Source organism: Chrysemys picta, chromosome 14, assembly GCF_011386835.1.
Source record: "Chrysemys picta bellii isolate R12L10 chromosome 14, ASM1138683v2, whole genome shotgun sequence".
NCBI classification, from domain to species: Eukaryota; Metazoa; Chordata; order Testudines; family Emydidae; genus Chrysemys; species Chrysemys picta.
The window spans coordinates 6,586,033-6,695,953 of record NC_088804.1 but is presented as its reverse complement, the minus strand read 5'-3'; the positions used below and the strand labels follow the sequence as shown (position 1 = coordinate 6,695,953).

The following is a 109,921-nucleotide window of genomic DNA, read 5'->3' as shown; positions in this document are numbered from 1 at the left end:
TCTTATCCATACAAATGGTTCCTCTTTTTTTAATCTTCTTAAACTCTTGATTTCTATGATGTCCTGTGGTGGTGAGTTCTGCTGGCTAAATAAGGATATGTCTATACTCCGGCGGGTAGTGTTCGATGTATCGCGGATTGATTTATTGCATCTCATCTGGACGCGATAATTCGATCCCCGAATCGACGCCCGTACTCCACCTCGGCAGGAGGAGTAAGCGGAGTCAACGGGGGAGCCACGGAAGTCAACTTGCCGCCGTCAGGATGTCCAGCTAAGTCAAACTAAGATACTTCGACTTCAGCTACGCTATAGCTGAAGTTGCGTATCTTAGTTTGAACCCCCCGGCTAGTGTAGCCCAGGCCTAAGGTGAAAAGTATTTCTTTGTCTAGACCCACCATTCATTGGTTTGTCTACTTTACCTTGTCCCCTTACCATTCTTCTTCTCTCTAAACTAAGACTGACTGTGGATGTTCCCCTTGATTTTTATTTCTTTGACAAATTTGGGTTGCCTTCTCCTCCTTTCCCATCCATAGCCATTTGCTCTCTAAGGGCTTCACTTCCATATCTGCTCCATCTGGTGTTTCTGGTTTCTCTGTTTCCCTTTGATCTCCATGTGCCCCCTCTGTTAGGGTGGGGGGAAGCTGGTGCAGAAGTGGCTTTATGCTGAGAGCTCCCCCACCCTAGAAGAGAATTCTCCATTGGTCAGTAAGATCTTTAGCGGGGCATAGGAGGTGGATAAGAAATAAAAATCTGGCCAGATCTTTGAACATTGCTTTGCAGATGACTAGCGCTAATCATAGTGTGACAAAGCCCTTGCCCTCACTTAGGCAATGCTCCCACCGAAGTCAGTGAGAGGGAAAAGTGCTAAGGGTCCCATCCCCCATCATCAGGAGTTTTGCCTGAGCCAAGCTGTCAGCACTTGGCTCTCTGACTTTCATGCGCCCGTTTGTTTCCCCCATTCTTGGTGACTCATGCCAGGGAGTTGTTAAATTCAGCCTTCCCCCTCCCCTCACTCTTTGGGGATGGGGGGACGAACATGCGAGCGATATCAAGAGCTTCTGAAAGGTTAAACTGTTGGTTATTTGGCAGCTTTTCCAGCCTCCAGCAGCTGGGTGCGGAGAGAGACTGACTGAGCTGAAGTTTTATCCATTGATGAGGCTAATTTGCAGACACTTAAAACCAGCCCTTCTAAATACAGCCACTGTTTGCCGGAAGCTTCCCCGCTAAGACATCATGATTCTCATCTCAGACCGCATGAGGAAGCCCTTTCCTAGAATTCTTCTGATGGAAGGAAGCGGTGTCAGGGCTGGGAGCTGGCTTTCAGTGACAGGCTCTGTCATCTGGATTTAGGCCCCGGAGCCCCTCTCAGCTGCTAGACACGGAGGAGGAGAGACAGTAAAAATCAAAGGAATGGGGCAGAAATGCCCCAGAAGCAGTGGATAGAAGGAGAGGAGAGTACGGGGGCAGCGCTGCTTGTTCCCTCCTCCCCAGGAAGGTCCCTTAGGGTGTGTCTACACTGCAGCTGGGAACCAGCCTCCCAGACCCAGGAGAGGGACTCCCGCTGGCAGAGGTTGAGCGAGTGTGCTAAAGATAGCCCTGTGGATGTGGCAGCCCTGGGGGTTGAGTGGAGCTGCAGCCTGACATGCAATGTCCACACGGCTATTTTGAGCACTCTACTCAAGCCTGGCTAGCGGGGGTCTGGCTCTCTGGGCTGGGACGCTGGCTCCCCCGTGCAGTGTAGACATACCTTACGCCAACAGGGCTCTGAGGAGGGGTATGTTGGAGGGTGAAGATGTGGAGCACTGCAGACAGTTTATGTGGCGGGCTCGCTTTCGATTAACCCAGGTGAGTGAAAGCAGGAGGGGTTATGGCCACTAGGAGCAGCATTAGCTCCGGCTCTGTGCTGTCCTTTCCCAGGGAAGGGCGAATACACTGCATGTGTGGCCAACAGCAGCACTGCTTCTCCGGGAGCTGTGAGGTTCCTGACTGGGTTCCTGACTGCAGAACAGAGGGGCAGGCAGCCCATCAGTGGGACTGGAGCAAATCCATCTTTCGTTCCCCTGGAAGGGGCATGTCCATCAGGAACTCCGTCTAGTAGGCTTGCTTGGATGTATTCCCAGAGGTTTCATCACATGACTTAATCTTTAAAGATTGATCTTTAGTTCCTGGAGATTCCAGGACAATCCTGGAGGATTAGTAACCCTACTAGGGAACTTCCTGCAGTGTCCTGGGATCTATGTCCAATCCTGCCTTTGAGCTTCATCACAAGAGGGGACAATATGGACCGGACAAAGGGAAATGGAAAGAAACAGAACAGAAAATAAAGGAGATATAGGGAGGAGGAGCTGGCAAATGGGGAAAGAAGACATATGGGGAGAGAGTCAGCATTTCTGTGCTTCCCTGGTGCATCTGTTTTTCAGTATTCGCAAATGCTAATTGGGACAAACTCCACCACGCTGATGCTTTCCGTGGGAACTTCTGTCCTCTTTGCCTTTGGCTGGGCCTGGAGATTACATTTAGGAGCTTTACAAGCACCAAAGGATGGCGCCCTTCGTTCTCTACTCAGAAACTGCGGCTCTATTTTCATCGGCTGAAGAAAACAGAACTCCCTCGTGCTTTGCTTTAACCAGCCCCCAAAGACCAACCAAACCAGTGAAACAATGGCAAAGCCAGTGCAGGTGCCATTTGGGACCCGTTACCTAATGGCTGGGAGAGAGAGTGAACCTCCGGCTGTGTGCTGTGGTGTGTAAGGCCGTGATCATGTAGAGGGTCAAACTCACTGCTGGCACACAACTCCATTGAGGCCAATGGAATTGAGCCTGCTTGTGCCAGGAACTGCCAATGGTGTGGGATCTGCTGAGAAAGGAGAGTCAGCCAGAGAACAGATGCAAGAGTAAGTGTCCATCTCTAGCTTCAGAGAGGAGCTGGGGAAAGGAATCAGTATCAGTCACAGCACAGTGATGGTCTTTTTTTAACCCATCAACCCCTGGTTCCCAACTAACACACTGTTCTTTTACTGGTGGGGATTTTGGAGCAATGTTACGGTATTGTTAGTTACCTAGTATTATGATGCTTTTGTTCCTGAATAGCCCTGATGCAAACTTAGACTCATCTGTTTATTACTGCTGCTCTGTCACTGAACACCTGGGACGCATTCAGCCCTGCATAAAGGGACACAACTCCATTGAGCTCGAAAGAGCTGTGCCCGCTTATACCAGCATTGCATTTGACCCATGCTGATGCAGAGGAATCAATTCTATTTCTCTTCAGTTTGGTGTTTTACACCATGCCCATCAATGGTGTCCCACTGGTCAGATTTAAAGCTTTGTGCACCTCAAGAAGGAAAGGTGCAATTGTGGCTTTAAATCAACTTTACTACCTGCCAATCCTGGGGCTGTCCAAGCACCAATTCAGACCCTGATGGAAATTAGAGCAGCCACGGGGCTGCTCTATTTAATGCTGGCTACCCATCGCACCCACAGGGCCTTTCCAGCAATCAGCTCATAGCGGCTCTCTGGCCCCACCCTCTTTCCCTGGAGACATCCCATATATTGGGAGTCACAAGGAGGGTGGTGTAGGAGCCTTTACAGTGGCTTTATGCTACCCAAGGATTTAGAGCTGCTTTGCACTGCTGGAGGGCCAAAAAGCAGCCATAGTGAAGCCGAGGCTCTGGCCCATACAGTACATCAAGTCCTGGAGTGCATTCCCTTACAGAGATAATAGCACGGAAAAGCACACAGTGGGCCTGATTCTCTTCTCACACGGGTGTAAGTCCGGCAGAACTCTAGTGCAGTCAGATGAGTTGGATAGTGTGAACCTGATGTGAGATCAGAATCAGGCCCATAGAGTCTTCTGGGATGAGAGCCGAGGCAGCGTCGGAAATATTTCAAAAAAATAAAAGAGACAGATGGAATCTACCATGCACCGGATGGCAAAATCCTGTAAAGCTTCCGTTTCATGAAATTGACTAGAGAACCAAATGAGACTTTATAATAACAGACGTCAGGGCCTACCTCGCCCTGATGTGGGACACAGCACTGAAGGGAAATGTCAGAGCTATCTACCACTTCAAGAGGCCTTTGCAAAGGACAAGAAAAGTTGTCCAAGCCCTTGGAAATTCAGGATGAGATGATCAGGTGCTGGGTATGGTGGACTAAGACCCTGAGGGATACAGAAATGCATTATCTTTGCTTTTGATTAGAGAAAGGGAATCAGTGATTCCTACCAGGGTCAATTATTTTTCATGATAGTGTATGAAAAGGGTTGATTCATACTACAATATGGTATAAAGTAGCTCTGTGATATTGGGATGTCTGAAGTTCTACTCTTAGTATAGTATAAATCACAGAATATCAGGGTTGGAAGGGACCTCAAAAGGTCATGTAGTCCAACCCCTTGCTCAAAGGGGGACCAATCCCTAGCTTTTTGCTCCATATCCCTAAACGGCCCCCCTCAAGGATTGAACTCATAACCTTTGGTTTAGTAAGCCAATGCTCAAACCACTGAGCTATCCCTACCCAAGGGGCTAAAGCAACAATACCATATAGTTGAACAGTGCATATGAAAACAGACAATTCTAGCTAGTGATGAACCCAAATCAAAATCCAGCTCCAAACACCCTCAGTCCTTGAGAAGGTTTGGATCCAGGTCTGGCCCCAACTTCCCCAAATTCAGTTACATTCCTGCTTCTGACCAACCCCAGAGCATGCCGATAATATTCCAAACAGTCATATTAGCAGACTGACACAGTTGTATGTTGCAGCACCATCAAGTTAACATTAGAGATAACTCACATCACCCCATGAATGTAAACAAATTATGCAGGTAAGTGTGTCTAGCTGCCATGACTGCACGTGCAGATCGGGCAAGTGTACATACAAATGACTAATTATGGTAACTTGCGTGCACAACCACCTGACCTGTATGTGCAAACTGAGTAACTAAGCAAACATGTTAGGCATGAAATTACAAACCTTATTTAAAAATGAGGCTAAAACTGTCCATCTTTTGGCTACGCTGCTATTTGGAAGTATGTACTTGTACCTATTAGTACAATCCCAAGGGATTTTGAGGGACTCACAGAAATATAGGGCCAGCTCCTCATCTGGTGTAAATCAGCTAGGGTGACCAGATGTCCCAATTTTATAGGGACAGTTCCCATTTTTGGGTCTTTTTCTTATATAGGCTCCTATGACCCCCCACCCCCGGTCCCGATTTTTCACATTTGCTGTCTGGTCACCCTACAATCAGCATAGCTCCGTTGAATACACTAACATAAATTCCTGGGGCTGGATAAGACTCCTTGCCAAATCTTCCTTCAGTACCAATCTGACTTTCTCCATGCTCTGTTACTTTTTTATTGAGAACCAAACTGGACCCTTTGCTTAGCTTGATGTTTGATCATCACCTCCCAACACCCCCAGTTTGTTCCCCCTGAAAGGTGGATACTTTAACCTCTAAGAATTGACTTACTGTCTATTCGAGTTCTTGATCATTTGGAGGCCCATATTGCACATGGTAACCTCAAGAAGGATCCAGAAGTAATTTTTAGTTAGCTAATGGTACAGGTCAATATATATATTAGTTATTAAGGTTGCCTGGCACTTCCCATTATAAGACCTTGTTTTGAGCTGCTTATAACTTTGCCAAACTTTAAGCTTTTGGGCTAAAATTTTACATACTGGGTTCCGTCTCAGACTGATTGTTTTTGATAAGTTCCAGCCAAAATGGTTCAGCCCCTTCTGAGAACAAGGCTAGGGAAAAAAATACATTTTTTGCCATTTAAAAAGTTTGGATGAACTTTTATTTTAAACATGCTAGCATCCCCTTCAGAACATTAAGGTTACAAAGCACCCAAAGGTTAGGAAATGCCAAAATTACCTAAAGGTTAGGAAATGCCAACCTTGTTTCAACTCCCTGGGCATATGCACTAGGAGACAATCTTTAATTACATGATCACATACTATTTTTCCACAGGACCCCTGCCTGATTCAATGCACAGGATGGGCTTGCCTTGGGGATGAATCAGGGTTGTGCTGTGAAGGAGGCTATTGTCTGTAGGACCCCTGCCTTATTTGGTACAGAAGTTGGAAGGTGTGTGGTAAATGAGGCAGGGGATTGCAGGAAGAGAAAGGATGGTATCAGGTTAAGGCAGTTGAACGCTGCCCTGGAGTCTATCCCTGCCTCTGCCACAGAGTTCCTGTGTGGTGCTGGGCAAGTCACTTAAACCAGACTTTTCACTAGTGGTCGCTAATTGGGTGTTCCACATTTTCTGGATACCCAGCTCGAGACTCTGAGGTCTGATTTGCCAAAGTGCTGAGCAGTCACAGTTGTGACTGAAAATCAATGGGAGCTGCACTTGGAACGTGTAAATGCTATATAATGCGAAGTAATCTGAAAAATCAAGTCCTAGGTGGCTCAAACTGGGCATCCAAAATCAATGGATACGTTTGACCTTAATCTCTGTGTGTGTCAGTTCATCATCTGTACAATGGGATAACACCACCCTCTCACCTCATAGGGGTTCTGTGACGATAAATTCATTAATATTCTGGAATACTCCGCTACGATAGCAATGCACACGATAGAAAAGATCATGAGGAAATGAATAATTCTGTCTGCATAGTTCGAATGGTGTGCAGTAAATAAGGCATAGGGCCACACATTGAACAACGAGGATAAAACAAAATACAGAATAGCTGCTCAATAATTGAGCACTGCCCATCCTGTGCACTGAATGAGGTAGGGTTCCTGTTGAAAAAATAATATCTGATCATTAATTAAAGACAAGAGGGACAAATGAAGGTTGCACAGGCAGCTTAATTGTGGCATTTCCTAATTTTTGAGTGTTTGATTTTTGCAACCTTAATGTACTTTTAAATGAATTGTTTTGTATGTCTATAGACACACACACACACACACACACTCCCGTAACCTTTTTATAAAAAGCATATCTTAGAAAGCTTTGTTACATTCATAGCCAGTCTCTATAAGTGATATAAGACCACAAGTAAGTGGCCATCTTGCTGGAATAGTAATGAGGCCACAGAGCTTGTTTCTTTGCTGAAGGATCCGATCTGATTATTCCTAAGATCTGTTTTGTACATGGGTTTTGACATATTCTGGCCATTCTGTGAATATGCAGTACCCTTGCTCGGTTCCTCTGCAAACATGATGTGATCATAATTGTGACACAATAAATCAAGTTTTAGCAACAGACCAGAAATAGGGAGACTGTTGCCACTGTCCTGATCCTACAGTAGTTATATAAATAGGTTAACATCACGTATCCCAACTCCAATAGGGTTGGATGAATTTGTCACTGTGCTACATGCGGAGGACAGAGATGTCTATTTACACTGACCTTGCAAACACATTGTTGGTGCTGCCACTGCCCTCCTACTCAACATAACGGCAGTGAAAGGCCTTGCACCTGCTTACCCCAAGTTTGAATCTGATTCAGTGACATCACAGTGGTGAGACACAGGCCCAGATCTTCAAAGGTAGTTAGGTGCCTAAATCATTGGGAGCTAGGCACCTAAATGTGTTTGAGGATCTGGGCCTTAGAGCCTATTCTGCACACAGTTATTCTTATGCATAAACCCATTGCTCCTGGCAGTAGACATACACACAAGAGGAACTGTTTGCAGAACTGGGCTTTGACATTTTACCTTCATTTTACTACTGGATGCAACGGTATCATAATAAACATCAGCTCCATAGTCTGAAACAAAGAGATCCAAGGTCCACACATATCCATACACCTGCAGTTGTGTGCGTACATACTGCAATTGCACTCACAAAGTGGAATTCAGGTATAAAGTGTGTCTTTGTCCCCTTCTAGTGGGTGGGCCACAGAAAGAGGTTTATGAGGTTGCTATTGCCTCCAAGTTAATGAACCTGACCCCTCAGCTCGGGCAGCTACATCAGATCTGCAGCTATCCCACTGGGGTGTTACAAAGGCACTGATCAGATCAGAGGTTTTGGACGATGCTGATAAGTTAAAGGAAAACATTTAATATGGGAGCTTCTGGAAGTATCAAAAGCATGAGCAAATGTGACCCTAAAGGAAATAGTACCCAGAGATCTCCATTAAACTCCACTTACAGGATTATTAAACACATGCCAGTGTTCATTCTGAGAAGCCACACCTGGGTATTTGCAAGTGAACTTGGAGTCTCTGCTCACTGAAAATCTGGCCTTCAAAGTTGCCTCTACCCCTGTTGTACACTGCGCTGTGAATCTGCCTGCTGCTTTCCACTGCAAGGGTGGGATCATCTCCCCAACCTATGTGCATTAGGGACCTTTCATATCCAAACCTCCCCATTCCAATGTGGGGGAGACATAAGGTGTGTTCCAGCACCATTCCCCCACAAAAAAAAAAAAAAAACCTTTACAGAAGATACTTTGTTGGAGAAGGGGCTGGAGATTAGTTGGGGCAGGGCTGAGGTATTGCCATCTTCCCAGCTCTAGCCACACACAGATTTCCCAAAAAATGGCCACACTATCTGGGACCTTATTGTCTCTTCCACAGAGCCTCCTTTAGTGGTGGGACCCCAGTTTTGAGGGAGGTCCTGGGGCAGCCACAGTCCAGGGAATCTCTGGTAGTGGGACTCCAATGGAACCATACTGCCAGGGGGCAGAGTGTGTTTGGGAGGGGAGGGGCAATGGAGGCTGGAACAGCAGGGGAGGCTCAGAGCCTCTGCATTGATGGATCTGCGAGGATTCGGGGAGGGTGACAGGTCCCACGTTTCAGCACTTGGGGTGGGATGAAAACAGAGAGCAATGGAAAGATCAGGGAGGGGCTCTGCAAGGGGGGTCCTTGTGGAGATTTCCTCCCTCAGAGACTTGGGGGGGGGTGGAGCCAGGTGGGACATGATGTGATGGTCCCAGTGGTACAGGATTCGTTTAGCACTTTGGGATCTTTCAGAAGGAAAGCCACAGGAAATGTAACACTGTCAATGTAAATTTGGCTCCACGTGCTGTAAAACCAAGCTCTTCTCAAATCTACGCCCAGCAAAGATGTTTCCACTTATTCATTTTTTAAAATGCCCATGAAAACGGTTGTTTTAAACACATCAACATTCCCTTGCTGTGTCTGAAACCCAAAGACTAAGAATCGGAGTGAAAGTGACTGCAATGAAAAGTGAAACTGACTTCACCGATTTTCCTTATTCAAGCATTTGCAAAAACGAACAAAGCATTAGCAGTGACAAATACACCGGACTTTTCAAATCTTTACTTTTTAACGATCTAAGGTTTTTATAAGATACACCTAGATATCCTGGCTCTCAGCCCAGTACCCTATCCCCTAGATGACCCTGCCTTTCAAATGGTCATTGGTGCCTGAGAAGATTTTGACGGCCTTGAGCAAATCCTATGGGACTGAGATTTCTCACTCCCCAAAACCTACTGTGATTTTATCTGTATTACAATATTTGGTGATGTTGTCACAGTTCCAGGCAACTACACCTGTCTTTCTCCTCAGTGGTTCAGCAAGGGCACCACTCTTGGCTTTCAGCTCCTCAGCTGTTGCCTCTCTTGAGTGGAGACCTCATCTCTCTCCCTTCTGACGGGGTATTCCCAGGCTGGACAGTTCCCCGCCTTCCCAGCATGGATAGACTGCCCTGGCACACCTTCATGCTTTCCCTTCAGAGAAGGATAAGACATAAGTTAATACAGATCCGTGTACGCAAGCCGGCTTTGTTTTTAAGGTACGAAGCATTACAAAGAACGCAGATTACAAACAACAAAGGAACCCACATGCATGCTTCTAAGCACCCCAGAGTTCATCCTCTCACATGGACTTTAGCAAATGCAGTCTGTTCACACCTCACCTGGTGGGTCAGCTCAAAACAAGCACTCTGGTAACATGCTCAGTTCCCTTTGGACACAGATCTGGGGTCTTTGAACTGGAGTTTCCAGAAGGGGGGTAGGTTAGCATACAAAGGGTCTCTCCTCAGGGCGTGTAAAGGTGGGTTTCGGAGGGAGAGATTTTGCATTCCCCTGCACACCTAGTGTTCCAAAAGACCTTTCAGCTTCCTCAGACCCTCCAGAGACAGCACTAATCAGCCTGCTGGGGAGGGCTGGGGGACGGGGTAGCAGGGCTCTGGGGGGCACAGGGAGAAGCAGGGCTCTGGGGTCAGCAGCCAGCTGTGGGGAGGGGAGGCAGCAGGACTCTGGGGGGCACCAGGGCAGCAGGGCTCAGGGGAGGGGGACAGCAAGGCTGGGGGCGGGGGGGGGGGGCAGCAGGTCTCGGGGGATATCAGGACTCTGGGGGGCAGCAGGGTTCGGGGGGCACAGGGAGAAGCAGGACTCTGGGGGGCACCAGGGCAGCAGGGCTCAAGGGAGGGGGACAGCAAGGCTGGGGGCGGGGGGGGGGGGCAGCAGGGCTCGGGGGATATCAGGACTCTGGGGGGCACCAGGGCAGTAGGACTCTGGGGGGGGGCACAGGAGGCAGTAGCTGGCCCCTGGGGGTAAAAGGGACGGCAGAGCTCGGGGGGGGCAGAAGAGTTGGGGGACATGGGAGCAGCAGGACTCGGGGGCACAGGGGCCAACAACCAGCCGCTGTGGGGCAAAGGGGGCAGCAGGGCTCGGGGGAGGGGGGCAGCAAGGGTGGGGCCGGGGGGCAGCATGTCCCGGGGGATATCAGGACTCAGGGGGCAGCAGGGCTCGGGGGAGGGGGGCAGCATGTCCCGGGGGATATCAGGACTCAGGGGGCAGCAGGGCTCGGGGGGGGGCACAGGAGGCAGCAGCTGGCCCCTGGGGTAAAAGGGACGGCAGGGCTCGGGGGGGGGGGCAGAAGAGTTGGGGGGCAAAGGGGGCAGCAAGGCTGGGGGTGGGGGGGAGAGCAGCGGGGCACCCAGAGCCCGGGCGGCCTAGGGGGCGAGTGTTCCGCGCGGGCCGGGAGCCCGGAGCCGCCGCCTCCCGCTGCCATGGTAACCCCGGGGAGCGATGGCGGACGAGGACTCGGAGAGCGTCCGCACCGCGGAGTCCCAGGAGCTCGCAGCCCTGCCCCTGCCCCAGCTCGAGGCCCTGGTGCAGGAGACCAGGTACGGGACGGGGCTGGGCACAGCGCCCCCCGGCTCTCATAGGGGGGTACAAAATGCCCCTGATCCCACATGGGGGGTGGGTGGGAACAGCGCCCCCCAGCTCTCATAGGGGGGTACAAAATGCCCCTGATCCCACATGGGGGGGGCTGGGCACAGCGCCCCCCGGCTCTCATAGGGGGGTACAAAATACTCCCTATCCCACATGGGGGGTGGGCACAGTGCCCCCCAGCTCTCATAGGGGGTACAAAATGACCCCGATCCCACATGGGGGGTGGGTGGGCACAGCGCCCCCCAGCTCTCATAGGGGGGTACAAAATACTCCCTGTCCCACATGGGGGGTGGGCACAGCGCCCCCCAGCTCTCATAGGGGGTCTATAATGCCCCCGATCCCGCTTGGGGGACTAGGCACAGGACCCCCCCCAGCTCTCATAGGGGGTACATTATGCTTCCAATCTCACATGGGGGGCGGGGGGCTGGGCACACCACACTCCCACTCCACAGAGCACGGTCCTATTCAGATATGATCTCCCCCAGACTTTATAATCAGGGCAGGCTGAGGCAATACCTTCCCTATGGCCCTTATGTGCAGGACTGTTTGACAACCCCATCCTCTATCCACAAGAAAGCTGGATTATAACATGCTCCTCTTCCCCCTCAGTCTGTTCATATTGGCACAGGCTTGGCTCAGGTTTAATGCCCTCTGTCCCTGATGAGAGAGGGGTTTTGGGGTTATGTTTTCTATGTAGATCAGTGCGAGGCTTGAAGCTGCTTCCACCCCTCTGCCTTTGGGTGCCTGTCCCCCTGATGAAGGGCGAAGCATCGTGACGCATTTGATAGTAAAGGAGGCATCTTGTGTGTATTTGTGAGCAAGGTCCATCATTCCAGACTGTTCAGGAACCATCTGCTAAACATTTTCTTCCCTTTATAATGAGTTCCCAGTAGATGATTCCATCTGTCACTCGCTGGAAATAAAATGATGGAGCAAATGTAATAGAGAGGAAATATACTGGGGATGTGGGTGGGTGGAGCTGTACAAAAGTCATGGATCACATGGGGATTGAGGGTTACTTCTGTGGTCTCAGCACAGCCTCCTCAGAAAGGTGTGAGCCTTGTATGCAATCAGAAAGCCTTTAAGTCTGGTGAGGTTTTTGATAATTGACAGGAGCCCAGTGGCAGTTCTTCTGTAAGGATGTTCTGGGTTCGGCCCCAATCAGAAACATGAGAAAATCAGATCAGTTACTTTATCTACATCCCGATTGTGTGTGTCACTAGGGTGACCAGATATAAAGTGTGAAAAATCGGGACGGGGGTGGGGGTAATAGGTGCCGATATACGAAAATTTCCCAAATATCGGGACTGTCCCTATCAAATCGGGACATCTGGTCACCCTATGTGTCACTCACAGCTGTTGATTTACCAGCTGGGGACAGCTCCACAGTGGGTGCTGCTTGTTCCAGCTGGGAACGCCTTACTGGGATCAGGACTACCAGCAGAGATCCTGTATATGAAAGATCAGCCCAGCTGCCCCAGCAGAAGATTTGAAGGGGTGCAGTCAAAGTCCCCTTCCCCTAAAGCCTGAGCTCCCATTGACGTCCATAGCAAATCTTCCATGGATTTCAGTTTGAACGGGATTGGGGCTTTCATGAGCATGGGCCTGATTCTTTCATGTACCCCACTGTTGCATCAAGAAGAGAGTCAAGTCATTTGTGTGCATCTCTGGATGTTTATGGTGCCCCACCTAAAATTTTCACCGCTATGAGCCTTATGTTTCCCCTCTGGTTTCATACACTGACCATATGCTCTATAGTCTCTTATACCTGAAAGTCAGAGCGTGCTCATGCCAACCTCCACCTCCTTGCAGCCATGCCCTCTCCATTTTCAAAGTCGAGACAGAAATGTTTGAAAAATACTACAACAAGATGGAGCCAAAGGATCTGGTCAGCCATTTGTTGCCAGATATACACGGATCCTCGCTGGACCTGGGGCAGGTACTGTACAGAGCTACAGCGATAGTTACTTCTTGTTTGCAATGCAGCATTTCGGGGTCTGCCTGTCAGCTTGACTCCGACTATCCAGCCGCCTCCCTCTCGCTGGGATTCTCATTTAATGCTTGCGTGAGAAGAGGTACAAGGGGAGCAGTCACCCAGAAACACATCCAGTGGGTTTCCCTTTGCATCTCACCCAGTTTGAAATGTACCCTGGAATATTTGAAAATAAGCGAGTGGAGTCGGAAAGTGATGTTTACCAGGCAACTTCTCAACCTTACAGCCACAGTGCTCGGATGTCTTAGAAGGAAATTAACCACGTACTCGAGGTGAGATGCCGCTGCTCTAGCAGGCATCAGGGTTTGCGCTGTCCCTTGCTGCAGCTGGATTCAGTCTGAAGACCAGTCCAGTTTTCAGTTTCCCATTCCCCTTTTCTCTTATACGATAACACTTTATCCTTCATGGCACCGGCCAGAGATCATTTATAAGCACTAATGAATTTCTGTAAGATGGGTTTATCCACATTTCACAAATCAGGAAACTGAGGCACGACAAGATCAAGAGACTTGTCCGAGGCCACACATCAAATCTGTGACAGGACCCACAGGACCTCTCCCAGACTCTCCCTCTTGTGCTCCAGCGAGCACTTTACTTGCCCCTGTGGCCTGTGATCCATGTGTTTGAGTTTCACCTTCTCAGCAATGACTCAAGGGGTGGGAGCTCTATGGGCACTCCTCACTCACCCTGGTCTCCTTCCTGGGGGGATATTGCACCGTCTCCAAGCCTCAAACTGAGACTGGGGTAGCCTCTTTGGCAGCTCTTTCCCAGGTGGGGTGGAGTTTAAAAAGCAATCAGAACAGCCCAAAAGGGGCTACAAATGGACACCACTACTAAACTGTCTACGAGCCTGATTCTCATTTACATTGCTAATTTACACCCTTTTTAAGGCCCCTTTATGCTGCTGCTCTGGGTCTGGCATCAATGCAGAGTTAACTCAGATGATGGGCACCTGGGTTAGGGTAGCCCAAGTGTGAGCAATCACACTGCAGAGCCCCGTCTGAGTTACTGGGTCCTCACTTGTTCTGCACCCACCTGTACGTCGCTGGGACTTCTGGGGGCACATCCCAGGTGTCTTTGTGCTGCAGTGCGCTGAGCTGCTCTGTGAATTTGGGGAGAACTTGTCTGTCCTTCTGGATACCCGGGGGGAATTGTGGGAAGACATTGAAGGAGTATCAGCACCCGAGGGATTTAGTTGGCCTCATCACTGCAAAGTGGGTGCACTACCTGCTCACGTGAAAGCCTCCCTCAAACTTTAGCCTACTAGCCCAGGTTGAAAGCACCACCGAACTTGGGTGAGAGAGTTTTGTGTGTGTAGCGGATGGGAGTTGGAGCAACACGCGGGTAAGTGCCTGCAGTGAAGACATACCCTAAGCGTAAATGAGAATCAGGCCCATCATGTGTCTACAGATCCCTCACAGTCACCGTGGTTATTTCCTATTCTAAGTACAGGGAAAATACGGTAACCGTTGGCAAATATTGACTTTTTAATGGCGACCACTTTGAATGGGTTCTGTCGCTATCTACTTGCTCCTTCAGTCCTTTGTTTCTCCGGATTGCAGACACGTGCCAGACGTAAATCTAAATCCCGCGCTGCAGCAGATCGTTTTATAGGCCTGACAGTGGAGCAGAAGAATGATCTAGCGCAGCGGGAGCTGGATGAGACAAAGGAAGAAATTCAGCGGACCAAGGGGGATTCTGAACGGATTATACAAAACTACCAGGTACAGCCTTCCATGAGCTGTAGAATCCCTGGTGTAGTTAGTAACCTCATTTGTCCTACCTCTTTTTAGCCTCACAGCCCTTATGCTATGAAGAAAGGGTAGTTCCTCTGAGGAAGATAATTTGCTAGAGAAATGTGTTAATTTCTCTTAGATGCCTATAAATTGCTAACCCAGCGAGGAAGGTTAGTATGATTTATTTAGCTTTAGGGTTTTTTCTTTGACTGCCTTGGAGGATGCAAGTTGGGGATTGGTCCTGCTTTGAGTAGGGGGTTGGACTAGATGACCTCCTGAGGTCCCTTCCAACCCTGATATTCTATGATGCAAGAGCTGGTAGATGAACTAAGACAGATTCTCTCAGCTGCAACAGCTGCTCAGGGTGTTTATGATCCTTGGTAAGGACAAAAACTACAGGGGCACCAAACACTTGCCTCATGCCCCCATTAGATCATTTGTCATGGTGGCATTCCATTGCGTTATTACCCTCCAGTTTGCGTATCGGCTTCTTTACGCTGCACAAAGAACGAAGGGGCTGGAATGTCATCATGCCAACACGTAGCATGTGTGCTGCTAAATGCTGTGACCGCTCCTCTGTGAGCTTAGAGTTACTGGGCAACAGCAACTTCTCAGGAGGCAACAGGAGGTGCAGGGCTGCTGCTATAAAGAGAGGCTGGTCCTGCTCTAAAAATGGCACGTTGGGCTTCCGTATTTTGTCTCAATGACTCTGTCAGTTTTACCCAGTTTACAAGTGTTACCCGGTGTTTTTTCCTAACTTCAGGGTCACAGACTTGCCCGAATCTGAGGGCCAGGCTCGGGGGCAGAAGGGCTGTTGTGCTTCACTAATGATAAAGGGCCAGAATTTTGATCTCACACTGATGTGATACCAGAGTAACACCATTTAAATCAATGGAAATACTCTGATTTTTACACTGAGATTCATCTCACAATCTATGCCAGGAGTTGCTTACTTGCCATACCTCGTAGTTCAGAAGAGGAAACGTTGGGATTTTAAAGAATCACCTTTGCTTAACTGAGTAGGCAGGTTTGCTTGATACAGCGCCGCGAGTGTCAGATCTGCCGATCCATGTGCCCCTTCACCCAATAAGGGTTTGTTTTTTGAGGTCCCTAAAAATTGCAAAGAGGTCTTTAAATGGCAATGCTGCCTGGATTCCTAATCCAGAACATCAACACAAATCAATTTGGAAGGGCTTCTTCTACACTGTAAAGGCATCTTTCTTTTCTTTCATCCCACCCACTTCTGTGTTGGGAGAGTGAAATAGAAGCCCTTTGATTAAGCTAAATGGTTAGAACCTAACTGTATCATCCTGACAGGTTTCAGAGTGGTGGTAGCCGTGTTAGTCTGTATCAGCAAAAGCAAAAAGGAGTCCTTGTGGCATCTTAGAGACTAACACATTTATTTGGGCATAAGCTTTCGTGGGCTAAAACCCACTTCATCGGATGCATGGAGTGGAACATAAAGTAGGGAGGTATAAATACACAGCATAGGACTTCTTGTTGTTTTTGTATCATACTGAACATTCATATGTTCTTATCAAAAGTGGCGTTTTGAACACAACCATTCCTTCAGACTTGGTAGATCTGGAGATATTTGCAAGTCAAGGCAGAACTGATTAACCCTGAAACTCAAGTACGGTAGATGTTTTGCTTTTCTTGTTCTTCAATGAATGAGAGATAGATATTATTACCAAAACATCATTGCCACAGGGCAAATAGGGCAAAATTCACTGACGTCAATGGATTTATGCCAACAGAGAACTTGTCCCACCATTCCTATGTGTTGTTCTCCACCCCAAGGCCCAAAAAACGAATGGGAGATGACATCTCTTTACTATAATGTGACTTCGATTCTACAGGCCGTCATGGAAGAAGCAGATATTCGGTGGGCTGATATTAAGAAAGCCATGTGCAACTTTAACAAAGACATTATCCAAACGATATCCAAGAAGAAAGGGAGTGTCATAGCTTCTGAGAAGGTGCTGAGATATCTTGAGGAGAAGAACCACTACAGGGTCAGTTCAGAGTTGTGTATTTATACATTCATTATATACCAGGCTAAATAGTTTAGGCAAAATCCTGATCCATGAATAATCTCTCCCACGTTTTGGGCCATACGTACACCTACCTTGGCAGGTCTGTTTGGATATCTCCCTTTACCTTGCAATTCACTGTTACAGTAGTGCATTAGAAGCCAGCTTGGGGGCTCACCAATGACATGTCCAGCTATGACACAGGAGACTTGTACGTGAATGACTGCATAGCTCACCTATGCACACCCTAGTGGAGGTTGGAGGAGTTACACGGCTGAGGTATGTGGGATTTGGGGCAGGGTGCTGTCCCGGTTGCTGTCGGAGCATTTCTTATTGATTGATTTATATAGAGGGGCGTGACCGACAGCCTCGTGTGGGGGCTGCCTCCCCTCCTTTTCTGGCTAGTGACAAAGTGTCATGAAAGTTACACCGTGGCTTGGAAGAACGGGAGCGTCACGACAAGAAGTGGAGCCCGGGGGCTCTCTCACGTTGGGCCCCACCGGAGAGAGAGCCATGACCATGACAGTATATCCCGGTGTCTTTTTTAGGATGCAACGAAAGAAAAATTGCGTTTGAAAAATGATTCTCTCAAAGTGCAGAAGAAAAAGTTGCAGCTGCAACTCAAGCAGGTGTGTAAAGACTGAAGAGAAACGGGGAAGCTGCAGCCCGTTGAAAATGAAAGGGGCCAATGGCAGCTCAGTGCAGGCAGGCAGGGAGATTTCAGGGGCTCACCCAGACAGGGGGGTCTAATGTTTCTGTGTAGTTTCTCTGCTTCTAATCTTAATTCCTGTGATTGGCAGAGACTGTAGTAATCTCTGAGTTTATTAAGAAAAGGCCCCAACCTAGAGCACCTCTTGTATGTTCGAGGCAGGCCCCAAAGCAGCTTAATACCTGTGAGAAGGTTGTGCAGGGTGACCGCAGCAGAGATCCTGCAGAGTGGGAATTTGCACCTTTTTGTGCTAGGGAGAAGATCTTGGGTGGATTTTTGCAGCTCCTCCTGGAAGGGGTCATGTGGGTGTCGCAGGAGAATAGCCAGTGGTGCTGGGGTCAGGCATTGCATGGATCCACTGAACGGAAACCCAGATTAAGAAGGGAGCAGCAGGTTATGTCCCCTACTCCTCCCCATTCCCTGAGTTAGCAGCCCAGCCAGGTTGGGTTGAGGATTCCATCCTTTAGGAGCCCCCCGCTTGCTGTCCCCACAGAGCAAAGCCCTATTTTGTGGCATTTAGCCTCAGCTCAGTGATCATCAGCCTCTGTGTCTTTGCTGGCTTACAGAAGGAAGAGATGGGCGAGGCACTCCATGAGGTTGATTTCCAGCAGCTGAAGATTGAGAACGCTCAGTTTCTGGAGAAGATTGATGAGAGGAACCGGGACCTGCTACAGCTAAAACTGACAGCGGGAAACACTCTTCAAATCCTCAATTCCTACAAAGTGAGTCAAGCCCATGGCACCTGCATTCTCTTTATCTCCTGCAGGGTAAGCGGGGGGGGGGGGGGGGGGTGCTTAACACTGTCCCTCTCTCTCACACGCACTCTATTTCCAGGCCATCTCTTTCAATCAGAGGCATTTTTATTCCTGCTTAACAGCTCCCTGGCTTGCCTGCGATATACATTCCAGCAGGTGGGGGCTGGGAGTTGGCACCTGCCCTGGAATTTTTGGAACTGTTCCCTTGTTGATGGATTTGCCTGCCTATAAAGATCCTTACATTCGCTGTGGCTGCTAGGGTGTGTTCGATACATCCTCCTGATGTGCGTTTTGTGGCATCCACACAGGGCCGTCCTTACCCATACGCAAACTACGCAGCTGTGTAGGTCACCAGGAAATTTGGGGCACCAAATTGTCCCAAAAAAAGAAGAACAGGAGTACTTGTGGCACCTTAGAGACTAACAAATTTATTAGAGCATAAGCTTTCGTGGACTACAGCCCACTTCTTCGGATGCTTATAGAATGGAACATATATTGATAGCCTCAATATATGTTCCATTCTATAAGCATCCGAAGAAGTGGGCTGTAGTCCACGAAAGCTTATGCTCTAATAAATTTGTTAGTCTCTAAGGTGCCACAAGTCCTCCTGTTCTTCTTTTTGCGGATACAGACTAACACGGCTGCTACTCTGAAACCAAATTGTCCCAGATTTCCTGGTGCCCTACACAGCTGCGTGCTGCTCCTGCGGCTGGCCTGATGCCCCGGCTGGCTGAGCCGGCCAGAAAAGCTGCCCCTGTTTCTGCCCCGCCCCCATAGCCCCGCCCCACCTCTTCCCCAAAGCCTCCGCCCCTGCTCTGCCCCCACTTCACCTCTTCCCCTGAGCTATATCCCGGGGGACTGCAGCAGGGGTCGGGCCTACACTCACTGCGTGGTGGGAAGTGGAGTGACCCGGCCCTAGCCAACTCCACTCCGCCCCGCCGGCTCCCAGCTGCCCCGCCAATGAGTGCTGGGGGGCAGTTCCGCCCTGTCCCCCAAGTCCCAAGGCTGGGAGCCAGGGGAGCAGAGCGGAGCGGGCTGGTTCTGGGGCTGGGGCTGGGGCCAGGTCACTCCACTTCCCGTCGCCTGGTGAGTGCAGGGTCGGGCCCGCCCTGCAATCACCAGGCGGCAGGAAGCGGAGCGACCCAGCCCCAACATGCTCTGCTGGCTTGTGCTGGGGTGGGGGCAGTTTCCCTGTCCCCCAAGGCTGCTCCTGCCCCCCCGCGGAGGCCTGGGGCCAGCCCTCTTCCCCCCCCCCCCCCCCCCCCCCCATGGGGGGCTGCGTAGGGCACCAAAATGTCTAGGGCCGGCCCTGTATCCACATGTGATGGTGCAAAGCTGCAAACATTGCAGTGTGGTTATTTTGTCTCACAGGGCTGTAAGCAGTAACCTTAGCATTGACCTACCTAGAGACCTTTGTGTATCCTTGCAGCTGTGATCTCGTCAGTTACGCAGGGTTAAGACTACCCAGTCCTTGGACGGGTGATCTTCAAGAAAAATCCAGGTGCTGCTGCAGGTGGTGGAAGTGACTCATTAGGCGGACTCCTCCTCTCTGAGTCAGTACTAAGGTTGGGGCACTGTGCTGCCACACATTCTGTCTCTCAGCTGTAATATAAAAAAGAGGGATGTGGCCATTAAAGGTTCATCCCATGGCAGTTTTTGCAAGAGTTGGCATATTGGGCATAGTATCCTGGGGAAAATAACACCTTAGGCATTTCCAGTGCACCTTTCTCTTCCCCTCCACTCCTGCCTCCAGCGGGGTTATTGCATCCCACCCCAGAGCTGGCTGCACCTCTGCGGGAGGAAAAATGAAGAGCTTGTGAGTCCATTGCATATTTTCGGATCCCTGGGTATGGCTACCTTATAAACCAAGGGGGAGATTTTCACAGGCATGTGCAACTCCCACCGACAGTCAATGGTTCTGGATGCTTTACTCCTTTGGAAATCTTCCCCCGAGTTATTGTTAAACTACACTGGGAAAGGGCAGGGGAAAGATTTTTCCTTTCCTTTTTTCCGGAGTAAGAAACGTTGGGCTGCAGCAGTAGCTCTGCCTCTCGCAATATTAGAACACAGGCCCCACTGCTACCAAGTAACATCATGCTAGAACGTGTTAAACAAAGGTTAGATCCTGAGGCTGCCATCTACAAGGGAAACTCAGAAATGAGATGGCACGTTGATCAATGCATTCTACGACGAAGTGGCAGTAGGGAGCGGAGTCCCAGAAGGCCAGCTCGAGATAAAGCTTGACGGTGTAGCGAGTAAAGGGACTCCAGCCTTCCATGGTCACTGATGAGCTGTTGCCCTCTTTTGGGCTCGCTGACTTTACCGCATTGTGCTGTTTCAGAGAAAGCTGCAGAACACCACCGCAACATCCGCCCGCCTGATGAAAGATATCTCCCAGAGGAAGGAGGCGCTGGAGAAGATGGAAAGGGAAACCATCCTGGTGGAGGAGGTAGTAGGAACATCAGAAACAATCCATACTGGGATTGTGGGTTTACTCGTTTTTTTAATCCAGAAATTTCATGTTACGAGACCATTTCTTTTAAGATTTTCTAACACTGGGTTACTGCATAGAAGTAAATGAGGCTGGTATTGAATTACACCCACATTTTGATCCCAGTTCCACGGGCGTAAGGCTGGAGTAATTCCATTCAAGTCAGTTGACCCAGTTCTGATCACACCCTTGTTTTGCACCCTTGGTAACTCTATTGACCTCAGCGGAGTTACTCTTGAGTTATATTGATGGGATCACAATCTGGCCCCACGGCTCTTTGTAAGCTGCCCTTCACTGACGTAGCAATGGGAGTTATTTTCATTCCGGCAGCAGTCGGGAGGGACTTTAAAACACAAAAGTCAGGAGATGAAGGAATGAAGATTCTCAAAGCTGTGTTAACTTGGCCACATACTTAGATCAAAGCAACAGAGGGTCCAGTGGCACCTTTAAGACTAACAGAAGTATTGGGAGCATAAGCTTTCGTGGGTATGAACCTCACTTCTTCAGTCTTGCATCTGAAGAAGTGAGGTTCTTACCCACGAAAGCTTATGCTCCCAATACTTCTGTTAGTCTCAAAGGTGCCACAGGACCCTCTGTTGCTTTTTACAGATTCAGACTAACACGGCTACCCCTCTGATACTTGATACTTAGATCAGAAGCTCTTCGAGGCAGAGACTGTCTTTTTGTGCTGGGTTTGTACAGCACCTAGCACAGTGGGGACTGATCTCCCATTAGGGCTCCTAGACACAACCCCATACAAATAAGAGATGCTCATAATAATATCATAAATTGTCTATTAGGTATGTAATTAGCAAAGGAATATTACAATATAGTTAATTGTAATACTAGAAGCTGGGTGTCTAAAGTTATGCTGTGAAATTTCCATTCAGGCACCTGCAGGCAAGTGCCCTGGTACCAGAAAGGCTGTGTACCTGCAGCTTTGATTGAAGTCAGAGGGTTTAGTAAAAAGAACAGGAGTACTTGTGGCACCTTAGAGACTAACAAATTTATTAGAGCATAAGTTTTCGTGGGCTACAGCCCACTTCTTCGGATGCATATAGAGGGTTTAGTGGTGCTGTGAAAACCAGCTCTCACTTGAGGTGCTGAAGGATGGAGTTTGGATTTTAACTATAGGCACCTAGCTTTGGCATAGCTTCCTGCATTTAATATCCTTCCTCTTTTTAGAGGCACTGCCCTTCCCCCTCTAAGGGGGGCCCCGGCTGGGTTTTGTGCCACTCCACTGTCCCAGGCGGTAGCAGCAGGGAGGGCCCAGTGAGTTCAAGCAGCTCCGGAGTGCCCCTGGCAGACAGAAAACCGGAACGCTAATAGCAGCTGCATTCTGCACAGTTTAATCGCTCGACCTGCCGTTTTAGGGGGATGGGTTTGGCTTTTTTCCAAATTGCGGCTTTGCAGAAAGCAAAATCCCACCTAATCTACCTGCCCCGGCTCCTTTTCCTCTTTCAGGAGCGAGCCAAAGCAGAGAGTGTGAATAAGCAGCTACGGCAGCAGCTCTCAGATTACAGAGTGCCTCCAGTGGTGAAGTATGTCAATCAGAAGATGGCCATCTATGACCTGGAAAACAATATTAAGATCTGGGAGAGGAAGGTGGAGATCGCCGAGGTACAGTAAGACAAGAACTCCCGGAGTCTGTAGCTGCGCATAGACAGTGTCTGTGTCCTTCCCTGTACACAGCTGGGGTTTAACTTCAGAGGGCACCTGTCTGTGCCCACCCACGTTCATGCGATTATGGTGAAGGGGTCTGTTGCTTTGCAGCATGAGTGGGCGATTTTAGTTGTGGTTTTAACTACAGTGTAATTGAACAACTCGACGAGCTTCCTGTTTACAAAGCAGCGATGGTGTCAGAGGCTGAACTGAATGTATTCAGAGGACAGAGTGGGTCTCACAGTTGAACCCAAGGGGTTTTAAGCCAGGACCTGGTTATTAGTGAGTTAATAGGAAGCATCATCCAGTTGTTATTATCGTGACCTTTTTAACAACTATCAAATACAGAAGAGCAGCAGTGTAAACGTCTCACCTCTGCCCATGGAACCAGTTTGGGCCTTTTCAAACACCCACGCTCGTGACTGTTTGAAAATGTTTTGGAGCTGATTTCTGATCATCTTACTGTAACACGCTCCAAGCACTTTACAAGCATTCACTATCAGTGACTAATCGTTATCCCTATGTCACGCTGGCTGGGGCGGCTATGACTGGGAGTGCCAACCTCAGGGCAGATGGTCAAAAAGCAGGGCAGACACACCCCAAATTGGTGGTATGTTCTATAATTAGATTTCACCAACACAGTAACAAGTGTGAATTCCTAAAGCGCTGTAACAGCCTTACCATGGAGTCACAGACAGTCGCCTTGGGCATTCCAGTTTATCTTGCCACCCAGGCAAACTGGATTATGTGATAGATAGTCACTGTCCCCCGGGGTGCCTGGGGCAGGCCTCACTGAAAATGTCAAGGTCAAGGCAGGCTGCAAAGAGGAGAGTAGATACTCCTGAGACTGGTAGGTGACACTGATGTTAAACTCCCCAACCAGTCCCAAACCGTGCTCCTGATCCCCCACACTTGTTATCAAGAAGCAAAAAAAGAAATCACACAGCCCCCTTTCTTGCATTCCAGTTCTCTGGCTCCCAATCAGCCCCTAGGTGCAGTAAGGTGAGGAGTTCTTTAAAAACTCTTCTCACTATACAAAATGTTCTTGTGACCCCCAAAGGGCCAGCCACATTGCCAGGTCAATATTGGGTTGGAGCTTACCCTAAATCCCACACTGCCAGCCAGTCCTTTAGTATCTAAAACTAAAGGTTTATTATAAAGAGAAAAGAAAGAACAAGAAGAGAGATGTTAAATAGTAAAGCGGTCACACACATACAAAGACTTCAAAGGCCATACATCAGATTCTTGGTGAGTTTGCTGGCTTAAAAGTCCCTCTGGAACACATCCACAGGTACAGTATATTCAGTCCTTTGTTCAGAGCTTCCGTTTGTAGCAAAGTTCCTGCAGAGGTAAGAAGCAGGAATGAAGACAAAATGGAGATGATGCAGTTGCCTTTTATAGTCTTTTGCCATGTGGCTCTTATTTCCTTTGTTCCAAACAAAAACTGCCCAGCACATGGCATGGAAGCCTTAGACTTCTCTGTGCACAGGCTTTGCTGCTCACTCATAAGGTGTCTTCCCTGGTTCCTTTCAGTTGAAGTCCCTTGATGGGCCATCAAGCAGGCTAGGCAGGGCAGATGCCAATCTGTCTGGGAGTGTCACCCAGCAACACAGCACAAGCTTGGAAATACAGCTATACCCTACATATCTATAACTCATAGCACAAAGGTGATACAAACATATAAACAAGATGATCAGACTTGGCAAATTGTAACATTTTTGCAGACGCTTCACACGGCATATCTGGCACGATTCATTGCAATTTTACAATATTGGCATCCAGAATATCATAACGTGTCTCCCATATTCCATACAGCGTCGCAGTCACTTTCCACCAAAAATCCCAACAATATTCAGGCCGTACATATCCCAGGCCAGTTGTACTCAGATCTCAACGCAAAGACAACGCCTGTAGCCAATCCTGTCACTAACTAACTAAATATTTATTAACTAAGAAAAGAAATGGGAGTTATTGACAACAAGGTTAAAACAAGAAGCACACACAGTCTTAGGGCTGGTCTACACTAGGGGGGGATTGATCTAAGATATGCAACTTCAGCTACGTGAATAGCATAGCTGAAATCGAAGTATCTTAGATCGATTTACCTTGGGTCCTCACTGTGCGGGATGGACGGCCGCGGCTCCCCTGTCGACTCCGCTACCGCCGCTCGCTCCGGTGGAGTTCTGGCGTCGACAGGGAGCGCGTTCGGGGATTGATATATCGCGTCTTAACGAGACGCGATATATCGATCCCCGATAAATCGATCGCTACCTGCCGATACGGCGGGTAGTCTGGACGTACCCTTAGATTTTAAACGGTAATATGAGCTTCTGTAATAAGCAGCTCTCTATGTCCTTTAGGGCTGACCCATGCCAAGCAGCATGGGGATCTCTTGCTTATGTTTTGCCCCTCAGAGTCCAGACAATATAAAGAGACATGGTTCCTCCTTGTCAGGGATTTTTATCCCTTTCACTCCAGAATCCAAGCTGGTGGGATGAGTTCATGCACAGGCCTCTGCTTCCTGGGGGGAGTGAGGAATGCGATCAACAATGTCTCTGTCCTGTGATGAAAACAACGAGGAGTCCTCGTGGCACCTTAGAGACTAACAAATTTATTTGGGCATAAGCTTTCGTGGGCTAAAACCCATTTCATCAGATGCATGGAGTGGAACATACAGTAGGCAGGTATAAATACACAGCACATGAAAAGATGGGAGTTGCCTTACCAAGTGGGGGTCAGTGCTAACGAGGCCAGTTCAGTTAGGGTGGATGTGGCCCATTCCCAACAGTTGACATCTTGCCCAAATAAATGTGTTAGTCTCTAAGGTGCCACAAGGACTCTTCCTTGTTTTTGCTGATACAGACTAACATGGCTACCACTCTGAAACCTGTCCTTTGATGCTACAGGATGCCTCATTTGCCTTCAATGGGCCATCTTGTGTGCAGGATGAGCACTTTACCTTAATTAATGGTTCTCTTCCTGTCTGGTGAGTTACACAATTGCAGAGGGTTACAATGCAAACACTCAATATAACTTTATACCAGGGGTAGGCAACCTATGGCACGTGTGCCGAAGGCGGCACGCAAGCTGATTTTCAGTGGCACTCACACTGCCCGGGTTCTGGCCACTGGTCCGGGGGGCTCTGCAGTTTAATTTAATTTTAAATGAAGCTTCTTAAACATTTTAAAAACCTTATTTACTTTACATACAACAATAGTTTAGTTATATATTATAGACTTCTAGAAAGAGACCTTCTAAAAATGTTCAACTGTATTACTGGCACGCGGAACCTTAAATTAGAGTGAATAAATGAAGACTCGGCACACCACTTCTGAAAGGTTGCCGACCCCTGCTTTATACCATGGGAGACAGATACTGTAAGTTGGATTAATACATGCAGCATCCTACAAGCATTCCGGAAAGTCTAACCCTGAGATCTATTTTAACTCTACTAACCAGACTGGTTTGTAGCGCCGCATTTGTCAGTGTTCACTGACGCCCTGGGCCTTGGCAGGAGCTGGTACCTGGTCTGCCAGCGTCACAGCCCACTTTACTGATGAAGAAACTGAAGCACAGAAAGGTTGGGACTTGCCCAAGGACACACAGTGAGTCTGGCGCCAAGCTAGGAAAAGGATCCTGAAGCTATTGCCTTAGATCATGCCTTGTTACGCAGCGAGATGGGTAGAAAGAAAACAACAATAAAGGGGAACCGTTTAGTACCTACTGGTGAGTTCTCTGTATTGAAACGCAACCCTCGCCTCACAGTCAGTGAATTGAGATATGCAGTAGTGTGATGAAACCTGGGCAGGTTCCTACTAATATCACACACACACACACACACACTCTCTCTCTCTCTAACACAGAGAGATGGCCCTACGTTGCATACTTAGATTGTAGGGTCTTTGGGGCAGGGACCAGCTTTTTGTTCTGTGTTTGTACAGCGCCTGGCACCATTGGTTCCTGGTTCCGAATGGGGCTCCTAGGCACTAGGGTAATACCAATAATATTAAGGGTCAGATCCACCCTGGGATCTGAATCCAGCATTCCCCAAAGTTCAGTGTTATTCAGGTTCAGATCCCAGTATAAACTGCTGTGGGGGATCTCAGTGCTTTCTATACAGTATTCAGAGGAAAGCCGTGGGAGGCAGGACCTACTCAAATGCCCTGTGAGCTAAGGGGTGAAAACATTATCTACTCCATGGCAGTTTGCCATTGGCTTCTTATGTCTCCATTTTTACTTCTGCAGATGTCCTTGCAGAGCTACCGCAGAGCTTGGAACAAGGTCAAGATGGTCAGTAACCAGCTACAGCTTTGTCTCCCCCTGTAAGGTGGCCAGTGAGAGATCTGGCTTGGAGCCAGCCATGTGAAAAATGAAGCTATCAACTGGGGGAATGCAGAACACTTTCTACTGCAGCTTGGTCTGTGACAAGAGATGGAACCATTTCAGCCCAATTGATAAAGAAATCAAAAGCGCCTGGGTTTGGACTCCTCTAGTTTGTCCAGTCCCATTTGTCGGAGAGGCTGGAGCATCCAGTGGGCTCTGTCACCTGGGTTCTTTGCGGGGCTCCCAAAGTTCTGAATCAGCTGTGCTCCTGAGCGTCCCTTCCCTCTCAAATACGTCTGATCAGTTACTCTCTGGCCATTGTATCTGGACATGTTTACAGTCATTGTCCTCTTTGGACTGGCCCTCGGGACAAAAGGAATCAGAGTTTTGGGGGGGGGAGGAGTTTAAAGTTTAATAGCCTGAGTGAGTGCTAAAATACAGAGACGGATTAACACGCGAGGGCGTTGCTGTGGGGGGAGGACCTGTCAGCACCGTGCACATGGATTGTGCCACTGTCAACAGCACTAAAACCGATGGAGTGCTGGGAATGGTCCCTGAGGCCAGTCAATCACACAGTTGCCTCGGTTACAGTGTCTCATCTAGTAAAACAGGAGCCCGAGCAGAAGGAAAACAGCGCTAATTTCCGTGAGGATCTGCGGCAGATGCAAGGTCCCCTGAGAAATGGGGAGCGTTTCCCCACTGTAGTAGTCATAGTACACTGGGTCAGACTTGCTGTAAGCCCTGGCTAGCCCTTCCTGGGCGGGCTGGATGTCCTTCGGTCGCTGCTTGGCTTGGCCACGGTCAGACCCAGCTTCTGCGATGACTGAGGATCGAAACACCTTCTCTGCTGACTCAAACGACCCTCCCAAATCCTCAGTCGGAGCTTGAAAAGCGGAGCGCCCTCTGGCAAATGTGGGATATACGGGGACTCGTGCGTCAGCTGTTGTGGCTGAAATCCAGTCGCTGTAATAGGCCACTTTGGTGTAGAGAAATGGTCCATAGCATCTCATGCCGCCCTGACTCAGCACTCCATTCAGAACCCAGTCTCCAGTTCCCTTAGCCTGGCACATGACTGGGTTCCCGGGGTCCCCCTTTAAGAGAGAAAAGGCAGGTTTCAGTCAAAACAGATCAGTTTTCCTCCTACGTGTGCTCTCACTGCTCCTGTATGCTGTGGGCACCTTTATACTAATCCTAAACTGGAAGGGGGACAGATCCCACCAGCTCCAACCAGCTACCAGTAATTCCAGGGGGCTGGCTCTTCTTTAAGCTGTTAGAGCACCCCCTTCACAGATGCATTGCCCAGAAATCTGCTCTTCGGGCTCCCCAAACATCCCCAGCATGCGGGCTGAACAGGGGCCGCATTCATGGGGTACGCAGGGGACCCCAGTTTAGTTTTCCCAGGCAAAGGCTAGTACGTGTGATGTGACAAAGCCTCAGGACCGAGGAGAGTGAAAAGTGGCCTGTGGAAACGAAGGCCTTTATTATGGCCCAAGGCTGATCTGGGCCCCGGATCTCCTGGACAATACAGTAGCTAACTGGGGGCTAGTGAGTGGGAGGGAAGCAGAGGCTGCTCCCGTTCTTGCAGAGCTGAGGTCCCCCTGTAGTTCACATCCTGGGTCAGTAGACGCTCCTCACCAAACATCCAGTCACGTTATCGGAGTCCCGGTGGCTGCTGCACTCGGTTGTGACGATTCTCTTCAAGGGGCAGGGATCCACATCCACTACTGAGAGCTTCCTTAGAAAGTTCGCTGCCGTGCGTCTTCCTGTCTGAGCCAAGAAACCATGAGATCAGAGACCCCCAGTCTAGGGCCTAGGAACTGGCAGTGGCCGCGTTTCTTCCTATTGACACGCCCAGCAGGCTAAAGGGAGCGCTCTCTGCTTCAGTCCATCGGGGATTAGCGTCGCTGGGTGGGCAGGGATAGGTCCCTGCACTGCCAAATGAGAGCGCTGGGTTTGAAACATGGCTCCAGCCTCTCCTTTCACCCGGGGGCACTGCACCCCCATCCCCCCCAGCCCAGAGACTCCGATCGAGCCGCTGTTTGCTGAGCAGAAATGGATCTAACAGCTCCCTGGGGAGCACTGTTTGGCCTCCCCTAGCATGAGAGGACATGTGGCTTTATGGGGAGGAAAAGAAAACAAAGACCTTTGTAGTTGGGATGCTGCCCTGTGTACCCAGACCGTGTACCCCTCACCCCGCTACTCGGCACTGGATTTCATACCCTGCTCAGTGCATGCTGACCCGGAGTGGGATCCACACAGACAAGACCTCTTGAAGAACCACAGTTACTATAAGGCAAGTCACCATTCTGGTTTCTCACCGGCTTTTCGAGCTGGAAGAAGCCAGCAGGTCTGATTGGCTTTGCAGTCTCTCTAAAAGCACCCAGACTTTTGAATGCAGCTCTTGAGGTTTGCCCTTCTCCATGGGCGTAGTTGGGGGACCAGGGGAGTATCCCCCCCACACAACAGGGCCAGCCTCGTTGGGGGTGCGGTGGTTGGGGGGATGAGGCTCAATGCATTTAACATAATGCACCAGGACAGGTGCCTGCCAGCAGCCCCAATGACCCCTGACTTCCTCCTCCTCCCCCCCAGCAGCCCAGAGTGCCGGTCCTAGTGGAGCCCGCGCTGCCATGTGTCTCTGTGTGGTGTGGCGGGGAAGCAGCCTCCCCTCATTAGCAGCCGCAGCAGGAAGGTGGCCACAGAAAAGCACTAGAAGGAGGCACTAGAAAAGCAGCGGCATCAAGTCCTGCTGGTGCCAGAGCGGCCGCAGCTCCTGCACTCAGGTCGCCACAGCGGACAGCAGCTGCTGGGGCTCCCCCGCTAAACCAGCAGCCCAGGTCCTGCGCAGCCTGCCGCAGCCAGACTGCCCACCACTCCAGGCATGGGGGAGAGAACCAGCGAGCCAGGGGACTGGCTTCAGCATGTGTGTGTGTGTGTGCATACGTCCGTCTGTCCCCCTCAACGCGCGCACACAGTCCCATTGGCCTGGCTAGCGCTGTCCCCCCAAATATAGCAGTCAAACTCAGCCTGTGCCTTTTCTAGTACAGGTCACCCAGGAAAAGGAAGGGGTTACCTGCGGTGGGGTGAAGCCACCCTGACACCCAGCAGTTCTCCAGGGTGGCTGCGGTGAGGTTCCTGCCCGGGAAGCAGATGGGCTGAACAGCATCACTGAACTCTATGGGGGTGGCCATCTTCAGCAGGGCAATGTTCTTGTCCAGTGTGATTGCGTCGAAGTCTTGGTGGGGAATGATGGTGCTGATTGAGTACTGGGGCTGGGGCTTCCTCTGCATGTTCCGATCTGTTATACCAACCTCGGCGAAAGCCGGACGCCTGAAGAAAGAGACCAGAGGAGCCTTAGAGGTGCAAAGAGCTCCGGGAACGGAGAGCCCCTTGGCAGTGGGAATTTGACAGCTCAATGGGCGCAGGGTGACACCAGCTCCCGGAAGACATTGAGGCCACTAGACAAAGCAGTTTATACTGGTGCAAAGCCAGTGCGAGATCAGAATCGGCTCCATGCCTTTGACTTGGTGGCTCAGGGTCCAGATCCCAGCACAGCTCAGGAGGGAGATGTGTGCAAAGGTGATTTTTATGCCGCCATCCCACTAGACCTGGGTGGCCCAGCCCCAGTCTGGTCCCTTAGACGTGTAGTCTAAGGACTGCTGTAAATTGCACAGCCTGCAGGGGCTATTCTAGCAGTAGGGAAACATTGGCCACCCACAACCCCTCCCCCCTTCCCTCAGCCATGCCTCTGCCAGCAGGGACTGGAGCAGGGGGGCACAGATGCCATAGCAGCTCTGAGACCCAGTGATTCCCCCACTGCCAGCTTTACACCATCAGAGCGCTACATCAGAGGGGAGGATTGGGGCCGAGGTGTACCGTGTCTGGGAGGGGCCGGCTGAAATGCTGAGCATCCGCTGACTGAACGCTGGCACACTGTCCAAATCACCAGGGTGGACACTACTGGCAGCAGCTGGGTGGCATGTCCAGGGAAAGGGTAGAAGGCAGCCCAGGAAAAGAGGCTAGGTGCCAGCTTTCTGTCCCTTGTCGCCAAGCGAGGGAGAAGGGAAGAGAGGAAGCCTCACAATCCCTTGCCTGGCCTTCCAAACCAGAGCAGAACTTCTCAGAGGACTAAACACGTGAGGGGCTGAAAGGTGGGTGGGAAGAAGAGCCCGGGGCAAATGGCGGCAGTGCCCAATGAACCATGTGCGAAGTGCTGTCTCCATTTCACTGGAAGTTCATTACAGCCGCAGCCTCGCAACGAGCAGCCCCGGCTACTCGGCAGTCGGAGATCATTTAATCTTCCGATTGGCTCAGTTCCTGGTCTTTTTCTACCGCAAAGCCTGCCTGTCAAGTCTGTGCTGGGGGGCTGGTTCAGAACATGGAAGGTAATGCACTGAGGAACTGGGTGCTCCTGGCAGCCTCCGTCCAAGGAGGACCTCAGAAGCAGCGTCCTCCAGAGCTGAGAGCAAGCCCGCACCATAAGGAAGAGCGCCACGGCACATCATACCTTGTCTGAAAACTGGATGCAGCACTTAGGATCCAGTGCTCGCTCAGGATGGAGCCAAAGGCCAGGTGGTTGTGTTGTAGGTCCTGTATCGACACCACCCAGGGGAATTCCCCCACAGCTGCAAATGCCTGCATTGAACTAGATGGTGTCACGTTCCTCTGTGTACCACATCCTGCAAAGCAAATGGAGGGCTCTTTCGGGACCCGACAGACCTGTGCTTCCCAGTCTATTACCACCCTCTCCTCTCTGCTTTTCCTCCATTAATACCTCATCCTTTCCTCCGCTTTGCTTGCGCTCTGCCTCCCTTCTCCCGCCCTGGCCCCTGTCATCTCATTCACTAGTGAGTGGCTGCTGCTGGTGCCTCCTGAGATCTGAGCAGGCTTGTCAGGCAGCGCCACCGTCCCATGAGTACCAGCTGTCCAAATTTCTGACCTCACTTGGGGCTGATTCAGGCAGGGCCCAGGCTCCGTCACCCCTGGGAGCAAGCTGAAGGCACTGGCTGGGGAGTGCAATGGTCAGGTCACGGTGACGGGTTGGATCACAGAAACCCTTTCGGGGCCGCCAACTGATGTGCCAAGACTACTTCTGCCCCTGCTTTCCCTGCCAGCCTGGGACTCCAGAGCCCTGCCTGGTTGCGCCAGACATGCTTGCCAGCCACAAACACAGACCCAGGTCTGAACCACATCCCACAAACTACAAGCTTAACTGAACACAGCTTAAGAAATGTTCCTGTCTTTAACACTCAGATGCCCAACTCCCAATGGGGTCCAAACCCCAAATAAATCCGTTTTACCCTGTATAAAGCTTATCCATGATAAATCATAAATTGTTCACCCTCTATAACCCTGATAGAGAAATATGCACAGCTGTTTGCCACCCTCCCCAGGTATTAATACATACTCTTGGTTAAATAATAAGTAAAAAGTGATTTTATTAAATACAGAAAGCAGGATTTAAGCGGTTCCAAGTACGGTAGTAACAGACAGAACAAAGTGAATTACCAAGTAAAATAAAATAAAACACTCAAGTTTAAGCCTAATACAGTAATAAAACTGAATACAGATAAAATCTCACCCTCAGATGTTTCAATAAGCTTCTTTCACAGACTGGATGCCTTCCTAGTCTGGGCACAATCCTTTCCCCTGGTACAGCCCTTGTTCCAGCTCAGGTGGTAGCTAAGGGATTTCTCATGACTGCAGCCCCCTTTGTTCTGTTCCACCCCCTTATATGGCTTTGGCACAAGGCGGGAATCTTTTGTCTCTCTGGGTCCTCACCCCCCACAAACGGAAAAGCACCAGGTTTAAGATGGATTCCAGTACCAGGTGACATTTCCTGTGAGACTCCAAGCCTTCATTCCCCCCAGCCTGACTCACAGGAAGGCCTGCCCGCAAACAAAGCCATCCACAGTCAATTGTCCTGGCTGATGGGCGCCATCAAGATTCCAAACCACCATTAATGGCCCCCACTTTGCATAACTACAATAGGCTCTCAGAGTTGTATTTCATATTTCTAGTTTTAGACACAAGAGTGGTCCATTTATACAAATAGGATAATCACACTCAGTAGATTAAAAGCTTTGTAATGATACCTCACAAGAGACCTTTTGCATGAAGCATATTCCAGTTACATCATAGTCACACTCATTAGCATATTTTCAGAAAATCATCTCGAGTGCAACGTCCCAGTCGCCTCTCCCAGACACAACCTCACTCACCAGCTGCCGGGGAACGTGAAATGTACAGCCACAGCAGCACCAGGCTTCTCGTCCTGCTGCCCTGGCAAAGCGATGGAACCCTAGGGAAACCACAGAACAATCCTCCTGCCATCACCTGCCTGGTGCACCTTGGCTGCCTAGACCATTGCCTCGGCCCCTGCAAAGGCAGCCACACGGCGAGGGGAGGGGTTGTTAGGGTTTCCTCCTGCTAGACAGTCTGGTAGGAGGCCCAGGCGTCTGTTTGTCCCCCAGGCCGAGTTGGAAACGGCGTTTTCTCCCCAAGCGCCGTCCCAGCTCTGCATCCTTCCCACACTAGGGCTCTGCACATCCTGATGTCCGCCATGCGGCCTCGCTGCGGCTCAGCAGGGAACCCAGGGCCAACCAGTGCTGGACTTGCCCGGCTGGTCAGGGGGCCGCACAGACCAAGAGGCAGGGCCTACTGCGTCGTGTTCATTCTTACAGAAATCAGCTCCCGCAGGTGGCTACCTCACTCCAGCGTATTCTCCATCACTGCTCTGATTATCTTCAGCTCCCCGTTCCTTCTCCCCTCTCCCTCACCCCAGCCAGACTCCTGCTTCTTCACCTACATGATCTCCAAAGCCCCAGCCTTCCCTCTCCATCCCACTTGCCCAAATCCTTGGGTTATCCTAGCCATAGACTAGTGTGAACCCCAATTCCCCAGCAGAGAACAGACTGACCTCCGCCAGCCACTTCCATCCCCACCTTTCCCCCGCTGCCAGCGTTCGCCCCGGTCTCCTCTGCATCGTTCTCCTCTCTGCAGCTGCTTTGCCCAGGGAGAAGGTTCATCACTCGCTTCCTGAAGTCATTGTTCGTCTGGGCCGAGCCAAGGAGCAGGGCACCGCGTGTGCTGGCAGGGTTCTGATGCTGCATAATCAGCCACTGTTAGATCACTGTTGCCATGGCATCTCCAGCCACACTTAGGGAGGAGGCTAAAGCGAGCCAGTTTAAGATGCTCTGTACATTACCTGGTGCCCCAGGGTAGCTCAGCTGGGGCGTGGCTACAGGACCAGGAAGCATGAAAATCCCCAAACAATTCTATTCAGATTAGCATTAGGTGCAATCCCCCCGATCCAAATAGAGACCAGCACCACGGGCCGGTATTCAGTGCCCATTTGCAATGTGCAGCCAGCCCGTGAGGCTCTCATCCTGCACGGGGGAGTGTGGAAGGGATCTCCTTTCATTCCCATCAAAGAGCGGTTTGAAAATGGTAGGGCCAGCCCACTGCTTAGCACTGCCACACCAGAGACTGAGATGTGACTCATGGTCCCCAGGGCAGATACTGATCCCAGTGACGCTGGTGTGACTGCAGAGTGCAGTGACTCCATTACCGGGCCAAAGGAACTTTGAATTCACACTGCACCGAGGGAACGGAGATCAGAAGCTGGCTTCTGCTCTCACGCCTCAGGGAGCTGCGGAGGCACCATGCTGACAGCACCCTTGGAGGCAAAGGGCGTCTCTTCTGTAATTCATCGGCAGGCACCCTGGCAGAGTAAGGCCCAGAAATGAGATGCTCCAAAGCGACTCCTTTGCCCAGTCCTCCAACAGGAAGGATGGCGTGTTTAAAACAAAGCCTTGACTGGTGGGTTTAAAGCAGGGGGAAAGGACCCTTAAAATGGGGCCCCTTCTTGCCTCCCTGTGTGAACTCAGAGTCAATTCTGCTCAATTCAGCTACAAAAATAAGCATTTGCTGCACTTCATCTCTGCAGCGGTCACTCAGCTGGAATCTATCCCATCTCATGCATCACGCACAGAGCGATTTAGTAAATTCCAACCTGCTTATTGAAGGCAGTGGGGGTGCACGGCTGTAACAAAGGGCAGAACATTTGGCTGGCAGCATCTTTCTTGGTGGTGATGAGGCGCAAGAAGGAAAGAACCCAGCTTGACTCTGCCATGCTAGGCTCAGTGGGCAGGGCTGGCAATCTTACTTTTAAACTCAGGACATTTATTACAGAAACCATGGACAATCAACCCAGAGCCCCATGGTGCCATTTCTAGAGTCACTTGTCAGAGCAGGCCTGTGTTGTGCTGGAGACTTCTGGGGGATCTGCCACTAAGCTCGTTTAGAGGGGAAGCGTTTACCAAACTGTTCCATGTATGGAGTGTCTCTATTAGTGGAGCGGAATCAGGGTGCAACATCTCTTTATATGTCCTTAAGGGAAGCTCAGCATTTCACAAGGCCCAGGAGATGCGTCTTCTAAACTCTCACTGCTGCGTCTATGCTGGGTCAGCCGGCAGGGAACATGGCTTGCTGCTTTGTCACTGGAGAGCCTGCCTTGAGGTCAGGGAGAGGATGTTGTCTCCGTGAGCAGCAGCTGAGTCTGCAGACCACCAAATTAAACGGAGCCGTTTTAGTCTCGCAGCTGAGCGGTGACAGAGACAGCTCCTCATGCAGGGCCGATGCAAAGCCCAGAGCAGCTTGTTCACGTACGGGGCCGCGTAAGCAGCCTCGCCAGCAACCGAAGGATCATTGCCGTGCCAGAGTTTGGGTCAGGCCATGCCTCAGGCCAGTTTACTAGTTAAACTGAACACACAAGCAAAATACCCAAATAAGGCAGGTCTTCTGCCTCATGTAGGCTTGAATGCCCAGAGACTTTCCCCTCACCTTTCCCAGCCCCTCCAGTCCTTGCTCGGACCCCAGCACACCTGTAGTTCTCATTCACAAGGTCATCTGCCTGGGGATCACTTACTAGCTAATCTTTCCTCTGCTCCAGCAATCTGCTCCCTGCAATTCTCTGGCTCAGCTGAGTGTTCACTAGCCTTCAACTGACCCCTAGCCCCACAGCTTCATCTAGGAGGCAGCGAGCTGATCAGTCACAGGTGGGGCTGGGTTCTTCTTCCCTTAAAGGGAGACAACTAATGTGGGTTAGCTAGCTTGTGGTAGAAACACACCTTTTTGGCAGTGAAGCCATAGCCTATGAATTAATCAGTTTAAAACCCCTCTTTAGAGAAACCAGCATAACTCCTGTATGTACACAGGCCTGTGGCCCCACTTCCACCTTTCATCCTACTGAAGTTGGAATTGAACAGGCTGCAGTTCTGAAAGCCAACCCAGGGCACCAAGCCTTCTCTATTCAGACTGAGGGGGTTAAGAACATTCGTCCAAACTACTGATCTACTTGGCTGAATGTCCCTTACACTTTATCATGTTTCGGGCTCATTCAGAGTGTCAGGGAAGATTTAATGATTAAGAAGGAACTACCCAATAAAAATCTATTGATCCTGGAAAACCACTAACCCAGCAAAAATTGCACACACAGGACCGTCTCCAATGGGCTTCTGAGATGCATTCATTTGGTTTTCCACCTGGCAAAATAAATGCGGCCATTTTACTTACCACGTTTGACAGGTAATCTTGATTAAATTAACAAAACAAAGTGAGACATTTAAAAACTGGTTTCTACTTATTTCCCAGAATTCTGTCCCCTGTTGTGCAGAGTTGTACATCTGTGCCCTGCCTCTTCAATTATCGGCTCTGTGAGGCTGCTTTGCATCTCTAGATTAAAATCACATTCCCCTCACTTCTGGCCTTATCACTGAAAAACATTGCTCCTGGTGACCTTTAAGGGCAGATCTCGGATACAGCCCCTTCTGACTCCGTTCTGAAGTCTCGGCAGGGTGCCCTGCAGAAATGCCTCCATGAGCACAGTTTCTCATGCTGCTCAGTGCCTTCCAGCGAGTTTTACAGACGGAAGTATTCGGCCTGCAGGCAAGCCAGGAACTGGCAACTTCCTTGCTTAAAATGTCCTTATTTAAGATGCAAACAGGCAAAGATTTTCATGCAGCCAGCCAAATGTACCAGGATCCCTGCAGTTTCCAGAAGAATTTCCTGCCCACAGCTGTACAGGAAAAGCTTTTGAGTGGGTTTTTTCTGAATCCAGCCACAATGTAAACAGCTGCTGGAGGTGAACGGAGTTGTTATAGAGTCACTTGGGTCTTTTGCTCAAGGGTGATGGACAGGTGTTTTGGGTTTGTTTTTAGCATTCATGAAATGTGCCAGGTTGAGGTTGGAGACTCACGCCCTCGTGCCACAGACCAAGTCCAACACAAAGAGTGGCGCTGGAGATTCCCCCACAGGAGCCCATGGCCTGGCCTGTAGGGATGACAGCTGCCCCTTTACCCATCAGTTCCTTAGCCCTTCTACTATCTGCCAACACAGGTGTTGATTAGTGCTGACTGCGGTGATGGTTTTGTGATGCGAACAAGTTTCCACCATGAACTAAATTGAGCCCACAGCCTTATTCCACATGGACTACTGAGCAGCCACCAGAAGGTACCAGCTTTCAGTTACTACTGCCGGGGACTGTGTCTTAGATGTGAAAGGTTCCATCTCTCACCACCAGTCGCCTGAAGCATCCAGTCCCATGATGAATTGGTTTATTTTTGCTCTGAATACACTGACTGCACAATGAGAGAAATGGCAGATATGGAAGCCCCGTGGAGAATGCTCGTTATCTCAGGGCTGACGGGAGTACAAGGACAGGAAGGCCTCAAAAACTTCCCAGTGTGTTCCTGTTGATTGACACATTTCTCCTACTAGAAAATATACACCGGGAGTATGTCACACATGCTGAGATGATGACATTCATCTTCGTGACACAGGGTGACCTTGTAATGAAGAAGTGGTGCAGCCAGGAGTGGCCAATGACTCGGAGCAAGTGCAGATATATTTCAGGATAGTTGATTGACACAACAGTCCATCTTTAAAAACCTCCCTGGATGGAAAACCCATCTGCTCTTTTGCCTACTGCTCCTAGCCTGCAGGGGTTCTGTGTCGCTCTGAAACAGCCTTACGAGTTCTGCCTTTCCTATGAGAAAAGAGGACAGGAAGGGAAAAACGGCCAGAGAACAAAGGCTGGTCAAAGCCGGGAGGGGGTGTGTAACGGAGCCACATTTTCAGCAGCTCTGGTGTCCCAAAAGGCCATACATGCAGAAAGAATATTTTTCACATGGAATGCATCTGAAACGTCCACATGTTGCCAGTTATGCTGAAATCATCATCAGTGTAAATATGGAGATAGTGAAAGAGCAGCGGGAGCCCATAACCCCCCCTTACAGAAGCTGAGTGGTCAGGATAAGTAATGGGCCCTCCTTGGCCTTTAACTGCTTTTAGCCGCCCCCCGTCAGGAGTGCTTTTCTAGGTCTGATTTTCTGAGGTGCAGAAGTCGATGGGAGTTGCTGGAGGTCAGCCCCTCTGAAGGTCAGACCGTGTATATCTTAACATCCCCATGGAAGTGCCGGAAATACATGAATGGTTCTTTTTATACCTCTAGATTCCCTATGAAACCCTGTGTTAAAAGAGCATTCTGACTGCAGTGACGCACAGGATGGCAACGGTCACAGCCTCCGCACTGTGCCTTTGTGTGCTCGCACGGTGAGAGGGGCTTTCCTTAAACGCTCGTGTACTGTCGCTACTGCACACTCCCGGCCCTGGCCCGGACACGGTTGGACAGTGCCCAGGGAGCAAGGAAGTGGCAAGACATTTCTGTTTAAATAACTTCTTCAAACAGAAGCAAAGAGGAAGGCTGCATGCAGCACCCCAGCCCCATCACTTCTCACCACTCAGTGATCGTCTTCGGGGAAAATGGATTACCATACTTATTGTTACACTGGTTAAAAATAAATCCACTGGCTGCAATCAGTGCTTTCCGAGAAATTCTCTTCATCCTTATTGTTCACTGAGTGCCTCGTTCCCTGTATGTCATCTGTCCTGCGCACACTGGGCCTGAGTCCTCTCCCTTCACTGTGTATTTGGAGTAACTCTGATATTATTACTCCCTGTCCCAGAGAATTTACAGTCTAAGCAAATCTAATCTAAGGAATTTGACTGTTGTCAATGGGTGCTTCAAAATCAGGCTGCTGATTTAGGTTCTGTAGCAGGGCGCCTCCTGATGGTCGTCCAAGGAATTAGCTCTTTCCATTCAGGAGTGCCCTCTGCAGGCCGGTGTCTCGCTTGCCGCTGGCCCTGGTGTCCCTCCCGAACCCCGGTATCCCTACCTCAGGGTTCCGCCCTGTGCAGTACCTGCTGTCTCACGGGGTCTCCCCTCCCCAGGGAACCCCCAACCCGCTATCCCCACCTCACCTCAGTCTTGGCTACTGCCAGTCACCATCTAGCCCCCGCTCACTGGGGTGGACTGCAGTGTAAAAGCCACTCATCATCAGCAAGGGGGGTTTGGATCTGCTGCCTTGGCCTACCCTTGGGCTGCCCTCTGCAACCCCAGTACCCTTCTGGGCCTTTAACAAGGCCTGCAGCCTGGAGGGGTTTCCAGGCCAGAGCTCCCCAGCTCCTCTGGCCTTTCCCCAGCCCTGCTCCACTCTAGGTACCCTGCTCAGCTCCCAGCAGCCAGGCCCTTCCCTCTCAGCATCTAGAGAGAGACTGGCTGAGCTCCAGCCTAGCAGCCCCTTTATAGGGCCAGCTGCGGCGTGGCCCAGCTGTGGCTGCTTCCCCAATCAGCCCAGGCTTACTGGTTTCCCACCACAGCCCTCTCGCAGGGCTGTTTTAAGCCCTCCAGGGCAGGAGCAGGGTTACTGCCCTGCTACAGGTACCTATGTAGGCTAATGGAGCCTGCTGTTGTGCTGAGACCCCTGTCCATCATGCTGAATCCTGTCTCTCCGTTTCCTTGTGCTCCCCTGTCCGTACCCATCTATTGACTCTTGCCGTAGACTGTCAACTCCTTACAGCTGGGCTGACTTTTTGTGCTGCTGGTACAGTACCCAGCCCCAGGGGGTCTTGGTCTGCACCTGGAACGCCTAGGCACTACGGTAATACAAAGAATGACAGTAATAAACAAACCTGGAATCAGATGCCTAACTGTAGACACCCACGTCTGAAAAGGTTGGCCTCACTATATGGTGCAGCAAGGGAGACAAAGAATGAGGCCAGGCAGGTTCAGAACAGCTTTGCCTCCTTCAGGAAAGTACTTAAGCCCAAGTTGTAAAGTTCAGCAAGGGCTTAAGTGCTTTCCTGAACAGAGATCCTTTGGCCACCTACTGGTTACTGTTGTGTGCGCTGTGAAAGCTAACTCCCTTTAGTACATCAGGTGATCCTTGTTACATGCCTATTGGTAAAACAATCTACTGATCATGTGTGAAATCTGATCCTCAAAGCCTCCTCACTTGCAGTGTTCTGGGGAGAATCCCTTTGAATTTGGCAAGGCACCTCGCTAGCCTCGGGGCTACTTCCCTGCCAAATGGCCGTTTTCTAGCTCCACCCACTTCACTGCCTCCAAATAGCAACACACAACTTCTTTGTCTTGAGAATACTGTACTTGGAGCCTCAGTTGGGCTGGTCAAGGGGATGGGGGGGTGTGATGCAAGTTCCACCACCACCCCCGTTCCCTCCCCACACAGGTCTGGAGACAGAAGGAGGCTCTCTGTCCTGCAAGGGAAGGGTGAAACCCACACCTTAGGAAGATGTGATGCATTCAGGGCAGTCAGAAAGCAGTTAGTCATCCATTAGCAATTGCCACTCCACTACTGCATACAAAGGACTCAGAGCTGCCACCCTTAATTCCAGAGAGTAGAACAGCATTCTGCAAGCAGTCCCCTGGAGTTTACCGGGACTACTTGAGGAGCAAGGGAAGTGTTCAATACAAGTAAGGGTGGCAGAGCTAGGCCCAAAATAATGATACCTACTATATAGCAGTCACTTGGGATAAGAGAAAGAGAATGATTTTAATAAACCTTCAACGTCTCCTGCTGCGAACAGAAATGTCTTGGCTTCACCTTTGCATTTATCTAGCTGCGGGAGCCCATTCTCCGGTGACAACCTTCTGTTCAATTGACATTATCTCCTCATTAATTCAACTCTCCCATTTAAATCATTGGATGAAAAAAGTGAGGAAACAGTATTAGGTTTTACCTGATTCTTAAATGCATTTCCCAGGCAAGATGTTATCATAAACAGCAGGACTTTAATATGAATAAAGAGCATCTACTACAATGTATATTTATCTCCAGGGCTGTTACCAGACTTTTCAGGGACCTTGTGCAGGTTTCTTTAAAGTCAGTCCTGCAGGAGCCAAAGATCAATTTTCTATTGAAGAGACAAAGGGATCAGAGGTGGCCAAAGTAAACAAATACATGTGGCCCACACAGCTCTGCGCTCACTCGTCTTCAATATGCGGGGGAGACCACCATGCAATTCTCTATCTCCTAGTGGCCAGATGGAGCATTGCAGGCCCGGGCCACCCCTCCCATATTAAAGAAAAGGGTGGCTTCAATCTGTGGTTCTAATTTGAGCCAAATCTGGGTGCCTCTGTCGTACATAAAGACAGACAGACAGAGAGCACAAGGGAACTAGGACTGGGGTCGATTAGAAAAAAAACAGTCTCCAGCTTGAATCCTTCCGATGGTGCTGGATGTAATAGTCATGAAAATACAAGAGCATCATGAGGGGAGGACCCAAGACCAGACTGATCCACATGAAGATGTTGCCAAAATTACCACCAAAAAGCCTTTTCATTAGACAAGCCAGTGGGACCTGTAGGGAGAAGCAAACACCAAGTCACTAACAATATTCTTCCCAGTAGTTCCTACCATTTTCTAAATGGTGCAAGTGCCCTTAACTAGAGAACAGGTTCAAAATGAATTTGCTTTTATATAACAATGACTCATTTTATTTCTAACACGTCCCTTTGCCAAAGTATCCTGGGCCTGTGCACAGAATAATAAAACAATTTAAAAAATCATTAAAGAGACCACCTGCTAATACTTAACAACTAAACAGTCACAAGGAGAAGGAAAGGTCCTATACAGAGAGCCAACAGATGTCAAACTAAAAGTCATTGTTGGAACAGAAGGGCTTGAAGATGGTTTTTAAAGGCAGGGAGAGATTAAATAAGAAGATTTCAGGGGGGGAACAAATTCTGCACCACACAAACCATCATAGCAAAAGAGCGATTGTTACACTGAGGAAATTAACCCTCAAAATTCAACAGGTTTTAAAACCAGGTGGAGCTAAATTGTAGAACAGGTGGCCTGAGCGACTTTTCCTGAGCTGGTTACAAGACCACAATAAGGTTTTTTCTTGTTGGCTTAAAAAGATTTTATAAACTGTTCAGGGTTAAATTACTGCAGAATTTGGCACATTTCTTCCCAGATTGCCAATGGCTCTAAACATTATACCAGAGAAACCAAAGAACAAGGAAAAATCTCTCTGTGATGGGTTTATAAGCCAAGACGTCTGATGTTTGGCATTTTTTGCCATAAAAATAAAACTGGGGTATGTTTTTTTTTAGCATCTTTACTGCATGTCAGAAAGTGACAGCTCAAAAACATTTTGTAATGTAGCTCCCCAGCGTGAACTATGCCTGCCCAATGCTCACCAGAAACCCTGGGTTTGGCAAAGCTTTTACTCATGGTTTAAACTAAAAAGCTTCAAGCCTTAATTATAAAGATCCTCGCTAGTTAGCAGCAACAGTACGAAGAGCTTGGTAACCACTCCCCGTTAGATTTACATTCACTGGCAGAGTTTCCATCTTAGCATACCTGGGCTGCCATAGCAAAAAACATCCAAAACCGGAACATCTTCAGTGGGATGGCAATTAGATACTGAAAAAGACAAAAGCGAGGCTCTGAGGTGCACTGCCCTGAATGAGACTACAAGACTCTGCTCTTTACTATAATAAGCAGTGGATATGTGAGTGTGAAGGGCCCGATCCTGACATGACTTCAATCGGACTTTTTCCTGAGGAAGGAATGATGTTGATAAATTCCCTTCATATTCAAAGGAGAGAAGAAGGGGAAAGCAAGCCTTCCGAGATGCATAGCTCGTAAAGAACTACCAGCCTAGTACACTGACCATAGGGACCAGGGTGGGGCACATGACAGCCAGCATTGCTGGCATCAGCCTGAGCTCACGTGCTCTGTCTAGTTCTAAAGCACAGTCATTCGCGCAGCTAACTGCCAAGAACCAAGAGTATACACAGGGAAGTCTCTGGCCCCGTCCCTGCATGCAGCAGCAGCAGTATGGCTTGCACAGGTGCTGGGCTGGCTCTGGCTAGGGGCCTGTCAGCCTTGTGCCTAGTTCCCCCATGACAATCTCGGACAGTCCTAAAGTAGGTGTTTCTGGTGTCTAGGGCAGCAGTAACTACACCTATGCTGCACCCTGGTCATGGAGGCAAAAGAGGCTGTGACAGGTGGGTTATGTAACAGGTCATGTAGCCACCCACCATCTGCAGGAATAGGGTTGTTCTACTATCCCCAAGGCTGCATGAGTCCACAGGAGCAGATACCCGAGCAGGCTCTTCAGAACTGGGCTCACAGTGACAGTGCAGGATAGAGAGTGACTCAGAATCTGTCATGAAATATTACAACAATGGAATTCCCTAGGCCCCCAGGGCTAGCGTTCAGCTCTGAAATGAGGGATAGCCCTGGAGAAAACTGGGAACGAGGAAAGCGGCACAGACCTTCAAAGAAACCTGTGCACCCTTAGCACTGTGTGGATCATCAGTTACTAGTGACGCATTTGTCAGTGGGAAAGAGTCCCATATTCAAGGAGTTAATTTTTCCAGAACATTTTCTAGGCTGGGAAGTTGCCATGTCTATACCAGCTAACCTGCCTCAGTAGCACCTTCCTCCAGCCATGCACCCTTTTTAACTGACCACACCCCATTTTATAGCCACACCCCTTACGAGGCCCTGGGTCACTGTCTGACTAAGTGGAATGAGACTCCTTGTGCACACCTGATGGATTCCAGACCGGTGAAGCTTAGCCTACTTTGGCACTTCAACCCATTTTCTGTCTAACTTACACTGCCATTGACATCGCCAGTACATTTAGTCCCATATGCTAAATGCTTCTCAGCTAGCGTACCCAGGACACACCGCCCAGATTGGGGTCTGTAGAAGAGACTCTTATTGAAGAGACCAGTCGAATCTTCATAGATTTCTCAGTTTGAATGAGTGATCTGTTAAAAGTCAATGACAGTCATTTGTGGTCTCAGGACAGTGCCCCCTTGCTAGTGCTTAGAACTGGTCAGATCAGCACTGTTGTGACCTACCTCATAGAAACATGCAGAGAGTAGGAATACTGTCATTCGGGCCTGCCACTTGTCATAGCCGTGATGCAGCAAGGGCCTGTATACATGTCTATGGACACAAGCCAAAAGGAAAAGAGTTACTTACGTTGTTTTCTGGTGCAGTCAGCCATTAATATCCGTATTAGTCCGACAGAGCTAGATATGTATCTTATACCAGAGTAACTCCACTGAAATCAGTGGAGATACTCCAGATTTACACCAGTAAATAAGTGCAGAGTTTGGCCCACAGGAAAACTATTCGGTCTTACAAAAGTACTGTTCATTAGTTTCCTGCCCTTTAGCCCTACGCAGTGACAGAAGGAGCTAGGGAGAAGGGTAACTGCACTGAACTGGCTGTTGCTGGTAGGAAGATAAGTTGCAACCTCCATAGGTTCTCCTGCGTTCTGTGAGCTTCCACACGGATCTTAGTAGCTTACTGGTTCCTCCATATGTTTTAATGAACATGCATCAAAAATATAATTACACGAAGAGGCCAAGATTTTCAAGAATGGGCTATTCATGTTGCTTCCAAGTTCATATTTAAGGTACTGAAAAGGGGTGGCCTGGTTTGATTTTCAAAAGTGCGGAGCACCAGTAATTGCCATTGAAGTCAGCTGAATCAAAATCAGGCCACTTATTTCGCTGCCTAAATATGACCTTAGAGCCCCCTTTTTGAAAATCTTGGCAATGGCTTTTACCTAGAAGAGTGGTCCTGCTTCTTGCACAGTACATTGGTGGTGGGCAGCGTTAAGGAGGTCAGGGTGTATGATTCTCTGCATGGTCGGGGTTAGAAAGCTCACAAGCTCTTCAGACTGGTTACCCTGCTACCGTGACTTAGGCAGCACAGGACTATCATGGCAAGGAACTCTGTCAGGTCATGCCCAGGTAACGTGGGAATGGAGTAGCACTGGCTTCGTTGGGAGCAGGAGTCACTTTAGCAAAGGCCCCAAATATTACGGGTTCCCAGTGGACTAAGAGGTCACTATTTATCCTTCCAAAGTTAAAAAGGCTTTTAGGCTGGAACACATAATCACCTGTTCAGCCTTTTCAACCTGTACCAGACGGCACTATAAGAGCTACCAGTTTCAATGGACATTGAATAGACAGAGACTCTATTTGTTTGAGATGTAGAACCAGATCAGAGCCAGTGTACAGCTGGGATAGTTGGGCTGCATGCTGGGGAATCTCAGTGCTAAGGAATCCTTTCTCCCAACCTGCTACTGCAGCCACCAACATACCCCATGTGCATAGGGAAAGTGACTGGGAATGGCAGACCCACCATACTGCATGTTCCCTGGCCCATCCCTGACCATCTACACATTGGGGCGAAGCCTCATGGAGCAGAGGTCTGTGAGGCAAAAGGGTTCCACATTCCCTGATGAGGAGGAGGTTCCCAAATTGCATCCCCCACAACTGGAACTGTACAGATCAGAACCCCCTGCAATTGCAGAGGGGACAGGGGTCTATGGGGTTGCTGTATTATTCCTGAAGATCCCATTCTCAGCAGCACACGGTAGATTCTTACAGTTATTTTAAAGCACTGAACTTAACAAAACTATTACATTTCCTCCACCACCCTGCTATTCCTCCACAAACACCTGAAATGTAAAGCTCACCCATTAATTATGCCTAAATGTCAAGGCTTAATTGCAATGCCTCAGAGTTAAATTTCAAGCCAGCAAAACTACTGATGTGATACAGCAGGCAAATAGACCCACTCATGGTGATTTAATCCTTCACAAAGAAAATCAGTTATTATTATTATTGATTCCCAGCAGCAATATTTCATCTCCTAAATGAAACTGAATCTGAACTGAAAAATGCAGAACTCATTTTTGTACCTGTCTAGCCACTTGTGGGCAGGGATATTCCATCTGGACCAGAACTGTAAGACGGAGTCTGCATTCCTACAAGAACCGAACAAGCAGAAGGCACGTCTTTGTATAGCACAGAAGGAAGGGCATACACCCATTCTACCAGACACACATTTTTCAGCACCAATTTTGGTTCACCAAAAATCAAAATGCAGCTCAGTCAATCTGCTGATTACAACTGCATTTTCCACGGCACTCCTGAAATAACCTCCGGATAAGGGCTTTGGTATTCTCTGTAACGCAACCCCTGGAGTCAGAAATAAATGCAGTGCTTGCTATTTACAGTAGAAGGGTTTAAAAAAAATCAAGTGCACCCTGGAGAACTGTACAGTTCAATCCACTTACTCACACATGGAACTACTCTGCAGCTGATTTGCATGCATATATCCCTCCAGTGGTAAACCCATCATTTTTACCAGATCTAGAACGTGGGAGCCAATTATTTCACACTTAACGATGACACATGATTAAGGCTATGATTTAATCACAGGTATTTTTAGTAAAAGTCATGGACAGGTCACAAGCAAGAAACAAAAAATCACAGCCCTTGACCTGTCTGTGACTTATACCATAAATACCCATGATTGAATGTGTGGGGGGGGGGAGAGGGTGCTGCTCCGGCCGCCGCTGGAGGGAGAGCCCCGGGGGCCTAGCCACTGCTCCGGCGGCCGCTGGGGAGGGGAGCCCCAGGGCCAGCTGCTGCTCCCGGGAATGCTGCTCAGGCAGTCACCGGGGCCAGCCGCATCGGCCGCTGCTCAGGCAGTCACCGGGGCCAGTTGCCCGGGGCCACCAGAGCACCGGCCAGTGCAGCTGGCCCCAGGGCCAGGGCCACTCCAGCAGCAGCTGGCTGAGGGGCCGCCCGAGCGGCTGGCTGCAGAGCCGCTCCAGTAGTGGCCAGTGTAGCTGGCCCCGGGGCCACCTGAGCAGCTGGCCCCGGGGCCAGGTGCTTGGGCGGCCCTGGGGTCAACCACACCGGCCGCTGCAGAAGTCACGGAGGTCGCAAAATGTCATGGAATCTGTGACTTCCGCGACCTCCGTGACACACACGGAGCCCTACACATGATGTAGTCCGATAAACTATGAAACCACTAAGTGCTGTATGTGACAGCGCAGGCACTGGCCTTTTAGGCAGTCTGGCTTGCTGGGGATATCTCCATGTAAGCCAGGGAGCTGTGCAGCCTTAAAATCCCTAGTCAGAAGGGAGTGAGATGTGAGAGGGAGGTGACGCTGGGAGCTGGGAGCCTGAAGTGGATATCCTTGGGGGACCATGGAGGGGAAATACAGGTGCAGTTGCCTTGAACTGTGACAATGAGTTTAATATTTTAGGTCTCTCATTGTCGATGAATCAGTTATCAGACCTAACTGTAGAAAGGAAAGGCTAAGGAATTGGGTATGGAAACATACAGGGAAGAGAGAGCCCTGAAAGCCAGTAGTTTTTTATTTCAGCTAAATTCAATATCTAAAAGAGCATGGCTCCGCCAGAGATTTTAAAGGATGACTGAGAATGGCAAACCGATTAAAAAAAAAAAGAAAGAAAATAGCCCCCTTTGCCTGCAGATCTCACACCTTGTATCTTCTAGACCTGATCAGCGTGAATCCCTCATACTTTTGTGCAGATGCTGCAGAGCATATCACTTCAAACTTTTCAGTGTTACCTCATTTAACTGGCAGCCATTCCTACTTTCCCTTTTACAGCTTTGGCAATCTGAGATGGGTGGATAGTCAATGAAAATGATGAAGGGGTATCCACCACCTACTGCACTTCCTGCCTCTCACCCACTCTTCTAGAGTGTAACATTCTGGTTCTCCTGACAATGTTTATACCAGCAACAGAAGATTATGCATACAAATGGAACTTACCCTGACGACACTCTAGTGACTATCATCTCGTGGTTCTCTTGAATGCTGTATTTATGGAGCTAGCTTACATTTCATTTATACTGTAGTTACAAAGAATTTACACATGGAGCTTACAACGAGATGACACAGTCTCTGAGTCTCATACTTGGCGTGTGTCATATGAATATGGGAGAATCTCAGCTTTTTGTAAAAAAAATAAGTTTCTAGCCCTGATGTCTGCAGAGCAAAAATGGAAAACGTGGACTCTAAAGACTCAATTACCAGAAAGGCAAATAAAAAGAGCCGAAAGTTTTGATTTTTTTTAAATCTAATTTTTGAGCCAATCTAATGTTTTTAAAGGCCTGATTCGTGATTTTTTGAACACTTGGGGTTGACAATGCGGTAGCTTAATATTTACACTTACAAAGTATTTGTCCCTGGGGGTAGTGACTTGCCATTGGGTTAATGGAGTTTGTTTCTGTGATTAGGTAACAAATAGGTACCAGTGGAAGCCATTTGGGGAGGGCAGTCTCTGTCCTTGGAGAGCAGGAAATGTAATCACTGATCACCCTTCCTGACACGAGAGGACGGGAGAAGGATGCAAGGCTCCTAAAGTGCATCTCTAGGCCTCGGAGTAGGGCAGAGCAGGAATGACATGGTCAAATATTTGACATGGGGCATCCTGACTGACAAGCAGACAACCCACCAATGAGCCCTAGGCACCTGGCCTCTGGGGTCACAGCGCCACTTGGGTTTGGCCTGGTCACCGCCCTGTCAGGATGGGTGGAGAAGGAGAGGAGACGACCAGGCCAAATTTGAGTGAGTGGCATTGTGACCCCATGCTCGGGGGTTCCCTTTGCCCTGCCCCATGAATTTGGGCCCATGGCTGATGCTTAGTTTGCCAATGCCTTAAACATGCATAACTGGTTCCTGTAGACAGCACCAGGTCAAGCCTTGCCAACTGCTCCTTCTCCTGCCTCCAGCTGAAATTGTGGAGTCCTGGACCCAATGTCTGACCCAGAGGCAGACCCAGTCTGCTAGGGGTCCTGCAACAAGCCTATGTACTGTACTGAAATCCTCCCACTGAAATCACTGCCCTAATTTTTCCACATACTGCAGGGACTAGACCAGTAGATCTATGGAATGGCTTTGGAGCCCTTTCTATACATGCATCTTTCTGATTGTTGGTAAAAGAATTCACCTCCTTAATGCCCAACAAAGACCAAAGTATCATGGTTCTTTACATTCCTTTCATAACGTGTATCTCGTAAATCCACTCAGACACTGCGGGTGGATTATGCCATTTCTTGGGAGGCTGAAATCATTCGTGCTTCATGTCGCCTGATCCATCCACAGTATGCAGAACGTCCCTTCCACCCCTGCAGGCCATGACTCATTGCTTAACTCTATACATGCATGCACCTGTTCTCAGCAGCAGCAGAGTTAGGCTGTAACTAACATCTTTGTGTGCCAACAACTTTAAAGTATTTTCTGTACCAATGCTTAGGAAATGAGTATCAACAGAATAATTACTTTATATTCTATGATAAATAATAATACACAGGAAAGTGTGTCATTTTACCAGGTTGAAAGCCAAAAGCACAGAGAATTCAACTACAGTACCTGCAAAGTAGGCATGTCTGGGTACAACTGTCTGATTGGAAATTAAATAACTATTTGATTTTTTTAAAAGAACCCAAAGTTGTTTTTTTAAATGAAAAATATCCCTTTCCAATCTGAAGTACACCTCTACCCTGATATAACGCGACCCGCTATAACACGAATTCGGATATAACGTGGTAAAGCAGCACTCCGGGGGGAGGGTCGAGGGGGGAGGGCTGCCCGCTCTGGCGGATCAAAGCAAGTTCGATATAACGCGGTTTCACCTATAATGCGGTACGATTTTTTGGCTCCTGAGGACAGCGTTATATCGGGGTAGAGGTGTACTGCAGGCTTTTGAGGTACTTATGCAAACTAGATCTTGCCAGGAAAAGCCAGCCCCTGGACTCCCTATCAGGTGCTAGTGATACTGACATTACCAGCTTTTCTGGAAACAGAGGTCAGATCAGTGAAAAATCAGACAATGGTTTAAAGTGTAGACTTTGTTTTCGAACTCTCCTGTATCTTGTTTTCACAAGCCCACCTCCTGTGCAAATGGCAGTGGAAACAAGAAACAGATGCCAAAACACTTGTTACTTTCAGCTGCTGGCTTCCGTTTCCTGCTTCCACAGGGAATTAGCCGAAGTACGGTAAAGCCTAGATTTGTGGACCTTACCTGAATCTTATTTTAACAGATCCAATGTCTATTTCTGCAGAAATAGCAGTAAAAGTTAAAGTATATTTGTAAAACAACAAGGAGTCTGGTGGCACCTTAAAGACTAACAGATTTATTTGGGCATAAGCTTTCGTGAGTAAAAACCTCACTTCTTCGGATGCATATTTGTATATTTGTAAAGTTTATGAGGCAGATTCTTGGGATGTCACTTACACGCGTGCAAAGTGTGGTATAAATCACTGTCTGTCTGATTAGGTGACGTTTTAACATCCTCTTTCCATTGTGTAAAGGACTGCACAAGGTGCAAAGCAACAGAGCATCTACATCTGTACTTTAAATTCCTTACCTTGCTTTTCCCAGCCCCATTGTTACCTAACAATGCTAATTGACTAACAGTTACAGAACTCCAGTCAGTCATGCTAGATACTTGTACAGGTAGAACCTTTGCCAGCCAATCAGATTCCTCTTTTTTTGGAATGGTAATTTTACAGTCTCCCCATTGACATTAAGCATGACACATAGCGGTCTGATTCTATTAAGCAACAGCGATCTGTTTTGACAAGAGGTAGAAGAAACCTTACCACCAGTCTAGATAAAATTGCCGGTCTCCAAATCGGAGCAGTTCTGCAAGGCAGTTGAGGCAGGAGTGAAAGTACCAATAAAAAAAGATCAGCCAGATGAAATGATTTGGCACCTGTGTGGGGAACATAATAAAAACAATCTTTCCCTTCTGTACACTGACACTCCTCCAGCACTGCTTGAATATAATCAGATATAAACTAGCCCTTGCCACAGCAACTGCTCTCATAAAGAGAGCTACCTTCTCCTGGATTTAAGGTATCCAGTTGCAAGTGACGCAATGGAGACAGGCTTTTAAATATGATTAATATAAAGAAACACATGAAAAGGATTCAAATATAAATAAAGCTCGTAGACTAATGCAGGGCAGGGTTTCTATAGGAAACTGAGAAACTATATGGGCCTATGGTGTGTAATGAGGTAATTTTGGAATTGAACCTAGCGAATACTGAGAGAGTGAGCAACTGGCTGGAGTCAGGCAGAGGACAGACAAACTTTTCCAGGCAGTTGTGCCAATGCGCCTCATAGATCTGGACTGAGTCGTGCCCTGAGGGGATGGCTCAATGTGTGTGTGTGGGGGGGTGGGGTGGGAGGATAGATTTTTTATCTTCAGTGTGGATAAAAATGTAATATGAACTAGAATGAATCAAATACATTCCTCTTGTACCCCCCAGGTTTCCAACAGGGAAATACTCATCCATTAACCATGGTCCCACCTTCAATGCTTTGTTTTCTCTGTTTTCTTGTAAGAGATAATATCATTTTAGGCCTTGTCAACACACAAAAGACATACCGCTTTAACTGCACCGTGTAGCAGTACTACCCCCCACGGGTGGATGCAGATAGACTGGAATAAAGGTGCTTTTATCAGTATTGCTTAGGCTTGGTCTACACTTAAATAAAACTAATCCCAGCATAGCTACGTCAGTGAAAAAGCCACAACCCCTAGCAATTTAGCTATGCCGATAAAATCCCCAGTGTAGATGCTGCTGTGCCGACAGAAGAGTGCTTCTGCTGACATAGCTAACGTCGTCTGGGGAGATGGTGTTTCTACACCAGCATAACAATTCCTTCTGTCAGTGTACACTGCATTCACACTAAGGGGCTATGCCAGTATACATTTTACTATAGACAGGAAGGGAAATAAGCTATACCAGTACAAAGCACCTTTCTACAGCCATACCTGAATCTATACTAAGGATTCAACCAGAATAACAATTTCAGTTTAAAAAAAAGCACACCCCTAACCAAAAAGAATTATATTGGTACAAAATCTGTGTGTAGACCAGGCCTTATGGTTGCATAGCACTTTTCATCCTGAGGGATCCCAAAGTGCTTTACAAGTTAGAGAATGGTATAGACAGACATTTCCACTGAACGACTGCTAGCTCTCAGGTAGCACGGCAGATGAGGGGGACCCAGCATTCTGCGTAACAGTGGTGGAAGAGGATATTTTGGCCAAGGACACAGGACAAATTGCTAGACTTTCTAAAAGTGACCTGAGATCTTTAATCTCTATTCAGGAGAGACAGGATCTTGGCTTCTGAGGTTTCATCTGAAAGATCTGCACATGGGAAATTGCATAAAACTCAATTTATCCACGGTACACTGGAAGAGTAAAGGGTGGCACTGGCCCTTCTGGGCTTCAATCCTCAAGATTTCAGGGAATCTAGCTAAGTCGAACTTGATGCTTAGGTCACTAAGCCATCCTCTCTGACACACATCTAGACTGGAGTTGATTTTGTCTGGTTCTTTGCATGTTTTCCAGCCCCCCTGTTTGTCTCCCAGGAATTCACAGAGGAGCTTTGCAATTTTCTATTCCTAGAAAACTGCAGTAAACAAAATAGGGCGAAATCCTGGCTTCACTGAAATCAGTGAGAGTTTTGCCACTGACTTCAGCTGGGCTTGGATTTCACTTCAAATTTCCAGACATCTGCCACAATGGGAGTGTAGCAGCAGCACTTTTTAATGGTCTTTGCTTTGCTGTTTAGTACAATCCCATAACAACTTCAGTAAAACGAATGCAATTAGTAATGTAATCACTGAATATGTGTAACACCCAGGGGAACATCAAGGGAATATCACCCCTTGTATTTTTTTTCTAAAATGAAGGGTTACATTTTCCCATTGATACACTAACAAATATAGGACACCACATAATACCTTTTCTGCTCTCAGTTTAGTTCAAGATGAGATATGATCAAATGGAACATGATGGCAGTTTAAGATCCCGACAAAACGCAGTGCTATTCTGAAAAGTGATCATGTCAAACTGGGTTTACTCAAACAGATCTGTTTCCTGATCCTGATTTTTTGCTTACTTTCATGGGTGTAAATAAGGAGTAACTGTACCGAAATCAGTGGAGCTTCTTGGTGGAAAACCAAGGAAGGGGAGAGGTGAATTAAGCCCTTTGCGTGCATCATAACTGCTGACTTCAGGGACATAGCTCTGCAGAAGCAACCCAGCTAAGAGTGAACTGGACTCTGTTCCTTCCTGTGCAACATCAGTTCAACTGGATACACAAAGTATGTCAATCTCCAGGACTGACAGGCCGGCATCTTCCACAAGTACTAAATCCATTTAAAGCAAACACAAAGATGTTGATACCAATCCATTGCCATAACAACCAAAGGGGCTTAGTGCTATGGAGGCAGAGCATGCAACCTCTGGGGAGAGGACCTTTTCATCACTGACGAGCAACCTTTCATGGTGTTAATGCATCCAAAGGGAATGCTGCCTAGGCCTCCTTGGCCAGAAGCATGGGGACTGTTGACAGGCCTTGGAAGGGGACGCTAACCCAGCTATGAACGGACGTAGCATAAAACAGGGGAAAGTGGAGGAAGGTTTAGGGCTCCACCAGGGATGTGGAGGTCTTTCCCACATATCAGTGAGGGAGGTAAGTGTTTGTGGAAAAGAAATAACTGCTAACCTAACACCAGGGTTTTCACTCCAGCTCACTATAGGATATTTTGTCCCCTCCTCCCAGATGAGGACCTGCCAATACCGATCCATGCACATGTCACCTACAGGCTGGATTACTGTTATTCATGGTATCTGAAGCAGAATGTGAAAACCATGCCCAAGCTCAAGATGGTATAGAATACAGCTGCCCACCTTCTCCATGGCTTAGGATGCTGTGAGCGTATCAGGCTAGTGCTCAAGCCCCTCCAATGGCTCCCAGTTAGCTTCTGCTGCCAATTTAAGCCACTGGTCCTTATTTTCAAAGCAATTAATGGCTCAAGCCCTAGTTACATCGAAGATTGAATTTCGATCTTTGAACCATGACAACAGCTGTGCTCCTCTGGGACAATGCAGATCACAGAGCCCAGAACAAAGCACATGAGAAGTAGGGACAAACCATCCTCAACTGAGGGGATCTGCCTATGGAATAAACTCCTAGAGGAGACTGGGCCAATCCAGAATGTAAGGGTCTTCAAGAGATGCTGCAAAACCTTCTTCTTCAAAAAAGTAATTCCACCGTAAGAATGACACAACACTGGCACCCCCTTGTACCCAATAATCTTCAACACCGATACCCTCTTCTGCCCAGTAACCCTTACTCAGAACAATAATAAAAAAAGAAAATACCATACTTCAAATAAAGTTTTGACTCCAAAAAGTGAGACGTGCCAGAGATTCCATGAAGTCCACTAGGGACTTCACTATTGCTACTGATTTTACATGGAAGGCAATCAGATGCTATGGTGATGGGCAGCAATACAAAACCCTAAGAGAGATTAAAGAGCTAGAAGGGACTACATTTAGCATGGTTACTGGACCCCTGGCATTCCCAAATCTCCTTTGTTTTCTATTCCAAAGGAAAATTTCTCATAGATGCACATCAGATTAACCCCTGAATCCAAAGCATGCAGACTGAACTCACCGCTAGTTTTAAGATGTATTCTGTAAGCAGGGTGGACTCTATTTCCTGCAGAAATAAACAAAATAGATTACTGTTATCTTTGGCACTGGTCTGAATGAGTCAGAATTTGGTTCAAGAAAATAACCAGGTGTGATTTGCTTACATTTATGGGCTTCATTGATTTATGAATATTTGGTACAATCCACTGGAACGAAAAATAAACACAGAGTTGAGGGTACAAACAGTTCTTTCTGGAAGGCATTGTAAAGTGACTCATTCCTTTATGTCTCTGCTATAATGAAAAAGCACAACTGCAGCCTGTGTAGCATACAAATCCTTCCTGAGGCTGTCACACCAACTGAATAGCTGGGAGGACATCTGACACCCTGCTAAACAGCTGCATCCCAACCTGCCGGCTGACTACTGTCATCCTCATGGGTAGCACTCCCTTGCGGGTGTAAAGACCATGACGCTCTAGAATGCCTTCAGCATCAGTTTGGACATGGGCTGGAATCTGTATCCCCCTGCATCTCCCTGAAGCCTGGGGGTACAAAGCGCTTGTACTCGCTCTAGCTGTGAGCAAACACAATCAAATGTATGGGGGTACGTCGGCATGGCAAAGAATCTCAGCACTTGCTATCATGGTGCAAAAGGGTGGCATCTTAGATGAACATGCCGTAATAAGAGCTCTACGTGCAGTAGTAAAGTTAGTAGTTTACGAGATGGATTATTAAACTGCACTAATCCACTTCAAATTATGCTTGATTACTGAAAAACATCCGCATCCTCCTTCACTGCACTCATTTGTCACCGCTGCAGGCAAAAGGAATTTGGAGCAAATCGTGGAAGGGAAAATACTGGACAACAAGGCAGATGACAACTGCTGAGGACAGAGTGAATGGGATGAGCTGATGAACTGGGTGTTAGGGGAGGAACTGGGAACAAATTTAGAAACAGGCCAATACGGGGCATGGATATTTGTGCACTTGGTGGAAGATTGTCTCCTCATTGAATCCTGACTGGTCTTCAGGTCCCGGTGGAAATTCCTTTGCCATTTAACCCCAGCCCCCCAGTTTAGATCTTTGCTATTAAATGTTTTCCAGCTTGCTGTGAGAGGAGCAGCTGAGATGGGGAGAAGCCCGAGGAAGCGGCAGAACAAGTTTAACAATCCTCTTGTGATGAGGGAAGCAGTGGGTATTTTCCCTACACGCGCTCAGCCACAAGAGTCTGTGGATTCCCAGTGCTTAACTTGAGGCTGGACAGCCGTAGAGGAGCCATGTAGCAGGTGCGGGGGGCATGCAACACAACTAACAGGAGTGGAGAACTCCCCCCCGCCCCACTTCCCCCCCATCCCATTCCCCGACACTTCATCATCTTTACTTTGTTCTATTATATCTGCCCTGTGGTCTCGTGGTAGCTCACTGAGCAGTAACTCTGGCTTGGGCTATACTTAAAACGTGTCCTGGCATAGCTATGTCAGTCAGGGGTGATGGAGACACAACTATGCCAACAGAAGAGTGCTAACATCGGTAAGGGACGTGGTGTGCCTACAGCAGCAGCAAAACTCCTTCTGTCTGTGTGCATTGCATCCATGCTATGCTGGCACAGGTGCTGTAGTATAGATATAGCCTCAGTCTAAGCAGCTAAAGATAGGAATCTAAATGATTGAGCTATTTCCAAATCGTGTGAGTATTAAGGTAGGTGCAGGGGCTTATTTTGACAGTAAAGAAAATGAAGTGCTAAAGGTCAGACCTAAATAGCTTATAGCATTAAGAGGCAATACGTGGTTCACAGAGTCCTCGTTATCCATGGTAGCTGAATCCCTGGGGTTTAACCTCAGACAAAAAACATACCTGCTGTATTAGCCCCAGCATGAGATGAAAGAGAAAAATCTGCAAAGAAAACAACAAAAGAAGATTTTGGAACCTTAACTCCCTTAGGCTGAGTTGACCGTATCCTGGGTCATCACTGCAAAATCTCCAGTCTATCTTGTATAAAAATACCATAACCGCCCCAGCATCTTCAAGTACCACTGACACTAAAATATCTTGTGCTGCAGCGTTCTCGTGAAGATCTAGTGAATGGCATGCTTCCCAGCATATTATTCAATCGAATACAAGATGTCAAACATCTACATCTTCAAAATACAAGGACTCATCTCGTCATCTGCATTTTCACGGAGTCCGCAGTGCAATTTTAATCTTGTGTATTTCCTGCATTAACTGACCAAAGATCAGCTGATCTGATGGACTAGTGACAATGCAATGAGTTATACATGGAGGGTCCATGTTTGGATGCTAAGTTTGATCCTTTGCTCTTTGTGTTGGTTGGAGACAGGAGAGTTCCAGAGACCTCACATCAATTTCAGTGACCTCACTGGCCAACACTTTACAGGCTGCAAAAGGAACCTTTAGCATAAGACTTGCTGTGGCACAGGGCTCTAAGTGGCAACATGGGGCATCAAGAGGGCTCCCTTATAGAGACAATTTCTCATTTGAGTGTTCTAAAGATGGGGATGGGGATTCGAAATGGATTTGTGAAAAATGGACATTTTTGCAAAAATGTCAATAAAAAAATCTGAAATTTGTGTTAATTTGATGACATTTCACACCACAAGTACAGCACAATTTGCCTCAATGAAGCTAAAAGAGGCTTCAGGTAGCACTACTGGCTGTTGCATTTTTAGGATGCATTCGGGATGGCATTCCATCCCTGGTAGACCAAGAGCTGGAAGGATGTCCTAGGACATTCTTCTAGCCCTCCAGGGACTGAGGGGCCTAAGAAAATCTTTTTAACACAGCAGAAATGTGTTTGTAAAATATAATGGGAAAATCATGCCTGGCTCAGAACTGTCACATGCAGCCTCCAAGGAAACATATGCAATGTGAAACCTCAAGGTCTGATACATTCACTGTGATAGCGGGAGCAGAGAAGCAGACAGTTTTAAATGCAATGCCTTGTTCTCACCATTTCAATGAATCTCCTAATGATATAGCCTTGCCGGCAATTCTTTTGTCTTGGGAAATTCAGCTGGTAGCAAAGCGTGGGGGCTAGCAGGAAGTAATACAGATCTTGGGGAAGAAGAAAAATACCAGGTTTAAAAAAAAAATCACTTTTCATGGCAAATCGACTTTAGAATTCAGAATATCTACACAATTTGGACGATATTTATTTTTATTGTGAGGTACTGTGATTTCAACCAATACTGTCTGAAAGCTAATGTTGCTAGATGGAACCGGGAAAGAGATGGAGGTTGCCATATTGTTGGAGACATGATATTCCAATCATAACCAGAACCATGGAGTATCTTGATGCCATCACTTTGGGTACCCAATAAACTGTAGGCATGCACAAATGAACATGTGTAATTCCAGTGACAGAAAATCTAAAGCTAGATCCTGACCTACGCTACATGTATAACTCCAGTGTAAATAAAAGTCACTTAAGAAGAAGTGGGTGTAGACATACCCATGGCTGCCCCATGCCATGCCAGCTGACATGGGCTCGTGGGGCTTGGGTAAGGGACTTTTAATTCGAGTGTAGACATGCAGGCTTGGGATGGAGCACAGGCTCTAGGATCCTGTGAGGTTGGAGGGTCCCAGAGCTCGGGCTGCAGCCCAAGCCCGAACCTCTACGATGCAATTAAACAGCCCCTTAGCCCAAGCCCTGCAAGCCTGAGTCTGCTGACACAGGCTGGCCACAGGTGTCTAACTGCAGTGGAGACATACCCTCCGACAGCTAAACTGGGACATGAAGCAGCAGCCTGAGATGCGGGTGGTGCTGAGTCCCTCCATCCCAGTGCAGCAATTACCGGGTGATATAGTGCCTGCTGGAGACTCACTGCTCTTAAAGAGGGCAATGGCCAGGCCTCCTCTCCACCCCTAGAGACAGACTTGGCAGCCCGAACAACCCAAACAGTCCTTATGCTCAGGGAAGCATGAGGACTGCAACTGTGGCCGGCCTCTGCATGGGGCTCTGTGAAGGGAGAAGTTCCTTGCATTCCCTCCACCCTTGCACATGTGCAGGGGACAGCACAATCTCGCCCTAAGAGGGACTGAAAGGTTCATTAAAAAATTCTCATTTGATGTTGTTTGCTTTTAGCGTTTATGACTGTATTCATTTTGGGAGAAACCCTGGCCCTCTGAAACCAGTGGGAGTTTCCTACTGACTTCAATAGGGTCAGGATATCACCCTTTATCTTTGCATCTTCTAAGTGACTATACCACGCAGCCATAGTAGGGCTACGCTGGAAGAGCGAGATTGCTGCACAGTGTGCTCCATAATAGCTAAATTTCGCTATATTTGTCAACCAATTTGACTCGGACTGTATTAAGCTATCACTGCTCATCACACAACGCTTTGGGATGAGTGAGGCTGCTGTGCTCATATGATGTCTCACATTTGGAAGCTTGCATGGAGCTCAATCAGAATTCAACAGCTACAAAACACAAATCATGCCAGAGACATGGCAGAACTGGCAACACAGCAAAGAGAACTCCTTGAACCAAAGACGTTCTCTTATGAGGACATTATCTTTAGAACAGCAGGTAAAATAGCATTAGAATAATAGAATCCTAGAAATGTAGGGTTGGAAGGGACCTTGAGAGGTCATCTGGTCCACCCCCTCTGCTGAAGTAAATCTAGAACCTCCCTGACAGGTGTTAATCTAACCTGTTCTTAAAAGCCTCCAGTGACAAGGATTCCACAACCTGCTCTGGAAGCCTATTCCAGTTCTGACAGAGCTGTGCAATGTTCATGCACACGTAAAGACAGTTAATTTTTCATAGAAGCAATGACTAGAACGCAGGCTAAATGGCGGTGCTGTGAGATGTGCCCCATACTTTCAAACTTAAGGCCAAGGTTTTATAAAACGAGTGGCTAATGTTAGGCTCCTAAGATCATACTGAGGCCCCTAAATAAAAGGCCTGATTTTCAAAAGTGCTGAACCCCCAACAGCTCCCACTGAGACAAGGTGGCGATATCTTTCGAAGGTACTAGAGCCAGTTAGGCAGCTAATAAAAAAATCACAAACATGATTTAAAAAGTAGTTCCAGGTACTACATCTACCCCGAATGCAAGTAGCCATTTTTGTGGCTTTACAAATATAGTTTCCATTTAAAACATTCTCCCCATTTCCCCAACACACAAACACTGTTGCCCTGTGAAAGACTCACAAACAACAGACTGTACAAGGGGAACTGTGAAATTGACTATACCTAAAGTGCTGCCAAATATACAAAGTAAACTAAAAAAACCCAGATATTGTTTTCTCTGTTCTCCTCCACTTACAGTTGTCTTAGGTGGACTTGTAACAGTGGCAGGCAAAGTATTTTCAGCCAGAAGTGCGATTTTTTAAGGGACAATGTTCTTTTAAGAAGAGCTATTATAAATGTAATTTTTGTTCATTTGGTTATCAAGGTAAGCTGCTAGGTTTCCACCAGCTAAACTATTTCAGCTGCTGCAAATACAGTGAAGACTGCTGATGGTGAAGAGGTAACTGCTGCAGTATGTGGAAATGTTACCTTTTACTTTCAGGTTCATTGGGTACACGATCTGCTTTGACTGTCCTCTTTCGTTCCTTCTGGACTGATGGGCTGAAGGATCTGCTGCTAACAAAAGGTGTAAGATCTATCATATGGTTTCAAGTGAATCGAAGGTCAAGAATGACTTTATATAACAAGCTGGGACACACAGCTCAACTTTTACAAAGTTCAAGGAGGTGACACCAACACCAACTTTCTGTCCAGCTTTGACTTCATGCTAATCACTGGGTGCATAGTTTCCAACACTTTGGGTCAAGGGTCAACTTTTCTTCTCTCTCTCTTTAGGTACTTAGGTAGCCCCCATTCCCATAATATCTGAGCACCTATTATCCCCATTGTACAGATGGGGCACTGAGGCACATCCCCCGTGTCACACAGGAAGTCTATGGCAAAGCAGAGATTTGAACCTGGGTCTCCCGAGTGTCAGACTACCACCCTAACCATTGGACTGTTCTTCCTCTTTTTTACAAAGAGAACCACATATTTATGAAAAAGAGATCATCTCATGAACATGTCTCCTGTGGTTCACAACTGTGTGAGCTACTTCCCCTTCCTTTTGTGATCACCCGGACCACTGCCCTTCCCCTCTGTGATTATGTGCATCATCTGCTATTGGTTGGGGCAAACCAGCACACAGGGTTTGGTTGCAGGATGACTGGAGGAGGCTAATAGACACCCCACCCCCCCAAAAAAAGAGGAGCCTAGAAGAGGCAAGCAAGAGGCTAGAGTAGGTAAGACTCTAAGCAGGTAGGAGCTTATGGTGGGATTTTCACATGAGCTCGGCGTTGCCCTAACTCTTAGCCCACTGAAGTCAATGGTAGAGAGGAATTTAAATAATTTTTGTCAATGTACTCCCAATTACAGCTATGACTTCACTGCCAAAAAGGTGTGTTTTTACACCAAGACAGCTAGCTCCAGATAAAGACCCCAACCCTGCTGATGACTCATGTGGGAGTCAATATGGGTCCACAGGATGAAATTTCTGCTTTTTCTATTGTTTTTTAAAACCTAGGAAATTACATTAAAAAAACCTATGTTAAATGATCATTACGGTTGCAAAGCCAAGCGTTCAAAAGTTAGGAAACGTCAGCATTCAGGTTGCCTGTGCAACCTTAATTCATCATCCTTGTGCGTATGCGTTAATGACATAATCACATTCTATCTTTTCCATTTGCTCCCAACCAAGGGCTCAGAATGTCTTTCGGAGGCAGAGGAGAACTAGGGCTAGGAATGCTGCAGGGAAGAATGCTAGGCACAAGCGAAGGTCAGGAGAAAGTGTAGGCTGAGGAGTAAGTATGGTTGTTACTTAAGTTAACAATAAAGGCAAACCTTTGGAGGAGTGAATGTAGACATTAACCTACTGAGTGCACGCTGTTCTGAGAGCAGGGTGAGAGTCTGCCTGCCTGTTCATAAACACCGAGGCCCTGGTCCTGTTCCCACCGAATTCAGTGCTGCCAGATCTAGCCCTTATAGAACACTTTATATCTTATATCAAATATTAACGAGTGAATCCTTACAATAACCGTGTGAGATAACAGATGCCTCGATGCCACAACAAAAGCACATTGACAAATATTCTGGACAGAGAGATTTTCCGTCAACAGATGGAGAAGCTGAGACAAGGAGACTGCCAAACAAGGAATCCATGACAGAGCTAGAATGAGAACCCAAGCCCCTGGCGTTGCTCTGCTCACTTCACTGAGCCATACATAAATAGTACGTTCTTTTCGGTGCCTACTGATAGCGATAGGAGGGTTCAGAATTTGCTGACCTTGCATTCTGGAAGTTCCTCTGACTGGTCTGGGGGTTCCCTCCCTATACCAGCGATTCACCTGATAGTAGGAGAATAGTTTCAGGGCAATGATGATATACACAAACATGGTCAGCAACCCTCCAGCTAAGAAACAAGAGAGAAAATAACCTGTTGTGGTAATTCCAGGTTCAGTTTATCTTTTCTTCCCAAACACACAGACTTAGTACAACAATGTTGTCTTTGCTAATTAGATAAAGGATATCAGTCTATCTATGCAGCCTGCCTAATGCATCCATAAAATAGCTTTGCAAACTAATTCCTTCTCATTACAACGAGGTGCCCAATGACACTTGACTGCTTGAGTGTCCTTTAAATCTATACACACCTTGGGACCAATTTTCTGCTGGCACCGACTTTGACAGAGGGCCCTGGCAGCAGATACTCTGCCTAGAGAGGTTGTCACAAAGCCCACAAGAGCCAACGCAGCCCCAAAGGTGGGCAACCAGGGCCAGGGAGAGGGCATGGCAAGTCAGCCAAGAGATGTCCTGGCTCAGTACATCCCCACTGAAGCCTCTGCCAGAGAGGCTCCAAGAGACCCCTAAAGATTAAAACTGCTGGATGGCAGCAGTGGGCACACTGCCAGCTCTCCCCCACTGTGAAGCCCCACTATAGCGAAAGGGGCCTTGCTCCTACAGAGAAGCACAGCATAAACCGCACTGCCCCGGGAGGGTGGATCAATCCCTAAACCAGGCAATGCTGTGAATCAGGAGGTTGGTAACAGAAGTGACCATTGAAAAGAAAGCATATGTCAGCTTGTTACCACACAGTGATACCAGAGATACCATAGGCTCTCTCTAGATTTAGTATAGGAAATAACTGCGGTACCTGTGACTTGTTAGTAGTTAAAATGATAAAGCATGGCAGAGAAAGCCTCTTTAAATATGGTTTAATACGGTTTCCTTCTCCCTAGTGATGTAGCCATATCATATTAGTTACATCAGATGATGGTGTTACATCGTTAATCTGCACACCGCAAAACTAAGTGACACTCCAAATTTTGAGAGAGCTTCTTTATTTATTGCCACCCATCAGTTCACTTGATTGAATGAACACTATCACCCACCGCACACATTTACCCTCAAAAATCTGAATACAGATTTTTTTTTGGTTTGGTGTATTATTAAACAGAGCATGCAAGACATGACAGTGTCATGGCATACTAACAGTGTTGGGAGTTATGGGTAGGAGTTCACTTGGCTGTGACATCTGGAGTTTCCAATGATTTACTATTTGTTTCAGCAGATGGAGCTATTGCTATTGCATTACTATACATACCCAATGTGTTCAAAGCCAAAAGTACTTTTTCTGCTTGGTTATTTGTTGAAAGAATTGCCAGCTACCTCCAGGGAAATTATAAACAATATGATAGTTTAGCAAATTGGTTAACCTGCTATGTAGATTCAGTGCCCAAGTTTCAGAACTCCAGGTTCACTAGTGTGCACACAGGTAGCACTTGGAATTATCACATACGTGCATACGCAAACTGGGTGACTGCACACTCAAATGACTAGCTGTGCATTTAACTGGTCATTTGCACCACAAATTAGGCTCACTTGTATGTCCATTTGCAGGCCTCTGGGTCCCAAATTTAGGCCTTTACGTAATTCCTTCCTGTGTGTATGTAAACAGCAGCTTTCACCTTGATAATCAGCCATCTCCTTCAGCCAGATTACCTCACTGAAGTCACAATCCAGTGTTTTAAAACATCACAGGTCACTACAATGGAAGTGACCTGGTGCCAGACTGGGTCTCTGAAGGATACATTTGCCAGAATGAGCAGGTTTTTATAAAGATGACATATTTACGCACAGGTATATTGGGAAAAGGAATATAAACAAGTACACAAAAATTGAATATACATTTCCTAAAATAGATTTTAAAAATATGTCTACTTGTGGGAGCAGTGCTTTAAATTAGAATTTGGGATAAATGGCCTAATAATCTACTGTACAAGCATCTATGTATTATATGAGGCTATAGACCAACAAAGGTTTCTGTGAACATCATAAACTTTGAGAGAGGAGAACTGGGACTCCGGACTCCTCTTGGTACGCAGACTTATTATCATCATCCCTGACAGAAGCTACACACATGTACAAAGGGGCCAGGGAACAGAACACTTGGAACAGAAGGATAGAATATCTTGAAGAACTGTCTTTTTATATTCTGCATGCCAAACAAGTCAGATGAATATGCATGCACATTACTAAAAGAACTTCGAGATGTCCAAGTCAGAATTTTAATGCCTGTTGTTCTGTGGCACTGTTCAGAGACCACATGATCCTGAATTACCAAGACTGCCCTATACACTTTTAAATACTTTGTCATATTGAATTTTAAAAACAATATATTGTGGCCAGCAGCCCTTCCCGTCTCCTCCCACCTGAAGACAAACACATCTGTTGTGTGACAAACTGCACATTACATTATAGTGCTGGCCATAAGTACCTCTAGCACAAAACAAGCGTCTCTCACCTGGAGTTATGGCTTGCATTCTATAAACCATCACAGCTGGGAATGTTACCAGTAAAAGGAGGTTAACTGACTGCAACACCAAACCAATGCTTTCAGATCCACGAACCTACAAAGGATAATAATGTTATAGCATAACCAGTGATTCTTTGGCCTTAACACTGTAGTGCTTTCTAAATCAGGATGTTTTTGGTGAATTTACTGCTCATGAAAGTGCTGGACAGAAAGGAAAACTAGGAATGTTGCAAGCTTCCTCCATATACCTCTACCAAAGACCAACCATCTTAGCCTCCAAGATATATTTCAACTCCAGTCTCCGACTCAAAGACTGAGAGTTGTGCCAACTGTGTGGTAGTTTAGGACTGATAAAAAGCTAGCCAGACTGAGGCCACATAACTCATTTTACTGGTGACCAAATCTACATTTGATTCTTGATCTCCAAAGCTGAAATGCACGAGTGCATTAAACTGTGCTACTAATGTTCTTTACAATCAATAATGGCTTATGGGTATTTCACTTCTCCCAGTAGATCCGTAACAAGAAGTGTTCAGTCAGAAATATCATTTCAGAGAGCAAGCACAATGCATAGCAAACAACCAGTTCACCTACCTTTCTTAAATACCTTTCTATAAAAACTGCAGGAAGTGCAAACAAAACAGAGGCTGAAAGGAAGAAAAATAATAAAACATCAGGAAATAAATCTGTATCAAACACATCTATGGTAAGTAAGTGCACGGGTAGGACTCAACTGGTGGGCAGTGACATGTTCTACTAGAACTTTTCTGGAGATCTACAAGTTTCAGCAGAATGGAAGCTTTCATTTTTTTAAAATGATGTTTCTAGCCCTTCTGGTTGTGAATATGCTGTTCTGAATGTGATCCAACACCAAGATGACACTTCAGACAGAATGAAATCATAGCTCCCAGGGCTAAATGCTAAACTCTGCTCCACAGAAGTGGAAGGCCATAAACACACTGTGGAACAACTGGGGTTCCCTGCAAGGACAGGGACAGCATGCAGTGGAATGTGGTGTGACAGAGGTCATGTAGAAGAGTGGCATAGGGAGCAGCTACTATATGGACAGTTCTAAACTGCTCACTTAGGAAGGCATATGGGCCCCAGTTGTTATTAAAGCACATGGGCTATTGAAGTGGCTATGCAGATGCTCAGCATCAACCGGCTGGATTGGGGAAGGGAAAATGTCTTTTCCTACAACCCCTCTTAGATCTTTTGTCCAAAACTGGACTTTGCATGAAGCTGAAGGGAAAATGTAAAACAACAAGCACCATATGGTTAAAGTTTTAGTGCCATATGTGGGGAATGAGATGTGCAGTTCTCATTAATAACAAGGAGCTGAGTATCTCTTTTCCTGTGCTCTACAGTGAAAACCACCACCACCACTTAAAGCCAAAATCCACTTGAATTCCATGCTGTTTTCCACAGCATCCTGCTGGAGTGTGGGGTAATCGTATCAGATCTTTATTTTCAGAGCTGATTTAGATTTTTTAAATGATTAGCATTTTTAAAACTGCTCACTATTTCTGCGTATCTGCACTTGCTGGGAAAAAGGCAGCAAACTGCTCTGCAAATCAGGAAGGTTTAAGATATACAGCCATTCTGAAGTTAATAGGAACTGTGCATGCACAGTAGCTGCAGAATCCGATCAATTGTACTAACTACAAACCTCCTCACCTTCTGCTCCACGTGCCAGGTGCACTCCTCTGACCTGCCTTCTCTAACATTAACACAGACCAGCATAGACATTTTAAAACTCAAACAAAACCCTACCAAAACAAAGCACTCCATTGCACACACAAATCTCCCCTGGGGGAGAGAGAGAACAAGTCACATGTGATAGATGTTAGTCTTGTTGCTAAATGCACCACTTAGGCCACAACATTTTGCTGGCACTTAGGCCACAACATTTTGCTGGCATAACTATGTTGGTCAGGGGTGTGAAAAGGTGTGATCCCTGACCAAGACAGCTGTCCTGGCGAAGCCCCTATTGCAGATGTAGTTATACGAGCAAAAGTGCACTTTTGGGGGACTCGTACTTGTGACGGGTTGGATCACAGAAACCCCCTTGGGAGCTGCCACCTGATGTGCAAAAGACTACCTCTGCTCCTGTTTTCCCTGCCAGCTCAGGACTCCAGCACCCTGTCTTGCTGAGCCAGACTCTCCCATCTGCTCCAACACGGACCCAGGGTCTGAATCACTTGCCCCAAAGCTGCAAGTTTACCTGAAAACAGCTCACAGACGTGTGCTTGTCTTTAGCACTCAGATGCCCAACTCCCAATGGGGTCTAAACCCAAATAAATCCGTTTTACCCTGTATAAATCTTATGCAGAGTAAACTCATAAACTGTTCGCCCTCTATAACACTGATAGAGAGAGATCCACAGTTGTTTGCTCCCCCAGGTATTAATACATACTCTGAGTAAATTACTAAATAAAAAGTGATTTTTATTAAATACAGACAGTAGGATTTAAGTGGTTCCAAGTAGTAACAGACAGAACAAAGTAAGTCACAAGCAAAATAAAATAAAATGTGCAAGTCTATGTCTAATCAAACTGAATACAGATAATCTCACCCTCAGAGATACTTCAGTAAGCTTTTTCTCAGACTGGACACCTTCCAGGCCTGGGCACAATTCTTTCCCCTGGTACAGCTCTTGTCGCAGCTCAGGGGATAGCTAGGGGATTCTTCATGATGGCTCCTCTCTCTCCTTTGTTCTCTTCCACCCCTTTATATATCTTTTGCATAAGGCGGGAACCCTTTGTCCCTCTGGGTTTCCACCCCCCCTCACTGGAAAAGCACCAGGTTAAAGATGGATTCCAGTTCAGGTGACATGATCACATGTCACTGCAAGACTTCATTACTCACTTGCCAACACACACATATACAGGAAGACTCACAGGTAAACCCAGCCATCTGCAGACAATGGGAGTCATCAAGATTCCAAACCATCCTTAATGGCCCACACTTTACATAATTACAATAGGCCCTCAGAGTTATATTTTATATTTCTAGTTTTAGATACAAGAGTGGTACATTTATACAAATTGGATGATCACACTCAGTAGATTATAAGCTTTGTAATGATACCTTACAAGAGACCTTTTGCATGAAGCATACCCTAGTTACGTTATTTTCACTTTTTACCATATTTTTCTAAAGCTATCCCAGTTACATTATATTCACTTATTATCATATTTTTATAAAACCATATAGACTGCACAACATCACAGTACTCTCACCCTCACCCGTATTTTCCTCCGGGGCCTGAGAAAAAACATACTGTCAAAAGCGCAAATTATAAGCTACAACCATTCTAGCAGCACTTTGCCTGTATAATGCTCAGCACAGCAATACCAACAAAGCATTCCTAGTGTAGACCTGGCTTCAGACACTATGGTGATGAGGACAACAGGCTAATCAATAGAATAGAACAGAAACTCTTCCTCTCAAGTCTCTCTCCTAGAAGCTAAAATTCATGATAGGTGTAAATGGATTCAACTCTGCTTTCTCCAGTGGAGTTACAGTTTCTTATACCATTGGTGTATTTGGCCCTGAGACTTCATTGCTAAAATCCAAGTCTCAAAGCATCACTCATAATAATTGAGCTAGGTTCATCCTGGGTTTGGCATTCTCACTGAATGTGCTTTGGTTTGATTTCATTAACGCTGCTCGTAAATATGGAAATATGCAAAAAAGAGAAAACCAGAAGCTACGCTGCTTCTCCTACCAGGGATTTAAACCCTGCCAAAAATCCACATCTGGGTTTGTATGATAATAACTGGATGCTGCTTGTGATCCAGAAAAGTGCAGAGAAAATACATTTGTTATAGAAATATTTCATGGGATGGTGTTAAATTCAAAAGTGACACCATTAAGTATTCAGCAAATGATATTTGCACACTGTCATCTTACCAGCAATGAGATATACTGCTGGCCACTTATAGGGGTCTTTCAGGAAAACGGAGATTATCTTTACCGGGTCGAATAGCAGTCCATATCTGAGAGAGAAAAACAGTGAGGTGGTGCAGAAACTCTATGGTTTGATACTTAGAATCATGGATACACTTCTACCTAACTGTCAAACTCAGAAAAGATGCTTGTGTCATTTCTCCTACTCGCTCCCCCAGATCTTGAATCCCCAAACCTCTCCCAACTGTAGTTGTTCAAAACAGAGAGCATGATTCCCCCAACTTTTGAGATCGAGGACTGAAATCCGATCCCCCCATATTCTCTCTTTGCTCCAGCGGAGACACTATAATTTAACATCACCCAGGGGTTCCACCAGAGGGAGCAGTTTTAAAATGTTGGTGAGGGTTCTGCAGGAGCCTTGCAAGTGGCATGTGCCCAGAAGATGCATTAAATCAGCACACATTCCCTGGCACTCACTAGCCAGTCTTGCCCACTTGCTAGGATGCACTGACAGGTTCGGAGTCTCCTAAAGAAGTGGAGATTGTGGGCAACATGTGCTGCTTCACTCCTCTTCAGATGGACCTGTTAGTTGGTTCCCCTGGTTTACATTCCCCTTTTCCAAGGTTAATAGTTTTTTCCAAATACAGTAGAACCCTGATTTTATGAACGGCCAGTTATAGGAACCTTTTTTCTGCTGCCAAATGTGATTTCAATCCCTCAGCCAATGTTCAAGGGGCTGTACAGGTTTGAAAAGACTAAGAGATCTGGAAGCGAAGAAAGGCAGTTCCCTCAAAGAAAAATCAGGGATGCTGTATACATATACCATTCATTAAGGACACTCACTGAACAATTACTACATTCACGTATGCAGTGTACCTACTGTAATTTTCAGATTTCAATTTTATTAAATTTTCGGTTCCCAATTAGTTCATAAAATAAGGGTCCTACAATAATGCAAAATATCCTTGCTGAGCTGGTTCTGATAGTAATCATATTATACGGGCCAAATTCTCAGAGGGTGTACACTGGTGTAGATCCATTGAGTTCAATTGATTTGCACCAATTAGCCCCAGCTGAAGATCTGGTCTTACACTTCTGTAGCATCTTTCACTCCAAAGGATCCCAAAATATTTCACAAATTATGGACAAGATTCTGCCGTGGGCACCCTCCTGCGTGGAGGCTGCATAGGGTCTACGTGGCAGATGAACACATGAGGATGCTGCATGCTCTACACAATATGATTCGGGACAGCCCCTACACAGGGAGTCAGTAAAGCAAATTCTTTGCATCCTTCCCCACTCTTGGACACCAGAAGAAGGGTCCTATAACCACACAGCAGCCCAGAAATGTAGCTACTTTGGCAGTGGAAGGCAGCAATCAGGTGGACAAATGATGCACAGCATGACCGGGGGATGCCCAGGAATTTTGGTCAAGGACAGCAGGGCAAACCTGTACTCGTCTGAAACATACCATGGGATTGTTAATGTTCAGGCAGAGCAAACAGGTTTCTAAGGACTAAATTATTTAGTAAACATCATGGAACTTAACTTATCCACCACTGAAGGCTGAAGGGCTGAGTTAATCATGCTGGGATTTGAAACCATGGGTAGAGAATCTAGGTATTTTGAAATCTGAAGCTTAGACCACTATGCCGTCCTGTCCAGCAAACAATTCTGGGACACCGTCATAGTGTTCAGGGGAAAATTTGATGCAGTTGTTTCTTTTTTTGTTGTTTACTGATTAATCACAGAATGACTCTTCAGTCAATATACGCCTACTCCCCCTGCAACTAAGAATTCAAGTTCCCCAGAATTGTGAAACAATGCTTTTCTTTTTTAGTGACATACTTACCTGATGAAATTCTCCAGGCTCATGTGAACATGTGTGAGGACCTAGAGTAAAGAAATATACACAGTTCATCAGAGTTCTATGCAAAAACGCATTTAAAATATCAGCATTCAGATTGGCTGGAAACAGCTTGCCTGTAGCCTGCAAGAACTAATTTCCTTTACACAAACCAAAAAGTTGATGACAAATGCATTCTTTTGGCTTCCTTTAATTAGAATAAGCCAGAGTAGCTCAGAAGAAGCTGATGGGTCCATTCAGAATAGTCAAGTTTATGTAAGAGAATAGCCTCTTTTTTCCCAAACTGATCACCAACTCCAATTTCTTACATTTCTTGATGACATTTGTTTTATTCTGCTTGAAAAAAACCCACAATCTATTCAACAGATCCCAGGGAAGACAACAGATCTTTTTCTTCTCTCCTAAGGTGGAAGTCAGGAGTCACTCCCCATAATGGAGTTACATCTGTGCATAGCTGGTGTGAGAAGAGAATCAGTTACAAGAAGCCTACTGTGCGAGGTGACAAATTTCAGGGAGGGAGGATGTTAAACCCTAATGATGAAAATGGAGGAAAGGACTGATTGCTTTGCTCAGTTGGCTGAGCAAGGCTTGCTTTCCCTCTCTAGGAAGAAGAGAAGTCCTCTCTCTAAAACAAACAAAACACAGTCTGGCTCTCCATGGCATTACACCAGATTTACACCCACAAAATTCCATTGACTTCAGGGGTCTGAAACTGTGGGGAATCACACTGATTCACTGGGATCTACTAGAGAAATATGCTGACCCAACAGGGCTTCATGTTGTATCAACCTCTCCCTAAAGGAAAAATGCATTTCCCCACCATTTCCCCACAATTCTAAGCTGCAGGTACTTGCAAAGAGTTAGTAATATACATAAAGGAACACAAAGAGAATGGAAAGTTACTGACTTGGTACAACAAAGAAGTGACAGCTGCTGGCTCTAAATTTAGGAGCTGAGACAAGAAATACCAAACATTTTTGTAAGTATTACCAAGTAAATCATGAAAGGTTTAATCTATTCAGCGCCTCCCTGTAAGGGTTTAAAGTCAGAAACACTAATCAAACATCTATTATCGGTCTACGTTACTTGGTGATTTTCCACTTACCAATAGGACTACAGACCAGTTAAAAATGCCTTGAAAATTGTTGAATCCACTCCCATACGATAATAGGGATTCACACAACGTATGACAGCTAAGGGGAAAAAAACGAAGAATGACTGTAATGCTTCCATTTTCATTTTTATTGAAAATGTAGTTTTCAATAGAAACGGTAGTATCTGAAAGACAAATATATTCTCACTTTAATTTTCCTCTTCAGTGGCTTCTTAGAAAACTTTGAAATTAAGAGCTTGTCTACATGAACAGTTAGTTCGTGGCACGGTGGATTGGGTGTAAATCTACCCTGTTCTAGCCTCCTACATGCTAAGCATCCATGTGGACCCTGCTGATGTCCGCTAACATTTCGGTTGTGCAGTATGCTGCGTTGAAACAGGAGTAGATTAAAGTGTACTGGGGAAATCTTAGTGCATAGTAGCAGGGTCCACACGGACACTTAGTGCACGGCAGGCTAGTGCAGAGTAGATTTATACCCGACTTGCCATGAACTACACAGAATATCCGGGCTGGAAGGGACCTCAGGCGGTATCTAGTCCAACCCCCTGCTCAAAGCAGAACCAACCCCAACTAAATCATCCCAGCCAGGGCTTTGTCAAGCTGGGCCTTAAAAACCTCTAAGGATGGAGATTCCACCACCTCCCTAGGTAACGCATTCCAGTGCTTCACCACCCTCCTAGTGAAATAGTGTTTCCTAATAGCCAACCTAGACCTCCCCCACTGCAACTTGAGACCACTGCTCCTTGTTCTGTCATCTGCCACCACTGAGAACAGCCGAGTTTCATCCTCTTTGGAACCCCCCTTCAGGTAGTTGAAGGCTGCTATCAAATCCCCCCTCACTCTTCTCTTCTGCAGACTAAACAAGCCCACTTTCCTCAGCTTCTCCTCATAAGTCATGTGTCCCAGCCCCCTAATCATTTTCATTGCCCTCCGCTGGACTCTCTCCAATTTGTCCACATCCCTTCTGTAGTGGGTGGACCAAAAATGGACGCAATACTCCAGGTGTGGCCTCACCAGTGCTGAATAGAGGGGAATAATCACTTCCCTCGATCTGCTGGCAATGTGCCTACTAATACAGCCCAATATGCCATTAGCCTTCTTGGCAACAAGGGCACACTGGTGACTCATATCCAGCTTCTCATCCACTGTAATCCCCAGGTCTTTTTTTGCAGAATTGCTGCTTAGCCAGTCAGTCCCCAGCCTGTAGTGATGCATGGAATTCTTCCTTCCTATGTAGGCAAGTCCTAATCTTATAGGCCAACCGTAGAAAGCAGTAATGTCATAGGGTGGTAGTGTGGCCTAGAAGACCCCACACTAGACTAGAATTCAGAAGACCTGGTTTGTTTCACTAGCTGTAAAATGTGTTCCTCCTTTGTCAGGGAAAAGTGCTTGGAGATCTAGGGGATGACAAGTCTTAGGCCTGGTCTACACTACGAGTTTAGGTCGACTTTAGCAGCGCTAAATCGAATTAAGACTTGACACATCCACACAACGAAGCCCTTTCTTTCGACTTAAAGGGCCTTTTAAACCGGTTTCTTTACTCCACCTCCAACGAGGGGATTAGCGCTAAAATCAGCCTTTGTGGGTCGGATTTGGGGTAGTGTGGAAGGAATTCGACGTTATTGGCCTCCGGGAGCTATCCCACAGTGCTTCATTGTGACCGCTCTGGACAGCGCTCTCAACTCAGATGCACTGACCAGGTAGACAGGAAAAGCCCCGCGAACTTTTGAATTTCATTTCCTGTTTGCCCAGCATGGAGAGCACAGGTGACCACGCAGAGCTCATCAGCACAGGTAACCGTGATGGAGTCTCAGGATCACAAAAGAGCTCCAGCATGGACCGAACGGGAGGTATGGGATCTGCTCGCCATATGGGGAGATGAATCAGTGCTAGCTGAACTCCGTAGCAGTAAACAAAATGGCAAAATATTAGAAAAAGTCTCAAAGGCCATGAAGGACAGAGGCCATAACAGGGATGCACAGCAGTGCCGCGTGAAAATTAAGGAGCTAAGGCAAGCCTACCACAAAGCCAGAGAGGCAAACGGAAGGTCTGGGGCAGAGCCGCAAACATGCCGCTTCTACACGGAGCTGCATGCCATTCTAGGGGGTGCAGCCACCACTACCCCAACCGTGTGCTTTGACTCCATCAATGGAGAATCACATAACAGGAAAGCGGGTTCGGGATACGTGGAAGATGATGATGATGATGAAGACAATGAAGATAGCTCACAGCAAGGAAGCGGAGAAACCGGTTTCCCCAACAGCCAGGATATGTTTATCACCCTGGACGTGGAACCAGTAACCCCTGAACTCACCCAAGACGTGCTCCCAGATCCTGAGGACACACAAGGGACCTCTGGTGAGTGTACCTTTGTAAATATTACACATGGTTTAAAAGCGTGTTTAATGATTAATGATTAATTTGCCCTGGCAATCGCGGCCAGTACAGCTACTGGAAAAGTCTGTTAACGTGTATGGGGATGGAGCGGAAATCCTCCAGGGACATCTCCAGAAAGCTCTCCTTCATGTACTCCCAAAGCCTTTGCAAAAGGTTTCTGGGGAGGGCTGCCTTATCCCGTCCGCCATGGTAGGACACTTTACCACGCCAGGCCAGTAGCATGTAGTCTGGAATCATTGCACAACAAAGCATGGCAGCATATGGTCCCGGTGTTTGCTGGCATGCAGACAACATCCATTCCTTATCTCTCTTTGTTATCCTCAGGATAGTGATATCATTCATGGTCACCTGGTTGAAATGGGGTGATTTTATTAAGGGGACATTCAGAGGTACCTATTCCTGCTCGGCTGAACAGAAATGTTCCCCGCTGTTAGCCACGTGGTGGGGGGGGAGGGGTGAAGTGATCATCCCAGAGAATTGGGTGTGTGTGTGTGGGGGGGGAGTAGTTGGGTTTGTGCTGCATGTTAACCTGGAAACCGCAGCCCCTCCTTTTACATTGCAAACCCATTTTAAATGGCCAACCCAACAGGTCCTTGGTATGGGAAATGAGGGCGCTGCTGTTTGAAACCATTCCTACATATTATGAAGGTTAAAAAAGCCAAAAGACTGTGGCTTACCATGGCTGCCTGCAAGCCGAATTCTGTTGCCTGGCACTGCGTGAGTGATCTCTCACACCAAACCGGCAGGCCCTCAATATAAGAGGAAAAATGCGACCTTGTAACGAAAGCACATGTGCTGTGTAATGTGAACAGCAAAATTTAACGTGAAAGAGTGTACCCATTGTTCTCTAAAATGTGTCTTTTTTAACCACCTCTCCCTTCTCCTCCACCAGCTGCAAATGTTTCTCCTTCACAGAGGCTAGTGAAGATTAGAAGGAGAAAACGGTGGACTCGGGATGATATGTTCTCGGAGCTCCAGATGTCCTCCCACGCTGACAGAGCACAGCAGAATGCGTGGAGGCAGTCAATGTCAGAGTGCAAAAAAGCACAATATGAACGAGAAGAGAGGTGTCAGGCTGAAGAGAGCAAGTGGCGGGCTGAAGAGGATAGGTGGCGTCAGCTTGCTGACAGAAGGCAAGAGTCGATGCTCCGGCTGCTGGAGCATCAAACTGATACGCTCCAGCGTATGGTTGAGCTGCAGGAAAGGCAGCAGGAGCAGAGACCGCCGCTACAGCCCCTGTGTAACCAACGGCCCTCCTCCCCAAGTTCCATAGCCTCCTCACCCAGACGCCCAAGAACGCGGTGGGGGGGCCTCCGGCCACCCAGACACTCCACCCCAGATGATTGCCCAAGCATCAGAAGGCTGGCCTTCAATAAGAGTTAAAGTTTTAAAGTTTTAAACTGCAGTGTGTCCTTGTCCTTCCCTCCTCCCCCACCCCACCCAGCGCTTCCCTCCTCCCCCACCCCTCCCGGGCTACCTTGGCAGTTATCCCCCTAATTATGTGATGAATTAATAAAGAATTCATGAATGTGAAGTAACAATGACTTTATTGCCTCTGCAAGCGGTGCTCGAAGGGGAGAGGGGAGGGTGGTTAGCTTACAGGGAAGTAGAGTGAACCGGGGGGGCGGGGTTCATCAAGGAGAAACAAACAGAAGTTTCACACCGTAGCCTGGCCAGTCACAAAACTCGTTTTCAAAGCTTCTCTGATGCGCACCGCGCCCTGCTGTACTCTTCTAACCGCCCTGGTGTCTGGCTGTGCGTAATCAGCGGCCAGGCGTTTTGCCTCAACCTCCCACCCCGCCATAAATGTCTCCCCCTTACTCTCACAGATATTGTGGAGCGCACAGCAAGCAGCAATAACAATGGGGATATTCTTTTCGCTGAGGTCCGAGCGAGTCAGTAAGCTGCGCCAGCGCGCTTTTAAACATCCAAATGCACATTCCACCACCATTCGGCACTTGCTCAGCCTATAGTTGAACAGGTCCTGACTACTGTCCAGGCTGTCTGTGTACGGCTTCATGAGCCATGGCATTAAGGGGTAGGCTGGGTCCCCAAGGATAATGATGGGCATTTCAACATCCCCAACGGTTATTTTCTGGTCCGGGAAGAAAGTCCCTTCCTCTAGCTTTTGAAACAGACCAGAGTTCCTGAAGACGTGAGCATCATGTACCTTTCCCGGCCATCCCACATTGATGTTACTGAAATGTCCCTTGTGATCCACCAGGGCTTGCAGCAGCATTGAAAAGTACCCCTTGCGGTTTATGTACTCGGTGGCTTGGTGCTCCGGTGACAAGATAGGGATATGGGTTTCGTCTATCGCCCCACCACAGTTTGGGAATCCCATTGCAGCAAAGCCATCCACTATGACCTGCACGTTTCTCAGAGTCACTACCCTTGATATCAGCAGGTCTTTGATTGCGTTGGCTACTTGGATCACAGCAGCCCCCACAGTAGATTTGCCCACTCCAAATTGATTCCCGACTGACCGGTAGCTGTCTGGCGTTGCAAGCTTCCACAGGGCTATCACCACTTGCTTCTCAACTGTGAGGGCTGCTCTCATCCTGGTATTCTGGCACTTCAGGGCAGGGGAAAGCAAGTCACAAAGTTCCATGAAAGTGCCCTTATGCATGCGAAAGTTTCGCAACCACTGGGAATCGTCCCACACCTGCAACACGATGCAGTCCCACCAGTCTCTGCTTGTTTCCCGGGCCCAGAATCGGTGTTCCACGCCATGAACCTGCCCCAGTAACACCATGATTTGCACATTGCTGGGGCCTGTACTTTGTGAGAGGTCTATGTCCATGTCAATTTCCTCATCACTCTCGTCGCCGCGCTGCAATCGCTGCAATTGCCTCCTCGCCTGGTTTTGCTTTGGCATGTTCTGGCTCTGCATATACTCCAGGACAATGCGCGTGGTGTTCATAGTGCTCATAATTGCCGCGGTGATCTGAGTGGGCTCCATGATCCCAGTGCTATGGCGTCTGGGCTGAAAAAAGGCGCAAACTATTGTCTGACGGAGGGAGGGAGAGAGGGAGGGAGGGGCAAGTGACGACATGGCTTACAGGTACAGGAAATTAAAATCAACAAAGGTGGCTGTGCATCAGGGAGAAACACAAACAACTGTCACACAGAATGGCCCCCCCCAAAGATTGAACTCAAAACCCTGGGTTTAGCAGGCCATTGATTTCACGGAGAGAGGGGGAAGCAAATGAATACAGAACAAATCTGGTCCATCTATTTTTTACAACTTAAGCTGGCAGCAGACGGTGCAGCATGACTGATAGCCATGGGCATCTTCTGGGTGCTTGGCAGAAAATGATGTACTACGACTGCTAGCCATCATCGTCAAGATGGTTCAATAGGCCAGGAGACAAAACATGTCTTCCCATGTGCCTCTGACTGAACTCACTGAGGAGTATGACGACAACGGATACCAGTCGTAATACACCATCCACTGCCAAAAGGCAAGGAGCTGCTGCTGTGTAGCAATGCAGCCCCGCGTCTGCCAGCACCCAGATAGCTGATGAGGGCTATCAGTCATACTGCACTGTCTACTGCCAAAAGGCAATTAGCTGCTGCTGTGTAGCAATGCAGTACCACGTCTGCCGGCACCCAGATGACATATGGTGACGGTGAGCTGAGCTGAGCTGAGCTGAGCGGGCTCCATGCTTGCTGTGGTATGTTGTCTGCACAGGTAACCCAGGTAAAAAGGCGCGAATCGATTGTCTGCCATTGCTCTGACGGAGGGGGAGGGGCCTGACGACATACCCAGAACCCCCGCGACACTGTTTTTGCATCATCAGGCATTGGGATCTCAACCCAGAATTCCAATGGGCGGCGGAGACTGCGGGAATTGTAGGATAGCTACCCACAGTGCAACGCTCCGGAAGTCAACGCTAGCCTCGGTACTGTGGACATGGTCCACCGACTTAATGCACTTAGAGCATTTTATGTGGGGACACACACAATCGACTGTATAAAACCGATTTCTATAAAACCAGCTTCTATAAATTCGACCTAATTTAATAGTGTAGACGTACCCTGAATCATTATTAATGGACCTTGCAGGTGTCCAGAAAGCAGCAGAAAGGCTGTTATTCTCACCCAGGCTTCAGCAGTGACTCCTAGTCTTGCTTTCTTCTTTTTCTCCAAGAAATGAAGTAGCTGCTAAATTGCTCAAGGAGGGACAGATTCTGCAATGTTTATTCATGCGAAGCAGCACTCACTCCCACAGGTAATCCCACGGAAGCCAATGGAACTACTTCCACAAGTACTGTCAGTCCTACTCAACATATGGGTTGCAAAATCTGGCACGGAGGATACAATATGTCTGGTCGCTACAAGTATGCTACCCCCATCATAGCCCAAGGCTGAATAAGAAACACAAATTGTTCCTATCAACAAATGTTCCAGTAAGGAAAGAAATGGGTTTAACCAATATTTGGAACAGTTTCAGGTTGAAGGATAATGACAGTAACTTATAACTTCAAAGCACCCATGACAAACACTAAGGCCCTGATCTTCAAAACTGTGCATGCCTAAGGCTACGTTTTAGTCACAGGTATTTTTAGTAAAAGTCATGGACAGGTCACAGACAGTAAACAAAAATTCACGGCCCGTGACCTGTCCAGGACCCGACTAAATCTTGGGAGTGCCGTGGGTGCTTGTGGAGGAGGGGTGCCCGGGGGGCGGGCTGCAGGTGCCCGGGGGGGCTGCTCGGGGGGCACCGTGGATGCTGGGGGGGTGGCCCAGGGGGCGCCATAGGTGCATGGGGGGGCAGCCCGGGGAGTCCTGCGGGTGCTGTGGGGGAAGAAGCCTCAGGGGTGCTGTGGGAGCGGTGCCTGTGGACGGAGGCAGCACAGAGCTAGGAGCTGAGGGAGGGACCTGTTGCCGCTTCCAGGGAGCTCCCCCTTCCCCCCAAGTAAGCGCCACCCAGAGCCCTCACCCCCTCCCGCGTCCCAGCCCCCTCCAACTCCCAAACTCCTCCTGCTGCTGCTGGGAGACGGGGGGGCCCAAGACTTCCCCAGCAGTGGCCAGTGCAACTGGCCCAGGAGCTGCCTGAGCTCCTCGGGCAGCCCTAGAGCCAGCTGCATGGGCCGCTGCAGAAGTCACGGAGGTCATGAAAAGTCACGGAATCTGTGACTTCCGTGACCTCCACGACAAACTTGCAGCCTTATGCATACCCCTAACAGACATGAGCATTACCTGTGCACACAATGACCCCTATTCCATGCATTATGATAGAGGGTGAAATCCTGGCCTGGAGATTTGGGATTCCAAGATCTTGGGGATATAGATTAATACCAAGAGAAATGGGATACTGCCTGCTTTTCCCCCAGTTTCACTACCATAAGCTCAGGTGATTCAGTTTGCCCCATAACAGCCAGTATTTACTGCTGCAATACTTTACTCCCCTCTTCAGTGGGGCATCATTTCTCATTTATAACCTTTATGGTAAGATAGACTTTCACCTTCTCTGTTTTCTGTGTCCTATCCTCTTGATTCCCCATGGAAGGGGAAACTATACAAAACATGACCCGGCAGCTGAATTCCAACATTTCTTACAACGCATACAGAGACACAATTCTCAGGCCTGGTCTATACTTAACAGTTAGGTTCACATACCTGTGGTGCTCAGGGGTGTGAAAAATTCACATTGCTATGCCAACCTAACCGACAGTGTAGACATGTCTAGGATGACGGAAACATTCTTCCATTGACCTAGCTACTGCCACTGGGAGAGGTAGATTACCTAAAGCAATGAAAAAAACTAGGGCTGTCGATTAATCGCAGTTAACTCACGCAATGAACTCCAAAAAATTCATTGCGATAAAAAAAATTCAATGCGATTAAGCGCAGTTTTAATCGCACTGTTAAACAAAAGAATACCAATTGAAAGGTATTAAATATTTTGGATGTTTTTCTACATTTTCAAATATATTGATTTCAATTACAACATAGAATACAAAGTGTACAGTGCTCACTTTATATTATTTTTATTACAAATATTTGCACTGTAAAAATGATAAACAAAAGAAATATTTTTCAATTCACCTCATAGACGTACCGTAGTGCAATCTCTTTATCATGAAAATGCAACTTACAAATGTAGATTTTTTTTGTTACATAACTGCACTCAGAAACAAAACAATGTAAAACTTTAGCGCCTACAAGTACATTCAGTCGTACTTCTTGTTCAGCCAATCGCTAAGGGTACGTCTTCACTACCCGCCGTATGGGCGGGTAGCAATCGATTTATCCAGGATTGATATATTGCGTCTCGTTAAGACGCGATATATCGATCCCCGAACGTGCTCACCGTCGACTCCAGAACTCCACCAGAGCGAGCAGCAGTAGCGCAGTCAACGGGGGAGCCGCGGCCGTCGATCCCGCGCCGTGTGGACCCCAGGTAATTCGATCCAAGATACTTCGACTTCAGCTACGCTATTCGCGTAGCTGAAGTTGCGTATCTTGGATCGATCACCCCCCGTACCCCCCCAGTGTAGACCAGCCCTAAGAGAAACAAGTTTGTTTACGTTTATGGGAGATAATGCTGCCCGCTTCTTATTTACAACGTCACCTGACAGTGAGAACAAGCATTTGCATGGCACTTTTGTAGCTGGCATTGCAAGGTATTGACATGCCAGATATGCTAAACATTCGTATGCCCCTTCATGCTTTGGCCACCATTCCAGAGGACATGCTTCCATACTGATGACACTTCTTAAAAAAATAATGCATTAGTTAAATTTGTGCCTGAACTCCTTGGGGGAGAATTGTATGTCTCCTGCTCTGTGTTTTATCTGCATTATGCCACATATTTCAAGTTATAGCAGTCTCGGATGATGACCCAGCATGTTGTTCGTTTTAAGAACACTTTCACTGCAGATTTGACAAAACACAAAGAAATGTAAGATTTCTACAGATAGCTACAGCACTTGACTCAAGATTTAAGAATTTGAAGTGCCTTCCAAAATCTGATCGGGATGAGGCATGTTTTCAGAAGTCTTAAAAGAGCAACACTCCGATGCGGAAACTACAGAACCCGAACCACCAAAAAAGAAAATCAACCTTCTGCTCGTGGCATCTGACTCAGATGATTAAAATGAACATGTTTTGGTCCGCACTGCTTTGGATCGTTATTGAGCAGAACCCTTCATCAGCATGAACGCATGTCCTCTGGAATGGTGGGTGAAGGGACATATGAATCTTTAGCGCATCTGGCATGTAAATATCTTGCAAGGCCGGCTACAACAGTGCCATGAGAACGTCTGTTCTCACTTTCAGGTGCCATTGTAAACAAGAGGCGGGCAGCATTATCTCCTGCAAATGTAAACAAACTTGTTTGTCTGAGTGACTGGCTGAAAAAGAAGTAGGACTGAGTGGATTTGTAGGCTCTAGTTTTACATCGTTTCATTTTTGAATGCAGTTATTTTTTGTACATAATTCTACATTTGTAAAGTCAACGTTCATGATAAAGAGATTGCACTACAGGATTTGTATTAAGTGAATTGAAAAATACTATTTCTTTTATTTTTACAGTGAAAATATTTATAATAAAAATAAATATAAAGTCAGCACTGTACACTTTGTATTCTGTGTTGTAATGGAAATCAATATATTTGAAAAGGTGGAAAACATCCACAAATATTTATATAAATAGTACTCTATTATTGTTTAACAGCATGATTAATCGCGATTAATTTTTTTTAATTGTGCGATTAATCACAATTAATTGTTTTAATCACTTGACAGCCCTAAAAAAACCCTTCCGTCACTGTAGGAAAGGTCTACACTACAGCGGCATAGCGGCACCACTGCTCCAGTGTCACTTGTAGCACCTGCAATGTAGATATGGCCTCAGAGTAGTCCTGTAATAAGTATAAGAGTGTTCTTTGAAATTATGTGATTCTTTTATCTTTGTGTTTGCCCTGTACCTCAGTCTCTCTGGGTCGTCTTGTCTCACTTCAGTATCATTCATTTCAGGCTGAGGCATCTCGGGATTGATGGAAATATTAATTTTCTTTTTTCTCTTTCCGGACATTTTGATTCCAAACCCTATAAAAAGAGATGACTCCATTTGTACAATCCTCTCTTTTCACAATCTCTGCAAACTTCCATGTTCAGCACAAAGACGTTGTTCCTATGACCCGATTAAACAGGGATTTTTTTTTAGTCCAGTCTTGTCAATTAGACTCTTCATCCAAAACTGTCCTTTAAAAAGGACTCTTGAAATCTGTTATACCAGCCCTCTGGAAAATGTGCAAGGATGGAAATAAAATTATTCCAAAATTTCTCTGTCTCATCACAAATCAAGGACAATATTTAAGACTTCTATCTGAAATATACCAACTGTTTTCTGTACAATAGATGAAAACTTGGAATCTTACTAGGGAAAAAGACAAAATGTTGACCTTTTCATTTTTATGTGAATCTTTTTTCTGGTGTTGGTTTTTGCCCTTCAGTTGTGCATTGCATTGTTGGAAAGATTTAATGTACCTGAGACTTTCTAAAACTGGCAAAGTATGGGTGTCATATTTGCATACACATGTGCAGATATTCCTTCTGCTCTTTGGTCTGTGTATGTCCTTTCTACTCAGCTAACTAACAAATCAGGTTCATTTGGATTTTCACAACTTCAGCATACTGGAGTTCACAAAAAACTGTTGTTACTTTTTATCTACCTATGTTTTTTGTATGGCTCCTATTACCATGGTATCTAAGCAATGAGTAAATAATCCAAGTGTGTATTCTTAGCCCAACATTTTGTACTTTAAAAAAAACTTTTGATGACATTTTCCTTGAACAAAATAGATAATACAAGATTTAACAAAGTGTTGCAAATTTGGCTGTTTTAGCAGGTTTGATTTTGATCAAAATAAAAGTGTGGAAATGAACACAGTCAAAACAATATCAAACCAGCCTGAAACCAGCTTGAGCAGACGGCTCCATGGAGAACACTGTGATCATAAGAATGTAAAAGTAATGAAAAAAGTGACATTGACTGGGGAGTTAGTCATGAACTGCAAAATCTCTTCCTTTATTCTCTCTCTTTTTGATATATATACATTTTTAAAGGGAAATCTTGAAAGATTCAAATGTAGATTTTTAGTTGGCAAGTGCAATGACTGATTTCACCCCTCAAAAGATGATAAAAAACAAGTGTTCATGGGAAATAATCACACACACTTTTTATAATCCCAGTTCAAGCTATACATTTCCATTATTATTTTTCCCAGTAAAACAAAGAGTGGCATACCGAATCCCAACCCTCTGCACAAAAAAGGGTCAGCTGGGTGATCCATTTCACGGAGTAGACTCAACTTCCCCACTCACTCTTTTAACAAGCCGGGCCAGATTAAACCAGAATCAAAGGTGGAGGTTGGGGGACGTGACAGGCTAGGACCCATGTTTCAAAAGCTCCCCACATTTTGCTAATCTGATCCCACAAATATATGAACCTATTTGGGGCCATATATTTTGCATGGATCCAAGCCGAGTTTACTCTAAAACTTTGGCTGTATTCAATTGTAAGAGTGGTACAATCGGAGAGGCTCAAAATCAATGAAAAGTCAATCTCTGACAAATTGGCCAAATATGGACCTAAACTTAAAGCTACATTTCAAAGAGAGGATGAGAGCCACCAGTCTTTCACACTGAATCAGAAGCCGTCAATTTTTAAACCACTAGGGAGAAATTTTGCAATTCATGGCTAAATCATCATGCGCCAGTGTTCATTAAGATGTATTGAAAACGTCTTATGATCACAGTATTCCCTATATTGTTCTTCTAGTCAGGCTTTTTTTCAGATTAGTCTGGTTTTGGCTACATTAGTTACCACCCTTCAACTTTAATACTGACCACACTAAAAACAGGATGGAATTTTCAAGAACGTTGATGAGAATTAGGCCCTGACTCCTACTGAAAGCGGCTTAGTGTTTTTCAAAATCCCACCCCATACCTTTGATTCATTCCTGGTCCATTTGCCAGTATGTCTTTGGTTGGAAGGGAAACAGAGTGAGTTTCAAAAATATCATTCTGCTTAAGTAATCAAAAACTGTGGGAACAACCCAAATCACCATTTCCCACGGTGTACCGATACTCATGTTTCTTTCAAACCTACTCAAAGCTTTGTATGAGCAGAGATTGATAAACATAGCTATAAACCCTGATACAAGAAAAGTAAAATATTTATCAATGATATAAAAGCTCTCTCTATATATAGTACAGGAGTTTTGATGTTGTTTTATTTCTAACCTGCACAATTAAAGGCAGGGCAAACAAGGTTTAATTAAGCAAAGAGAAAAACATGAATTCCCAAATAAAATGTAAAACATTTTAAAATTTCTAAACAAGCAAGACAAGGACAAAAGAAGTCTGCTTTCAGTTATACCAGTGTAAGTCTGGAGTAACTCCGGTTAAATCAGTGCAGTTACTCTGGAGTTATACTTGTTTACTCAAGATCAAAATCTGGCCCAAAGAGTGATTTTAACCTAGAAGCATTATCTCTGGTCTATTGAGTTATAGCACTAAAGTGAATGTGGCATTTGAATTCAAATCCAATATCCTGCCTCTGCATGAAAACAATTTAATAATTAAATTGTTGGCATTCAGAGATCATTAAGATCTACTTAAACCTAATTAGCACAGATATTAATTTGTCTGGATTTTCACTGTCCCTTATTAAGCAAAATGACCCTTGTTTCCACTCCAAAGAAAAAAAGGAATACCTAACCACACAGATCCAATTCATACTCACTGTGGTCTTCCTACAGTTTGTGGATAGGGCCAGATTCACCCCCTGGGCATAATGGAGTGCAATTTGCAGCTCCCCTGTGCTGTCAGAGTGGCTGCACTGACGAAAAGATTCAAACCTCAAATACAGGCAGTTGTGCTCTCCCCTAGGGTTCTGATAAGGAAGGAAAGAGAAGCAAGGATGGTTTGTATCACTATGCCCCTTCTCCAGGCTGACTTCCTGCTGTCAGCGACCCACTACCTGGGTCGCATCCGTGTGAACCTGTCCCAGTGCCTCTGGTTAGATCCAGTCGGCAAAGGCTTAGCTGAAAAGATGAGCCTAGCACAACATGCTGAAGGTTAACAAATTCAAGATCTGACACCTGCCTGAATGAGAAAGTTCCACAGACAGGGACCTTCCAACCAAGAACTGCCTGCATCAAGATCTTAGACCAGGGGTAGGCAACCTATGGCACGCATGCCGAAGGCAGCACGCGAGCTGATTTTCAGTGGCACTCACACTGCCCGGGTCCTAGCCACCGGTCCGGGGGGCTCTGCATTTTAATTTAATTTTAAATGAAGCTTCTTAAACATTTTAAAAACTTTATTTACTTTACATACAACAATAGTTTAGTTATATATTATAGACTTATAGAAAGAGACCTTCTAAAAATGTTAAAATGTATGACTGGCACGCGAAACCTTAAATTAGAGTGAATAAATGAAGACTTGGCACACCACTTCCGAAAGGTTGCCGACCCCTGTCTTAGACAGTCAGCAAAAACACTCCAGCTGATTTCAGCCATCACAAAGGAGATGGGCACACTCTAAAACAGACAAATGCCAAATCACACCCAGATCCTCAAAGGTATCGAGACACTTCACCCCCATGGGAGTGAGGCGCCTAAATACCTTTGAGATTCTAGGTCAGAGGCTTTTACATTAAATTAAAAATAACTTGCATGAGGGAAGCCAGTACAGTTTATGGGATGGAGGTATGGTCTCATGCCAACCAGCTCCACTGAAGAGACCTGCCATCAAATTAGACAGAGCAGTCTAAAGCTTCTGAATGATATGTTTTTAGTTTTAATTTAAATTCACTAGGGATGAAAATCTGGTCCTATTAAAGTCAATGAGAATTTTGCCAGAATTTCTCCCTAGATATTAAAAATATAAACAAACTGTAACTTCTTTGGGGCAGGGACTGTCTTCCTACGTGTCTGTACAGCACGATGAACTCTTTGGTGCAACATGTCATTCCCAGGTCCTTTCTTCACAACTTTGTAGTGGAGCGAGAGGTTCCCAAGAGGCCGGGCTTTTACGTGACTGTCCTGATTTCACCGGAGTGGTCCTGCATGCAGGGCTGTTGGAGGTTAGCCTGAACACTACCTCCTGCCAGTGCAATGTTATTACGCCACGGCAAGGGGGTGGCGTTGTCTCATGCGGGCATTTCATGACATCACGACTCAACCTGTCCCAGACCAAGGCTGGATTCAACCCAAATGCAAACTGTCCGTCTGGACCGGGGGGGCAGGGGGAAGGGATGTGGGCATTGGGAAGAGCCAGGGGCCTGGTATCCCCAGAGGGCAGCTGGTGTCCCCAGGGGCCAGCCTGGGTGCAATGGGAGGGGCAGAGCTGGTGATGGGGGGGGAAGCAGGAAGCAGTGGGTCCATTTGGTTTAGAATTAAAGCTGTTATACACTGTGTCTTTGCAGCACACCACTGAGTATTGGGGGGGGGTCCCCCAGGCACACCACTGAGTATTGGGGGGTCCCCCAGGCACACCACTGAGTATTGGGGGGGTCCCCAAGCACATCACTGAGTATTGGGGGGCCCCTAAGCACATCACTGAGTATTGGGGGCCCCTAAGTACACCACTGAGTATTGGGGGGTCCCCCAGGCACACCACTGAATATTGGGGGGTCCCCCAGGCACACCACTGAATATTGGGGGCCCCCCAGGCACACCACTGAGTATTGGAGGGTCCCCCTAAGCACACCACTGAATATTGGGGGGCCCCCAGGCACACCACTGAGTATTGGGGGCCCCCCCAGGGCACACCACTGAGTATTGGGGGGGTCCCCCCGTCCGAGGGGAGCTCCCCCTCCTAGCCCCCTACTGACGGCAGGGGGCCTCACCCTCACATGCTCCGCCTCCCGTTGGCCCCCGGCCCCGCGTTTCGACGCCGCGGCGCTGTCGGTTACCGGCCGCCCCCGCTAGAGTCATGAGGCAGCACGCGCCCCGCCAGCCCCTGCTCGCGCCGCCCGCAACGATCCATCGGGCAGGGCGGGGGTGCAGCACCCGCGGGGGAGGAGACCCTCCCCCCATCGGGCGGGGTCGGGAAGCAGCGCCCCTCCCCCACCGGGCGGGGCCGGGGTGCAACACCGTTGGCCTCGCAAGTTGCAACTCCCAGCTGCGCGGGCACCCATCGCGGCTCTTCGCAGCGTGTGACTGATGGCACGTGCGCGCGCACAGCCTCTCCCCTCGATTGCTCTCGCCTGGCGCTGCGGCCGGCCTCCGGGGTGGGGAGAAAGGGACGCATGCGCGTTGTCCGTCCCCTGGCCTAGCGGCTGCTTCTGCCTGGCAGCGGCTGAGCGGGAGCCGCGGGGTTGGAGCGCGCCGCCGCCCCGCCATGGCCGAAGCCTATTTCCCAGTGGGGCCCGGGCTGGGGCCTGAGGAGAATTTCCTCTCGCTGGAAGACATCCTGATGTCCCAGGAGAAGCTGCCGGGGCGCGTGGAGGCTGCCCTGCCCCGCCTGGCTGCCGTGCTGGGCAAGGGCGCGGGGGCCGGCCAGAGCGACGGCATCCCGGAGGTAACCCGCCGCCGGGGACTACAGCTCCCGGCAGCCACCGGGCCTGGCCACGTGACAGACCGGCGGGTGGGCGAGAGAGCGGGGCGGGCCGGGCGCTGACGTGGGCCGGCCGGGCGGGAGCCGCGCGTTGTATCTGCCCGCCGGGGCTCGGGCATGAGGAGACGCGGGGTCTCTGGCCGAGGGCTGAGCTCAGGGGTGGAGCGGGGCATGCTGGGAAGTGCAGTCTCCCCCGTGAGCTCGGCGTTGGGCGGGGTTACTGGAGGTCTCTGCTCGAAGGCGGGATTGCACCCGGGGGGCGCAGGTTTGGCCTGGGGTGCAATACATCGCAGTAGGCTCTATGCCCGTTTGCATTAAAGACTAGAGGGGCTGCCCACTGCTCTGTGTGGGCCCATTTTACCCCACCCCATAGTCTGATCTGAGATCTATGGGCTGTTTAGTGAAATTAAAGGGTAATGTCGCTTCAAACCAGTATCAGAAAGTACTTATTTATATAGCATACCCTCAGCCTGTAGAATGCAATTACTAATGCAATACTGTGGCTGGGGTATTTTTTTAAGGGCCTATCAATGTTATGCCCACTAAATATTGCAGTGAAGTGAGAATTTTTGGTAGAGAATGTAGTTACTGTTGGTTAGCTGTTTAGTTTAAATTCTGGTTATTGTCTAGGGACCGTGCCCTGCAAATAAATTGTATGTGTAAAATTACTTCCCGGAGTAATCCTATTGCGGGGAATCACATGAGCAAAGTTGCACATACACCTCTACCCCGATATAATGCTGTCCTCAGGAGCCAAAAAATCTTACCGCGTTATAGGTGAAACTGCGTTATATCGAACTTGCTTTGATCCGCCGGAGCGCGCAGCCCCCTCCCCCCCCCCCGAGCACTGCTTTACCGCGTTATATCCGAATTCGTGTTATATCGGGTTGCGTTATATCGGGGTAGAGGTGTATGTGAAAAGTATCAGGGGGTAGCCGTGTTAGTCTGTAGCCACAAAAACAACAAGGAGTCTGGTGGCACCTCAAAGACTAACAGATTTATTTGGGCATAAGCTTTCGTGGGTAAAAGCTTTCGTTTTACCCACGAAATCTTATGCCCAAATAAATTTGTTAGTCTTTGAGGTGCCACCGGACATATGTGAAAGTGTCTGCAGGATCAGGGACTCTCCTTGTAAATTTCCTTACACTGCAATATTGTTTTTTATTTATATTCTACATGTTACACATGCAGCTGTCTTTCTGTGCCTCATACTTTGGCACTCATTCTAACATAAATTTCATGCCTACGGGCTTTGCCAGTGACAACCAAAAATCTATGATTTACGTTAGTTTCCACTATTGTAGACTGAAATAAAATCACTCCCTTGTGAAACTTCAGTATTCATCTGAGAATCATGTTTATTTGTTATCCTGATCGGAGTTCATTTACCTATTTTTTGGGGGGGGTGGGGGTGTTTCTGTTGTGTGAATGCAGGGTTCAAAGGTGGAAATACCCCTGTGGCTAGCAAAAGGGTTGTATGACAACAAACGGAGGACACTTTCAGTGGAACTGCCCAAGATTTACAAGGAAGGCTGGCGGACAGTGTTCAGTGCTGATGCCAATGTGGTTGACCTGCATAAAATGGGGCCATACTACTATGGCTTTGGCTCCCAGCTCCTGAATTTTGACAATCCAGAGAATCCAGAGATAGCTCAGACTATACTGCAGGCAAGTATTTGAACCAAGTCTGGTTCCTTTGGTAGATTTGGTTTCCTTTTTCTTTGCTGCTGCCTCCTCCATATTTCCTGCAACTTTGCTGTAAACAACATGTAAAAACATGATTTTAGCCTGAGTAAGGACTGCAAGATCAGGCCCTCTGGCCTCAGATGTGCATATTCAGATACCAGAAAATTCAGTAAGATTCACATGTATTCATCCAGGAGCCGAATTTGGTCCTGTGAGTTTTGTACAAGGAACATGATGTCACCTAGAAGAGGAACCACTTTGATGCATCACTTCTTAATAACAGAGTATGCAAAGCATCTGTCAGAGATTGTACCTCTGGAGCATCCCGTTGGGGTGAGAGTGTGCGCCTCTTTGGTCCCAGATATCCTTCCCTGGCTGTACGCATCACGATTTTGCTGGTTCGGAGTGCAGCGTTTAGTCCTCTCGTTGTATATCTGAGGGACGCTGCTCCCCCACCTAAATGCTCACTTCTTGGTATAACAGCATCCAAAACAAAAAAGGCAAACAATAATCCTGCAGTACAGGCTCACCCCATTGTTCTCTGCAAGGCAAAAGTTAAATAGTCTCTGTGAAGAGAGTGGGGGGAGTCTAGGGTCTTAATTGTCTGTGTGGCTGAGTGCCTGGGACTGTAATAGAAAGAAAACAAGGTAAAGATGGTCCTTTTACCGTACCAGAGGGTCAAGGTGGCAGAGATTCATAAGCAGCCCCTGTGCTGTGAGACTTGGGGGCTCTGCTTTCCTCTGAGTGCCACATTGCCCTGAGCAGGGATACTCGCCTGTAAGGACCTGCTCATCTCCAGGCTTGACAGGCTTTGCTGGTGTGTTGGGCTGGGTGCTGATTGTGCCTAAAAGAGCTCTTTAACCCCTTCCTGACTGGAGTGAGGATCTGCCCCACCATAGTGTCCCTCCTCCCTGTTGATGAGTTGGGTTTTGTAGATCATGGCATAAATAAACTAACGTTCAAAGAAGTGTAACTGAAATGTGTGACTAAATTTCAGAGCGCTCACTGAGAGTTTGAAAGTCTCTATTTGGTGCTTGTAGAGCACCCAAATACCAAAGTTTTAGATGCCAAATAAATGCATATACTAGAAATAATAAATAAAACCCAGTCATATTTTGAGACTGGTGCTTCTAAAAGCATGGTTTCCAAGTAATCTTAAACCCAATTTCCAAAGATTATCAAGAGTTTAACCCTTTTTCCTTTCTTTGTAACTTATTACATCCTTTTTTTTTTTTTTTTTACCCCGGTGGTAGGGAAAAAAATCTTTTAAATGATCCCCTCTTTGTTTAGCTTTTTAAATGTATTGTTTATGTATTGTATGTTTTTGAATTGTACTGAATGTGAAAGTGTTTGAGCAGCATCCCAAGTGCTTCGGAGGCAGAGGGAGGTTTGTGTTTGGTAAATGCAATCAGGAGTAATAATAATATTGCCTTTAAAAAGGAGTCTCATTTGGCTCAATTTTGAGAAAAACAACATTAAGCAGCATTGTAACAAATGCATGACCACAGATTAATGGGCTGCAGCCGAGCAAGGCCCCCTGCTCCAAAACCAATGACTTCTCCCACTTGAATGGAGGTGGAATTATAGTTGTATTATGTTTTAGTAGCCTCTCTTGGCCAGCCACTAGAAGGCAACAATCATGCTTGACCAAAACTAATTCCACCCAGTGATGCACATACTTTCTAGCCAGGATTTTGTATACTCATCCATCCACCCCAGTTAGGTTAAGCTTATCCTTGAGTATGTCGAGCTCAGTACCAGCAGTCAGGTGCTAGCCCAGAACAAATCCTTGGCTGCGTGCATACAGACAGCATAGGGACTAGAACCCTGGATCTTTCAGCTCCGTAAGCAAAGGCCTCTAGCACCTGAGTTCAAGAAGAATCTTCCTTAGCCATTGGTAATTCTGCTTCTCTCCCTTAGACATTTATTGGCCGTTTCCGTCGCATCATGGACTCCTCCCAGAATGCCTACAACGAGGACACCTCTGCACTGGTGGCACAGCTGGATGAGCTGGAACGAGCGTTGTTTCGAGCTGGCCAGAAAGGGCTGAATGACTTTCAGTGCTGGGAGAAGGGGCAAGCTTCTCAGATCACAGCGTCCAGCCTGGTGCAGAATTACAGGAAGAGAAAATTCACAGACATGGATGGTTGAAAGCATGAAGGACGCAAAACTGCTACAGGGGACACTGAGGTACTCTGTGTCAGAGAGAAGAGAGACCAGCCAACCTTGGGAAGGGACAGACTCTTCTCCCAGTTTAACTGAAGTTCTTCTGCGCAGCATCTTCAGATTAGACCAAAGCACGTTTTAGACTAGAGGACGAGTATAACCGGAATACATCACACAATTGTTTTACAGCACACACAACCTTCTCCCATGGAGTTACGGTAATAGTTTTGGGCTTCATAGCTGAGTGGATATAAAAGGCTCTTCTGAAAGAGGGTCATTTAATATTTACTGTTTTTATCATATAAATAGATCTGGAATTGTAAACAGGGATTCTGAAAATGTAGTTTCAACTCTTTCACCCCCACCTCAAATCCCACCTTTCCCACACATACCCCAATGTGTTGATATGGGAACAACTGTTTCCAGCTTCATGATTCCAGAGGACATCCCAGTAACATGAAGAGAAGAGTGGTATAGACTGCATTGTGTTATCCCCTTCTCTCTTGCTATGGCTTAATGTGCCTTTGTTAGGGGTAAGCATCTGCTGTTAGCTGATTCTGTTGCTGCTTTAGTTTCGTATGTGATTTTAATGCTTGTCATTGGTACAGTGGAGCCTGCCTTCTGTTTGTCCACACAGCAGTTGAAGTGGCGCTGCAAGCTTTATGCACCCTACCTCCACCTCCCACTGCCACTACTATACCCAGAAAGCCCACCTCTGGGCAGCAGGTGGGAATGGAATGCCCATTCACTCCTAGATGCATGGTGGTTTTTGTGATGTGGACACCGGTTCGTGGAAGAAGTTATCCTGATTGCCAGTTTTGGCTAATGGTAAAGGGGCAGAGCTAATGAGTTGTTTCTTTCCTTCTGATCTATTGGCATTTCCAGAGAGGAAACAACATTCTTGCCATTGGGAGCGAATGGAATTAGAACTCATTAAACAGCACAAGGGTTGCTATATGGAGATGTCCTCAAAACCTAGCTCTGCTTGTGAGTCACATTGGAGGGCAGGAGAACACCCAGAAACACATGGTTCCCTCTCTAGAAAGCTACTCATGGGACCATTGGAATTGGTATTCTTGGGACAAGTCATTAGAAACTATCTGGGTGTTTCTTAGCCTTCCTTGGGAGGAAGCCCTTTAAAAAGTAACTAACAAGAGGGGCCTTCTCCTGAGAGGTGCTGAGCATTCACAGTCCCTGTTGACTTCATTAGTAGCTGTGGATGTTAATCAGACTTTCAGCATCTCTTGGGATCAGGCCCATGGAGAGCTAAATTTTGTATGGGCAACTTGTTCTTGTCCACGAATACTTAATGTAAGTGTTGGCTAAGGGATCCCCCAGAATGGGCAAGTGACCACTCTTTGGGCCTCAGGAGTGAAAACTCTGCCTCTGCAGTTAGTCAGAAAGGACACTGACTGCTGGATACGGCAGCATCTTCAACTTGCCATGGTCTCTGAAGTGCACAGGGCAACCTGTCCCACTGCAGGAGACGAAGTAGCGGCTAGTGGACTATGAAGAGGGAGTTCAAGCGTGCACATTATTAAATGCCACTGTGCTAAGTGACAGCATGCTATGAAAATGATGCATTTTTTTATAAGAAACTAATTTTAGCCTGGATTTGTATATTTTCTATTTTGGGATTTCTGCGCTGCATAAATGAGCGTTTCATGTGAAATAAGTTCTTCACACAGAGTGTCTCTCTGTAATTGCCCTGCTGCTGAGAATCAGTCGTGGCCAGGAGAAGAATGGCCACTCGGAAACCTTAGCCACAGGGTTAGCGAAGTCTTGTTGCTAGAACCCACCATGTTCTTCACACCACTCCCCAACATAGGAGTGTTACGTTTATACACTTCCGCTGGCATAGCAACATCTTCTGTTTGACTCCCAGCTCCCCTAGCATTTGCCACGAGTCACATTAGAGACACTGCTAGCATAGGCGCCGACTTCTGCTCCTGCCAATGGGTGCTCAACCCCGCTCTGCCCCCGGCCCTACCCCGACTCCACCCCTTCCACGAGGCCCCGCCTCTATTCCAATCCTTTCCCCAAAGTCCCCACCCAACTCCGCCCCCTCCCTGCCCCTATTCCGACTCCTTCCCCAAATCCCCGGCCCCACCTCTTCCCCTGAGCGCACCGTGTTCCCACTCCTCCCCTCCCCCCCTTCCCAGCCCCGGAGCACCCATGTAGTTAACGCCTATGACTCCTAGGTTGATAGAAGGCTCCAACCTTTGATTTTGTTTTTAAAAAAAAAAGTATAAAACCCGAGTGACAGAAATGTGTCAGTATTTAGGCTTAGATTTTGGAGTTTTTGTTTTTAATTCTGGGGAAAACTATTTGATATTTTTGATGTAAACATTCTCTTGCAGCATGTGCAGCCCAAGCATTGAAGCATTGTGGTAATACTCAAGAACCGGAAAGTGAAATTGACTGATGATGATAATACTGTACAGCAGTCACGGTATATAGTGCTTATGTTCAAACACATTCCAAATATTAGCTAATGAATTCTCACAATCCCAGAGGGGGAAACTGAGGCACAAACACGTGACACACCAAAGGTCACACATCAACATGATGGCAGAGCCAGAAATAGAATCCGTGTCCTGACTCCTACTCAGTGCTCTAACTACTAGAATGCAGGCGCTCCAAAATAAGAACAAAACAAACACAATCTGTTTTCATTGTCCAAGCTTAGTGAAGTGAAAACTGAGATCAATCAACATATATGATTTAGAAGTAATTTAGATTTTAAAAACCCAGTTTTAAAGGGGAGGAGCATTGACATGAAATCTAGTCTGATTGCCAAACAACACGCGTTCCCTAAATTCTTTTACCAATTTTCATGGCATGTTTTTAAAAAAATTTGTTTTCTCTCAAGCAGCAAAGACATTGAAATGATTCTGCACAAAATGCTGTCAAACGCACAAAGTGAACAACTTAAAAAATAGAGAATTTTTTTCTCTAACCTCTTTCAGTAATCTTAGGTGTACCTGTGACAATAGTAGGTACAAAATTTTCACATAAATGTGGTGGTTGGTTGTTTTTTTCCGTAGATAAATGTTCCTTTGATACTTTCAGGTGTTATTAATAAAAATAGATAGGACTTTTTAAAAGAAAACATATTTAACCTGACAATGTCCTCTTAAATTGCAGTTAGAAGATTTTATGTGCTATTGATTTTCTTGCTGTCTTGTATGCCCTATTCTATCCAGAAATACTTCAGGGCTGTTACAGAGACTAGATACCATTGAGAAACCTTGTAAGGTATCTGGCTAAGCCTATTGCGTAATTTTGATAAACACAAACTGTACTTCGTAATCACACAGCAGCAAACTAAAGTGAGAAGAGTTTGGATTTGCATACTTGTAAAACAGAAACAATCCCTGGCATTTGACTAACAAAGTTAAAGAGCATGTATTTAACAAACCAGCAAAGTGGAAGGTCGCTCTAGAAAACTGGCAGCGAATCCCTGTCAGAAGTAATGAGTTGGAAAACTCCTACTGAGTCTACATTTGCACTTAGATTCTCTTTAAACTTTTTATTTATTGCTTCTCAGATACTTTTCTTTACAGCAGAGGCAGCCACTGAGGCATGATGCCCAATTAAATATAGCTTTTCACCCAACATGCAAAACCACCCATCCCAGTTCTTTCCTTCTTTTTTACTTCTGTTGCTGCTTCTTTGCCAGCTGCTTTGTGCTCTAATCAATGTTTCTGTCTGTCCTCTGGGCTTGGGTTATTTTTGGTTGGCAAAGAGAAGACATTGATTGCCCCTGCCAGACTGGAAGTAGTGGGTGTAGTCATTCTGAATTCAGTATTGGACATCAATCTCCATAGCAGAGAGGTCAAGCTAGATCAAGAAATAGCAATCAGGAAAAGATAAAGCAAAAAGTGGCACCAGACCTTTTAGCACATCCTTTGGCGGGAAGGAATCTATTTAACAGGAGGACAGTTTAGGGTGGGATTTTTGAAAGTACCAAAGTGAGTTTGGAGCACTAATCCTATTGCAGATCAATGAGGTGTGTGCTTGTAAGTCTTTTGAAAATCCCATCACTGTCCTGGCAAGGGGGGTTCTGAGCCAACACCTACAGATTAGCCAGTGGCTGAGCCCTACTGCGTCAATTTGAGGAGTGAGGTGTGACCCAGGGACTTCTTGGTGCCAACTAGCAGAGAGCACAAGGGATGCATAGGGTTGCACAGGGATCCCCTGGGTCAGATAAAGGCATATTAGTTCACCAAAGGGTGACATGTAAGGTCTCTACTGAGAGGCAGTGGCCTACAGGTCTCCATAATCACTTCAAAATGTTTGCACAGATAATATTTAAGGAGTTACTTATCCATACTGGAAATTGTGTTCTTAAAATCTGAAAGTTAAGACAGGTAACCAGGAGATGACATGCTGTGGACACGGTGTTTTTAGGCAGGGCATCTCGCCGGACACTTGTATGGTTATTGTGTCCTCACAATGGATGCTGATTTACAGACAAAGTCAAATGCTGATCGAGATTGTGAAATCTACAAGAAAGGAATATACAGGAAAAAACAACCAGCAGGGGGGCATCTGGTTTATGAATAAGGACAGTCAATAATTCTGATAGATCTGTGGGTGCAAACAGACGCCCTAGATCTTTCACTGAGGAGGCACGCTGACGGGGCAATCAAGGCAAGATCACAGCCAAACCTGGCTGTAAAACGGTGCAAGGACTTTGGGTGAGCATTGCTCTCTAGGACATGAAAGTGTCTAGGTTCTAGAACATGATTTTATTTTATATGTAACCATATGTTTTTAGTACTTCTGCTTCCTATCACATGAATTTCTACACTTTGTTCAATAAACTTTTACTTGTTTTCACTGTAAGTGTTGTGTGTCAAGCAGAATAGTGATCTGAAGTGGAACTGTTAAGTTTGGGTGGTTTTCCCCGAGTGGCAGTATTTCTGCTGGAGCGAGCGGAGTCCTAAGCACTTAATATTGCAAATAGTCTTCAGTGAGATTCTGTACGAAGCCGCTAATAACATCCCCGATTGCTCATAGTGCTGGGACTATTCAGGGATGGGATGAGAGGTGAGTATTTGGGGAGTCTGGTCTACACTAGCATCCTATGGGACCACTGGTTTCTTTTTCCAAGACTAGCCTGAGAAAGGGATCTCTGTGATGGGTTTGACTTGGCTTTCCAAGCTTCCCTGTGAACAGGCAACGCGATTTAAACCTGTGGTGGGCAGAGTCCATTTCTAAAGGCACTAAGATAACAGGAGGGCGTATTGGTCTGGGAGTAGGGCTCCTATGTGCTACAGTAACCTATATAATAAGATTCCAGGATCGTCACTCTCGGTGTCACTCTGATGCCTAGAGCGTCTGTTGAATCAGGGAGAAGAGATGGGGACAGAGCTACAATCATGGCTGAGAGCTCTTTTTGTTTAGGGTATCACCAGACTGACTCATCCCTGCGATTCACATTCTGTTACTTGTCCTGTTCTCAGCCATTTTCACCTTTTTTACACTCTGCAAAGTCAGCCTGGGTGACAGCATGGTTTTTTACCTAGGGCAGATCGTTAATGTTCATCATAACACAGGCTTCCCATGGAAATACCTCCTGGGGGAAGAGTCACCTCACAGTGGAGCTTTCAGTTGGGGAATGGAGCTGGGTGGAGATCCCTGCAGAATGAACTGTGATTCTTATTCCAAGCCCATTGACTCTTGGGGAATCTGTAAGAAGCCACAAACTTTGCTCCAAGGTCATGCGTTCTGTTTCCTCGTATCAGCAGGACTGTAGGGGTATATTGGCACTGAAGGCTGGAAGCAAGCACCTTGACCTAGCACGTTAAACATAGCCGTGTGGGTGCTGCACCTTGGCCTCTCACGCTAGGAGCCCAGGTGTGCTTCAGAGCCCAAGCTGTCCCTGAGCCACCATGTCTACACAGCTATTTGTAATGTGCTAGCTCGAGCCAAGCTCTCATGAGTCTCTCTACCCAGGCTGGGAGGGTAGCTCCCCACTGAAGTGTAGACGTACCGTAGGCATCTTAACCACCTCTCCATGCTCCCCCAACCCCAATTCCCATTACTCACCCGCCTGGAGAGAGGACAGACACGCTGGGGCTGGGTTGGATTTTGACATGCACGTTACTGGCCCAACACCTTCCCCCACTGTTAAATCTGACCCCGGAAATGCTCCGATCCCTTGCTGATGATCCACAGATTCATTGGAAGAGGGAGGAAGGCTTGGTGATGTCTGACTACTGTGACCAAGCCATTGTGATCTCAGCCAGTCATTTAGACCAATCATGTCAGGAACTCAAGCTGTATTGTCTGCTGCCAACGTTATTCAAAGTAAGGGACACACTGTTGCCCTTCTTTTTATGGCAGTGTTTGTATTAACCTCTTGCTTGCGGAATCGGACATATATATCGGTTAATTACTGAATTTTCCCCACTAGTTCCGAGAGGAGTTTGAAATGACCCTGTCTGTGCACTCACCTTCTTTGTGCTGTTTGTGAACTGCCTTGTCAGAGTCAGCAGAGGGAGCACTGAGCAGAAGATGCTGTTTTTGTATGAGTCCTACCGTAACTTTTTTTTTTTTTAAATCTAGGCTAGTACGAATCCAGGTGCTATTCTCCACCAGCTGAGGTCAAAGTTGGAGCCTAAATTACTTGAGAATGTCTTGTAGATACTGTAACAGGATGGAACAAATATCGAATGGGACCCAAGCTGAGCCCTGCTAGCGGCGAACAAAAACCAAAATGTTAATTTCAGGCTCCACCAGGGACGAGAAACTATATCTCCGTTTGCCAAATAGAAAAAGACCAAACTGGCGAGAATGAAGCTGTGACTCTGAGATACAAAAAACAGCGCGTACAACTCCGTTAAAGTAAAACAATGCTAAAGACAATTCCTTATCTGTGTCCTGTTAACAACAGCCTTGTTTGTGTTAACAGATTGTGCATCCATGTTGGCATAAAACTAGCCCCATCAAGGCATGAGTAACTATCAGTCACCTGGAGGGCCGGTAGATGCTACAATGAGTAAAGGAATGTTCTGACTCCCTGTCCGTTCTCTAACTGCTTTAAAATAGCTGCATAAATATCCATCTGTCTGAGAGCAGGAAAACAGCAATTCCCACCAGTAGTTTGGTTATGAATGTGTTCCCTCTCCATCCCATAGATCAGCACCTTGTGCTTGGCTTTATTTCAGCCAGTGCTAAGAGGAGGTGAAAGGGACATCTTTGGATTAGTAGTACCTAGTTCTTATACAAAGGCCAGTATCTTTAAGCCCACTGTACAGATGGGGAAACTGAGGCACGGGGAGGGATGTGAGTTGCCCATGGTCACCCAGCAGGCCAGGTCTCTTGAAAACACAGGTCTCCCTATCTGCTAGACTACACTGCCACTCCCACCCCCATGTGGCGCATTCACTTTCCCTCCTCCCCCTCCCATTTCCAGGGCGCAGTGCTCCGTGCCGTGCTTCCTGCGCAGGTGAAGAGCACACCTGGCATTAGTCTTTGCTGTTCCCTTGTAGAGCAGAACTCCATTCCAGAGAGCTGTGCCCTGGGCCTCCCAGTGCCTCCCTTAGACTGTTGTGGAAAATTACAAGGAATGGCACAACCCAAGAAGCCAAGGCGCTCGCTCTGCTTTTAAAACACCTCATTAATGTTATTGAGAATTCCAGCAGGTTCCTGAGATTAGCACACTTCTATTTTTGAAGAGTTCTTTCTAGCGGCGGCTTGCCAAGCAGGGCCAGCAGCCTCAGAAATCTTTCTATCTGGATTGGCAGGACACACTGTGGTCTTTCACCTTGCATTAGCCTCTGTGAATTCTTGTAGCTTCAGCTCTTCCCTGCTGCTCCCCTGTGCCTTGAAAAAATGTGTAGTCATGTTTTGTAGTTCGCCCTGCAGGAAGGTGGAAGCAGATTCTGTGCCAGGGCCGAGAGCGGCAAGCACCAGTCTTTGGGCATGATCAGCATGAGTTTGTTGCCCCGGTTGGCAGAATTCTGGGCATGGTGAGACTCCTCCTAAAATATTATGGATCTTGGGAGGGGCCCCTTGCCTAGACATGAGTCACAGAATGCAGTGTGTGTTGCTATTGTAAGCAGACACCTGATCGCACGTTCAAACACTTCACGTAGGACTCAGCTTCTCAGAGGAAGCCTGGCCAAGCCTTTGGATGGATGAGAAGCAAGAAGAGGTGTGGGGCTGCATCGAAGTCAATGCGGGGAGGTGCGGCTGCACACCCACTCGCAAACGTGGGTGGAACCAGGACTCTGTACCTTGGTGCCTCATGAAAATGTCCGGCTGGATTAAAACAAAAAAAAAATGTTCGGCACCAAACAGCAACCAATGCTCTCAGCATTGGGGGCGGAGTGTGAATGTCCATTGTTCTCAATGGTAGCTGAGCCCTCTTGAAAACATAGGCCAGATCCTGCCAGACTGCAATTGGAAGCAGAGGGAGCAAAGCACCTCCCAGGATCAGGCCTGTACTGCCCGGGTATTTCTCTTGCAGGTATTTCTGTAGTGCCTGATGCTGTCGTAGGTGAGTGCTGGGCAATAAACAAAATTCAACCAGAACATTACTTCTAAATCCTCTTTGCCCTTGTGCTTCGGAGTCCATATCCTCACTGAGTCCTAGGCACATTCGTAGCATTAAAAATTGAATTATCCCAGCCAAAAAAGCCAGGGAAATGCTTTATAGCCTGGAAACCCTCTTCTGTTCACCCTGGGGTCAGAAGAGAAGAGGCTTCCTATATTAAATCTCTGCCAGAAAAAAGCACCATTTGGCCTAAGAATAAATGTGAGACATTTCAATCTAAAGGTAATCTACCCCACCCCCAAAAAAGTAATAACTGCTTGAAAACAGGGGCTTGTAATGAAAATCCCCTTCTGGACTATGACTTCGCTGTCACAATTCTGCTGTGACTTTGTAATAAAGGCGTCAATGTGAAAAAGCAAATAGAAATGTTACTAAAAAGCCAACCCCCATAGGATCTGAGCTCTCAGCTTTTGCGGTCCATAAAAGCAGAGACAGATGTTCTACTAGCCACAGGAAGGCTCTGGGCTTGTTCCCTGGTTGCGGTAGAAGCATAAGGAGAATTACAAGAACAAGGAATAAAAGAGAAAAAAATCAAATACCAGAGCTGAATTGATCAAATAAAGCCCTGCCCCGGGGTCACACCGAGAAATTGCAAAAGGACTGTGCAAAATTACCATGGAAAAACAAACCCAAAGCCAGCTCTTTGGCGGCTGTAAATCATTGTAGCACCAGTGGGGCTGATGGAGCTATGCCAAATTTACAGCGGCTAAGGATTTGGCCCACAGTCTAATGGTTTAAGTGTGGGACACAAAGCCAGGAACTCATAAGAACGGCCACACTGGGTCAGACCTATGGGCCCTCGAGCCCAGTATCCTGTCTCTTACAGTGGCCAGTGCCAGATGCTCCTGATAGTAGCTCTGTTTTGAGCCTGGTGCTGCCACTTACTCATTGGATGATCTTGGGCGAGTTACTTAATTATGTGCCTCAGTTTCCCTAGATGTAGACCAGGATTAATAATGATCCCCTCCTTCCCTCCCTCCCGCAGATGGTGGGATCTCCTTTGTGGCTGTCATGCCCAGCTGGAGGGGGAGTCTGCCAGGGGCAGCCCTGCTTCTGAAGGAAAAACGGGGAGGAAACCGCACCAGTCACATGTCATGAAGCTTCCTGGTGCTGAATAAGTACTTCAGTAGCCGCCGTCATTAGAGCCATGAATGCCTATCTGGGCTAGCAGAGGCATCTGTATCTGTTCCGGGCTGTCCAGCTAGGTTCTAAAGCTTTCACGATTGAAAATCGATGTTCTATCCAGCATGTCAGGGGTACTTGGCTCCTGTGACAGGCGGCAGGTTACAGAATGGGTTAAGGTGAATTTAAATGAGCATATCTGTCTTTAACAGACTCTTTACCTAAAATCACTGAAATGAAATACCCCCAGCAGCCCTGGGGGCCTCCTCTTCCCTGCTGCTTGAAACATGCAGCCAGCCCACAAGGGTAGTGAGCGCCTGCAGCGAGGCCCAGAAACCCCTTACGCCATAACGTTGGGAGAAGGGCCGCGGTAACGGACACACTCACACACTGGGGACAGGGGGCATTCAAACACCAGAAGACAGGCCAAAACCCACCACATAACTCTTCTGCTAAACTCTCCTGATTTGTGGGTCCGGCGCATGGCTTTGGGGGATTGGCAACACTGAGTGATATGGCCAAGGGGACATAGTGTGTCAGTGGCGAGCAAGGAATCAAATCCAGCTCTCCTGACTCCCAGCCCAGTGCTGTCTCCATTGGACCATGCTGTGGCCCATGCAGCATTGTGCAGTGCCTTACCCTGTTCCGTTCTACAAGGCCCAGGCAGTGGAGATGTCCACTGTGACCCCCAATGTAAATTCTGAATGGGCGTTATTACTGCGGGAGGGGTAATCCAATCATATGTGTAATTCACGTTAGTGTAGGTTGTGAATTAAACTCCCAGCAGTCAGGAACCAGCAAAGAGAAATAACGCAGAGGCCCTGTTCAGAATTAATGACATGCATGCTCCCAGCCTTCCTCGGCCATCTAGAAAATGGAGTTTTTTAATGACTGTTCAATAATTGATTTTGAGGCCAGGCTACACTACATAAATCAGTGGAGCGACGGCATCAATTCCTGAGCCCTCCTCAACACACGCTTCCTCCGCACGGGCTTTCAAAGGAAAAACCATTAGAGGACAAAAGCAAGCCAAGGGCCAGCTTCTCACGGTGTAAATCAGGTGTACGCTGGAGGAATGGAGATCAGAATCGGGTCCCAACTGTACCACTCCAAGCAAGACCGCTATGTGGTCACTCTTACATTGGTGTCAATCTGGAGTCATTCCAGGGACATCAGTGGAGTTGCTCCAGATTTACATCAGTGTGGATGAATCCTGCCCTGCTCTCTGATCAGGTTTCTGAAAGTCTCGCCTGCGTTTCTGGTATTTATTCAGTGCTAAATCATACCCTCAGTTACACAGGCACTGCTCCCATTAACAGCACTGTGAATCCAACACTTGCCTCCAAGGATAGAACTTGGCTCATGTACTCCCCAGGACAGAGATCATCGGCTAGACTCTGATCTCTGTTACACCGGTGTAACGCCATCGACTGGAGGGGTCTCTCCAGATTTACACCAATGCCTTGGAGCTCAGAATCTGGCCCATGTCTCCATCTCTTTATACAGCGCCGACTGTACGGATTTGCATCCGAAGAAGTGAGGTTCTTACCCACGAAAGCTTATGCTCCCAATACTTCTGTTAGTCTCAAAGGTGCCACAGGACCCTCTGTTGCTTTTTACAGATTCAGACTAACACGGCTACCCCTCTGAGACTGTACGGATGGCATTTAGTGACCAAACGACGTTTCTAGGAAGCAGTTGCCTCACTGTGGGCGGCTAGGGCTATCCATAAATCTGGGGTTACAAAGCGATCGCAAATGAGTCTCTGTAGGCCCAGGGGCTTTGCCTGAATCGGAAGCGCAGTGATACCTCTGGAGGACATAGGAAGAGGTAACTGCTTTAAAAATCGCGCCTTGGGAACGGCCTTCAATACACGGGCAAAGAAAGACAATCTCACTTACAATTGCTTCTATCATAAAAACAAGCAGGGAGCTAATTACTCGGGAGCCATCTGCCTGGGAGAGCTCTGATCTCACCAGGCTTTGAGCAAATCTGTTGAATCCGTTCGTTTTTTAACCATAATAGCTGATCGCTGCCATAATGAATGGATCGGATGCCTTTGGTTGGCACCCTCTGCCTTTACCGTCTGGACTGCGGGCGATGACTCAGGATGGGTGGATTTTCGCTGCACCGTGACCATTGTTTCATGCCCTCTGCAGGCTGTGAGCAGAGAGTGCCTGTTACCCTGCACATGGGCAGGAGCGTCTCTGCAAAGCAACCCCAGGTGGCAGGAGATGGAGACAAGCCCAACTGATGCCGCTGAGCACAGTAAACAGCAATCATCTCATTTGGGAGCCAGCTCAGAAATCAGCTGCATTGGGACAATAAAAAGGATTTGCAGCCTAGTAAACAAACGCACAAGCCTGCAGACAGGATTTCCGGAGGCCTGATGCTGAATCTCCCTCGGCGGGAAGGGAGAAGGAATCCTGGCACTGCAGCGAGAGGAGCTGAATAAATACCTAGGTAGGTTACACTGGGGAACCGCCTCTTAGCAGCGCGATCAGTGCATAGAAGACTGGAGATCCCAGAACATGGGGCCTTCCTCTTGGGTATCATCTCCTAGAGAGACCAGCGGTGTCTGGCCATGCAAGACTGACTCGCACCGCTGCCATCTCTTGAGAACGGTGTGAGAACAGCACCCACAAAAGCACGTCAGGCAGGGAAGCTGAGATTATTCGCCCCTTGTGTTCTCCTGATCAGAAAGCCAGTGCAGAGACCAGCGGGCAGGCGTTACGTGCTCTCAGCGCCACGTGCCACTCGGCATGGAGCTATATTCTGCACCGGGTGCACCCCACAGGTGGCTGCGAGCAGAGTGCATTGCCTGGGTCCATCCTGGAGGGGGCAGAAATGTCGCTGATGCATTGGCGAGCCTGGCGATGAGCCTGGCTTGAGAACCCAGAGAGAGGAGTTGCAGTCTGTTGGCCTGGTGCAGGCGACGTAGCAAGTGGCTTGTGGCGCTTTCCTGCATGGGAAGGGATCCAGCGGGAGCTTGGGGCTGCAAATCATTTCGACCTCCAACAACTGGGTGCGTATGTAAATAGTCCTTCGGGGGTTTACCCGGCACAGAGGATGTGGCTGCACAGACAGAACTTCTGACCTAGGGCTGGTCCTTAAGCCCATGGCCACTGCAGATGCCTGCCCATGATGCTACCTCTTGTTCCTAGCAGCCTTTCACTTGGCTCAAGAGGAAGCAGTGACTGTTGGGAGGTGTGGTCAAGGGGGCCTGTGTCTCCATAGGAGCTGGGGGTGGGGGTGCTATGGGAGTGCCTGGCAAAGAACCTCACTAATACACAAGTAATGAGCTCCACCCTGCTCCCCTCGCTGAGCAACGAATAGCTTCCAGGCTGCTTTCAGCCTTCCATAGCCCCTGTCTGCCTGCCTCCCGCTCTGCAGCAGAGCTCTCCTGGGGGGCATGGCCTTGCTGACCCAGAGCCCCCTCCCCCCCTTCGAGCGCACTGTGTGACATTGACCCTTGCTTCCCCAGGAGAGCAAGAGAGACGGGGGTGGGGAGGGGATGCTCCCAGATCTGCGACTCGCGGGCCTGAGAGCTGGCCCCTAACCCTCCACAAGCCGATTAAGCCCAGCGTGTTAATTGGCTGTGACAGCTCATTTTGTTATCACCCGCCTAGTTATTGACCTGGTGTGTGTGACCGGGTGCAAAGTGAAGGTCAGAGCCAGTCCACAAGCCTCGCGTTCCAGCAGGGCTCAGAGAGCGGCAGGTCCGGGTTCAGCCTTGGCAGCCTCTAATCTGGGACTGGGCTGGAAACAGGCCACGCTCTGGGACAGGAGAGAAGCTGCTTGATTTGGACGCTGTAATTTAATGCCTCTGCTGCTGGACAGGCCCCTCCTGGCGGGCTCCTCCAGGTACCCAGCCCTCTGGGCTGACAGCCCCCTCGCCCATCACACCCTCCAAAGGTCTCTCTTTGGAGTCCACCCATTCTGCTCCTTTAAACCATCCTTTGGAAGTCACTGCCCAGCAATCTGCTCTGTCCACCCGGCACGCTAAGGTGCAGTACTAGGGAAAAACCAGTGGTAGCAGAGGGTGGGGCACACTCCTGCCATGGGCAGTGGAACTGGAAGTGAGCAGGCAGAGCAGAGACGGCCTCCGTGATGAGAGGTGGGGAAGGTTAGGCACAGAGAGAAGAAGCCAAGAGAAAATGAGTGTCAGAGCCAGCATTACAAGTCAGGCACACCTGGCTCCCAGGCTGTGCTGAGACCCACTGAGGTCAGCACGGCCCAGAAGTACACAGGTATATGGCCCGGGGGTAGGGGGGAACTAAACCCTCTCAGCTTCCGATCTGGCCGGTGCATATATTTTTTTAAAGGGCAGCCTCCCTTTCCTTGGGTGCAATTTGCCTTTGCAGATCATGTGCCCACAAATTTGTTCTGCACCTCCAATGAACGACAGGCACCCGTCTGACTATTTAGAAGGTTAAGCCTCTGAATTGCAAGGGCCTGAGCCCTCGATGTGGCTGGATTTGCATCCGCAGTTAGCTGCAGGTACAAAAAATAACCCCACATCTGTGATGGGATATGATGTGATGGCTTCTCGGCCAGAAGCAGAGGCAGGGAGCTCAACCTCTCTCGAGCTTGCTGATGCTCATGGGATGCACACTACACAGTCTGCTTTCCTGGACTCCTGCAGCTGCCCCTCCAGCTGTTCAGCCATCTGCCCGGCTACGGCTGCACTTCTGGAAGGAGGAGCCTTCTGTCCATGAGCAGAGAATTGCCTTAAGACAAGCTGACTCAGCCCTCTGCAATGGGGCCTTCACTTAGAATCATAGAAACATAGAAGATTGGAGTTGGAAGAGACCTCAGGAGGTCATCTAGTCCAACCCCCTGCTCAAAGCAGGACCAATCGCCGACTAAATCATCCCAGCCAGGGCTTTGTCAAGCCTGACCTTAAAAACCTCTAAGGAAGGAGATTCCACCACCTCCCTAGGTAACCCATTCCAGTGCTTCACCACCTCCTAGTGAAATAGTGTTTCCTAATATCCAACCTAGACCTCCCCCACTGCAACTTGAGACCATTGCTCCTTGTTCTGTCATCTGCCACCACTGAGAACAGCCGAGCTCCATCCTCTTTGGAACCCCCCTTCAGGTAGTTGAAGGCTGCTATCAAATCCCCCCTCACTCTTTTCTTCTGCAGATTAAACAAGCCCAGTTCCCTCAGCCTCTCCTCATAACTCATGTGCCCCAGCTCCCTAATCATTTTCTTTGCCCTCCATTGGACTCTCTCCAATTTGTCCACATCCTTTCTGTAGTGGGGGGCCCAAAACTGGACACAATACTCCAGATGTAGCCTCACCAGTGCCGAATAGAGGGGAATAATCATTTCCCTCGATCTGCTGGCAATGCTCCTACTAATGCAGCCCAATATGCCGTTGGCCTTCTTGGCAACAAGGGCAAACCGTTGACTCATATCCAGCTTCTCATCCACTGTAATCCCCAGGTCCTTTTCTGTAGAACTGATGCTTAGCCAGTTGGTCCCCAGCCTGTAGCAGTGCATGGGATTCTTCTGTCCTAAGTGAAGGACTCTGAACTTGTCCTTGTTGAACCTCATCAGATTTCTTTTGGCCCAATTCTTCAATTTGTCTAGGTCATTCTGGACCCTATCCCTACCCTCCACATATCTACCTCTCCCCCCAGCTTAGTGTCATCTGCGAACTTGCTGAGGGTGCAATTCATCCCATCATCCAGATCATAAATAAAGATGTTGAACAAAACCGGCCTCAGGACAGACCCTTGGGGCACTCCACTTGATACCGGCTGCCAACTAGACATGGAGCCGTTGATCACTACCCAGTGAGCCCAACGAACTAGCCAGCTTTCTATTCACCCTTATAGTCCATTCATCCAACCCATACTTCTTTAACTTGCTGGTAGGAATACTGTGGGAGACCGTGTCAAAAGCTTTGCTAAAGTCAAGGTATATCACGTCCACCACTTTCCCCTCATCCACAGAGCCAGTTATCTCATCATAGAAGGCAATCAGGTTGATCAGGCATGACTTGCCCTTGGTGAATCCATGTTGGCTGTTCCTGATCACCTTCCTCTCCTCCAAGTGCTTCAAAATGGATTCCTTGAGGACCTGCTCCATGAGTTTTTTGGCAACTGAGGTGAGGCTGATCGGTCTGTGGTTCCCTGGATTCTCCTTCTTCCCTTTATTAAAGATGGGCACTATGTTTGCCTTTTTCCAATCAGCCGCAACCTCCCTCAATTGCCACAAGTTTTCAAAGATAATGGCCAATGGCTCCGCAATCACATCAACCCCCTTGGACGCAGTGCATCTGTCCCCATGGACTTGTGCATGTCCAGCTTTTCTAAATAGTCCTTAACCTGTTCTTTAAACTTTAAACATATATAAAAACATGAGGCTGAGGCTTCGATATCAGAAGCAAAGCAACCTATTGTGTGGGCAGGTGTGTCAGGCCACTCACCGTGAAGGATCCCCAGTTGCATTACACGCTGGGTCTGTAGGGATCATTCACCAACCACTGAAATGCAGCCCCCTCTGGGGTGCAGCACCCGTTTTACTCTAGCAACAGCTTTCAGGAGGGGGAAGGAAGAACATCTTTTTGCACCAAAAACCTCTTTGGGAAATTTAAGGAGGCAGAGCTGAAGTTTGGCCAAGATCCCAGAGCACATACCCCTGCTAGTGAACAGTGTCAAGGGATCTTTAAGGCCCACGAGGGGCACCTCATCGGCAAGACACCCCTGTCAGCAGCACTGTGCCCCTTTAGCACCATGCTGGGGTGTCTTTCCAGTACTGACTCAGAGCAAGTACTGAAGCACCTGTGTGACAAGAGCCATTACAATGGGAATGAAGAGGGTCCAGATTGGGTCCCCTGGCAAGTGAAATATTAACAGAGCTGGAGAACCAGAGGCAGTAAGATACTGCTGCGGGCAGATGCCTTTTCATGCTCCATCGGGTAGCAAGAGGTGGGTAAGAGGCAGAGATCAGACCTCTCCCTGGAGGGGGGACAGTCCTTCCCTCTCCACGCCCCGCCACCACATGCGAGCTGTCAGCGGCAGCAGCCTCTGGCATGTGCTGCGGAGATCGGCTGGCAGAGGTTACTGCAGAACCAATCGCTAAGTCTCGTGCGTCACTACCGGCATGCACTGAGCTCGCCCGGGCCCTGGGGATTTGGCATCTTTCCTTGCACCTGGGTTTTCTTATTTTGCAGTTCAGCAGGCTGGTGCTGGGAAGATCTCTGCTCAGCTGCCCCAGGGACGTAATGGCTCGATGAGGGGTGGGGAGCTGGTGTGATCGCTTTCCCCTTGAATGGGCGTTTCAGAGGTTCCCCCAGCAGTGCAGATTGTACAGGGACAGCAAGGCAGATAGGATGCAGCCCCATCTGCTGTCTGCTAACCTTTCCTAGCCACCCTGGAGGCGAAGGGCGGGGGGTTGTGAGGGCAGTTCCCCTCACTGGCACCTCCCTGCATGAGGTGGAAAATCCAAACCTGTGCACGACTCCCCCAAAGTCCGGCAGTAGGGGTTGGGCCAAAGGACTGCAGTGATATCCGAGTACCCCAGGGAAGTTGTAACAGTGGGTTGAAGCAGAGAGGGGGCTGTGGAACAGGGGGTGCGGCCCAGTCCTGTTTGATTATCACACCCAGCTGGGAAGGGGTTAGGTGTTCCCTGGAAAGGGCTGAGACACCGCGGGGTGAAGATGGGGCTGCAGGAGGGAGGCTGGCTCCTGTGACTAGCCCTGGGGTGCAGAGTGAAAGGTTCTGGGTTCTGCGTTGGCTGGGAGCTTTGTGTTACTTGGGGAGGTTTTATTGGAATTAAGAAAACGGTGGTTTGGAGGAAGGGGCTGAAAGACCCTGGATGTGGCAGCGAATCCTTCATAGGCTGGGGAGATAGGCCAGCAGCCTACGGTTGTGACAGCAAAGCCTAGAAACAGCCCTTTACTTGTGGAGGTGCTTGAAATCCAAACTCCAATCCAGATCTGCATTTGACAAGCGGCTCTTGTCTGGATATGATTATTAACGATTTATTTCTGTTTTGGTAGCACCCAGGAGCCCTAGTTAGGGGCCAGGACCCCCTGGTGCTAGGTGCTGCACAGTCACCGAACAAAACAACTGTCCCCGCCCCAAAGAGCTTCCAATGTAAGGGCAAGACAACAGATGGATACAGAGTACAAGGCAACAAAGAGAGAACCCAACCCCCAGCCCCCCAGTCCAGGGAGCAGTGTAGCCAAGTGGGGAGGATTCCAGACTGAAACCTTGGTTTTATTCCTTGCGCAGTTATCAACTTGCAGCGTGACCTGATGCAAATCGCTTCCCTGCCCTGTGCCTCAGTTTCCCCATCTGTAAAAAGGGGTTAGTGCTGGTTTGTAAAGTGCTTCAATCTCCTTAGGGGGGATTTGCTGAGTGTTGTTATTGAGCATCTCTGCCCATTGGCTGTTTCAGAGATTCCAAGGCTAGGAGGGACCGCTGTGATCATCTAAGCTGACCTCCTGTAGAACACAGGCCAGAGAATTTCCTCAAAATGATCCCTACAGCAGAGCTTTTAGGAAAACATCTAATCTTGATTTAAAAATGGCCAGAGATGGAGAATTCACCATGCCCCCGAGTCAACTGTTCCCTGGCAAATTGCTGGGCTGAGTTGCTTTGCAATCCAGGTCCAACTCGGCCCCTTGAGCTCCTCTCGCTCTCGCAGAACACTGCAGCAAGTTCTGAAAGTGGAGTAGCAAGCCCAAGGCAGCAGGAGCTGACAGAACAGTCCGGGGAGGAGGAGGTGAACAGAGCTGTGAGTGGAGCGCTGTGCTGCACAGCACCCCGGCGTGGTGTCTGCAGGGAGGCGGAGAGCCCGTACTTGACCACGGGGGCGGGGTGTGTGCAGGCAGTGTTGAAAACCTGATCAGACACTCACGCCAGGTCTCATCAATCAGCGCGGATCCAGTGCCCATCTGACGCGGATGTGCTAGCGGGGAAGACTGCCAGGCTGGGATGTGGCTGCTTCTTGACATACCAGGCTGTCTCTCGGGGACTGGGCAGTGAAAACAGGGAACGGAGCGGTGCCAGGGCCCTGCACTGGCTTTCTGCTAGCTGGCCTGGGGCAAAGGGGCCACTAGGGCAGGCATACAGCCACCCCAGGGGATAACCCAGGTGCAGGGGCCCTCTACGCCAGGGGCTGCAACAGGGGCTGTTCAGGGCAGAGCAGGAGTGG

The 109,921-nt window shown here is 47.7% G+C and overlaps 5 protein-coding genes across 7 annotated transcripts; 2 read left to right on the top strand and 3 right to left on the bottom strand.

Moving 5' to 3' along the window:
- The first annotated feature begins 10,895 nt into the window (after positions 1 to 10,895).
- CFAP263 (cilia and flagella associated protein 263) lies at positions 10,896 to 26,951 on the top strand. Of its 2 annotated transcripts, XM_005309520.4 has the most exons (9): positions 10,907 to 11,051; positions 12,913 to 13,039; positions 14,656 to 14,817; positions 16,689 to 16,844; positions 17,411 to 17,491; positions 18,138 to 18,293; positions 20,668 to 20,775; positions 22,282 to 22,437; positions 26,725 to 26,951. In XM_005309520.4, exons 1-9 carry the CDS (start codon positions 10,954 to 10,956, stop codon positions 26,803 to 26,805), a joined length of 1,125 nt encoding a protein of 374 aa, XP_005309577.2. In that variant the 5' UTR covers positions 10,907 to 10,953; the 3' UTR covers positions 26,806 to 26,951. The 2 variants fall into 2 exon arrangements, with proteins under 2 accessions (XP_042707961.2, XP_005309577.2); XM_042852027.2 differs by lacking the exon at positions 12,913 to 13,039 and having other exon boundaries at positions 10,896 to 11,051.
- Positions 26,952 to 27,039: 88 nt separating this feature from the next.
- PRSS54 (serine protease 54) lies at positions 27,040 to 40,785 on the bottom strand. The gene is made up of 5 exons (XM_065566840.1): positions 33,744 to 40,785; positions 31,307 to 31,434; positions 29,873 to 30,129; positions 28,438 to 28,565; positions 27,040 to 27,893 (listed from the first exon to the last, which is right to left on the bottom strand). The coding sequence occupies exons 1-5, from the start codon at positions 33,909 to 33,911 to the stop codon at positions 27,402 to 27,404; spliced, it is 1,173 nt and encodes a 390-aa protein (XP_065422912.1). The 5' UTR covers positions 33,912 to 40,785; the 3' UTR covers positions 27,040 to 27,401.
- A 149-nt stretch (positions 40,786 to 40,934) lies between these two features.
- LOC101951746 (diacylglycerol O-acyltransferase 1-like) lies at positions 40,935 to 86,897 on the bottom strand. Its single transcript, XM_042852024.2, is given in 19 exon segments — positions 40,935 to 41,520; positions 42,528 to 42,590; positions 44,042 to 44,129; positions 45,901 to 45,966; positions 50,629 to 50,741; positions 54,511 to 54,555; positions 54,653 to 54,694; positions 56,343 to 56,381; positions 57,457 to 57,560; positions 60,012 to 60,098; positions 61,804 to 61,929; positions 64,321 to 64,426; positions 64,927 to 64,979; positions 68,248 to 68,333; positions 70,097 to 70,137; positions 71,217 to 71,304; positions 81,560 to 81,680; positions 86,494 to 86,608; positions 86,610 to 86,897. Coding segments are annotated over 19 exon segments (1,839 nt in total). The 3' UTR covers positions 40,935 to 41,352.
- LOC135975556 (uncharacterized) lies at positions 73,069 to 80,151 on the bottom strand. Its single transcript, XM_065566839.1, has 2 exons — positions 77,663 to 80,151; positions 73,069 to 76,608 (listed from the first exon to the last, which is right to left on the bottom strand). Exon 2 carries the CDS (start codon positions 76,582 to 76,584, stop codon positions 75,280 to 75,282), a length of 1,305 nt encoding a protein of 434 aa, XP_065422911.1. The 5' UTR covers positions 76,585 to 76,608; positions 77,663 to 80,151; the 3' UTR covers positions 73,069 to 75,279.
- A 90-nt stretch (positions 86,898 to 86,987) lies between the features above and the next one.
- Positions 86,988 to 95,900, top strand: GINS3 (GINS complex subunit 3). 2 transcript variants are annotated; one of them, XM_005309517.4, is made up of 3 exons: positions 86,988 to 87,167; positions 88,638 to 88,871; positions 90,810 to 95,900. In XM_005309517.4, exons 1-3 carry the CDS (start codon positions 86,988 to 86,990, stop codon positions 91,038 to 91,040), a joined length of 645 nt encoding a protein of 214 aa, XP_005309574.1. In that variant the 3' UTR covers positions 91,041 to 95,900. The 2 variants fall into 2 exon arrangements, with proteins under 2 accessions (XP_005309574.1, XP_005309575.1); XM_005309518.4 differs by lacking the exon at positions 88,638 to 88,871.
- The last annotated feature ends 14,021 nt before the right edge of the window (positions 95,901 to 109,921 follow it).

Bases quoted from the DNA above. Each gene is read 5' to 3' on its own strand.
- CFAP263 (XM_005309520.4), top strand. From the start codon at position 10,954: ATGGCGGACGAGGACTCGGAGAGCGTCCGCACCGCGGAGTCCCAGGAG. The intron at 16,845-17,410 runs GTCAGTTCAGAG...TGTCTTTTTTAG, and splicing joins AGGAGAAGAACCACTACAGG to GATGCAACGAAAGAAAAATT. The intron at 20,776-22,281 runs GTAGTAGGAACA...TTCCTCTTTCAG, and splicing joins AAACCATCCTGGTGGAGGAG to GAGCGAGCCAAAGCAGAGAG.
- LOC135975556 (XM_065566839.1), bottom strand. From the start codon at position 76,584: ATGGAGCCCACTCAGATCACCGCGGCAATTATGAGCACTATGAACACC.
- PRSS54 (XM_065566840.1), bottom strand. From the start codon at position 33,911: ATGCAGCATCAGAACCCTGCCAGCACACGCGGTGCCCTGCTCCTTGGC. The intron at 31,435-33,743 runs GTGGGGATGGAA...AGTTCAATGCAG, and splicing joins ACGCTGGCAGCGGGGGAAAG to GCATTTGCAGCTGTGGGGGA. The intron at 28,566-29,872 runs GTAACCCCTTCC...TGGCTCAGACAG, and splicing joins GTGGCTTCACCCCACCGCAG to GAAGACGCACGGCAGCGAAC.
- GINS3 (XM_005309517.4), top strand. From the start codon at position 86,988: ATGGCCGAAGCCTATTTCCCAGTGGGGCCCGGGCTGGGGCCTGAGGAG. The intron at 87,168-88,637 runs GTAACCCGCCGC...GTGTGAATGCAG, and splicing joins AGAGCGACGGCATCCCGGAG to GGTTCAAAGGTGGAAATACC. The intron at 88,872-90,809 runs GCAAGTATTTGA...TCTCTCCCTTAG, and splicing joins TAGCTCAGACTATACTGCAG to ACATTTATTGGCCGTTTCCG.